The sequence below is a fragment of the Myxine glutinosa genome, chromosome 9, assembly GCF_964187855.1.
Source record: "Myxine glutinosa chromosome 9, kmMyxGlut1.1, whole genome shotgun sequence".
NCBI lineage: Eukaryota > Metazoa > Chordata > Myxini > Myxiniformes > Myxinidae > Myxine > Myxine glutinosa.
Genome location: NC_136269.1, coordinates 126,113,572 through 126,240,003, shown reverse-complemented (window position 1 = coordinate 126,240,003; position 126,432 = coordinate 126,113,572). Strand labels below are relative to the sequence as shown.

Below are 126,432 nucleotides of genomic sequence, written 5' to 3'. Positions count from 1 at the left end.
CGGTATTTTTTGTTTTTTGATTAATCAATAAATTGAGGAGTTATTTAATTATTAGCGATTAATTAAGTACTTATTTAATTAATCAAATTTCCTTTCTCTTCTGACCATTAACTCAGGCACCTTTTGAGTTAGGAAGCTGATATTTGGACATGCCAATGACCAGGTGATTTGCCTGCAAAGGCTATTTTTGAGTTAGTAATTAATCAATTAATCGATTAATTATTTAATGATTCGATTAATGACAAAAAAAAACTTTTTTTTTTAAGTTACAGATTCTGATGAAATAGTGGTAGTTTATGTGTTCTCTGACCAAATTGATTAATAATTTAATTTTTTTATGATTATTATTTATTTATTTTCATTATTAATCATTTATTTATTTTCTTTCTCATTTGGCCAATATCTCAGGCACCTTTTGAGCTGGGAAGCTAATATTTGGACATGAGTGACCAAGTGATGTGGCTATTGTACACCGCTCCTTTCCTATGCCATCTCCAGGCATTGCAAATCGTCATTGCTGGGCACCGAAGGGGGCTCGGCAGTGACGCACGCTGAAAGAGAGTACTCAGTTTTCACTCTGGTTGTTTGTTTTCTTGCTTTCTTGTTGTACACCGCTCCTTTCCTATGCCATCTCCAGGCATTGCAAATCGTCATTACTGGGCACCGAAGGGGGCTCGGCAGTGACGCACGCTGAAAGGGAGTACTCAGTTTTCACTCTGGTTGTTTGTTTTCTTGCTTTCTTTCTTGTTTGTTTTCTTGCTTTCTTTCTTGTTTGTTTGTTTGTTTCCTTGGCTGTCCGGACGATATCTCAGCCATCCTTTGAGCTAGGAAGCTGAAATTTCGGCACAATAGTGAGGAAGTCCTTTGTCAAAAACGATATTTTTTTTTTTGATTAATCAATAAATTGAGGAGTTATTTAATTATTAGCGATTAATTAAGTACTTATTTAATTAATCAAATTTCCTTTCTCTTCTGACCATTAACTCAGGCACCTTTTGAGTTAGGAAGCTGATATTTGGACATGCCAATGACCAGGTGATTTGGCTGCAAAGGATATTTTTGATTTATTAATTAATCAATTAATCGATTAATTATTTAATTATTCGATTAATGACAAAAACAAAATTTTTTTTTAAGTTACAGATTCTGATGAAATAGTGGTAGTTTATGTGTTCTCTGACCAAATAGATTAATAATTTAATTTTTTTATGATTATTATTTATTTATTTTCATTATTAATCATTTATTTATTTTCTTTCTCATTTGGCCAATATCTCAGGCACCTTTTGAGCTGGGAAGCTAATATTTGGACATGAGTGACCAAGTGATGTGGCTATCAAGGATATTTTTGATTAATTGATTAATCATTTCATCTATTAATTATTTATTGATTAATCGATTAATTATTTATTGAGTCATCAATTAATTATTTAATTTTTTATAAATGACTTATTTAATTAAATTTCTAAAAGATACATCTTCGGATGAAGCACTAGTGGTTTAGTTATGCGATTAGCCAATTGATTATGAAAATATTTTGTGATAATCTTTTATTGATTTTAATTATACAATTAATCAATCAATTAGTGTACACCTCTCCCTCCCAATGCAGCCTCAATGAGCTGCACTGCGGTATTGCCGGGCGCCTGAGGCGCCCCGGCATTGCCGCGCTGCAGCATATTTAATTATTTGGCATGGGGCGGTGTACTTTGAATGTATGTGTACTTGTTTTCTTTCTTGTTGTACACAGCTCCTTTCCTATGCCATCTGCAGGCATTGCAAATCGTCATTGCTGGGCACCGAAGGGGGCTCGGCAGTGATGCAAGCTGAAAGAGAGTACTCAGTTTTCACTCTGGTTGTTTGTTGTACACCGCTCCTTTCCTATGCCATCTCCAGGCATTGCAAATCGTCATTGCCGGGCACCAAAGGGGGCTCGGCAGTGACGCACGCTGAAAGAGAGTACTCAGTTTTCACTCTGGTTTCTTGTTTTCTTTCTTGTTTTCTTTCTTGTTTTCTTTCTTGTTTTCTTTCTTGTTTTCTTTCTTGTTTTCTTTCTTGTTTGTTTTTCCGGACGATATCTCAGCCATCCTTTGAGCTAGGAAGCTGAAATTTCGGCACAATAGTGAGCAAGTCCTTTGTCAAAAACGCTATTTTTTTGTTTTTTGATTAATCAATAAATTGAGGAGTTATTTAATTATTAGCGATTAATTAAGTACTTATTTAATTAATCAAATTTCCTTTCTCTTCTGACCATTAACTCAGGCACCTTTTGAGTTAGGAAGCTGATATTTGGACATGCCAATGACCAGGTGATTTGGCTGCAAAGGATATTTTTGATTTATTAATTAATCAATTAATCGATTAATTATTTAATTATTCGATTAATGACCAAAAATTTTTTTTTTTTTTTAGTTACACATTCTGATGAAATAGTGGTAGTTTATGTGTTCTCTGACCAAATTGATTAATAATTTAATTTTTTAATGATTATTATTTATTTATTTTCATTATTAATCATTTATTTATTTTCTTTCTCATTTGGCCAATATCTCAGGCACCTTTTGAGCTGGGAAGCTAATATTTGGACATGAGTGACCAAGTGATGTGGCTATCAAGGATATTTTTGATTTATTGATTAATCATTTCATCTATTAATTATTTATTGATTAATCGATTAATTATTTATTGAGTAATCAATTAATTATTTAATTTTTTATAAATGACTTATTTAATTAAATTTCTAAAAGATACATCTTCGGATGAAGCACTAGTGGTTTAGTTATGCGATTAGCCAATTGATTATGAAAATATTTTGTGATAATCTTTTATTGATTTTAATTATACAATTAATCAATCAATTAGTGTACACCTCTCCCTCCCAATGCAGCCTAAATGAGCTGCACTGCGGTATTGCCGGGTGCCGGAGGCACCCCGGCAATGCTGCGCTGCAGCATATTTAATTATTTGGCATGGGGCGGTGTACTTTGAATGTATTTGTACTTGTCCATTATTCTTTTTGTGTACCTCATTGAAACGCAAATCTTTTTTTGTTTTCATTTTCAGAATCGATCCGCTGGAGATGACCTGCGATTGAGGAATAAACCAAGGGAAGGTGGCGTGCATAGAGCACCATACCTTGGCGAAGCCACGTGGCTCAGAGGGATTCACAACCACTCCATGCAGCAGATCGTTCCATCATTCAGAGGACCCTGCCTGCCCAATGAGCCTCCCCCATTCAGACCTTACAACGCCCCATGGGAAAGTCAAAATGCCCACCGAGCACAGCCGTTCTGGGGGCACGTAGTCGTAGGCGAGAGGATACCTTCTCCCTCTGAGAGGCCTCTTGGCCTTCCAACTGCTGCTACCCAGCCGCAAGGTCTAAGGGAGCCATCAGGATCACGGCAGTATTCCAGACGGAGCAGTCCGAACGAGTCGTCATGTAGATCACAAGATCATGCTGAGAAATAGACAAATGTGGATGTCTCGGTAGTTCCGACATCCCCGTGCATCGAGTTTGTAAGGACAGAAAAGCTATGGCATTTTCATTTTTGGATCGGAGGTTAAACCCACAACCCACACCATGCTGCTTCGAGCACCACGTTGGAGGCATGCTAGTACTCGGACAATCCTTACCAACAATGTCAGTGCAGATTCAACTATTTATACTTGCTGTCATTTTATTCGTCATTTTCATCCCGCCTTTACTTGTGAATTGTAAACACCGTTCGTCGTTACTGTATTCTGGTTCCCTGCTGTATTGTAGGTTTTATCTAATTGTCGCTTCAAATTGGTGTAAATATAGGCTCAACGTTCGTGCTATGTACGAATAGGGCGGGTCATACTCAGGTGCCAAAATGAATCTGAAGGAAATCCAAACATGAGGGGTGTCTATATTATGTGTTTTTTATGGGGAATTCAAATATGAGTTTATTTTTTGGATAGGATAACTCTAACCTACATCAATTTGTATTTCTAAATTGCCAATTCTACCCTTTCAAACCCCTTTATAAGATATTAAAAGATATAAGGGAAATCATTCATATTGACACAGCCAAATCAAATGTACATATTTATTAACAGGTGAACTGCATGTATATCACTGGTTACAATTACAAAGATCAATCTCCTTACTTCTTGAACTTTACCAGGTTGCACAAGTCCTGCTTTGACTCATTCTTGGACATCAGCCTCCTGCTGGCCTCCTGAGCCCTGATGCCTCCATCCCTCTTTTCCTGTGAGAAGTACTTAGCAGAAGCCTCAGTCACCATTTTAACAACCCTCTCAATGCTTTGTGTGTGGCAAGGCCAGTTGAGCACCTCCATGGGGGTGTTGATGAAGTTCTTCACCTCCGAGGTGCTTAGGGAGCAGGTGAGAGGTGGCTCTGACACACCTTCTGACTAGCTGATCAAGTTACCAATGCTGGAGCTGCAGGCTCAGTGTCAGTTTCAGGGAAGAGCTCAACTTCAGTGACAAACTCATCTTCAGCACCACTTCTCTCCAATTCCAGATCCTCATCACCATCTGACAAACATCTCTCAACATCTCTCTGACCTGGTTACAACATCAAAAATCTCTCTGACCATTCTCCGAGGGCCTCCTCAGCGTCGACGAGTCTGGCATTTCACTCAGGCCAACTGGCACGGTCTTCAAGCAGCCATCAATCATCTGGACTGGTCTCCCATCTCTACCGCCTCTGACATCAACTCATCCTGGGAATTCTTCTAAAGTAAATTGCTCTCTCTCATGCACAGATTTATCCCATCTCGTCTTCAGTTGTCATACCCTTCCTCCCGTCCATGGTACACGGAATCTTGTGGTGAGGCTATTGCCCAGAAACAACATGCTTTCGTCTCCTGGAAAGCAAATCCAACGGAAGGAAATCTCATTTCCTTTCACAAAGCCCGAAACAAGTGTGTGTCCACCCTCAGAAGAGCCAGGAAACAATATCTCTTCGTTCTCAGGACCGAACTCTCTTATCTGTCTCCCTCTTCCAAATCCTGGTGGCGTCTGGTCAAATCTGTTTCTGGTGTTTGTTCCCCCTCCATCCCCTCCCTCACCTCAAATGGCCACACGGCTGAATCCGCACGTGAAAAAGCTGAATGCCTCAACTCTGTGTTTGCCTCTAAATCTTGTGTCCCAAACCCATCCCTCTCTGTACCCACCGTACCCAGTCGTACCAAGCTGCTCCTGGACTCTGTGTCCTTTCCTCCTGATGAGGTGGAAAAGTTTCTGTCAGCCCTCGACTCGGATTCTGCAACTGGACCTGACGGCATCAGCCCACGGGTCCTAAAATCCTGTTCTTCCGCTCTTTCACTCCCTCTCTCTGTTCTCTTCACCCTCTCTTTTGCTCAAGGTCATCTTCCATCTGCTTGGAAATCTGCCAACATCACCGCTTTGCACAAAAAAGGTGCAAAAACAGATCCCAGCAACTACAGACCAATCAGCCTTCTCCCAATTATCAGCAAAGTCATGGAATCCATCATTGCTTCAGATATGAAATCTTTCCTCTTCTCCAATGGCTTGATCTCTGATCATCAATTTGGTTTCAGACCTGGACACTCTACTCTGGACATGCTGCTTCTGCTTTCACAACAATGGATGGAGGTCCTCAATGCCAAACAGGAAATTAGAGCAGTCTCCCTTGACATATCACGTGCCTTCGATACGGTCTGGCACCCCGCTCTGCTCACCAAACTCTCCTCTTTTGGTATCCATGGAAATCTCCACGCAGGGCTGGCGGACTTCCTCTCTAGTCGTAGTCAACGTGTGGCCCTGAATGGGTTTCTCTCATCTCCTCTTCCTGTTCAGGCTGGAGTTCCCCAAGGCAGTGTTCTGGGCCCTGTGCTTTTTCTGGTCTTCATCAATGATCTCTCTGAGTCTCTTGAAAATCCTCTCTATCTCTTTGCTGATGACTCTACTCTCTGTCGCTCCATTCTTCATCCCTCAGATCGGCAGTCTGCAGCCTCCTCACTATCTGCAGACCTGGACAAAATCACAGACTGGGCAAACAAGTGGAACATGTCTTTCAGTCCTGACAAATCTCACACTCTTACGATGTCTCTCTGAAAAGACCGACTGGACAACCCTCCCATCCACTTTCTGAATAATCCTCTCCAAGAAGTTCTGTCACTCAAGCTTTTGGGTCTCACTATCTGCCATGATCTCTCCTAGGAAAACCACATTTCAAATCTGGCCTCCAAAGCCAGTCGCTGACTGGGCATCCTCCGTCGTGCGAAGTCCTTCCTTGGCACACCTGAGCTCCTCACCACATAAAAGGCTTTCATCCACAGCTCAATGGAATACTGCTCTCCCCTCTGGGCTGGTGCTCCTGCCTCACACCTAGCTCGTCTTCACGCTGTTGAAACCAAAGCATTCAGAATCATTGGAATCTCCCGCGATGAAGCTAACTCCAAGGGCCTCTCACTCACTCAGAAGATGGTCTTTTCGTCTTCTACCGACTCCTCTCTGGCCTTGCCCCCCCAGCTCTCTCTGGGCTCTGTCCCGCAAATATTCCTACAGGTCGCACAAGATCTGCCTGCATCCCTCTTATGGTCAAACTGCCAAAATCAAGACTCTCTGCTCACCTTCACTCCTTCATTCCTCTTTTCTCCCGCCTCTGGAACAAACTCCCGCACTCTCTTCAATCCCACTCCACCCTCCAGGTCTTTAAAACAGCTGTTCACCACCATCTCTTATCTTCCCCCATCCAAAACCTTGATCTTTTCTACCCCCGCTAATTTCACCCCAATTCCACTTTTTTGAAATACCAACTTCTGTCCTGGAAGTCCTTGGTGTCCTTGTGTTTTATACTTCTCCCTCCCCCCCCCCCCCCTTCCCACGCCTCCTCCCCCCAAGCCCTCTCCCTTCCACACATCTCCCTGCTCTCAAATGTTGTGTTTGTGTGCTTCCCCTTCTCTCCCCATCTTGTCTTCCGCTCCCTCTTTTTATATATTTTGTTTGTCTGGTCAATTTGTTTGTGAAGTAAATGTTAGCTCTTTCACGAGCCTCGATTCAGTATACAAAAACAAACAAACAAACAAAAAAAACATCCTTCCTGGCTGCCTTTGCTGCTGCAGCATTTTCCTCCTTGCTTCTTCTCCTTTTCTCTGCATTATTTTTCTTTTCCTGCCTTTCCAATGTCCTCACCTGTCTCTTGTGCTCTGGCAGATCAGGGCTCCCCATTTGGTGGGGTCCTTTACTTCCAACCTTCTCTTTCTGTCCCTTTATGTAGGCAAGATCTTTCACAGGAATCATTTTCTCTCTGCTGCAGGAACAGTTAATGTGGGCTTGGATCACACAGCCCTCACAGCCTCCCCCCTCACCACTGGTAATCTGACACTTGCAAGTCAAAATATCAAATAACTTGTCTAACTTGACAATGAACCTCTCTTTGGCATCAAGGTTGCCCTTCCCAAGAGAAAACTTCACTGCCTGATTCCAGACCTCCTTGAGCTTGGACATGATGGTCACCTTTTCATTGATAACAGGAGGCTTGAAAAGAGCATTAGCTTTGCTCCACTGACAAATCAGACCAGGGTAGATGTCAGACACGAGCTGGTCCACTGGGTAGTTCCTCCTGTCAACTTCACTTTGCTCCCTCAAGTAGATGCCATACCTCAGGATATCCCTCACAGTTGGCAGTTCAGACACCAACAGCTCCTGCCCAGTGCCAACAAGATTACTTAAATGAGAACTTGATTTCATCCTTGTTCTGACTTGAGCCATTTTTAGTCGTTCACACTGAAATAAAAACAATAATACACAGGTAAGTATCCACTACAGACAGATATTAAGGTATTACACAGGTATTACAGAAAACCGTCAAAATATTCACTTCACAGGTCACTATTTTCCTTCACATGTAATTCAGGCTAGCAATAGGTAAGTACACAAATCAATTAACAAATATAATATAAAACAAGGTAATTTACATCTAAAATTATTATCTATTTGTTCCTCAGGTTCCTTATCAAAAACGTACTTACTGGCAATGCCATGAGAAGAGAAGAGAAGACGGATGGATAAGGATTGCCAACCTCCTCAACATCAAGCTTTCAGCAACAAGATGGCTACAATTGCCGTCCCAACAGGAAGTTACCAAAATAAAAGCCCTAACTTCAAAATAAAAAACGTCTCTTTTTTTCCAGAAGAATAGCAAAATAATCAAAAATTTAATTATAATCAACTGCAAATTGATGTAGGTTAGGGTTATCAGAATTTTTTTTTAAACCTCAGATTTGTGTTCTACACACCAAAATACGTAATATGAACACCCCTCTCGATTGATTTACAAAAAATATATATATATGGCCCGCCCTAATGTACGAATCGACATTTAAATACCACCTCGTTCATAGTCACGGTGCAAATATCCTCGGAACGGAACGTCAGTCTTACACTGGATGCAAGACACGTAACTTAACTTAACCGATTCGGAAGTTTTATTTATTTTCATTTTATGTCCTCATGTGTATTGTGACGTCATGTACCTCGTGTTGGACGTCATGAGGCATCAAGGTGAACACCTCTACAGTATCCACTGTAATATGCCTGAAAGCGAGCTTCCCAGTGCAAGTAGTTTTAGTTCTTTCATGTGGATTTGTATCTTGATAGTTGTTTCCAGAATTGGGGTGATGGGTGGGGGGGGGGGGGGGGTGATTTGTATGGATATCAAAATAAAATGCACTCTCTGTGATGTTGGTTTTTGGCAAAGGTTGCAATCCCGGATGGGTCGCCACTCCGACATTGGGAGTCATCTTACTGTAATTCACCAAATGTCCGTCTGTCCGTTCGAAGGTACCGCAAAAACGGCTCAACCGATCGCAACGATATTTTGGGTCGGTATTCCTGGGACCCCTTGGAGTAAAATAGGCTATATTGTTTTTCCAAATTTTCCAAATTTTCCAGTTTTTCTAAACACGATGGAATAATATTTACCGATATGAACAGTGATGTGGCTTTTATTGAAATTCTACAAATACTGTTTAGATTTTGATGACAATTATCAACCTGCCACGAATGTGGAAGTGGACAGATGACGGCAATGTGCGGGTTTGATAATATCCAAATACAACCGTCATTCAATTGTAATGTTAAATCGTTAAACGTTAATGGTGTTAATCGTTTTGTTAAAGTATCAATTGATGATTGGAATTGAGTGAATACAAGTACAATTTTGAATTCGTAATTGTGTTCACCCAACCGTACGGAACTTCACATCAGGATTTAAATATTTGTTTGTCACGAATGTTGTTAAAAGTTTATTTTTTATATTAATGTTATTGTAGCGGCTACCGCTGGGTTTTCACAATCGCCTTGCACCTATCAAGGACGCGGAGCGATCACCATGCCGGGCTCGTCCAGGACGCCCGGGCAGGCCCGCGCTCAACTTGCCAGGCCTTGGTCGGGACGCCCGGGCATGCCCGGGCATGCCCGGGCAGGCTCGCCCTCAACTTGCCAGGCCGCAGCCAGGACGCTGGGCCACGCCCCCTCTCGCCTTTCCTGGGCAAACGCTCCGGGATAATATGTATATATATTGCTGCCCGATAAACGGGCTTTTCAGAGTGCCTGAGTGTTTGGTTTGATTAAAGCAACTCGGATGAATTCCAGCTTTTTGTCGCGTCCATTCTTCCGATCGACGTGGGAGCCCCAGCTCCTTCATTGGTGACCTACCGACATGGACACGGCAGTCGCCCTTAAACTGCCTACCTTCTGGGAGGCTCACGCGGCGGTTTGGTTCGCACAGGCGGATTCCCTGTTCGCCCTGCGAGGCATCACGGCCGACGACACCCGCTTCCACCATGTGGTAGCAGCGCTCGGTTCGGCCACCGCGGCCCGCGCCCTGAGCCTCCTCGAGAGCCCACCAGCCGCTGACAAATACGGCGCGATTAAGAAGCTTCTCCTCGACGCTTTCGCCCTCCCATCGGCGGAACGCGCACGGCGCCTGCTCGACCTGCCCGAGCTCGGCGACACGCGCCCTTCCGAGCGAATGGACTACATGCTTTCACTGCTCGGCGAGCACTCTCCGGCATTCCTGTTCCGGGAGCTGTTCCTCCGTCAGCTGCCTAACCCGGTACGCCTCGCCCTGGCAAGCACGACGATCACAGATCCCCGGGCCCTTGCCAGAGAAGCCGACAAGATCTCCGCCGCAGGACAGCGCATCGCAGCGGCGACATGGGACCCACCGCCGTCCGACGCAACACCCATGGCGCCCGAGCACCCGGCACGGTCGACGACCGAACTGCCGACGCAATTGGCGGCCGCTACACCGAGCCGACCACCTCCAGCACGACGACCGGGGCCTCCACCTGACCAAGCGTGGTGTTACTATCATGCCAGGTTCGGACAGAAGGCCCGGACATGCCGACCCCCGTGCACCTTCGGCAGGCCGGGAAACGGCCAGGCCGGCGTTCATTACCAGCCATGAGCGCCGGCCACACGGGCAACTTACTGTTCATCACGGATAAAGCGTCCGGACGGCGCTTCCTGTGCGACACCGGCGCCCAACTGAGCGTCATACCCGCCTCTGACCAGGACAGGCAATCCGCGGTTTGCGGCCCCTCCTTGGTTGCAGCCAACGGATCGACCATCCACACCTTTGGCCCGCGCAACGTCACCCTCTGCTTCGGCGGCCAACGCTTTGCTTGGACGTTTGTAACCGCAAACGTGCCCATGGCTCTGCTAGGCGCCGACTTCCTCTGCGCACACGGACTGCTGGTGGACGTCCAACGGCGTCGTTTAATCAACGCCGAAACCTTCAGCTCCCTGGTATGCACATTGAGCAGCTCCGCGCCGACCGAGCTGGCATGCGCCGTCCCGGCGGCGAACGAGTTTGCTCGCCTGCTTACGGAGTTCCCGGCCCTCACGCGGCCGACGTTTTCGGCCGTCGCAGTACGGCATGGGATTGAGCACCACATACCAACCACGGGCCCGCCGGTCTATGCCAAGGCCCGCCGCCTCGACCCAGCCAAGCTCGCCATGGCGAAGGCCGAATTCGACGCGTTGGAGCACCTCAGCATCGTGCGGCGCTCCGATAGCGCGTGGGCCTCGCCACTGCACATCGTGCCAAAGCCGGGGGGTGGATGGCGCCCGTGTGGCGACTACCGCCGTCTCAATGACGCTACCACCCCCGACAGGTACCCGATCCCGCATATCCAAGACTTCTCCGCCCGTCTGGCGGGACGGATCATTTTTTCGAAAATTGATCTCATACGGGGATATCACCAGGTACCTGTCAGGGCGGCCGACGTCCCTAAAACGGCAGTCATCACGCCGTTCGGCTTATTCGAATTCTTGCGGATGCCGTTTGGTCTCAAGAATGCGGCTCAGGCGTTCCAGCGCTTGATGGACGGCGTGCTGCGTGACCTGCCGTTCCTTTTCGTTTACCTGGACGACATCCTCGTCGCCAGCACGTCCCGGGCCGAGCACCTCCTCCACCTCCGAACACTGTTCGGGCGCCTCAGCGAGCACGGCCTCATCGTCAACCTGGCCAAATGCCACTTCGGCACGACGGCCGTTGATTTTTTGGGCCACCACATCACCAAGAACGGGGCCGTGCCGCTGCCAACCAAGGTCGAAGCCATCACCACATTCCCGCATCCCCGCACCATAAAGGCCCTGCAGGAATTCCTGGGAATGGTGAATTTTTATCACCGCTTCGTGCCCCGCGCTGCTCAACTCATGCGGCCCCTCTACGAAGCCCTCCGGGGCAAGCCGGCCAAGCACGACATCGCCTGGTCCGCAGCAATGGATGCGGCCTTCCAAAGCTCAAAGCGGGCCCTCGCCGACGCAACACTGCTCGCTCACCCGCTGCTCAACGCTCCCATCGCCCTCACCACGGATGCCTCCGACTACGCGGTGGGCGCCGTACATGAGCAATGGGTGAACGGGGTTTGGCAGCCACTCGCTTTTTTCAGCCGGCAGCTCCGGCCGAACGAGCTCAAATACAGCACGTTTGACCGGGAGCTCCTCGGTCTACACCTGGCCGTCCGCCATTTCCGCCACCTCCTGGAGGGCCGACCTTTCACGGCGTTCGTCGACCACAAGCCGTTGGTTTACGCCATGGCCAAGGTCACGGAGCCGTGGTCGGCCCGCCAACAGCGCCACCTCTCCGCCGTGTCGGAGTTTACCACGGACATCCGGCACGTCGCCGGCAAAAACAACGCCGTGGCCGACTGTCTTTCCCGGGCCAGCGCGAACACGGTCCACCTGGGCGTGGACTTTGCGCTTATGGCGGCGGACCAAACCACCGACACCACGGTGCAAGCCCTCCGGGCGGCGGACACGGGCCTCTGCCTGGCCGACATCCCCTTCGCGGACACTGTCCTGCTCTGCGACGTCTCCCAAGGCCAGCCTCGCCCCATCGTGCCCGTCACCTGGCAACGCCGCATCTTCGCCTCCCTCCACGGCCTTTCCCACCCGGGCCGGAAAGCTTCCCAGAAGCTGGTGTCGGCGCGATTCGTCTGGCACGGCCTTCGTCGGGACGTCCGCGATTGGACCAGCACCTGCACGGCCTGCCAACGGGCCAAGGTCCACCGACACACCCAGGCCCCGCTGGCACCTTTCACCGTGGCCGAACGACGTTTCGACCACGTCAACGTGGATCTGGTGGGCCCCCTCCCCCCGTCACGGGGGTTCACACACCTGCTCACCATGGTGGACAGGACCACCAGGTGGCCGGAGGCCGTTCCCCTCGTCTCCACCACCACCGCCGACGTGGCGCAGGCTTTCATCGCCACCTGGGTCGCCCGCTTCGGCGCACCGGCGGACATCTCGTCAGACCGCGGACCACAGTTCACCTCCGAGCTGTGGGGCGCGGTCGCCCACAACCTGGGGGTCAAGCTCCATCGTACTACGGCCTACCACCCCCAAGCAAACGGGTTGTGCGAGCGATTCCACCGCTCCATGAAGGCCGCGCTCATGGCCGGCCTTCAAGACGGCGGTTGGGCCGACCGGCTGCCGTGGGTCCTTTTGGGCCTCAGCATGGCCCCCAAGGAGGACCTCCAGGCATCCACCGCCGAGCTTGTCTATGGCCAGGCGCTACGCGTCCCGGGCGAATTCGTGCCCGACGCTACCAGTCCCTGGTCCGCAGCTCACCAGCGCTCGGACCTCCAGGAGGCCGCCCGACGGTTTGCCCCCGTGCCAACATCCCACCACGGTGACCCCCAGTCCTACGTCCCCCCAGCACTTCGCACAGCGGAGTATGTTTTTGTGCGTCACGACGCACATCGGGGGCCACTCCGGCCGCCGTACGACGGGCCCTTCCGGGTGCTGCGACGGGACGACAAGTCGTTCGTCATCGACATCGGCGGCAGGTCGGACCGGATTGCGGTGGACCGCCTCAAGCCGGCGCACGTGGACGTCGACCACCCACCACGGGTGGCCCTTCCGCCGCGGCGAGGCCGCCCCCCGTCCACGGTGCCCCCCACTCGACCGCCCACCACCACACCGGACCCCCTCCCACGACCCGCCAGGGGTCGCTTCGGCCGGGTCATCAGGACCCCCCTCAAATTGACCCTGCCGGTGCAAGTCGATTCTGGGGGGACGTGTGTAGCGGCTACCGCTGGGTTTTCACAATCGCCTTGCACCTATCAAGGACGCGGAGCGATCACCATGCCGGGCTCGTCCAGGACGCCCGGGCAGGCCCGCGCTCAACTTGCCAGGCCTCGGTCGGGACGCCCGGGCATGCCCGGGCAGGCTCGCCCTCAACTTGCCAGGCCGCAGCCAGGACGCTGGGCCACGCCCCCTCTCGCCTTTCCTGGGCAAACGCTCCGGGATAATATGTATATATATTGCTGCCCGATAAACGGGCTTTTCAGAGTGCCTGAGTGTTTGGTTTGATTAAAGCAACTCGGATGAATTCCAGCTTTTTGTCGCGTCCATTCTTCCGATCGACGTGGGAGCCCCAGCTCCTTCATTATTTCATTTGTGATTGGAGTTATGCTGTTTGGAATGAAAAAGGAGATATCGAGTTCAAGTGAATGACGAAATGCCATGACGGTTTCCACTTTCTAAACGTGAATTCGCGGATCGCCATATGCAGATTCGCCATTGACTGGGTATGGAACAAACGTACCTGTTTGTTTGCCAATGGGTACGTTTTTCGTGGAAGTCCTTCACGAACTTGCTGTACATGTCTGACGTCCGACTGAAGGTGCTACAGGAATGTGGAATTTATTGGTTTCATGCTTTAGCATTCGCCGTTTCTGCATTGTCTGCTTGCTTGTGGCCTCCCACCCTTGCGTAGCACGGGTACCTCACTAGTGGAAATAATTTGTAATTTGGTCAGGGTTTTGTTTTTTGTTTTGTTTTTGTATACAAGATCGAGGCTTGTGTTAGAGCTAACATCAATCACAAAAAACAAAAACAAACACAAAACATACAATAAAGGGAGGCGGAGACAAGATGGGGAGAGAGAGGGAAGCACACAAGTGCCACACCAGAGAACAGGGACATCGGGAGAGCTGTGGGAGGGTGAGGGCTTGGGGGGAGGAGGCATGGGGAAGGAGATATGCGATATTGGTGCCAGCTATTGGATGGAGATATGCCATGGGGAAGGGTGCCAGAGATAACTCGCCTACTCATCGCGAAGGACACCGTGGGATCTTTAACGTCCACTGACAAATGCTGGCAGACGAGACTACCAGTTTAATGTCAATCCGAGGAACGACACACACTTTGATGAATCTTCGTGCCTGTGAAACACCTTGTCGCTTGTGAAGCGAAATGCGGAGCGAAGCAATCGGTTCCCTGTTTGTTCATCCGCCCATCCATCAAACTTCAGTTTATGATGGAGGAACTTGATTTCAATTGAATGTTATATTTTGAACATGAATTGGAAAACGAACCTGCAGTTTAACAGTAACTTGTTTCAGAATTTGGCCCCATCGTACACGCGCAGAGAGGAGTGAGATTTTTTTTTCTCGTCTGTCTGCCAATCCAAAAGAATTGAAAATTATTCCAAACAGGAAATTTAGTGTTTTTTTCCCAGCTAACACAACAACGTTGGGATAAATATGACAAAACTAGGTGGATGAGTTGGGTAGACTCTCCCAGTACCAGTAAATGTCAGGCTTCCATCATGAGATCATATCCAATTCTGCGCATCCTTGTACTAAATTTGTGAACACACGACACAACCTTTCCGGTTTTGCAGTTAGTGACATCGGACACATTAGAAGTTAAAAACAAAACAACACCCTACTATACACCGCCTAATTAATGTTTTGCATGAATCTAAAAATAAACGATGCACCGTGGAACTGATCATTGCACCGTGGAATTAAGTACCAATGCGATTTATTATAACGTATACCTTGATTCACTGTGCTTTAGATTGTGGTGTTCAATGATCGCTACGTGGTTTGAATGAAAGTGGGACTTTAAAGGGTAGTCCCGATATATGCCTGTCATTTAGCGTCTAAATAAAACCTTATTTATGTTTGATTGATGTCCCAACTCTGTATTACAGAGCCTAGGTTTTCTAATAAATTATATCATAGTAATTAAAAGTAACATTTGCATTGGTAAAAAGAATCGATGGAATGAGGGAATTTTGTTTAAGCGACGCTGGCAGTATTCGCGGGCACCCCAACTGAATAAGTATAAGCCCCATTCAGGCTTCTGGAGCTTTCCACGGGGAGCGGTTCTGGCTGAGGTGTTTGGCCGTCGCACAATCCAGGTCCATCTCCACATTCCCGGCAGTAATTCTCAACAATTCGTCACCCAACAAGTCTGCCATATCGATCGAGCCCTTCGTCATCAATATGCTGGAGAAACAAGTGCATATGGCGGTAGGAAATAAGAGCAGCGTGTTCAAGGACCGGGAGAAGCCCGCTCAGATTCGTTTGAGCAACATATCTGCTGCTAAAGGTTCTTCCTTTGTCTTTCCTCAACTGTTTTTCCTTGTTTAGTTCCTTCTTCCCTTCCTCTATTCACCACAGGGTTTTAAGATATTCCGTTCGACTCCTGTATCTTTCACCGCGCTGTGGTGAATCACAAACACCCCTCACTGAAGTAACTGTCGTGTGGTGCTGTGCCCACTTCCCTGTACGTGCAGACACAACATTTTGTTTTCTTTTTCTTCTGCAGCTGTCGCTGATGCTGTCCGAACTAGTCTCGGACCAAAGGGCATGGATAAAATGGTGAGGGTCCCTGGGGGTCATGAGGCCGAGCTGCAAAACGTATTCAAAGCTATCCCATAATGCCGTGCGCGCCGCCATGTTGGTTGTATTCACTTCCTTGGCCATCAGCAGCTCTGCAAGTCAGCATGCTTATCTCGTTATTATGACATGCAATGGAAGGTTACGCTAATTTCCTTTGTCTTACCTTTTCTCGCTTGGTTGGCTTGCCAACCAATATGGCACCCGCGCACTGCATCATGGGTACTGAAACTCCTCTATAGGTCCACAGGACCTCTGCACTGATTTGGGGCATGCATTATAATCAATCCCTGGGTTTGCCTTCTCGGTCATCCCATCTAAACTCTTGGTGCCGCACAACGAGGTTGATTGTGTGATCTGCCGTGCTGATATCCTTGTAATTTCTATTCTTCAGATAGAAGATGACAAAGGTGATGTGACGATTACAAACGATGGTGCGACCATATTGAAGATGATCAAGGTTATGCATCCTGCAGCGAAAATGGTAAGGTTGTCGTCCAGCTCTGGAAAAACGAAAATCCAAATTTTGATCCGTTGCCATGGTTTCCCAAATGTGTGTACCCCTGAGAACTGTTACATTGTCAGTTGGGTAAGTTGCAGTTCTGTCCCGGAAGCTTGTCTCCCAGTCTTGTCCTCTCCCCTCCTTTTTATGATCACACCAACCCCCACCCCCTCCTCTCCATCCTTACTGAAAAGCTTAACGTGGCACGCTCTTAAAATGCTGCCATACACGCATTGAGGAAGTCTAACCACTTAATTGGAGGGATGTATATGTAAATGGGAGGTTTTAGTGACCAAATCTGGGTGTCAGAAGGTGTTAAACATGCGAGATGCTCAGTGATACTGCCATGCTCCGACCTGCTGCTCAAGGTTCTAAACATTCATCCAATGCTGAGTTAGCAGGACCATGGTCTTGGGTCGAGTGGTCGGGACAGAAGATTCCATAACACTAAAGAAAATGGTAATAATCAGTCTTGTGGGAAGAAGAAAGAAAAAAACAAGATAAGAAATATGTCGTGCATAGCACGATACTTGTGAAATCCTTAAAATATGTTGTTGGGTGATGATGACCTCAAAAATAATTAGTGGTTGAATTCAGTGACCTGGTATGCAAATCGTCTTCAAATTTCAAGTTAATATGAAAATGGAGGATTTTAGAAATTTGGCCTATGTTGACCTTTTGGCCTGTGTTGACCTTTTGGCCTGTTGACCTCAAAAATACTTGGTGGTTGAATTCAGTGTCCAGATGTGCAAATCCTCTTAAAATTGCAAGTCAATCAGATGAAAATTGAGCATTTTAGAAATTTGACAAAGTTGTTGACCTTTGGGCTATGTTGACCTATTGACATTTGACCCCAAAAACAATAGGCTTCTTGCTTATGACCAACTCTACCATTTAGTGAAGTTTCGTGAAGATCAGTTGAACATTGTGACCTGTCGAGGCGACTGACAAACGGACAGAATAACGCACAAGACCAACCAATATACTTGAAAAATGTTCGATTTTCGCAAGTAAAAAGGTGCATGCGTTTCAATTGTGCTTTTGTTGTGCATTGCAGCTCGTTGAACTGTCCAAGGCACAAGATATCGAAGCTGGCGACGGCACGACCTCTGTGGTGGTCATAGCTGGCGCACTTCTTGACGCTTGCTCCAAGCTGTTGCAGAAAGGTGTGCTTGACTGCCCTTTGTATGATTTTTATGAGTGGTCAGAGGTTCTAGTTTTATTGAAAACGATAAATTTATTGGCAAGAATTATGGGACGCACGTTTGATTCCATGTGCATGACTTGTCACTTCCCCCACAAGATGAAACGGTATATTAGGGTTCATGTCCTGTGTCGATTCTGAGTTACCCTCATGTACCAAGTCACCCTTGAAATGCTTCATTATGTTTATCTTTTGGAGGTTGTCAACTGGTCAGCTTATCTTGACTTATCTTGAGTTAACCTCCCCTTCCCCCGCCCCTCCTCCCTCCTCCCTTCGTCCCTTCCTCCCATCCCCTTCTTCTCTCTTCCTCCCATCCCCTTCCTCTCTCTTCCTCCCATCCCCTTCTTCTCTCTTTCTCCTTCCAACGAAGGCTGGAAAGGGTGGAAATGCGAATGGTTCGGTGGATGTGTGGAGTATCGTTGAGACAAGAACAACAACAACATGCATTTTAAGGCCATTTTCCCTGCTAGAGCGGGGGTTAGCCTTGCGGTCGCCATGACAATCTTCTCCATTTTGCCCTATTTTCTGCATCTCTCCTTGTTAACCCCCTTGTCCGCATTTCTTCTTCCACCATCTTTAGTCAAGTCTTTCTCGGTCTTCCCCATCCTCTACTTCCTTCTACATTCATTTCCATCACTCTTCTCAACCAGTCACTTTCATCCTTCCTCAACACATGACCAAACCATCTCAACCTGTTCCTCTTCACAGCATCAATCACAGGCTCTATTCCCATCATCTTTCGCAATTCATCATTTGTCTTCCTCTCTCTCAACGACACTCCGCACATCCACTGAACCATTCGCATTTCCACCCTTTCCAGCCTTCGTTGCTGCTCTACATTCATGACCCATGTCTCACTCCCATAAATCTAGTGCTGTTAGCTAGATTCAAAATCCCATCTCGGAACCGTCTCGATAAATTTTCAATTTTCATAACGGGATCTCGGATCGGCTCGGTTCCCGGCAAAATAAAAAAAATAAAAATAATAAGGCTTCAAAAATAATGGAATTTCATTACAATATGTAAACAACAATAAAAAAAATTCATTTCTGATGTTGAGTACTTAAATTCCGACTTAGCTTCCATTTACCGGGATGAAATAAAATACACCGCCTACATGCAGATGATCGGCCACCGATGGGACCGGGTTATCTCATTACAGTTTGTATTGTCGTGTAATTTCTTGCTCGGAATTTCAGAGAGAGGGAGAAAATGTTTCTGCCCAGGCATATTCGAGTCCCGGTTGGAGTTTCATTATCATTTTGTGAGTTGTGATCGCCAAGGGGCTCGGTCCCCCCCCCCGTTCCCCTCCCCTCCTCCGCCCGGCAATGCCGGGTACTTCTGCGAGTAAATTATAAAGCAGGCGGTGTAGTGATCACCCCCCCCCCCCCCTCCTTATTTTGACTCTGTGACTAAAGTAAACGTAATCAACTTATCAGGCCTAAAGTGGAGATAAGATAACCAAAATACTTTCACATTCAAACCGTCAAACCAAACCCCGAGGGATTCTTACAATTTATAGATTTAGCGTTGCAATTAAACATAAACGTTCATCAAAAACTCATTTCATAAAACTACATAATGTATTGTACTTGTATTAATACATTGTGTGTAGAATAATCCGTTATAAACGTGTTTTTAATCTAAATAAACATCGTCCCTCCATTCACGGGGCTCGAGCGAGTCCCTCGATATTAATGTGCAAAAGACCATAGCAACCACATTCCGTAACTCGTCTCCAAGGACGGACACGTGACCGCAGCGTAAAGCGGAGCGAGGCGGAGTGATACAGCGGAAGGATTCAACGGTTTAAATGAAGCCGCGATGCGGCGGATTTTCATTGTGACCTTCATCCTGATTTCGTTACCTGCGCCACCAAAGGTAGATGGAGATTATGTTTTCACTCCTGTCTGTTTGTCCGTTTGTTTGTGAACACAATATCTCAAAACGTTGTGGACGGATTAGGACGAAATTTTGTGGAGATGCAGCGTGTGTGACAAGGACGACATGATTAGATTTTGGTGAAGATCCGGATTCGGAATTCGGATTCTTTTGCAGTGCATTGTTTGTTGACGAGGGGAAAATCCTGGAACAGTGAGTTTACTTTATCTATCATCGTTTGTGTCAGTTCAGCTGCACTTGCGAAAAATGATGCTTGTGCAGAAGCAGAGTAATGAAAGCAAGGCTCAATAAATGCCTCTATTATGGAAAATATCTGCAAGAAGTTGGAATTTTAACCGGGATTTTTTTACCGAGAAATTGCGTCAATCAATTTATCTCGGGACCGTCTCGAAAGCCGAAACCGCCGGGATTTCGTCCCGGTCTCGGCTCGGTTGACAGCCCTACATAAATCATAACACTTCTCACACATGCAGCATACACCTTTCCCTTCAGCTTCAACGACACTTCCCTCATCATCAGCACGCCACTCAGTTCCCGAAACTTCTTCCATGCACATCTCACTCTTGCAACCGTTGCCGAGTCTGATCCACCTTCTCCATTCAGCATGTCTCCGAGGTAGCAAAATGTTTTCACACCTTCCAGCTTCACGCAGTCTCCAAGATCCAACTCAACATTTCCTCCATCTGCAGCTCCCTCTGTGCACACCTTCCATTTGAATGTTGCTGCCACACTGGTTAATGACCCTCTCGGACCACTACATTTTTGATGAACCCACTCAGCGCACATTGTACATTGAATGGAGTTCACTCCGACACCCTTCCTGCACACAGCGCACGGCCACTTCCCAGTTCTTTCCACCTCACCACATGCTTTACCACTTGCCATCACCTTCGCCTTTCCGATATTCACCTTCAGACCTTTTGTCTCCATACATTCCTTCCACTTGTTCATCTTGTTCATCAACACCAGATCATCTGCATACAACAACTCCCACAGTAAACCCTCCTTTACGTTCTGAGCCAGCACCTCCATCACAGCTACAAATAGTAGTGGACTTAGTACCGACCGACCCCTGATGCACTCCCACCTTCACCTCAAACTCACCACTGTTCCCGTCCTTCGTCCTTACAGCTGTGCGCGCTCTTTTGTACATTGCCATCACTACTCTGATCAACCATTCCTCCACTCCTAACTTCCTCAATGCCCATGTCACTACTTCACGTGGAACCCTATCGAATGCTTTCTCCAGATCAACAAACCCAAGAAACAACTTCTTCCTCTTCTCCATCGTTGAGAGAGGAAGACAAATGATGAATTGCGAAAGATTATGGGAATAGAGCCTGTGATGGATGCTGTGAAGAGAAACAGGTTGAGATGGTTTGGTCATGTGTTGAGGAAGGATGAAAGTGACTGGTTGAGAAGAGAGATGGAAATGAATGTAGAAGGAAGTGGAGGACGGGGAACACCGAGAAAGACTTGGCTAAAGATGGTCGAAGAAGAAATGCAGGCAAGGGGGTTAACAAGGGGAGATGCAGAAAATAGGGCAAAATGGAGAAGATTGTCATGGCGACCGCAAGGCTAACCCCCGGTCTTGCAGGGAAAATGGCCTTAAAATGCCTGTTGTTGTATGGAGGATTCCATGAATTTTACATCAATGGCCCTTTTTAGTTTGACTAGAATCTTGGAATTTGCAATCGTTTTGATGACGTCCTTTTTTAAAAATTGTTTTAATACCTTATTTATTGTTGTTGTTGCCTACAGGTATACACCCGACCATTATTTCAGAATCGTTTCAGAAGGCTGCAGATAAGGGCGTTGAAGTCCTGGAAGGCATGTCCCAACCCATGGAGCTCTCGGACCGCCAGACTCTTCTGAACAGCGCCTCGACTGCACTCAATTCTAAGGCAAGCCTTGTGGGAACATTGATTGGATCTCCATCCCTCTTTGTAACTCCCTCTCTCCGGCATAATTATTTTGAATACTAAAATGTTCTTCAGGCTTCGCCAAAATGTTTATTTTGGCTTTTTTCCTTTTTGTGGGGGGGGGGGGGGGGGCAATAAGCTCCATTGCAAACTACCTCATGCATTCAACCATGCAGTGCTCTAACCATGCAGTGGGTTAGGCAGTGCTCTATCCTATAAATGCTGAGTGTCAAGCGAGGAATGCATGTACAATTTGTAGTGTTTAAGATTAATCAAGCTACAGCAGATGAATGGAGCATGTCATGGGACTGCATAAACAGCATGTCTACATTAGCTTTTTTCTCAGGTAGATTGCCATTTGTGGCTGAGATTAATATTCCACTGCTGCAGTGTAAGATTTTATTGCAATGGTGGCTAAAAACATGGATTAAAAATTAACCCATGGGGGTTGTAGTGAACATGTGCACAATGTCAACAGCAACGATGCATTACATGACTTTGTTTATAATTGGATGCAAGCGTACTGCTCTTTACTTGAGAGGATCAGTCTTTGTACCTTTCTTGTGGGTGGGAGTAATATTGGCCTGCTTGCAAGGTAGCAGGAGGTGCCCAACAGGCTGAGAGTTGTCATTACCTCTGCCACCCGAGGTGGACAGAGGTTATGTTTTCACCCCTGCCTGTCTGTTTGTGAACAGGATATCTCAAAACGTTGTGGATGGATTAGGACCAAATTTGGTGCAGAGGTTGGGTGTGTGACGATGACAAAATGATTCGATTTTGGTGAAGATCCGGATCCGGATACTATAATTTTTAGTGATTCTTCACCAATGAGTGATCGGGCTAAAACGATATATAGCACGATATCTCAAAATTTTATGGACGGATTTTGACGAAACCTTCTGGACATGTGTGTTACAAGGAATAATCAATTTGATTTCGGTGAAGATCCAAATACGAATTCAGACACGATAACTTTTTAATTTGTTAAGTGATTTTTCACCTTTGAGAAATGGGGCCAAAACGATATATAGCAGGATATTTCAAAATGTTGTGGACGGATTATGACAAAACTAGGTAGAAGAATTGGTTAGGTGACGAGAACAAGCCACTTCGATTTTGGTTCAGATCCAGATCCAGATTCGACCTCTGAGTGGGATACAAAACGTGAACTGTTCGGCCTGGCGGATGTATGCTCTCTGCCGAGTGCCGTTCTGGTGTTGTAGTGGAGAACACTTTTACGAGTGCAGCACATGATTTGATAACATTCACTTTAAACTATGAAAGCTGTTCACCACAATAATGAAATTGTTTGTACTTAGTTTGTTATTGTAACTATATTTAATTGCCTGGTGTTGGCTTAGCGGTTAGGGTGCCGGCTGGGGATCCTAGGATCCTGGGTTTGAATCCCGGTCGATCGCTGAATTAACGCCAGGGGGGTTGACTCAGCCTGTCATCCTTCTGAGGTCGGCAAATTTGAGTACCAGTTCACTGGTAATTCCGTGTCGCAAGAGTCGACTAACAGGGTTGGCGGCAGGAAGGGCATCCGGCCGTAAAAACATTACTTCAAAAAGGGGACCACGGTGCACGAAAAAGGCCAACCCCTGCTCTGCAGGGAAAAATGGCCTCTAAAGGTGGTTCTAAGACCAAGGGTTGCTACTGAGTGATTTAAATATATTATTGGATAATATGCATTCCGTTTGTTCATGCTGAGAATCTGCTCATGTCTGTTTTGTTTTCACATTATTCCCCCACGCCGCAAAGCAAAAAGCCCGGTTAAAGCAATCCGTCATGTCTGTCTTATCAGTTTATGATCGAGGAACAATTTATTTAAATAGAACGATATATTTTCAACGCAAATTGGAACATGAATAAGACAAGGTTGTCGTTTAACCGTACTCTAGCTCTGAATTCATCCTGACCACACATGCGTTAAGGACGTTACAAAGGACACAAACAACAGGCACGAATAGCTAACGTAATGTGTTTGATGGGGTGATGTAATAGACATTGGGTAAAATGGCAGTAAACCCCGGAATTAATTTATTTATACGCCTTTAAAACTCTTTAAACTTGTATTTAAATTGAATTATATACTTCAACACTGTAGAACACAAATCGCCCTCATAAGACTTCCTTGAACCATGCTATATATCATATCGATAGAGGGCGTGGCACGTGAGATGGTACAGTATTGAGGTGAAGAAGAGGTGGCCGATTATGGCTAGGTACGATGCTGATTGATGCTGCGTTCTATGGTGATCAATGTCTCCATCTCCTAAAGTGTGACTCGCCGTCGTCTTGTAAGTGTACAAAGGTGGTGTATACAACTGCTTCAGTAGCGCTAAACTTGATTTTCTTTTTTTTAACGATCCTTAGCTGATTAGATTTTGATTCAGGTCTGGATCCATATACGACCTATCAGTGGGATACAAAACGTAAACTGTTCAGCTGGTGGAGGTGTGCTCTCCACTGAGTGCTGCTCTAGTTCATTCATGTTTGAATCTTTCCCATCTCGGTCTCTGAGGATTCATTTCAATGTCGTGTTGGTAGTAATGCTCTCTCTCTCTCTGCTGGGCTTTTTGAACGAGGCTAGTGTTGATTCTGAATGGCATTCCCGCAGGTGGTGTCTCAGTACGCCAGCCTCCTCGCCCCATTGAGCGTCGACGCAGTCATGAAGGTGATTGACCCCATGACGGCCACAAGCGTGGACCTGAGGGATATCAGGGTCATCAACAAACTTGGGTGAGTTTAATCCGAGGCATGGGATTCCTTTTATGGAAGTTTGCATTTGAGAGGGTGGTGATTTAAAATATTCCGTGTGAAACGGATTTGTGATCTGCACGGAATTTCGAGACTTCGCTTTTAATTTGCTGGTTATGCATGGTGACCTTCCTTTGTCTGTGCAGGGGTACCGTTGATGACTGTGAATTGGTCGATGGCCTGGTGCTCACACAGAAAATAGCGAATGCAGGCATACACCGAGTGGAGAAGGCAAAGATCGGCCTCATTCAGTTCTGCTTGTCTGCACCCAAAACTGATGTAAGTGTCAAATGATGAGCCTGGTGTTTAAAATGGTCGCCGATGTTGAGGAAAGGCTAAAGGCGCGTCTCAAAATGCCCTATATATATTTCAGAAATCTCGAAGGGGGTGAGGAGGAAACCAATTTTTGTTTCTCTAGATAAGGGAATGAAACGTCTTTAGGGTCCATATCGACGCTGTATACCTGTGCAAGGCTGTCTTCATGGTGGCAATTGTAAACTTTCTCTGCAAGGCTTTACTCCCATCGTGTTTCCCCTTTGAACAGATGGAGAACCAAGTGGTCGTGTCGGATTACACTCAGATGGACCGGGTGCTACGTGAAGAGAGAACCTACATCCTCAACCTGGTGAAGCAAATCAAGAAATCTGGGTGCAATGTGCTGCTCGTACAGAAATCCATCTTGAGGTCAGCACGGGGCCTGGGAGTCAAGTTTGTTTGTTTTTGCTTGCATTATAATAAGTATCAGCACATAGGTGCACTATTTGTCAGATTTGTTGTCGTCGAAACCTCCGGTGAGGTTTGTGTTTGTCAAAAGTTTTGGAAGTAAGTCATTTTTGACGAGCTTGATATGGGCCGTAGCATGCCGAGTGTGGTGTTTGCAGGGATGCTCTGAGCGACTTGGCGCTGCACTTCCTGAACAAAATGAAAATATTGGTGGTGAAGGACATCGAGAGGGACGAAATCGAATTTGTCTCCAAGGTATGACCGAGGGCTGAACGAAGTAGTTTATTATGATGAACTAAGATCGGAAAGCTCCCACATCAGTTTGTAGCAAAGCTTTACAAAGCAAATGTTGCAGAGCAAAGTTTCAGAGCAAACTCTATGGCATCAGCAAACGCTGCGTCAACCCTGAAAGAACCGTGTGAACCCGCTGCCACGTGCTGCATACGAATGAATAAATAATGCATACGAATGAACGAATAATCCATACGGAAGAACGAATTGCACCCAATATGGTGTCTGTGATAGTCAATAAAAGTTTGACATTCTTTGCATTTCCTTTGACTTGTGCGTAGACAATTGGAGCCAAACCCATAGCGAGTGTGGATCACTTTATACCAGAGATGCTCGGGTCAGCTGAACTGGTGGAACAAGTGAACCTGGGTACGGGCAAAGTGGTCAAGGTGAGGAAGAATCGGTTGTGCAAACCACATCCTTTAATATCTTCCATCAAACCGTGTGCCTGGAATGATATACTTGCTCGGTGGATGGGAATACGCGTGTGTGTCCCATGTTTCCGCCCTTGATGTGCAGTTCACTGGCTGCACGATCGTTGGAAAGACTGCGAGCATCATCATAAGGGGTTCAAACAAGCTTGTTCTGGAAGAGGCTGAGCGCTCTATGCATGATGCTCTGTGCGTCATCCGCTGCCTCGTAAAGAAGAGGTGAGCTTTTTGTCCCCGTCCCCAAAGTTGTAGCTCTTGACTATTTTGCACAGGGCCTGTGCTACGTGTGCCACAAAATGTCAGGATTCTGTTTGACCGATATCATGTTCCATTTCTGCATTTGAAATTCCCAAGTGAATGAACAGTTTCTCCGATTTACTCTTCAGCCTTAGGTTTTTGGGTAGAAGTTCAATCCCGTGATTTTTATTCAGATCTCTGATTCCTGTTCCAATAATATTGTCACGTGACTGCTCTGTTAATACCGGAAGCGTCACAGAAGGCAATAGAGCGTTAATGGAGGCATCTTGAATCCAACTATATGGCGGGTTATACGCGACGAGGAAGAAGAGTACCGACTTACCTGGACGGCCTCGCTGATGTCTTCACCCTGCAAAAATAATTCGCACGAAAAACGGATTTAGAATGTACAAAAATAAACAGGTTTATTTAAAGGAATGCCGGTAACAAGAAAAACGCGATGATAAACCTAAAACCTAAATGGAGCGCTCCCTCACCAGACTTGAACACAGACACAGGGATAAAATAACGTGGAATGAAAATAACTGCGTATGGTTATTTAGTGCACTTAACTCAATCGTCTCGGGGTCTCGTCAGGAATGGTGTCTGCCCTGTATGCGCAGTCCCGACGCGGCTCCGCTGTTGGCGGGAAACCGCTCGACGTTGGCGCGAAAACAGGCCTCGCACGCCCCCGTTCATAAGGCCTCGCTGCTCTCCAGCGGCCAGCCGCATGTCGTTTCCGCCTGCCAAAGTCGGCCTCCTCACAATCCCCAGCAAGGTCCAGAACATGAAGATAGGTGCACACTCGTGGGCAGAAGGTCCCGAGCAAGAGAGAGTCCACAGCAAAGAGGGTCCAGCGCAAGAGGGAGGAGAGAGAGATCCCGGGCAAGAGAGAAAATGTCGGTCTACTCCACTTTTTATCGATCCCTCGCGACGTCATCTGCCTCTCTCCACCAATGCCCGCAGGCCACCACTACTGTTTCGCTCTCCACATATCACACGCAGTCCGCCCTTTGATGTCATCGGCGTGCCCTGACAATCAGCGTGATGCTCCTACGCGCCTTTCTCTTCACCAATCAGTCAGCTGCTTCTTGCCTTCTTACGTCATTGGCCATGCTCGTTCAATTGGTTGACTCACGCCCAATAGCGAGTCCTTCTGGGCGTGGCTCCCGGCCTGCCTGTGCGGTGTGTTCAACCAGGCGGTGTTGTTAGCCCCTGTGCCTTGATGCCTGGCTTCCGGTTAATTTTTACTGTCATTTATTAATTAGTGTACTAATGGGCCTGACTCGTGTCTATGTGCAAGGCAATGAAGGACAACGGATAAATCGCAAGGTCTCACGACCAGGGGAATGAACATAATCCCTACACTAGTCAACATTCTAACATAATCCCTACACATTCCTCGTAATCGGGACAAATATACAAGCTTAATCCGAACACATGGTCTAAACAGAACTTATTACATCAAGGTTTCTACACGACAATCGGAGCATGATACTATACAGATCTACCTGACTCTATATATCACTCTACCCCACCGACATAACATGTTTCTTCTCGTACTTAGGCCTACCCATCACATTCTATGGGTTGGGGGCTTGGATTGCAGGGTAAATTGAGGAGCAGCAGGCACAACTGACATCGGACCATTAGATAACGAACCATTCCACCTTTGCGACTATTCTTAGGTTTGTGGGATTTAAAAAAATTTTTTACAATCGAGATTGCCATCTGCTGTTTAATCATCCACTATTTTTGCCCACGTGCCATCCCTCTTTTGTGGCCATAATCCTTTGATCTGATAAATGTAGTTGCATTTATGGGGGATATTTTAATGAGTCTTAATGGGTTGGGGATGGATGGGGGGGGGGGGGTAGGGGGAGGTGTCAGCTACTCAATTAAGGCCTCAACACCATCCGGTGTGTCCTCTTCGTGCATCACTGTGAGACGGGAGTTGTCATATTAGTAGTGAGAAGGATTAAGGGTCTGGTGTAGTGCCCCGCCTCCCACGTTGCCTCCATCACCCCAATGTCTGACATCGGAAAAGGCCAGGTAAGTGCAAATGGGATTGGATTCTGACCAGAGACGGATGATCATTTTCTGGACGGATGATCATTTTCTGTTCATCATCAGCACTTTGAGAAGGGGAGAGTGCTGATTGGCCCCTGTGATGATTGGCTGTGCTTCATCATGCTACTCCCTGCCCCTCTGAGTGCTGAGCAGCTCACCGGGGGCCACGTTATCCAGCACCAAGCTTTACACGGTGCGAGGTGCTGAGGGCATAAAAAGGGATAGGTTTGGCGTCGTCGGCTCGTGCTGGTCTCATTTGGCTGTGCTCTGTGGGACCTGTGCAGGAGGATTTGTGGACCTCCCTCGAGGAAACTGCAGCGTTTCCCCAAGAGCAGTTTGCCTCCCCCTGATTGACCTGAATAAGACACCTGGATCAGGCCTTTTGCTCCTTTGTCCTTCCTTACTCGCCTGGTTTCTGTGTGAACAGGTGCTTTTATGTACATAGGCGTACTTTCATCGCTTTTGTGTATTACGTTGTTATCTTGTTCATCTGTCTCTCTTGTTCCTCTGGAACCTGTTTGTTGTCTCATCCTGTCCTTTTAGAAACAAAATGTTTATTTCAAAGAAGTCTGTGTTGCTTCTTGAGTTTCCACCAATTTATTGCCGCGTGAATGATTGGGTGGCTTTGGCTTCACGAGGGAAATGAAGCTGAGTGATTGAATCAAATTTGACATTAAGCCGACTATCTTTGGAACTAGCTGCTCCGACGTTTGCAGTTTGTGCCTCGGCCACTGTCACATGGTTGGTGGGGGCTGTAAACGTGACGGTGGGGGCATTTTCATTTTCGGTGGGGGCATTTTCATTTTCGGTGGGGGCATTGGTGGTGGGGGCATTTTCTACATTTTATAGAGTAAATCGAGTTGTCACATTCAAACTTGTCATTAATCTTGTCACAATAAAACAAACGGATAGACCTTTATTTATTGCTCCAGTGAGGTCCCACTGTTAGAATTCTAAATAACACTTGGCGGTAACTTGCCGTTGTTAACCCCAATTCAAACCGCGCATTGTTTATTTGTTTTAACTTGTGGCGGTGCAACCATGGTGTCTGAAATGTGGGCATAGGTTCTAATGAATCGTAGTTTGTCAGCTTCTCGTTGAAAATCCCTGGATGTTTCAGGGCCCTCATTGCAGGTGGCGGCGCACCTGAGATCGAGCTGGCTGTACGGCTATCGGAGTATGCACGCACCCTTGGGGGCATGGAGGCCTACTGTGTCCGTGCCTACGCCGAGGCACTCGAGATAATTCCCTCGACTCTGGCTGAGAATGCAGGCCTTAATCCTATCGTCATCGTCACGGAGCTTCGTAATCGGCATGCACAAGGCGAGAAAACTGCTGGCATCAATGTGCGCAAGGTACATCCTGGCATGTCCCTGAAGGCATTCCTTTTGTTGTTTCCAAATGGGAATGTGGAAGAGAAATTGCTACTTTTGACAATTGCCTCAAGTTCTTGGTTGCTCAGTGATGTTTTTTGTGATAATGCATTTCCAGTGACAAGTTTAGTAAATGGCATTTAAAGATAAGTGCCAGACTTCCATTGGTTATCCAATTTCTGCTTTGATGCATTGTCATTGGTCAGTGTATGAATTTGGAATTTGTTCAATGTGCCAGCGATAACTTGCCTACTCTTCGTGGAGGACGTCATGGGATCTTTAACGTCCATCAACCAATGCCGGCAAATTTGGCAACCAGTTTAACATCCATCTGGCAGCACACGCATTAATGAATCATCCTGTCTGTGAAACACCGGGATGCCAGTTTATAGCTGGGCTGATTAGAGCTTTGCGTTCTTATAGATAAGCTGGGCCGAGATTGGAGCCTTGCGTTCTTATAGATGATAAGCTGGGCCGAGATTCGAGCCTTGCATTCTTATAGATGATAAGCTGGGCCGATAGTGGAAGCTTGCACTCTTGTTGATGGTAATCTGGGCCGAGAGTGGAAGTTTGCACTCTTGGTGATGGTAATCTGGGCCGATAGTGGAAGATTACGCTCTTATTGATGGTAATCTGGGCCGATAGTGGAAGTTTGCACTCTTGTTGATGGTAATCTGGGCCGATAGTGGAAGATTACGCTCTTATTGATGGTAATCTGGGCCGATAGTGGAAGATTACGCTCTTATTGATGGTAATCTGGGCCGATAGTGGAAGTTTGCACTCTTGGTGATGGTAATCTGGGCCGATAGTGGAAGATTACGCTCTTATTGATGGTAATCTGGGCCGATAGTGGAAGATTACGCTCTTATTGATGGTAATCTGGGCCGATAGTGGAAGATTACGCTCTTATTGATGGTAATCTGGGCCGATAGTGGAAGTTTGCACTCTTGTTGATGGTAATCTGGGCCGATAGTGGAAGCTTACACTCTTATTGATGGTAATCTGGGCCGAGAGTGGAACCTTGCATTCTTCTTGATGGTAATCTGGGCCGAGAGTGGAACCTTGCGCTCTTATTGATGGTAATCTGGGCCGAGAGTGGAACCTTGCACTCTTATTGATGGTAATCTGGGCCGAGTGGAAGCTTGCACTCTTATTGATGGTAATCTGGGCCGATAGTGGAAGTTTGCACTCTTGTTGATGGTAATCTGGGCCGATAGTGGAAGATTACGCTCTTATTGATGGTAATCTGGGCCGATAGTGGAAGATTACGCTCTTATTGATGGTAATCTGGGCCGATAGTGGAAGTTTGCACTCTTGTTGATGGTAATCTGGGCCGATAGTGGAAGATTACGCTCTTATTGATGGTAATCTGGGCCGATAGTGGAAGATTACGCTCTTATTGATGGTAATCTGGGCCGATAGTGGAAGTTTGCACTCTTGGTGATGGTAATCTGGGCCGATAGTGGAAGATTACGCTCTTATTGATGGTAATCTGGGCCGATAGTGGAAGATTACGCTCTTATTGATGGTAATCTGGGCCGATAGTGGAAGATTACGCTCTTATTGATGGTAATCTGGGCCGATAGTGGAAGTTTGCACTCTTGTTGATGGTAATCTGGGCCGAGAGTGGAACCTTGCATTCTTCTTGATGGTAATCTGGGCCGAGAGTGGAACCTTGCGCTCTTATTGATGGTAATCTGGGCCGATAGTGGAACCTTGCACTCTTATTGATGGTAATCTGGGCCGAGAGTGGAACCTTGCACTCTTATTGATGGTAATCTGGGCCGAGTGGAAGCTTGCACTCTTATTGATGGTAATCTGTGCCGAGAGTGGAACTTTGCGCTCTTATTGATGGTAATCTGGGCCGAGAGTGGAACCTTGCACTCTTATTGATGGTAATCTGGGCCGAGTGGAAGCTTGCACTCATTGATGTTACCTTTCATAATTTAACTGGAACAAGTCACTCTAGTTGTCCTAAATGGGGTGATCTTTGTCATGGCACCGCAGCTGTTTGAAAATTTTTCGTTTCTTTGCAATTTCTCATTTAAAATGATTGCTCGGTGGTGTGTGCACGACTGCAGGTGAAATGTTGGTTTGGGTTTGTATGTCCTGAAGTCAACTGATTTTGATTTGCTATATAACACTTCCATTCGATTTTGAAGATTGTTTGTAATGTTGAAATTGACAGATTACATTTCCTTCGCTACCGTGGCGTTATATTGGTACCGATGTAACGAGCATTTCCATCAGTTAAAGATCATGGATTTATTAACTCGAAACACTATTTGCACAGTCGGATGACGAGGGATAAAGGAATCTGTGATCAACTCGTGCTGTCTATCTACAGTGAAAACGAATTCTAGTTTACATGGGTGTTGGCCTTGTTTGCTTGCTAGCACAGCACTTACCATGCAATTCGACAACCTTTGTGGAGAAAGTCATTTTTTTTTCCCCCAAACATAACACAGAGGAAATTTTCCAACCCCTCACACGTGGAGGCATTGTTCCATAACATGTGACAACTGATGGGGAAATTGCCAGTTCGGCATTTCTAAACGATGCCATCCCAAGGAACAAGGGTGAAATATGTATAATATGTTTTTTTGTGTTTAATTTGCTACTGTTGGGATAAATGTTGAACATTGATGAAACGGCTCCTCAGCAGGATTCATGGTGATATGATCAATTTGATCAAAACCATTTCCTGGGTTACTTGTCGCCCAAACATTTCGCCATTAACCCTGTAAATAGCAGTAAAAAGCAATCTTAGGGTAATTTTATGGTATTGACATTTGTGGATGTTTCACCATCAAAAACTGCCAACTTGTTCCACAACCAGGTCACAAGACTTTATAAAAAGGCTTAACGTTGACCCACGATGGTGTGCTCTACCGTTTGCTTTTCTTCCACACAACCTGCTACTCGGTTTATCAGTTTGCCCCATCTCAGAAAATCATTACTTTGGAAAACGGTTTTGTTACAAACTGACAAACTCTGTTCTTGCTGAAAACATTTAGGGTGGCATCTCCAACATCCTGGAAGAGCTGGTTGTGCAGCCTCTGCTGGTGTCCATGAGCGCACTGTGCTTTGCCACGGAAACCGTGCGCAGCATTTTGAAAATAGACGATGTGGTAAGTCAATGTACCTTTTATAACAAAAAATTCAAAATTGCTGTTCACATCTTGGTGACAGGATATATTGGGATGTAAAATGTTTCGTGCTGTCTTTACAGTTGAGCACAAAGTGAATGAAAACATCTGAGCACATACATGTGCGGATATAGCAGAGCAGCCACACTGTTCACCGTTGTTTATTTGCAGTTTGGTGAGAAAAGGGACAGTCCACTCATGTACTGACTGATACCTAATAAAACAATTTTGCAAAAGAAAGTCGTCTCCGTCTTCACTTGCTGGCATAAGCGATTATTTGTTCCTGAAAAAGATTTCAAAATTTACATAATTTCCAATCAAAACCTTTCACATAATTTACAGAACAAAATGTATCAAATTCCACAAAATGTACAATATCATATATTATTATTATGTTGTTTTTTTTTTTAACTTGGAGCAAATGAAAATGTTTACTCTTATTGAGTGCTCCCACCTTGAGTGGCGATATCGCATTTGTTGCTTGCAGTCCGAGACTTCGTAATAGTACGAGTGCTGCGTGGTCCGTCGAGTAGAGACGTTTGAGCATGTCAATGGCCAGCATGGTGGGCAGGTTGTGCCGCTGACGGGTCGTCTCGTACTGGTGCAAGTGCCGGGGCGAGCCTGCAGGGAAAAACGAAAATTGGCATCGATGGCAAACATGCTGTACCGGGAAACGTTTCTAAACTTTATCACTACCTGCGAGGGTCTTGCTTTTCAAGCTTCTTTGGGCACACCCGTCTGTAATTCGAGCATTCTACAGATTGTTCGCACTGCCATTCAGAAAACCTCTAGTTTTGCTGCTGGTCGACATTAAACATCGAATGTAAAGATTAGTATCATGTACCGTGGCCTATATAGACCATCAGTTCTGCTGAACCAGTTTATTTGGCAGGTGTTGCAATCTTGGACGGGTCATCACTCAGATAGGATACTCGACTGAATGTGCAGGAACTTTAAGAATGCCAGCGATAGCTCACCTATTGTTCATAAAGGACACCCTGGGATCTTTAATGCCGGCAGACGGGGGACCCGTTTAACATCCATCCGAGGGACGGCACACACATCGATTCACCCTGCCTGTGAAACACCGGGATGTTTGTCTGGGTCACAATTTAAACCCAGGTTAGGCAGCTTAGAGGTGACTGTGCGTACCTCTCGGCCATCCTGCCAGCTCCTTCCATGAAACGATGATTGAAATAGTATTTCGGATTCAATAGCAGATCTGCCTCCCAATATTAAACTCTTTTTTAATGTTTGTAAAACTCTGCATGATGTAAATTCCTGTAAAATGATCAAAATTTCAAACGACACTTCAATAGTATATAATAGATGTCATGTACCAAACTAACTTCAGAACTTGTCATGAATGACGAGCGATTGCTCACGCCTTATTTGCATTCCCTTTGCATTCGTTTGGGGTAAGTTGCCCACCGTTTTAATAGTCGAGGCTCATGGACAAGCAATGGGTGCGGAGGAATGGAGGGCAGGAGAGGCCAAGATAGATATAGGAGGGGAAAAACTGAAATTTGGAAGGAGGTGGGGGGTGATTAGGGTTGGTTCACGTCTAGATCCAGATCCGAGCTATTCGTGGGATACAAAACGTAAACTGTTCAGCCTGGCAGAGGTATATGCTCTGCCGAGTGCCGTTCTAGTTTTGCACCAGGATACTTTCAAGTATTAGAGCAAGTCGCCGATTTACATCAAGTATATTTGTATTTCCCTGGTGCTCTGATTGCACCATCTCGGCAACGTCTTTGCCTATCTGGATTCCAACAGTACTTGCACATATGCTTGAAGGACTTAACGGTGAGTAGCTTGAAGTACAAAGGAAGGACCTCACTCTCCGGCTCGCTTTGGAGATGACCATGGACGTGGTTTTTTCAGGATAGATATTGCTTGATCAGTGTTAACAGCATTGAAAGGCTTTCACAAGTTGCATCATCATTTTCTCGAGGCACGGCTGCCGATGACGCAATGCTTCTCTATAGCCAGTCATCTGGTACTCATTTTGCTGGCCTCGGAAGGATGACGGACTGAGTCAACCCACTTGATAATTCAACAGAATAGTAGGGGCTCAAGCTCAGGACCCCAAGATCTCAAACCAGCCACCTTTACTCTTGGTAATGCCATGTGATGGCTGTGCTGTACAATCTAACTCAAATTCATAACATTAAAATTTGCTGATTAATCCATAAGTGGAGCACTTCCTCATTCAATAGTATTATTTCTTATTGACCAATCTAGTGTTGATCAAAGGCTTTATAGTCGGAAGGTTGAGCACGATCTTTAAAAATTAAATAACCCTTTGCTGCTATTATAATATTCACACGAATATTGCCACGATAAACTGGGCTTATTTAACTGGATAATTTTAACTTATTCTTACATCAATAAACCACGCTCGGAGGGCCGAGGTGGTGGAATTGCCGTTATTCACCGACAAGACATCAAGACCAACCTCATCTCCATCTCATCTGCTCCATCATTTGAACACCTGGCTTTTAAACTCTCTGGTCACACACAGTCAGTCATGGCTGTTGTCTACCGCCCTCCCAAACCACACCCATCATTCCTGTCTGACTTCTCCTACTTTCTGACCCAGCTATGTTCCCTCTCCCCCTCAATCCTCCTCCTTGGTGATTTCAATATCCACATGGACTCCACTGACTCCACGCTAACCACTGACTTCACTGATTTACTCACCTGCTTTAACCTCACTCAACATGTCAACTTTCCTACCCATAACCGTGGTCACATTTTGGACCTTGTCTGCTCTACTGGACTAATTTTGCACCATCTCTCTGGCTCCGACCTCACTCTCTCTGACCACCTAGCCATCACTCTGACCATCAACATCCCCACCCCAGCACCAAGGCATTATCGCACTATAAACTTCCGTAAGCTAAACGCTCTTTCACCTACCTCATTCTCATCGACCCTCTCTGAAAAAATGTCCACTTCTCCCTTCGTTGACCTCCACACCCCTTCTGACCTCACTGACTACTACAACCACACTCTCCTCCTGCCTTGACCAACTTGCGCCTATAAAAACCAAAACAGTTTCTTTCACCCATTCTGCTCCCTGGTTTACCCCTGAACTCCGCCTGATGAAAACTCGTGCTCGCCAACTTGAAAGACTCCGCAATAAAACAGGTCTCACAGTTCACTCCCAGGCCTACAAGGACCACACTATAAAGATGCCCTCTCCCGTGCCCGCTCCGCCTACTACTCTCAAATTATCCACTCTGGCTCCGGAAACCCAAAAGCACTCTTTTGTACAATAAACAAACTCCTCAGCCCCCTGAACACCACCACCCAGTCATTCACAATAGACAACTGCATCTCCTTCCTTTCATTCTTCCAACGCAAAATTGAAAACATCTACAACAGCTTGACCACCGCCGCACCCACTCCCCCTCAAACCACCTGCCCCCCCTTATCCTGCCATCCCCTGTCTCAATTCTCCCCAGTCTCCCCTACTGACCTCTCTGAACTCATCGGAATGAAAACTGCCACCTGTACTCTTGACCCCATCCCCTCCAGCTTTGTCAAGGCCTCCCTTCCTGCTCTCTCTCCACTTATCATTGCAACAATAAACTCCTCCCTGTCTACAGGCATCGTCCCACCATCCCTCAAAATTGCTGCTGTTACCCCCATTCTGAAAAAACCTGGACTAAACCCTGACACCCTAAATAACTTCAGACCCATCTCCAACCTACCCTTTCTGTCAAAGGTTTTGGAACGCGCTGTAGCCACTCAACTCAAACATCACCTCTCTGCCAATAACCTGTATGAAACATTCCAATCCGAGTTCCGCTCCAACCACAGTACTGAAACTGCTCTCCTCAAAATCATCAACGACCTTCTCTCCTCTGACGCTGGCAACCTCAACATTCTCATCCTCCTCGACCTCAGCGCCGCCTTTGACACCATCGATCACACCATCCTCCTCACCCGACTTGAAACCACCTTTAACATTACCGGCACTGCCCTCTCTTGGATTAAATCATACCTCTCTGACAGACGTCAGTTCATCTCCATCAATAACTGCAAATCCCCCACTGCTCCCCTCCTCCAAGGTGTCCAAGGTTCAGTTCTTGGCCCCCTCCTCTTCATCCTTTACCTGTCCCCCCTCGGTCACTTAATCCGCCGTCATGGTCTCCAATTCCACTGCTTCGCCGATGACATCCAGCTTTTCATCTCCACCAAGTCCATCTCCACCGCCACCCACTCTATCCTGACAAACTGCATCACTGAAATAAAATCCTGGCTTCAAATCAACTTCCTCAAACTTAACTGTGATAAATCTGAAATAATCATCATTGGCCCAAAAACGCTCACCAAGTCCACCCATAACTTTGCCCTCAACATCGACGGTTTCCCAGTATCCACCTCCCCTCACATCCGGAATCTTGGCATCATCTTTGACCAAACCCTCTCCTTCGACAAATACACTAAACAGATCACAAAGACAGCCTTCTTTCACCTGAAAAACATCGCCCGTCTCCGTCCATCCCTCTCCTCCGTGGCTGCAGAAACCCTCATCCACGCCTTCATCACTTCCCGTCTGGACTACTGCAATAGCCTCCTTTATGGTTCACCCTCAACAATCACCAATAAACTCCAATACATTCAGAACTCCGCTGCCCGTCTACTCACCCATTCCCGGACCCGTGACCACATCACCCCTGTCCTTTACAAGCTTCACTGGCTCCCCATCTCCCAGAGAATCCAGTACAAAATCCTCCTCTTGACCTACAAAGCCCTCCATAACCTGGCCCCATCCTACCTGGCTGACCTCCTCTCCAGACACACTCCCACACGCAACCTCCGCTCTGCTGGTACCAACCTCCTGACCCCCCCCCCCATCCGGACCAAATTTAGATCCTGGGGGGACAGGGCCTTCTCCATCGCTGCTCCCACCCTCTGGAACTCGCTACCTCACACCATCAGAGACTCCTCCTCACTCGCCACATTCAAAACATCACTCAAGACCCACCTGTTCAACACTGCATTCAACATTTAACCCACAGCATCTAACCCCTGACTATCTCCTCTCCTTCTCCCTCCTTTGTGCTTTGAATATTTCCCTATTGATTCTTCTTTTTTTGCAATTGTTTTTATGTTTTGCTATGCATTATGTTTTGCACTCTGTCAAAGCGTCTTTGGGCTTCCTGAAAAGCGCTATATAAAATAAATGCATTATTATTATTATTATTATTATTATAATTGGTATAATAAGCACAGCTTATTTATTCTGACTCGTCTTCATGATCGTTTCAATATCCTTAGGGGAAAGGTGCCACAGTCTATCACTTACCCAACTCTCTGCCATCATAGATAGCAAGACCGAGCAGGTCCCGAAGTGCAGCCACATCACCAAAGCCCAAGTTGACGCCCTGTCCGGCCAGAGGATGCACTCTGTGCGCTGCATCACTGCACGTGTGGGGTGAGCACGACAGGCTTAAGGTGTAATTTTGCACAAAAACAATTGCGTAGTTACAATGAGGACCCATCGGCAACAAGTAATGGCCGCAAAAAAAATATATATATATTTTTTGGCAATGTCATTGTCATACCGCATTAACTTACCCAACAAGGACAAGGCGGGGTGCAACGTAGTCCGTGGCATGGCCTAGCCCCAAAGGAAAGGTTGCACGACTTCCAGGATCTATGGAAGCCACACTGGGAGGTAGCTGCCGTACCGGGCTGCCCGTTGGCAGGATGAGGGAAAGAGCGGAGCGGAATGCAGCGCTTGCATTGTTGGTAAACTCCGAGCGTCGTGAATCGCTCCACTGCATACAGTTGCGAAAGGTTGGTCGCATGAGGATTACCATGATACAATGGATTTTAACGGCCTTTGGCTACATTCTTCCCAGAACTAAAGTGACAAATGGAGTGGTAATTATTTGGATCAAATTAAAATACATATATTGATTGGCACCACTGAGGAAATTTCAGCTTCAGGAAAATTAACAAGCTCGATTTGTGTCTCTCAATGCGTTACACTGGATTGGCCAATTATCATAGAACACGAAGGTTCTTTAATCGATCCATCTGCATCCGACAAGTGGGAGAACTCCAAACGTTTTTGTATACAAAGTTGAGGCTCATGGAGAAGCCAAAACATAAAACGGATCACACGGTAACAGAACGAAAAGAACAGTAGAAAGAGGGAGGAAACACCAACACTAGGAATGAGGGATAAAAGTTTGTTTACCGTCTTGGAATATGCTGCGAAGCATCCACGAAGAAATGTTTACCTGCACCACCAAAGGTGGATTGAGGTTGTTTTCACCCCTGTCTGTCTCTGTGAACAAGATATCTCAAAAAGTTATGGACAGATTCGGACGAAATTTGGCAAAGAGGTAGTGTATGTGACACGGACTAAATGATTAGATTTTTTTGGATTCGGATCCGGCTACTATAATTTTTACACTTTATTTAACTTCATCTGAACTTTTTGTCCCATTTCAAATCTTTGAACCGTTCGTTTTCTCGGTTCCATACGTCCTCGAGAGCTGAAATTTGGCCCACAGTCATCTTTTCTGGTACATTTTCATCGATCAAAATTTAATAAATAAATTAAAAAAGTTTTAAACTTTTTTTTTTCTTTTTTTTTTTTCAACAAAAGCATGTAGACCTAAACACGTTTTTTTGTTTACTTGTTCGATTCTTCACCATTGGGAGATGGGGCCAAAACGATACATAGCAGGATATCTCAAAATGATTTGGACAAAACCTGTTAGAGGTTGTGTGTGTGTGATGAGGACGAAGCGTTTGGATTTTGGTGAAGATCTCAAAATGGATTCGGACACGAGTTATTTAATTTTTAGCCGATTCTTCACCATTGAGTGATCGGGCTAAAACCGATACATAGCACGCTATCTCAAAGTTATGGATGGATTTGGCTGAAACTTGGGGGACCGATTGGGTGAGTGACAAGGATGAATCAATTCGATTTTGGTGAATATCTGAACATAGATTCGGATACGAGATTTATTTAATTTTTGTGTGATTCTTCACCATTGAGGGATCGGGTGAAAAGCGATTATATAACATGATATTTTAAAAAGTTATGGATGATTTATGACGAAGCAAGGTGAATGAGTTTGTTGGGTGACAAGAATAAGCTGATTAGATTTTGGTTCAGGTCCAAATCCAGATCCGGCCTATCATTGGGATACAAAACGAACTGTTCAGCCTGGCAGAGGTATGCGCTCTACAGAGTGCCGTTCTAGTTTACCGTGTGGACCGTGGATATCTCGAAGCTATTCACAGTGTGAATGAGCGGATATCGCGTGAAGCTATTCACAGTGTATATATGAATGAATGAATGAATGAATGAATGGCGATATCACGTGAAGCTATTCAGTGTGAATGGCGATATCGCGTGGAGCTTGCTTGGCCGTGAAAGTCCGATTTTTGGCTGCGAGACGTGAAAACGCAATGCATAGTGCTGCAAATGTAGAAGCAGGTCATGATTGTGGCTCGAATTTTTTTTTGTGCCTGCGAAAAACTGCGAATACACGGGACAGGGCCACGAATAGAGGAGCAGGTCGCAATTTATCAACCGCAAATACACGGAACCTGCGAACAGCGGGGTCCGACTGTGTATATATTGTCGTGTCTACCCTGTGGTGAACAACGCAGGGTGACGGATGATCAACGAAGCTTTAACTCCAAGGCGTATACCCAAACTATGAAAATTGGGTCGCCACGTCAAAATCCAAGATGGCCGCCGCCATGTATGTCTGAACCTTGTGAGTGGAATATCTTGAAAAATAAGCGAAGTACCAACTTCTAATCTGGTGTGTGGGTGTATCTAGGCATAAGGAAGAACGCTATTGAAAATTGGGTCGCCACGTCAGAATCCAAGATGGCCGCATTGCGTCTTCCACTTTGTCAACTCGCATCACTTCACCGATGGGGGACCGAGGCGTAACGCTTGTTTTACATAACATGACCTCTGGGCTCTGACCTTTGGCTTTTGACCTAGTGGGCAGTTAATCTTTACATCATTATACATAACTGTACCAAGTTTGTATTATAGCTGGGCGGCTTAGCTAAAAAATTCGGATCGATTGTGCCTTTTCCCTTAAAAGCATGAAACTTGGCACATGACTAGAATACCCAAAAAGAAAGATTTTTAGTCCAGGGGGCATCCCCAATTTCACCCCATATGGCGGCCATCTTGAAATCCAAGATGGCCATCATACAAGACCTATTTTGATGAATATCCATAATTAGAACAGATATCAAAATGGTTGAAGTGACTATACCTACATTTTTAGGGTCTAGGAATCCAATGGCAACATAAAATATTCAATAGTATATGGCAGCCATCTTGAAATCCAGATTATACAGGAGGATATCAAATTATACAGCACCTTTAATGAAGGAAAGGCAGTTGTTATTGAGCGTTTTAATTGCACTTTGAAAGAAACTATATAAAAAATTCACTGGCCGCCAATTAAATCATTTGAAGACCAGCGCAAGGAGCTAGTTGTCACACGTGATACAGAGGTTCTTACTGCTCCACCACGCATTGATCTAGAATCACTCTCCCCGTGCACTCAGGAAGAGGCAGATAGATGGTCGGATGTTCCTCCATGCTGCTGATGCAACACAGAGAGGGCATAGTAAGGTCCTCATACAAACTGTGGACACAGATGTTGTCGTGCTTGCAGTTACAGCATCCCAGAAGCTTTCAGTGATGATATGGTTACAATTTGGGACAGGCAAGAACATGCGATTTATCTCTGCACATGATATAGCCACAGCTCTTGGCCCTGAGAAATCTAAAGCCCTCCCCATGTTTCATGCACTAACAGGGTGTGACACTTCTTCAGCGTTTAATGGGCGTGGAAAGGTAACTGCATGGAATGTGTGGGAATCATTCCCTGAGCTCACAGAGGTACTAGCAGAAATTTGCCACCAGAGCACAGAGATAACTGAAACCTGCATGAACGTCATTGAGAGATTTGTTATTCTGTTGTATGATCGCACAAGTACTGCTACTGACATTAACATTGTACGAAAGAAACTGTTTGCAAAGAAGGGCAGACCTGTGGAATCAATTCCACCAACACATGATGCCCTTGTGCAGCACGTAAAGCGGGCAGTATACCAAGGCGCACTATGCTGGGGACAAGCATTGCATGCTAAGCCTGATCTACCAAGCCCCACTGAATGGGGTTGGCAAAAAACGTCTGCTGGCCAGTTCAAACCAATATGGACAACACCTCCAGAGGCTGCAAAGATCTGCAATGAACTTGTTAAGTGTGGGTGCAAAAAAGGATGTACTGGTCGTTGCCGGTGTAAGAAAGCTGCACTTCCCTGTACTTCTCTCTGCGCGTGTGATGGAGAATGCAGCAAAGACTAGAAAACCACAAGATGGCACAGTTACAGTCTGCGATGTCATAGACACTTTTAATCACTGAAGAATGCCAACCTGTTAAGAGTATTTATATGCATTCCCAGTATGCATGATACTATGCAGAATTAATATTTTCATATGACTGCTTAATATTTTATGTTACCATTGGATTCCTAGACCCTAAAAATGTAGGTGTAGGCACTGCAACCATTTAGATAGCTGTTCTAATTATGGAGATATTCATCAAAACAGGTCTTGTATGACGGCCATCTTGAATTTCAAGATGGCCGCCATATGGGGTGAAATTGGAGATGCCCCCTGGACTAAAAATCTTTCTTTTAGGGTATTCTAGCCATGTGCCAAGTTTCATGCTTTTAAGGGAAAAGGCACAATTCATCAGTTAAGCAGCCCCACTATTAGTCATCTTTAGCCGTTTTAAAATTATAGACCTATTACAGACTTTGACCTTAACCCCAAAATCTAATCAGTTTATCTTTACCGCATTATACATACCTGCACTAAGTTTGACTAAGATCCCTTCAGCCGTTCTCAAGTTATCGCGGTAACGAAAACCTATCACGGACGGACAAATCGAAAACAATACCTCCGGCAACTTCGTCGGCAGAGGCATAATAAAGATCGTTATTACTCTGCCGTTTGAAGCAGAATGCAAAGACAGTTCAGTACTCTGGTGTATGCTCTGCCATGTGAGGAAGTGGATGAATAAATCAGTCTCGCTAGTTATATAAATATCAGAGTCTACTGTACGAGTTTACAATAGTTGTTTGGTGTAAAGTGAGCATCAAATAAAGTATGGTCAACCTTTCTCAATGTAGATTCACAACTAACTTGATGCAATCATCGAAACTCCCCAAAACCTGTTAAATACACAAATCCGAGCTTCTAAAAGTTAAGGTGAACAAAGTTGGTATTTGCCACGTACGAACATGGAGTTGATGGCGTCGACAAACGTTTCCTCCGACATGTCCATCAGCTCCTTGGCATGGTGAGGGGACGTTGCCCACACAAGGGAACTCAAGTCTCCACTTAGCTTTTTGGGAGATGGAGGAGGGGTAAAAAAAGGAGACTTGGTACACCTTTCCAAGAAGCAATTAATACACAAATAAATGGCTTGATGTGCAGACAGAAGGTAATGCTTCAGGAAAACCAACTACAACTCAAAATCGCAACACGTGTTCGGAAAACACGTCACTGCGGTGCGATTACATCACAACGTCATTGTGTATTTGGCACTGACCAATGACCTTGTAGTTCGACTTACCGGCAGCATCGCAATAGGACCACTGGGGAGAAAACGCTGCCAAGCCACGTTGTTCTCTGTTGGCTGAGGGATGGAAGGGATAATCGTCACAATGCACAAATAGGGGGAGCCTAACGATATTGGATTATTTAAGGTTGATGTTCATGTGTACCGAACTCTTTCTACAGGGTCGATGCTGTCAGTTTCTGGCGAGGGTTATACTGGGTGGTTTGCCATTTCCTTTCCAGCGTTGTTTGTCCGTGCTCTATCCTTTAAAATGCTGAGTGTCGAGCAAGGAAGCAGCATGTACCACGACTTGCCTGGGGTTCGAACCACAGACCTACCTGTCTCAGAGAGGATGCTCTAACATTACGCCACCGAGTCGAGTAGTTCAAGGTTACATGACCTGATAAGGAATGGCCATAAAGGTACCTTGGAAAGTGAACTTTGTTTCGGCAGTTTCCATAATATTGACACTATTGGTCAACTAAGCCAGGATTAGAAATTAAAATACAGTAATGAATAACAATGGAAGCTTTTCATGAGTAGGATTGATCTGTAAAGAGCCATCTACATATTACATACACACTAACGGCAGGATTTTACACTCCCCTCTGTACCTTTCTTTTTAAATAGTAACCTAAAAAGAAACTGAACAATTAAGCAATCTCTAACAGCATTTATGCCCCAAAAAGTCACTGAAATGACGCTGCGTTTACCCACGTCACCTCGGCAAGGTGCAAGGTCGCAACAATGGCCGACTGGTTGTAGTCACACCGGATGGTGCGAATCCCAGCAGACTCGCGAGCCAATGAATCGATTCCGTCTGCGGCTATCTGCCAGGCACATTGAACAAAACAAACCCTTTTTGGGGGTTTTCCAAGATCTCTGAAACCCCAAAAAACAGGCATTGTGCGGCACACGATACATGCCAAATCCACCCCCACCTCCCGAAAAAAGTAATTGCCATCAAGACATCGAATTGTCCATTTCATTAGGATTAAAACTTTTGATTTTAATCATAGGTCAATCGGATGAAAATTGATTTTAGAAGATTGACCTTGAGTAGACCTTTGACCTTTTGACCTCAAATAGTTGCTTTCCCAATTTAGTAATGAACTATGCAATTGCTGTTTCATTTTCGAGTTAATAGGATGAAAATTGATAAAAAAAATTCAGATGCAAATTTGGATTTTGGAAGTTCGACCTCGAATTGTTGGTTTCCCAAATCGGTGACTCAATATGCAAATGCTGTTCAACTTTCAAGTCTATCGGATGAAAACGGATGATTTTTGAAATTTGACCAAGATGACCTTTGACCTCAATTCAATAGGCTTCTCAGTTGTGACTACCTCTACAACCTGGTAAAGTTTCATGACGATTGGTTTCGAATTGTGACCTGTAGGCCAGTGACAAAATAGACAGAATAACAAAGTCGACCGACCAATATACTTGAAAAAAATCTCTGATTTTGCAAGTAAAACGTTGCAATGTATTCAAGACACCAAAGAGCTTATGCACATGATTGGAGGGGGTAGGATGGCATAGAGGTACACACACTCACCTCTAAGCAGTCCAGCCTGGGCTGGGATATAGACTTTCGTCCCGGTGTTTCACAGGCGGCGTGATTCATCAATGTGTGTGCCATCCTTGTCCTTGTGTTTTAGTGTCCTTGTGTTTTACACCTCCCCCCTCTTCCATTCCCACGCCTCCTCCCCCCAAGCCCTCTCCCTCCCACAGATCTCCCGATGTCCCTGCTCTCAAATGTAGTTTGTGTGCTTCCCCATCTCTCTCCGTCTTGTCTACCGCTCCCCTTATTATGTTTTATGTGTCTGTGATTTTTTTTGTGTGATTAATGTTGGCTCTTTCACGAGCCTCGATCTTGTATCCAAAAAACAAAAACAAACACTAAAACTCAGGTGGACGTTAATCTGGGTGTCCTGTCCCTGGCATTAATTGGTGTACGTTAAACACCCCACGGTGTCCTTCACGAACAATAGGCAGCACCCCGAGTAAATTCCAAATTCCTGCCTGAACTGCAGGTTGCAAGTGATCTTGTCTTCTTGGAGGTTCCTTGACACCTGGTTACACTGCTTGATACCTTAGAGTGGTTGCTGTCCAATGCAGCAGCTTCTGCACTAAAAACAAATTGACGAAGTGGTTCAGCGTTTCATGTGAACGACCTTCGGATGTGAAGGGGCAACCAACACATTGCATGCAGGATAATGGTGTTTGGAGATGGCCGTTGTAAAATCCGAATTTTTTATTTTAGAGTGTACCGACTGGTACAGCAACTAATATTACAAATATATACAACTTAACTCCGTTGCTTGTTCGAATCAATATGGCAAACGTTTTGTTCCAGACAGATAGCAGATCTGCACTTGCTCCAAAGATGTCAACAGGTTGAAACCGTGGTAGGTACATCAATTATACTAGTCCTTTTTGCAATTACCAATCCATGATGTCCCGCCATATTTTTTAATCCATTGGTCTAGTGTCCTTGATCTTTGGCATTTATTACGATTCGTTCCCTGTCCCAGTTGAGCTGACCTCTTCTTAGCCATTCCAATGAGCCTTCTTTGTCTATCCCGACTGTTCATTCTTTTTTGTAATTTCCTGCATCAATTTGTAATTTCATCATTTCCTGCATAACCCTGGTGTTGGCTTAGCGGTTAGGGTGCCGGCTTGGGATCCTAGGATCCTGGGTTCGAATCCCGGTCGATCGCTGAATTAACACCAGGGGGGGGTTGATTCCTTCCGAGGCCTGTCATCCTTCCGAGGTCGGCAAATTGAGTACCAGCTTGCTGGGATGAATGATCACGGTGAGTACCCCGATTTAGAATAGGTACACCGTATCCCTGCGCATCGTAAGAGCGTGACCAAGGGTTGGCGTCAGGAAGGGCATCCGGCCATAAAAACATTGCCTCAAACAGGGAACCATGATTGTCATAGGGCCCGCAAGGCTAACCCCTGCTCTAGCAGGGAAAATGGCCTTAAAACGATCATTCATATTCATTCATTCATCCATCCTGCTGTGTGCGTGTGTCTCGCCAATAAGAAGTAAAGGCAGATCAACACCGTGTCAACTGTCCTGAAATCTATCGGAGGAAAAGGCCATTCAAAGCAGCACAGTCGGACAATAAATCCCTGGTATTGTCCCAGCTTTTCAGAGCAACGATTTGGTATCAAGTGAAGTAACAAACATACCAACAGCCTCGTTTGCAAGACCTTTCCATCTGCGAGCTCCACTTTCACCCACGGGCTCGTTTCATCCGGTCCTTCCATAGTTTGTTCCACGCTCTCGGACGTCCAATCGTCCAAATCCTCGCTCTCAGGTGTAGCCGCAGGCCACGTGTACTTCACCACGCGACTCTTGTACAATACGTTTACCTGGTCTGCATCCACCAATCGCACCATTATGTACATTTGAGTCTGACACACCCGATGTACGGCATCCTTGAAAGAACACTTTACACGTCAATTTCCAAATTGCAGAACATTTACTGCTCTTATCCACGTCGGGTTTAAACCAAATGGGAATTATATGGAAATCTAACCTTTCCTTATATGAAATGATGGTTTTATTACCATAATATTATATTCTATATATAGAAATTTGGGAAAGGGAAAGTTGGAGGATGTGGATGGGAGCAAATATACCAGCTAGGACCTGTGGAACATGAATATTCTAAAAAGAGGAAGAAGAGAAAAGTGGTGAGGGAGGAGGGTTAAAGGTTATTTATACTATAAGAGCCATTTGTCTGTCACCATTTTTCTCAGACATGGCTGAATGGATTTTCATCAAACTTTCAGAGGTTCATCAGTGAGTGCCAGGGGGTGTTTTGGGAAAAATATATATATACGGTATATATTGAAAGAAAAAAAAAATGAAAAACGTTGGATTTTTGGGGATTTAAAAATTGTTAGTCGATCTATCATGGGAGTGGGGAAGTGTGTAGGGACCCCACTCCTTAGTGGGTGTAGGAAAATGTTTTAGGCCCACAAAAAATACACTGGGAAATGCTGGTACCCCTGCTAGCCTTTAATATATAGGTTGAGGCTCATGGAAGGATTGGATAACATGCTGTTCATGCTCTGACCTATCAAGGAAGAAAAAGAAGGCAGACAACGTCAACCCATAAATCGGAAACGGAAACGACAATTTAAAAAAAGAATTTATCAATTAGTTTAAATTTATGATTCTATTTCAAAATAAAAGACGAGTGCTTCACTCCCTCTCACCTTTGATCGACTCCAACTGCCTTGTGAGGGCCGTCATAACAACATCGTTCTCTACAACAAATGCCAAATCCTCGACAAAGTCCTCTTTGTCGAATGTAATGAGTGCGTCTGAACAAGCATCCCACACCTTGAAAAGGAACGAGGAAAGGAAGATCACAGCAATTAGCAAAACAGATTAGAAAATATATCGACTAGACTACAGAGTTTATAAAACACGATACCCCACGCAGTGTTTAAGTACCCCCACTGGTACTTAAACTGGTACTTAAGTACTACTGGTACTTAAGTACCCCACACGATACCCCACTGGTACTGTACTTCAATTTTAATTCACGATTTTAAAAATGGTCAAAAACATTCCAGAAGTTTACATCACCCATGTACACCATCTTATTTAACATGTCCAAGTACTGTTAAATGGAAGGGTTGTGGGAATGATTTGTGTTCGAGTGTTCAAGTATAAAATTCAATTCAATTTTAAGACGATTTAAAAAAGAAAAACAAGATGTAAAAAGTCGAATGAAGAATATTTATAGAAAGTTTGAATTCACCGCCATTGACACAGTGGATTACACCACCCCATCTAGCACGTTGCATTAGTTATTGGTGCCTATTGTTTGTGTTCTTTATGACATCCTTAAAAATAGTAAGTTTCCTGCTTGGAATGATTTTTTATTTTGTTTGACTTTCACACAGGCAGACAGAGTAAAACAATTATCTTGCTCGTCTCTGCACATGCGTGATCAGGACGAATTCAGAGCCAAAGTACTGCAAAGCGGCAGGTTTGTTTTCCGATTCATGTTCAAAATATAACATTCAATTTAAGTAAGTTGTTCCTCGATTATAAACTGACGTTTGTAGACAGACGGATGGATGGATGGATGGATATGGATCAATTGCTTAACCCCCGCTTGTCGCTTCGCGTGTGCAGGGTAAATAAATATATAATACATACCTACGTAGAGTCGACTCGTGGTTGGTAGGATAGCCGAGAGGGTACGCTCACTCACCTCCGAGCTACCTAGCCTGGGTTTGCATCTCGGGCGAGCTGTAAACTCTATCAATGGGGCTTCACATGCAGGGCCCAGTCAGTCTGAAGGATGATAAATGAGATCGCCCATCTGTTGGCTGTGGATGTTCAAGATCCCGTGGTATCACCAGTACCCTGAACACATTCCAAATTATTGTCCACTCAACTTCAGTACAAGGCCAACCGTTACCAGCCAACACATTAAAGACTTGGGCCATAAATGTGCCCTGATCGACCCCACAAGGAGGTGGGAATATATTTGGGCAGTTAAAGTTGTAGTCGCATTCAGTTTACTCTCACCAATCCTGCAATTTCTGATCCTGCTGAAGTTGTTGCTATCACTTCTGCTGGATAGCATTCCATATGGAATAATTTGGCTTGATGGCAATAAATAAAGAAACCCGAGTCCATTTGCTCATCCTTCATTCACTCAAGAGTTTTCAGGAACTCACAGCTCTAGTAGACATTCAAATCCAATAAAAATAAAATGAGGATTTGTTCACCTGAAAAAGATTGTGCCTACGGATATGATGGAGATCGAGCCGTTATGGAGGACGATTATGGGTCGGCATCTCCCTTGCGTGGTATTTCCACCAAGGTGCACCAGGCATCAAACTCACTTCTTGTTTTTTCTAACTCTCACTTTTGTAACTTCTAAAAATGGTTTTCCAACTCAAAATCGCCTAATAGCTTTCTGCACGCCTTCCTGTTCTTCCATATGCAGCACAAGGAATTGTGGGATATTGCTGACAATAGCTCAACTACACTTCGCAAAGAACAAGGTGTGGTCTTTAACATCCAACTAATGCCAGCACATGGGATGCCCAGTTTAACATCAATCCGAGGGACGGCACACATTTGATGACTCATCCTGTCTGTGCAACACCAGGATGACAGTTTATAGCTGGGTCGGGATGAAACTCAGGTGAGTGTGCGTACCCCTAAGCTATCCTGTCCGCCCCTCTGCACATCTCGTTTTGGTATACTCAATCGATTTCTTATGTAGCAATTTTAATTTTGGGAATGAAGTCTCGAAGCCATTTACTGTGCAAGGGGTGCAGCTGCACAAAACCTGCTCAAATAAATGAACCAAATGTGGGTCGAGTCAGGTTCAGAGCTCTGTTCTGCAGTTTATTTTGGCACTCCCACGTCTTCTACCGCGCACTTCACCGCACGGGCTACAAAAATGGCGAGACGGGTGCACGAAGTCAAATCGCCACATTTATCATTCAAAGTGCTACAAATTGGTGTGAAGATCATGCTTCCAAAACAATTCTGGTCTCGATGCCCGCAATGTTAGGTGGTATGCGACACACTTGCAGTGGCCTGCATATTGCATTCGGATGGTTATTCCATTCAAAATGTTTTTCTTTTATTTCATTTGAAATGGGTTTTCTAGCTCGACAAGTTCTTGGGATACTAAATTACGCTACCTGCCGAGCTTGGGCTAGAGAGTTTCTCACCAATTCATACGATCGCCAGAACATGTCCATTCGAATTTGTGGGAGTCGAGTGTGGATGGGCAGAAAGAACGATACATCAGAGATTAAAAGAGTAATAATTTGCGAATGGAGAAATGATTCTTCTTCTTCTCCTTCTGCGGTGACTGAAAACATTTCATTCAACGTGATATTTGATATTGCAAGACATTGTTAGCTACACCTATGAAGACAGCATAACAGCATGCAAGTTGTTAAAATAATGTTGTGATTTATTTATTCATTCACATGAAGAAGAAAAATTGGAAAAATTGAAAGATAAATAGAAAGACAATTAGCTACATAATGTAGCAGATATATAGCTGGGCTGACTGATGAAAATAAAAATGAAATAATGTGACAAAATACCGTGATAGACGAGAACGGCACTCGGTAGAGCGCATACCTCCGTCAGGCTAAACAGTTTATGTTTGTATCCACTGATAGGCCGTATCTGGATTTGGACCTCAACCAAAATCGAATCCGCTTGTTCTCGTCACCTAACCAACTCATCCTTCTCGTTTTATCCGAATCCGTCCATAACCTTTTGAAATATCATTCAATATATCACTTTTGGCCCCATCACTCAATGGTGACGAATCGCTTTAAAGAATTCCAGCATCCAGATCCGGATTTTTACCAAAATATAAACAATTGGTCCACATCACACACCCCCACCCTTAACCCGTCTACCAAGTTTTGTCCATCCATAATTTGTCGAGATATCCTGCTCATAAATGATCAAACAAACAAGAAGAGGTCATGCAGAGCATGATACTTGCAAAATCCACCACTTTGGAAGTTTGACCTTGAGTTGACCTTTGATCTTTTGACCTCAAATAGTTGGTTTCCCAATTTAGTGACAATATGCAAATGCTGTTCAAATTTCAAGTCAATTGGATGAAAAATGACAACTTTAGAAATTGGACCTCAAGATGACCATTGACCTTTGACCTCAAAATCATTGAGCTTCTTCCTTATGATGAACTCTACCATCTGGTGAAGTTTCTTGAAGATTGGTTTAAAATTGTGACCTGTCGGTGATTGACAGAGACAGAATAACGCACAAGACCAACCAATATACTTGAAAATTCTTCGATTTTGCAAGTAATAAAAACAGGGGTGAAAACATAACCTTTGGTAGCAGAGGTAATAAATAGAAACATCAAAGGCAAGCCAACAGACAAATCGACAGAGAGGAATGGAGAAATTTGAGAAACATAGCAAAAGACAGCCAACAAAAACCTGCAATACACAACGTATAATAACTAGTTGAGGATGAGGTGCAGTTCCATCCAGTATAAAAATAAAGGAGGAGAGACACGTTTATATCTCCTGTAACAACTTGGTACCATGCCTGCAGTTTTGGCATCCACTCGCGTCACGGAGTGCATCAGCAGCGTACCTGCATGCGTTTGAACGGTTTGAATCTCATCGTGGAAATTTGCTCCCATGCTCCAATACCTGGAAATTCAGACAAGAACGTTCACGTTGTGAAAGTTGTACAAATCAAATGTATCAAACACATGAGCGTAGCACGGATGGACTTTGCCACGGCTGACGACCTGTTTTAAAAAAAAGCAGTTACTGGGCTACAATCCTGGACGGGTCGCCACTCCGTCTCAGTCAGGGCAGGAATTTGTAGTTTGTTCATGGTGCAACCGATAGGTCGCCTACTCTTCGTGAAGGACACCGTGGGGTGTTTGACGGCCACCAACTAATGCCGGCAAACATGACGCCGTGTTTAACGTTCATCCAAGTACCTTTGTAATTCTGCCGTCAGTCTTCTGCAAACGGTAGATTGTGATACTTTCACCGCTGCACTCTAGAAGTTGTTGGTGATGTCACTGACAGTTGTTTTCTGGTTTCTCTTCACAGCTCTGATGATGTTTATGTCATCAACTGCAGTTGTTTTCTTTGGCCGAGCTGGCCGTTGTCTATTGCTAAGTACACACACACGTGCTTTATTTCTTTTTCAAGATATTCCAAATTGTCATATTTGATATGTCCAATTTTTGTGCTATGGTTCTAATTGAATTATTCTGTTCTTTCAGCTTCCAAATTGCTTGTTTTTCTTTCATCAACAGTAATTTGGTCTTCATGTTTGTTTATGCAGACTGACTCCATAGGCAGACTCCCTTGGCAAAAGTAAAGGCTAAAACTAGGGTTACCATATTTGCTTTTCAAAAAAAGAGGACACAGAGGACAATAAATAAATAAATAAGAAGACGTCAAGCTGAGCATGATGCGTGCAAAATCAATCCCTCTCCCCCCCCCCCCCACCCCCCCAAAAAGGTTTCCATGATACAGCAAATTGTTCATTTTATCAAGATTAAAATTGACGATCTTGTTCAAAGCTCGGGTCAATAGGATGAAAAGTCACGATTTTTCAGATGAAAAAAGATTTTAGAAGTTTGACCTTGAGTTGACCTTTGACCTCAAAAAGTTGGTTTCCCAATTCAGTGAGGCACTATACAACTCTACAACGACCTCTACAACTTGAAGTTTAATGATGATCGGTTTAGAATCGTGACCTGTAAGCGAGTGACAAAAAGAACAAACTCAACCGACCAATACACTTGAAACATCTTCGATTTTGCAAGTAACAAAGGTATAAACAAGTAAATGAAAAAACATGATTTAGGGCTACACACTATAATTCAAATTTTAGTTTTTTTAAGTTTTAAACCTTTATTTTTATTTAATTTAAAAAAAAATTTTTAAATTTCATTTTGATCAATGAAAATGAACCAGAAAAGAGGACCGTGGGCCAAATTTCAGCTCTCTAGGACGTATGGAACCGAGAAAACGAACGGCTCAAAGATTTGAAACGGGACAAACAAACAAAGTTCAGATTTTTTTTTCTTTTGTACACCAAGATCGAGGCTCGTGCAAGAGCTATTGTTAAATAAAAGGAGGGAGGGGGGGGGTACCTGTATCAGTACCTGCCAACTCATGTTGTATTAATGTGTTATATATATTGTGTACTTCATGTCTACATTGAGTATCTATTATATATTTATTCGTATGCATCCCGTGGCTGATTGGCTGCATCATTTTCTGGTGGCACGGCAGTGCCGCTGATGCAGTGCCCCCTTACCAGCTAGCTGGTACTCATTTTGTCGACCTCGGAAGGATGACGGGCTGAGTCGACCCACCTGGTGTTAATTCAAAGGCACGACAGGGGCTTGAACTGAAGACCCTTAGATCTTACACCAGCCACCTTGACCGTTAAACCAACACGAGGCTTCTATTGAGTATCTATAAATAATAATAACGTGTTATGGACTCAAAAAATCAATGTTATAATTATTCAAATTTCAATGCACCTCTTTCCATGTAGCGACTTTCACCAGTCCTTCAATTTTGCGAATGAGGATGACGGGCTCTCTCCTTGAACTTTTCTTGTGATCGTCCGAATCCACGTGGATTGTAAATCAAAAGCACCTTTACTTGATTTGCCAAAGGGCCGTACGTACCGCTCTACATACCAAGCACCTGACTTCCCATTCTCCGCGACCGCTTTGAAAACACGGGAATTTTGGCGTTAGTTCTGCAGCGAAGTTACATTTTCGTTTTGGCCTTGTAAATAAGAACATCAGTAACTCACCTTTTCACGATGGACATCTCGAGATATTTAACGTGGCACACACTGATGCCCCCTGCACGTGAAACACCAGGATTACAGTTTATATTTGGGTCGAGATTGAAACGCAGGCTACAGGTCAAAGGTGAGTGCGCGTACCTCTCACCTATCCTACCAGCCCAGCACAACGTTAAGAACACCATGGCCAAGAATATGTGCGACTCCATTTTTGTTCTGGCATAATCATGAAGCCTTCCTTATGTTGGGAACCACGTGGATTAGTGCAAATCAGACAAGATGGAAAACTTTCAAATAAATAAAGAAAACTATCCACAATAGCCGCACAGTGCGTAGAGGAATGGTACTTACTGTCCAGCAGAGTGACGGAGCCAGGGCTGAGGGCACTCACTCGGTTGCTGTACGTCCCTGGGAGCTCGTCAAGGTGTTTCCTCGTACCGGCCTCGAGCAGCAATATCCGCTGGTCTGCGAGCATCGGCTCGAAACCTGTGCAGAACCTCAGGTGATCCTTCTTCCCTACCTGTGATCTCCTATATCCTCATCCCTCCTCCTACCCCCCCCCCCCCCCCCATCTACACACAGGTTGCCCTGATTCTCTCTCATCCTTTCTCCCCCCCCCAACCCCCCCCCCCCACCCCACCCACCTCTTCCCATCTTCACACAGGTTGCCCCGAATCTCTCTACCCTCAACCCCCCCCTCCTCCCTAGACCTCTCATCTACACACAGGTTGCCCCGATTCTCTCTACCCTCAACCCCCCCCCCGCCCCCTCCACTTCCTCTTAATACCTACACACAGGTTTCCCCGATTCTCTCTACCCTCAACCCTCTTCCCCTACCTCTTAATACCTACACACAGGTTGCCCCGAATCTCTCTACCCTCAACCCCCCCCTCCTCCCTATACCTCTCATCTACACACAGGTTGCCCCGATTCTCTCTACCCTCAACCCCCCCCCCCCGCCCCCTCCACTTCCTCTTAATACCTACACACAGGTTTCCCCGATTCTCTCTACCCTCAACCCTCTTCCCCTACCTCTTAATACCTACACACAGGTTGACCCGATTCTCTCCATCCTCTCTACATTCATCCTCTTATTGCCCCCACCGTCAGTGGGTCACCTTACTCTCCACGAGCCCAAACGTCTCGACCTAGAGCTACACAGCGCGTCACACAACTCCATAATCATCATTATTAACGGTTGCAGAAACAATCATTTGTACAAATAAACTCTTCCGTTCCAACAAGGTAATGGCGAATAGATATTTATACAACACTCAAAAATGGCTTGTTAATGTTCGTGCCGAGGTTCGTGTGCAAACATCGCAATGGGGGCGGACAACATCGACCTTCAACGAGCAGGTCATGGGCGGAGTGGGGTAAAGCGTGTCGGGTACCCGGTTACAGGTTCGCCCAGGTGAATGAGCACACACACACACACACACACGTACCGAGAGCACATGCCATCGCCGAGCCGACCAAACCACCGCCGGACACGATGACGTCGTAGAAAGCGGGGTGTCCATGGTGGTTCTTCGTGTGGTCGTTTTCCTGGGCGCTGCCCGCGGGGCGGCTGCATGCTCTAACCGACCTGCTCACCTTTGGCAAGAATTGGCGCAAAAGGCGACGAGATGCAGGTAAAGCCCTCAAGGCCATTCCGCAAGTACTTTCGACCAATAATTTGGTTTCTCGGTTTACTCTTCCATGCACCACCCGACAGTCGTCACAAGGAGAAGGAGCCCTCCCTTTTTGGCCTCCCCAATCCACAGCACAACGACAGCGTATGTGTTCGAACAACTCTGGCAACTGCACCTCGAATATTCCTCTCCGTTATTCACATTAACAATATTTATAAAATACATTCCGAACTATTTGCATTGTAATTACTAACGAAGAGGCGAATATATATATATATACATATGCATACATATTTTATAACCGATACGGGTATCTCATATAAAAAAATGTGTACAGCTGCCGATTACTTTATCATGGTCACTATTTATTGTACGAAAAACAGATTGATATCGAGGATTTAAACAAGGGAAAAAGAGCGACAACCAACAAATTAAATGCACACATTATAGAAAAGGCCAAATCTATTAGTGAAATAACAAAACTCTTATTTATGCCTAACAATAGAAAAGAAAATGTTTAAAGATAAACGAGGGACGGTATGGATCTTGAAAAAGTCCTCTTTATTGAAGTAATATTTGAGTGGTCTGAAGGTGTGTTTAATAAATAATTAGCTCGGTTGGTTCTCATGTTTGTTTTCCTCCTCGTTTTGTTTCTTCAATAAAAGTTAAACAATATACTACAGTATTATTGTGCAATTTATCTTGATTGAAGTAGGCTCTTAAAAATTAATTACTAACAATAATTTCTGGAGAATGTTCCATTAACCAATCAGCTTGCTATCGCTTGCCAAGCCAGCCGTTCCTTAGCGACCGTTTCAACGGAGTGCTTGATTGAGTGTTTAAACCACTTGGCGAGCGCTCTATGAGCTGATTTGTAATGGAACACACGCCTGGTGTCATCCCTGAAGATGCAAGGACAATATGTCGCTGAAAAAACAAGGATATTGAAACAACAACAACAAGAAGCATTTCCGGTTTGGGATTTGAATTGCGGTGAAAGCCGTTAGCCGTTTTTATGCCACTTTGGTTGGGAAAACTACCCGGTAGATGGCGGCCTTTTATTAACACTACTAAGACACATCGTGGTTATTATTGGGACGTTTCAATCTGTTGTACGTGTTTGTTTATACAGAGTTTCCTTGTCCTGTCTCATACAGCTTGTCCAGCGCTGTGATTGACCGACGTTTGTGGCGTTTGGAGACTTCCTGGTCCACATTTACCGTCACTGTTGGTGTCACACAGGCTCTCCGGTAACGAACAACAGTTCAAGGTGCGACTTGCAATGCGGGACCCCACCCACACACACACACACACACACACACACACACACACACACACACACACACACACACACACACACACACACACACATACACATATTGTCGAGATCCCGGCTGTGAAATGTTTCCCAGCACGGAATACGGACGTTAATGTCTGGGCTTCAAGTAGTCCACGGAGTGGACAGAGAGAACTCAATAAACACAATTGTGTTTTAATCGGCCTTCTAGGGGTAAGGCACGATGCTTTATTGGCTCGATCACAAAAACCATAAATGGTAACAGAATGGAATACACTGCACAAGGCCTGCAGGAACTGTCGGCCCCAGAAGCTCCAAACAGGACGCAGGCAAGATCACTCGCGGTTCCAATCGACGATCTCCGGGACTCGGAGGGTAACAGAGTGGAATACACCGCACAAGGCCTGCAGGAACGGTCGGCCAGCAGCTCCAACACGACGCAGGCAATATCTGACTCACGGTTCCAATCCACGAGATCCGGGAATCACTCGTTCTCTTCCGGAGTTACTCACTCGTAAAATACAGAACGGTAAACGATCAGCCCAACGCGGCTGTCGTGAAGATTAAGGGAAATCCCTTTATCTATTTCCCACTCGGAGCCTTCCAGTCGCGTCCGTTGCATAAGATGGCGACCGCGCTCTCTTACCCTCCACCAATCACGTGCCGAATCGCCTCCCGATCGCGTGAGGCTCCAAGGAGGCCACGTCACGCGGTGGGCGGGGCACCAAATCTGGGTGAGAACAGGTGGTTTCACCGGTGGTTTCTCACAGTCCTCCCCCCCTAAGTAAAAACCCCGTCGAATAGACGGCGTTTTTAAAACCAGTATTTGTAGTAGGTGCAAATCACATGGCAAGATGATGGCGGTAATCGCTAACAGGCAATTAACGCAATTAACAATTATTAACACTTATTAACAACAATAACGCAACAACGCAACGCAATAGCGCAACAATAACGCAATTATTAACGCACAGGCAATTAACAGGCATTAACAGGTTAACAATGAACCAGTTTGGTTTTTTTTTTTTTCACACACAAATTTTAACACCATACACCACATTAATATCTACCCTACAAGAGTTACACTTCACACAAAGCACAATAGAGAGGCAAGGGGGCCAAACTCAAGTTGGGGGAAGCGTTGACAGGAAGGAAACGGGCCGAGACTTAGAGCGGCGGGTACTCCTCCGGTGTCGAGAACAACAGTCATATGCGTAATGACCCCTTTCACCGCACTGGTAACATCGATCGTTCGGGTCGAAAGGCCTGCGGACCAAAGGGCATCTGAAACGAGGCCGCCGCGACATGCCATTCGACATCTCGACGCACACACGCGATCCGCAAATTAACGTTCCATCAAGGGCTCTGACCGAATCTTCAGCATCTCGTGGCTCTTCAAACTCAACAACTGCAAATCCAGGTGGGTTTCGAGCAACCCATACGTTGCGGAGTGGTCCGTAATGTTCGAAGACCCTCCCTAGCTCGGCTTTCGCTGCTCCATTGCCCAGGTTTCCCACATATACCTTAGCATTAGCGTTCCTGCTGAATCGCGACATGGCGGGAGCGGTCCCTGAGGAGCACGGCACCTGAGGGTGGCTTGACGGGAGGCTCGGGTGGACTTCAGCTGACGCAACGTCACCGTCGGGAACTGGAGTCGAGGCGCTAGGCTCCTCGGGCCAGAGTGAAGATATGTCTGACTCCGCCACTCTCTCCGCCTGTTTACTCTGGGATCTAGTGACCCCCCCACAGGTCAGAGTCAATGACTCCTCCATGGCATCATTGCCAATCAGCAAGGAGACCCCGGGTATCGGGTAGTAGGGTACCACCACACAGGTCACTGGACCCTTAAAAATGTCACTCCGGACCTCGAGGAGGGCAAGGGGATACCGGCCAAGAACCCGGTCAATGCCCCGAAGGAGGGTATACTCGCCGGTATAACGCATCTGAGAGGCCGGAACTACCCCCGCCCGGAGAACACACCGTGTCGCCCCAGTATCCCGAAGGTATTGGGCCTCAAACTTCAGCCTCGAATCAGGGCCACCCACTAAGGCTGTCCCTGAATAATCCTGGTACAGTGGATGAATGGAATTAGCCTCGGTGGCAGTGACCTCGGTCACCGATGCCACCGTCGTGTGCGAGGGCCCGGCGGATGAGCTCCACTGATCTCCCTCCGACTTAACAGGAGGGTTGCCTCGGTAGGCCGGACTAGCGGGATTAGAGAAGCAGCGGTTTTCACCGTGCCCCACGCGTTTGCAGAAATCGCACCAGGGCCCTGCCCTGGTCTGCGGCTCGCGACCGCCACCAGTGGAGGGCATCGGAGAACCCCTCCCCTCGATCCAGCCGCCGGGCCGACGGGGGGCGGTCTTGATCGCAGACTCCTCCGTCTTACGACGCGACTGCGTGACTTGCAGCATTTTGCACGCCAAAACATGTTTATCAATAAGGTTGACGCAGTCTGCCAAGGAAACAGTGTCTTTGTCGACAAGAAACAATGCTAAGTCAGGCGGAAGCTGTTGATCGATACGGTAACGCACCAGGAGTTCCGCAACCGCTTGAGGTAACTCCACCTTGCTCCCCTTGAACCATCTCTGCAGCTGTTCCAACAAGGCCCGCGAATGTTCCTCATAGGTTTGACTGGACTGACGAGTCCAGCTGAAAAAATTTCTCCTATAAATACACGCGGACACCGCATAGGCGTTCAAAATCTCGGCCTTCAATGCCCTGTATTTGTTTGCGTCCTCGGTTGCCATCCTCGCATATACCTCCCTCGCCTTCTCAGATAGATGGCTCACAAGATGGCCGACCCACAAGCTCTCATCAATGCCACCGGCAGCCAACAACTTCTCCGCCTTCTCCAGATACGCTTCTGGCTTCGTGTCTCCCGTCCAGTCCGGCAAACGAACATGAACAGTTTCCGGGACTCTTGCAGCAGACCCCTCTGCCCGCGGTCGTTCAGTCAACATTCGCAACTCATGCTCTCTGACGCGTTCAGCTTCTGCTGCTGCCGCACGCTCTCTCTCTCTCTCACGCTCTCTCTCTGCTGCCGCAGCACGCTCTGCCTCTGCTGCTGCCGCACGCTCTCTCTCTCTCTCACGCTCTCTCTCTGCTGCCGCACGCTCTGCCTCTGCCCTGTCATTCTCCCTGTTATACATGTCAAGTTGTTGAACCGGAGTCAGCCCGGTCCAGAAGGGCGAACGCATGCATTTAGTCATGATGGAATCGCTTCCTAACATCTCGGGTTGAGTGACCGGGTCAAGGCTGCTTGCGTCGCTCACATCGCCACCCACGTGACTGTCAACATGATCAGGTTGAACTCTCACTTCTCTGGTCGACATAGCTTGGCTACGAGTTATCATAAGACAAGGCACAAAACACAACGCTCAAACACAACGCTCTGTTGGGGAAATACGACACGAACTACACAATATCACCCGCACATCAAATTGCCAATGAGAAAAATACCACGTACAAATACTCACGTTTTTTTTTTTTTTTGTCGGTTGTTTGGAGGGATCCGAGGCTCACTTATTCTGCAGTGAAGCACCACCCAAGACAGCGTCCTACGGCGAGAAAGTTCCTCCAAGACGGCGTCCGCTGGTGAGAAGATGCAGAGAAGATGCAGATGCCGAATTCCCGTCTCAATTCGAATGTCTCTCACTTGAAGGATCCTAGGACGAGCAACCCATTTGTCGAGATCCCGGCTGTGAAATGGTTCCCAGCACGGAATACGGACGTTAATGTCCGGGCTTCAAGTAGTCCACGGAGTGGACAGAGAGAACTCAATAAACACAATTGTGTTTTAATCGGCCTTCTAGGGGTAAGGCACGATGCTTTATTGGCTCGATCACAAAAACCATAAATGGTAACAGAATGGAATACACTGCACAAGGCCTGCAGGAACGGTCGGCCAGCAGCTCCAACACGACGCAGGCAATATCTGACTCACGGTTCCAATCCACGAGATCCGGGAATCACTCGTTCTCTTCCGGAGTTACTCACTCGTAAAATACAGAACGGTAAACGATCAGCCCAACGCGGCTGTCGTGAAGATTAAGGGAAATCCCTTTATCTATTTCCCACTCGGAGCCTTCCAGTCGCGTCCGTTGCATAAGATGGCGACCGCGCTCTCTTACCCTCCACCAATCACGTGCCGAATCGCCTCCCGATCGCGTGAGGCTCCAAGGAGGCCACGTCACGCGGTGGGCGGGGCACCAAATCTGGGTGAGAACAGGTGGTTTCACCGGTGGTTTCTCACAATATACATATACACACACATACACGCATACATATACATACACGCATACACATACACGCACGCATACACACACATGCACGCATACACATATACACACACATACATGCATACATATACATACACGCATACATATACATACACATATACACACACATACACACACGCATACACACACACACACACACACACACACACACACACACGCCACCCCCACCCTCCTCCTCCCCTACCCACCCTCCTCCTCCCCTACCTCTTAATACCTACGCACAGGTTGACCCGATTCTCTCCATCCTCTCTTCGTTCATCCTCTTATTGCCACCACCGTGGCCATTTCTGCTATAACATAACGAAACACCTTTCTTATTCGCTTGCTCCACTTGCCGAGTGGTACGGTTGGAAAGCGGTTGATACGGAACGGCTGTTTGGAAAGCGATAGCAAGCTGCTTGCCAACGGAACACACCCCTCGTGTTTTGCAGGCTGGGCGACGCATCAATTTGTTTGACATCACATCGGACGTTAAACTGGGTGTTCCGTCTGCTCATGTGATCTGTTGGGATGAAAGATTTCCTCCCCGAGGTGTCTTTTATGAAGAGTAGGCAAGTCATCGCCGGCACCCTAAACAAGTTACAAATTTCTACTCTGACCTGCATGTGGCACTGCAGTCTGCAACAGCGGCCACGTGCTGCATACGAAAGAAGAAGAAGAAGGAGTCGCACAACTGAATCCATCTTTGGTGGCGGAGGGAATAAAGAGAAATAACTTAAGTGTAAAATTTTTGTTCATGGGTAAAAAATGAGTTGCAGGGGGAAAGGGCGGTTACCCTGAGTATTGCCAACATGTATGCAAATTTCTTTAGATCGTGTAAAAATTGTAAGTCGATTTCCTCCCTCTTCCCTCTCCCCCTGGCATAGTTTGTGCGCGTTCCTTGTGCCCATGGCCCGACCGTGGGTACGACCAACACTTACGCAAAATGTGGTGATCAGCCCAGCCCTGTTTTTTTGTATAATTTTCAAACCTACAAAGAACAACAAACAAACAAACAGAGAATCTGCTTATTTAATAATAGTAGGATAACTTGTGGAGGAGGGTTAGTTTACCAGAAGTGACTGTTGAGCAGGCTCGTGTGATCCTGAATGGTGCTCGTGGATTGTTTCCGATTTGCCGATGATTGTGACTAATCTCGGTCACTTTTATCATGACTTTCCATTCCACAACCACGAGCTTCCCTTGGATGGAATAATTTCAGATACTTATGCATCACAGAGGTATTTGACATGTAAGACAACTTCTTGCTGCAGAGCACGCATCAAACTTGCTACGGATTTAAAATCTCGCTCGGTTTTTCGGGATTCTTTTCAAATCCAAAGAAGCTCCAGATCATGCTCGATGACGCACCTGCTTTTCGAAGCAGATTCTTCTTTCCAAGGATGTCCCCCATGTCCATTCCTACTTCCTAGTTTTTTTTCACACAGGGAAAAAGCCAATGCCGTCACCTGTCATGATCCAACCCTGAAACATGGTAATGCTCCTGGGAAAGAAAATAAGTGAAAGTTGCTTCAAATTAATCCAAACATCTGGAAAATTTGTAAAAAAAAATTCAATTTTATATTTAAAAAACGAGAACAATGTGACTGTGTCGCCAATATGCCTCCACATAGTCCCACAACGGGTAGATGCCATCACTCTGCATAAATATGGGTAGGGGATCACATTTGTGAAGTTTTGTGTTGATCGGATAAGGTTTGTTTTTCTATCCAAGATGGCTGCCAAACCATGTGACCTAAGACGTCATTTTCAAACTATATGCAGCAGTGCTGTTAGATGACATTTTAAAAAATTTGCATCGATAGGGTGAGCGGTTTCAGAGATATAATTATTTAATATTTTCCTTCAATCCAATATGGCTGCCAAACCATCTGACCTATGATGTCATAAATTTAATATTTCAATACAAATGGGTCATTGATCATGTGCATGCAATTTCAGATTTTTAGGATAAGGAATTTGATTGAAACATTTTTGGCTGGTATACCACTTCACCTATGATGTCACCATTATCATGCTTTTGTTCCTCATTGGAAGTACTTGACAATGTGCCAAGTTTCAAATTTTTCCATTTAGCAGTTTCTGAGAAATAATTTTTTAATTATTTGCTTTTAATCCAAGATGGCTGCCATACCATGTGACCTATGACATCACAATTATCATAAAAACATTCTGCCTGGGTGTCACTCCTACCCTGAAAGTTTCGTCTCAATCGGACATATGGTTGCTGAGAAAAACGAGGTTAAGCCCGTACGGACAGACGTACGTACAGACGGAAGGACGTACGGACAACCGGAAAACATAATGCCTCCGGCGACTTTGTCGGTGGAGGCATAAAAATTGACCCAGAGTTCCGATATGGCAAAAAAACGCTCCTCAATTGCTCTGGACTCTTTTCATTTGCTGTTAAGAAATATGATGACTTTTTTGGAATTTCACAATTCTTTATACAGATATAATAGGCTAATGCTGTCTGTTGGATCTCGGAAGGAGAAGTCTGACACACGTGCACACAGTTCGTGAGTACACGTGTGCTCATTTTAGAATGACAGGAGGAATTTTTGATATGATTTTCTGAAACGACGAACGGATTCTCGATGGACGAAGTGATATAAGGCTTAGTAGGAATCAACTCCGGAGACTTGGAACTGTTACAGGCGGGTAATCGGCTCTGTAGAATTTAAGGTTCGATTCCCGGTTCCGATGGAGGCAATCCATTTCAACCGGGTAATCGATTCTTTTTCCCAGGCCGAGTACGCAAGTACTGTATTTATTTATTTATTTATTTTATCCCGAGGAGTGGAAGATGGCGAATCCTGCTCCTTGCTACAAACTTGCGTCGGTTTCAGAATTGTGGGCTCGGAAATACGTCGAGCTCATGAGCAAGGCCGACCGACTTATGAGTCATAATCGGGGCTTATATAAGGCATACATGCACACGTGGTTACCCAATTGAGACCCAAACACATGAAATGGACACAGAAGCACAGATGAAGTTTGATGCTGGAGAGACGTTTGACTCTCTGGCATCCTTAGCTTTGGAGATATAATTTGTCTGAGCAGAAAGAATCACATCCGTCTGTGGAGACAGCCAGGACTGGAATAGTAATCTTACTATTAATTCACCAAATGTCCGTCTGTCTGTCTGTCTGTCTGTCTGTCTGTCTGTCTGTCCGTTCGCAGGTACCGCAAAAACGCCTGAACCGATCGCAACAAAATTTTGGGTGGGTAATCCTGGGAACCCCTGGAGTAACAACAACAACAACATGCATTTTAAGGCCATTTTCCCTGCTAGAGTGGGGGTTAGCCTTGCGGTCCCCATGACAATCTTCTCCATTTTGCCCTATTTTCTGCATCTCTCCTTGTTAACCCCCTTGCCCACATTTCTTCTTCCATCATATTTAGCCAAGTCTTTCTCAGTCTTCCCCGTCCTCTACTTCCTTCTACATTCATTTCCATCACTCTTCTCAACCAGTCACTTTCATCCTTCCTCAACACATGACCAAACCATCTCAACCTGTTCCTCTTCACAGCATCAATCACAGGCTCTATTCCCATCATCTTTCGCAATTCATCATTTGTCTTCCTCTCTCTCAACGATACTCCGCACATCCACCGAACCATTCGCATTTCCACCCTTTCCAGCCTTCGTTGCTGCTCTACATTCATGACCCATGTCTCGTTCCCATAAGTCATAACACTTCTCACACATGCAGCATACACCTTTCCCTTTAGCTTCAACGACACTCCCCTCCTCATCAGCACGCCACTCAGTTTCCGAAATGTCTTCCATGCACATCTCACTCCAGCAACTGTTGCCGAGTCTGATCCACCTTCTCCATTCAGCATGTCTGCAGCAAAATGTTTTCACACCTTCCAGCTTCACGCCGTCTCCAAGATCCAACTCAACATTTCCTCCATCTGCAGCTCCCTCTGTGCACACCTTTTTTTTTTTTTTTTTTTTTTTTTTTTTTTGGATACAAGATCGAGGCTCGTGAAAGAGCGAACATTAATCACACAGAAAGACAAACCGACACATAAAACATATAACATCGGGAGCGGTAGACAAGATGGGGAGAGAGGGGGAAGGACACAAACACAACATTTGAGAGCAGGGACCGAGAGACATGGAGACATCGAGAGATCTGAGAGAGGGCGAGGGCTTTGGGGGGGGGGGGGGGGGCATGGGAAGGGGGCAGTGGGAGAGGTATAAAACATATGGACACTGCCAGGACTTCCAGGAAAGAAGTTGGAATTTCAAACAAGGTGGATCTGGGGTGAATTAGCGGGGGTAGAAAAGATCAAGGTTTTGGATGGGGGAAGATAAGAGATGGTGGTGAACAGCTGTTTTAAAGACCTGGAGGGAGGAGTGGGATTGAAGGGAGTGAGGGAGTTTGTTCCAGAGGCGGGAGAAAAGAGGAATGAAAGAGTGAAGGTGAGCAGAGAGCCGAGATTTCGGCAGTTTAACCATCAGAGGGTTGCTGGCAGATCTTGTGCGACCTGTAGGAATATTTGGGGGACAGAGCACAGAGAGAGCTGGGGGTGCAAGGCCGGAGAGGAGTCGGTAGAAGACAGAAAGACCACCTATCTGCCTGCGGTGAGTGAGTGAAAGGCCCTCAGAGATAGCTTCATCGCGGGAGATTCCAATAATTCTGAAAGCTTTGGTTTCAACAGCGTGAAGCCGAGCTAGGTGTGAGGCAGGAGCACCGGCCCATAGGGGAGAACAGTATTCCATTGAGCTGCAGATGAAAGCCTTGTATGTGGTGAGGAGCTCAGGTGTGCCGAGGAAGGACTTCGCACGACGGAGGATGCCCAGTCGGCGACTGGCTTTGGAGGCCAGCTTGGAAATGTGGTTTTCCCAAGAAAGATCATGGCAGATAGTGAGACCCAAAATCTTGAGCGACAGAACTTCTTGGAGAGGATTGTTGAGAAAGTAGATGGGAGGGTTGTCCAGTCGATCTTTTCGGAGAGACATAGTAAGAGTGTGAGATTTGTCAGGATTGAAAGACATGTTCCACTTGTTTGACCAGTCTGTGATTTTGTCCAGGTCTTCAGAGAGTGATGAGGCAGCAGACTGCCGATCTGAGGGAAGAGGAATGGAGCGGCAGAGAGTGGAGTCATCAGCAAAGAGATAGAGAGGATTTTCGAGAGAGTCAGAGAGATCATTGATGAAGACCAGAAAAAGCACGGGGCCCAGAACACTGCCTTGGGGAACTCCAGCCTGAACAGGAAGAGGAGATGAGAGAAACCCATTCAGGGCCACACGTTGACGACGACTAGAGAGGAAGTCCGCCAGCCATGCGTGGAGATTTCCATGGATACCAAAGGAGGAGAGTTTGGTGAGCAGAGCGGGGTGCCAGACCGTGTCGAAGGCACGTGATATGTCGAGGGAGACCGCTCTAATTTCCTGTTTGGCATTGAGGACCTCCATCCATTGTTGAGACAGCAGAAGCAGCATGTCCAGAGTAGAGTGACCTGGTCTGAAACCAAATTGATGATCAGAGATCAAGCCATTGGAGAAGAGGAAAGATTTCATATCCGAAGCAATGATGGATTCCATGACTTTGCTGATAATTGGGAGAAGGCTGATTGGTCTGTAGTTGCTAGGATCTGTTTTTGCACCTTTTTTGTGCAAAGCGGTGATGTTGGCTGATTTCCAAGCAGATGGCAGTTGACCTTGAGCAAAAGAGAGGGTGAAGAGAACAGAGAGAGGGTGAGATAGAGCAGCAGAGCAGGATTTTAGGACCCGTGGGCTGATGCCGTCGGGTCCAGTTGCAGAATCAGAGTCGAGGGTTGACAGAAACTTTTCCACCTTGTCAGGAGGAAAGGACACGGAGTCCAGGAGCAGCAGGGTACGACTGGGTATGGTGGGTACAGAGAGGGATGGGTTTGGGACACAAGATTTAGAGGCAAACACAGAGTTGAGGCATTCAGCTTTTTCACGTGCGGAGTCAGCTGTGTAGCCGTTTGAGGTAAGGGAGGGGATGGAGGGGGAACAAACACCAGAAACGGATTTGACCAGACGCCACCAGGATTTGGAAGAGGGAGACAGATAAGAGAGTTCGGTCTTGAGAACGGAGAGATATTGTTTCCTGGCTCTCCTGAGGGTGGACACACACTTGTTTCGGGCTTTGTGAAAGGAAATGAGATTTCCTTCCGTTGGATTTGCTTTCCAGGAGACGAAGGCAAGTTGTTTCTGGGCAACAGCCTCACCACAAGATTCCGTGTACCATGGACGGGAGGAAGGGTATGACAACTGAAGACGAGATGGGATAAATCTGTGCATGAGAGAGAGCAATTTACTTTGGAAGAATTCCCAGGATGAGTTGATGTCAGAGGTGGTAGAGATGGGAGACCAGTCCAGATGATTGATGGCTGCTTGAAGACCGTGCCAGTTGGCCTGAGTGAAATGCCAGACTCGTCGACGCTGAGCAGGCTCCCTGAGGATGGTCAGAGAGATGTCCACTTTAACAAGGACATGATCAGATGATCCGATCGGAGCAGAAGAAGAGCAGCAGACATTTTCAGGGAAGTTAGTCATAACCAAGTCCAGAAGAGAAGATGTTCCGTTGACTGAGATCCGGGTCGGGAAATTAACAGATTGTGTCAGTCCCAGTGAGTCGCAGAAGTCCTTTGCTGAAGAGCCATGGCTGGTGAGAGAGGTACCCACACCCAGCCAACTGGCATGGTGACAATTGAAATCACCACATATGAGGAAGAGAGAGTTGGGATGAGTAGATAGAAGTTGGTCCATATCATCAGACAGCGAGATGTAGATGGAGTCATCACTGTTTGGTGGACGGTACAACACACATATGAACAAGAGGTGGGAGCGAAGGGGAAGCCGTAGCCAGAGGTATTCCTGGGGGTGAGGTGGAGAGAGTGCAGTGCAGGGCGAGTGAGGAAGAGAGTTTTTGATAAAGATAGCAACCCCGCCTCCAGGACGAGGCTCAGGTCTATCATACCGGAGGAGGGAGTAGCCCGGGAGAGATACTATGGAATCAGAGACATCATAAAGGAGGAAAGTTTCTGTTAAGCAGATCACGTCTGGTTTGACAGAAGCAACCTGTATGGAGAGATCAGTTAAGTTTGAACGAAGGCCCCAGATGTTTGAGGTCCATACCGTTAATGAAGAGGAAGGGGGAGCATCAGATACAGAACAGGGGGGAGGAGGGGTAGGGTAAGATGTGGAAGAGGTGGAAGAGATAGGGAGAGCTGTTGAAGGTGTGTCAGAGATTTCAGAATAGCTCGGAGAAAGGGAAGGATGGGGCGGACAAAAGGTTTGATGGTGATTGGGTGAGCCACAATGAGGTGTTATTTGAGGAGGGGGAAGAGCGAGGCAGAAGGTTGGGGGAGATGGAGGTGAGAGTTTGAAGGGGGAAGAAGCGGGGAGGACGCTTTGAGGAGGGGGAGTGAGAGGGGGGAAATTGAGAAGCAATGAGGGTGGGGAGATTTGAAGGGGAGTGGTGAGGGGGGAGTTTGGGAGGGAAGGGACAAGGGGAGGGATTTGAAAGGGATGGGATATGGGGGAGATTTGGAGGGGAGGGGTGAGGCAGGAGTCTAGGAGGGGAGGGGCGAGGGGGCGTCTTGGCGGGGAGGGGTGAGGGGGTAGTTTAGGAGGGAGGGGGCAAGGGGGGAGATTTGAAAGGGATGGGTGATGGGGAAGATTTGGAGGGGAGGGGTGATGGGGAAGATTTGGAGGGGAGGGGTTATGGGGAAGATTTGGAGGGGAGGGGTGAGATTGGATTTTTGAAAGTGTACGATTTATGGGAAACGAACATTTATTGCAAAATGAGTTTCTTGTGACCTTCGAGTTAAAAATACGTTTAAGGACGCTGGATGGAGGATGGAGTGCAGGAGAGTTTAGGGAATGTAGAAAAAAGGCACTATAGGAGATGGATATTTTTTTTGGGATGAATTGATTTGGTGAGCAAGTCGAAAGCAGCCTTTTAAAGAAGAAGAAGAAAAAGGTGTTATAAAATATGACGGAATACATAACTTGAGGGGAAAGTGTAAACATTGAAGGTTAATGAGTGAAAACTATCTGGGGAAATTGGGGAGAAACACGTGGTCGAAGAACGAACGAACGAATAAGAATGAATAAACGAATGAGAACAGAGAAGGAAATGTTGTTGTTTTTTTTTTTGTTTGTTTTTTTTTTGAGTTGAGATTTACACAAGGAAGTAGGCTATGGGTGAAAAGCCTGGGAATACAGAGAACGAAAGTTATCGGATCACAAACGACGGACCGCTGAGAGAAAAACAAAGCCTCAAGGTTGTACAGTGCACACTGTACAAGGCCTCAAGACACGACACAGCAAACAGACGATCAACTTATGAAAGATAAACACCGAGAAACAACCAAAGTTGCACACAATAACTTCACACACCGAAAGATAAATACAGTTTCGACAAAATACAATTGTGAACAGACTTAACTTCGAAAAACGTGGAGACCGTGTGGAGCTTCGAAAATCCCTCCCACCGTCTCCGAGATCTCGCGAGACCTTACATTTGAATGTAGCTGCCACACTGGTTAATGACCCTCTCAGACCATAAATTTTTGATGAACCCACTCAGCGCACATTGCACATTGAATGGAGTTCACTCCGACACCCTTCTTGCACACAGCACATGGCCACTTCCCAGTTCTTTCCACCTCAACACATGCTTTACCACTTGCCATCACCTTCAGACCTTTTGTCTCCATACATTCCTTCCACTTGTTCATCTTTTCCTTCAGTCCATCCATACTTTCCGCAATCAACACCAGATCATCTGCACACAACAACTCCCATGGTAAACCCTCCTTTACGTTCTGAGCCAGCACCTCCATCACAGCGACAAATAGTAGTGGACTTAGTACCGACTCCTGATGCACACTCCCACCTTCACCTCAAACTCACCACTGTTCCCGTCCTTCGTCCTTACAGCTGTGCGCGCTCTTTTGTACATTGCCATCACAACTCTGATCAACCATTCCTCCACTTCTAACTTCCTCAATGCCCATGTCAATACTTCGCGTGGAACCCTATCGAATGCTTTCTCCAGATCAACAAACCCAAGAAACAACTTCTTCCGCTTCTCCATGTACTTCTCCTGCAACTGCCTCACAATAAAGAGCGCGTCTGTCGTTCCTCTTCCTGGCATAAATCCAAACTGCATTTCGTCGATGTTCACCTTCTTCCTTACCTCCTCCCCAACACCCTTTCCAATACCTTCATTCCATGCTCCAATAACTTTATCGCTCGGTACGAGCCACATTCCAGAGGGTCACCTTTCCCCTTGTATAGAGGGATGAGGGTACTCAGTTACCAATCCACTGGAATGCGACCTTTTTCACCACAAGATTACAGATCTCTGCCATTCTCTTCACACCCCAACTTCCTGCTGCCTTCAACATATCTCCCACAACTCCTGTCGGCCCTCCCGCTTTTCTACTCTTCATTGCTTTTATCGCTTCCTCAACTTCCTTCTCAGTTATCTTCTCTGTCGGTCCGAAAACTGGGTTACTCTCTATGTTGCCATCCCATTCATTCTCTGTATGCAACAGCATTTCCATATATCTTTTCCATCTTCCTTTAATTCCATCTGGGTCGACAACGATTTGTCCCACTTCATCCTTCAAGCAACTCACCCCCATCACATCACACCTCTCTTTCGCTATCTGCTTTGCAATCCTGAATACCGCTCTCTGACCCTCTTCGAATCCAAGCGTTCTCCGAACATTTTCCTACATGCCTCCTGCGCCTTTGCTACCTCTTTCTTTGCAGCCTTCTTGGCTGCCTTATAACTTTCATGCTCTGATTTTTCTGCACCCATACCCTTCGCCTTCTGCCACTCCTTGAACTTCTTCCTCTTCTCGTCAATCCTCTTTCCAACTTCATCATCCCACCACCATGTTTCCGAGTGCCTCGGTGGTCCTTTTGTCCATCCACATACCTCACCAACGGCTCGCAACAGACTATCTTTCATTGACATCCAACCACGTTCAAGCTCAACCACATCATCCTCTACCCTACTCAGCCTCTCTTTTAATGCCTCCCTTACTGTCAACTCTATCAACCTCCACACCTTCATTCTCGGTTGGTACTTCACCCGCCAAGCTCTCCTCGCACCTTTCACCCTTATGTCACAGACAACCAAGTGGTGCTCTGAAACAGCCTCCTCCCCCGGGATCAACTTTGTGTCCCGGAGGTGCCCCCTATCTCGCCTACGCACCATCAGGTAGTCAACGGTTGTCGTCGACCCACCTGACGTGTATGTAACAAGCTTATTATCCTGTTTCTGGAACTGAGTATTACAAATCAACAAATCAGCTCCATCAGCAAACTCCTAAATCCTTTCACCTTCTCCATTTCTCACACCATATCCGTAACCTCCATGAATTCCCTCAAAACCGTCCATATTCCTTCCCACATGTCCATTTAGATCTCCTACCACAACAACTTCCTCATCTTTCACGTTTTCCATCAGTTCGCACACCAGAACTTGTCCTCTTCATCGCTCCGACCAACCTGCGGAGCATATCCCGAGATGACGTTCACCAAGAGCTTTCCAATCATCATTTTCACCATCATCAACCTATCACTCACTCCAGTCACACTCACCACACTGTCTGCAAACTCCTCAGAAAACAGGACACCAACACCATTCACACCCTCCGGGCACCCTTGCCACACAAACTTGTATTTCTGTCCCTGCCTATAGGCTATGAGCCAAGGGGGTTTGTTCGGTACCATACAGAGGCTCATTGTGATTTTTAGCAAGATATATGTCCCTAGATATGAAAAAAAAGTGATAGCAGTGTATAACTCTCGGCCATCTCTGTGTTATCACCCGAAATATTATTATACGCCTGCTTCGCTTCGCCAAAAAATGTGATATTTGCTAAAATTGGAATAAATATGTTTTTAAGGACCACAGAGTGCCAATAATTTGCATACTGGATGCCAACTAATATAGTAATAGAAATATAGAACATTTGTGGGGGTTATTTATCAAAATATTGATATAATGACAAAAAATATGTTAAATTTAGTGAAAAAGTGGTCGAAATCGCTTCGAGTTCAGAATTCACATTGTACATTTTTGTCAATATTTCAAAAATGAAAACTCCAGAGTAACATTTGACCCCTCAAAATCTTCGCAAGGAACCACTGCATTGGAATATATCATTACTTTGTAATATGGTGGTTGTTTGGGGCACATATTTTGGCAAAGTTCAAAATATGTTCAACCATACCCCCTAATTTTGATATTTTGGAACGAAACATAGCTTTTGAACATTTTAGGTTTATTCATCTACTACTTTTGGTATCTCAGTGTAATTTTTGGTATTAGCTAGTATCCTAAAGTAGGTTTGTAACATCAGCTACATTATATTTCACAATGCATGCAAACTTGCTCCACACTCTAGGTTTATCATGATCTTTCGAACAAATACGATCTCGATCTCGATCTCGGCACTCTGTGGTCCTTAAAAACATATTTATTCCAATTTTAGCAAATATCACATTTTTTGGCAAAGCGAAGCAGGCGTATAATAATATTTCGGGTGATAACACAGAGATGGCCGAGAGTTATACACTGCTATCACTTTTTTTTCATATCTAGGGACATATATCTTGCTAAAAATCACAATGAGCCTTACTCCATCTGTATGGTACCGACCGGTCAATTTGGGGGGTCTGGCTCATAGCCTAAATGGATGATTGGAATTGAGTGAATACAATTACGATTTTGAATTCGTAATTGTATTCACCCAACCATATGGAACTTCACATCAGGATTTAAATATTTGTTTCTGTCACGAATGTTGTTAAAAGTTTATTTTTTATATTAATATTATTTAATTTGTGATTGGAGTTGTGCTGTTTTGAATGAAAAAAGAGATATCGAGTTCAAGCGAATGACGGAATGCCGTGATGGTTTCTACTTTCTAAACGTGAATTCGCGGATCGCCATGTGCAGATTCGCCATTGACTGGGTACGGAACAAACGCACCCGTTTGTTTGCGAACGGCTACGTTTTTCATGGAAGTCCTTCACGAACTTGCTGTCCATGTCTGACGTGCGACTGAAGGTGCTACGGGAATGTGGAATTTATTGGTTTCGTGCTTTAGCATTCGTTGTTTCTGCATTGTCTGTTTGCTTCTGGCCTCCCACCCGTTCGTAGCGTGGGCACATTGTTAGTTATAGTAATATAGAACAATTTAAGTATACTCGTACAGCTTTGCCACTGTTGTAAAATCTATGGGAGGGTGTTAAGTGAAAGTACTTTGTGTTTTTCGTCGATATGACAGACGATGGAGAGAGATAATGCGCCACCTGACATTGAAAGGGCTCTCACTCACGGACGCCGTCGAGCAGCTGACCTACTCGACACGTTGCTCACAGAAGCGACCAACCTGGATGGGCGAGACTTCTCCTGTCACCTGCGGGAGCTGCAAGAACTCCACAAACGGAGCCTTCACCGACTGGGCCTTGTTCAGGCGATGCTTCCTCCTAGAGATCGGGCAATGAGCCCACCCGAGTACAGGTGTTGCCTTTCGGATGAGAACGGGATGGCACCTTGCGGAGGGTTACACGGTCAGACTACGCATTGGGAGAGCTCGAGGTTAAATTCACAGCATTTTGTAATGTTCACTGTTTTAATTGAATCGTTTTTGTGCAACATTTACCTTTTCCACACAAAACGTGATTTTAAGCGAATTTTGCGTTCTCTCTCTCTCTCTCTGTTCAAACAAATGTCTCCACTTGTACTCGAAAGAGTCATTCTACTTCAGCTACGAGTGTGGGAACTTCTATCCAAATCAGTTGTGCGAACTAGAATGGAGAACTGGTCTTTCTTGTAAAGTCATGTTGGTCTGCGTTGGCGGACAGGCAGAACAAACAACAGGCATTTTAAGGCCATTTTCCCTGCAAGAGCAGGGGTTAGCCTTGTGGTCCCCATGACAATCTTACAGGATTAAATACAGATGATACAAATTAAATTAATTAATTAATTAAATTAATTAAATTAAATTAAATTAAATTAATTAAATACAGATAAATACAAATATGCGGACAGGTAGAACAATATATTAAATCAACAGAACATTGATCAAGGTAAGCATCCCGCTTTAGGAAGCAAGCAGCTTGTGTTTCGGCTATTAACCCTTCGTCGGAGCGAATTACCTCTTTCTTTTGCTTTGATGAAGGGTTGATGCCCGAAATTTCAGCTCCTCGTTGCTTCCCACAGCAGGTAGCATTCCCCAATCAGCGTTTCCATTGATTCCATCCAGTTTAGGAATTAAGCTTCCCCTATAGGATAGAGGGAGACTTGTACTGTTGTGGGGTTTATTTCCACAATTGGTGCCCCCAGATTTTAATGGAGTTTCTAGATAGAACTCTTGGAGTATTAAACCACCATTTAGAAATTATTTGTTTCTTTTCTTTCTACACTCCCGATTTCCGAGGTGTATCGATTTCCGAGGTGTATCAATTTCCGAGGTGTATCGATTTCTGAGGTGTATCGATTTCCGAGGTGTATCAATTTCCGAGGTGTATCGATTTCCGAGGTGTATCCATTTCCGAGGTGTATCGATTTCCGAGGTGTATCGATTTCCGAGGTGTATCGATTTCTGAGGTGTATCAATTTCTGAGGTGTATCGATTTCCAAGCTGCATCTCAGTCAGCTGAGACTTTCGGAATCAAATTTTACATCAATAATGCGAATAGAAAGAATGCGGGGTCGACATGTTTTTATTTTTTTTCCTTCATTTTAAGGTCATGACCCAGTTATAGACATTTTAACATTTTCACCATAACTTGACTGAGGTTTGTCTGAAAAGAACAAAACTGCACTCTCTAGATAACCAAGAACAAGGTGCATTTATGCTGAATTTACATGATTGTGCTCCGCGTTAAAGGTCAAGGTTCACAAAGTATGCAGGATTAACTTTTTTTTAAAAATCTTGACCCAAATTGAAGGTCATGACCCGATTATAGACATTTTAACATTTTTCACCATAACTCTACTAAGGTTTGTCCGATCAGAACAGAATTCCCCTCTAAACATAGCCTTGACCTAGATGAAGGCAAATTACCCTTGATTTACATCATACCCCTCAGAGTTCAAAGTCATGGTCAAATGGCAGTCTGGAAAAAAACAAAACAGTTTTTGTCATCGCTCAATTCTATCAATGCTGAATCTCAAAGACCGCTTGGCCGTCCAAGATGTTTTTGCAACATAATAACGTACCTGCACTGAAGTATTTTTTTCAACATTTGTGACCTCACTTTTTCAAGGTCATATGGCAGTCCAAAAAAAACATGGCCATTATTGGATTGGGAGCCAAGGGTAAGTCACAGGTGATCGCCAGTGGTAAGCTGGGGGAGGCTTACCCTTGGCGATCACAAATACATAGACTTTACAATTCCTGCATTGCTGGTGTAAAATGATGGCTAATTTGAAACTACAGTCAAGAAATTTAACATGTTTGTGAAATCCACCTGTGTGCGCACTAGTTAGTCCTGCGGCAAAGTCTCGCCTAACTTTATGTCTTGGCAGGAGAGCAACGAGTCCAAGGGACAGAGAACTCGGTGGGACTAAGCAACACCTGCGTAGAGAATCGCAATCTGATGACTCGGCGGTTGAGAACTCGAGGCACGAACCTATCGATAAGGTGGCAGATTTCGATTTGACACCTCTCACGGAGAGGCTGAGCCGAATGTGGGATGGTTTCTCAGTGACCAGCTATACCCCACACATGATGGCACCTCTAGTGGAAGACACCACTATTGTTTGCTATGGTGCACAGGTAAGGACGTCTTGATAGATTCACACTGACTTTATTTGCAAAGCAACGTCTATTTATTCTACCAGGTTGTGGCTTCTCTGCCATGCGTTATTTGCATGATTGAAACTGCTTCGGCAGCACTAACGCTTTGTAACAGAGTATATACAGTCACGTGAAAAAGTAAGTACATCCCATGTAAAGTTTTGACTTTTTCAACATATTTCAACATACAGCTATTTGATCTTCATTTCAACAATATTGATAGATAAAGGTGATATAATATAACAAATATCATGAAAGATTAACATTTTGTAGTCCATTGTATAATTTAAATAAACATAAATGCAAATTTCGCATGTGGAAAAAGTAAGTACACCCCTACATTTATCACTACTTCAAATACCTAAAATTAGAATCAGGTGCACCAGCTCAGGTGCAAATGATTTGGACATCGTGAGAGAGGATCTTGGAGGAACCTGTCTTATTTAAACCTCAGACATTTCGTTTGGTTTGCTCTTTGTTGTTGAAGTGTGCGGCGTCACCATGCCTCGATCAAAAGAGCTCTCTGAGGCCTTCAGAAAGAAGGTTATAGATGCCTACGAGTCTGGGAAGGGATTTAAAAAGATCTCCAAACAATTTGAAATCAATCATTTGACTGTCCGGAAGATCATCTACAAGTGGAGAAGATTCCAAAAAACTGCCAACTTGTTCAGGCCAGGCCGCCCCAGCAGGTTCAGCCCGAGAGCAGACCGCAAGATGCTGAAAGAAGTCTCTAAGAACCCCAGAATGTCATCACGGGACCTACAGGTAGCTCTTGCCACTGTTGATGTCAAAGTGCACGAGCCTACCATTAGAAAGAGGCTGCACAAATTTGATCTACATGGGAGGTGTGCCACGAGGAAACCTTTGCTGTCCAGAAAGAACATCAGGGCAAGACTAAAGTTTGCCAATGAACACCTAGGCAAAGACCAGCACTTCTGGAACAATGCGCTCTGGACAGATGAGTCAAAGGTAGAGCTATTTGGCCACAGTACCAGAAGACATGTTTGGCGAAAACCAAAGACAGCATTTGACCACAAGAACCTGATACCAACTGTAAAGCATGGTGGTGGAAATATTATGGTTTGGGGCAGCTTTGCTGCATCAGGGCCTGGGCAGCTCACCATCATATAATCCACTATGAATTCTTCATTGTACCAGAGGGTGCTTGAGGATAATGTGAGGCCATCTGTCGGAAAGTTGAAGCTCAACCGAAGGTGGACCTTGCAACATGACAATGACCCTAAACATACCAGTAAATCCACCAAGGTGTGGCTGAAAAGAAAGAAATGGAGGGTTCTGGAATGGCCAAGTCAAAGCCCGGATCCAAATCCCATCGAGATGTTGTGCGGGGATTTGAAACGAGCTGTGCATGCAGGAAACCCCTCAAACATCGCACAGCTGAAAGAATTCTGCATTGAGGAGTGTGCAAAAATTTCTCCCAGTCGATGTCAGAGACTGGTATACAGTTATAAGAAACGCCTACTTGAGGTTGTTTCTGCCAAAGGGGGCAATACCACCTATTGGAGCCAAGGGTGTACTTACTTTTTCCACATGCGAAATTTGCATTTATGTTTATTTAAATTATACAATGGACTACAAAATGTAAATGTTTAATGATATTTGTTATATTTTATCACCTTTATCTATCAATATTGTTGAAATGAAGATCAAATAGCTGTATGTTGAAATATGTTGAAAAAGTCAAAACTTTACATGGGGTGTACTTACTTTTTCACGTGACTGTATATATATATATGACACACCAGAATCAGAATGTACAGTATATAGTACTGTGCTGTGCAAAAGTTTCGGTTATTTTCACTTTTGTGGTGCTATTCCCCATTTAACACTTGTGGGAAGTAAGAGGTATGCAATGTAGACAGATAATTCAAGTTTGTGTGAAAGTAAATTTTATATCACAGTTACCTTGAAATCGAGAAAATAGATCAGAAAAATGTAATGCTTTCTTTTTGCTCTACATATTATATTATCATGAACAAGTAATATCCACTTCCCACAAAGAAAACTAGGAGGGCACTCGGTAGAGCGCATAACTCTGTCAGGTTGAGCAGTTTATGTTTTGAGGACCACTGATAGGCCGGATCTGCATCTGGACCTTGATCAAAATCTCACCTTGTTATTGTCACCTATTCCAATCCTCCACCAAGTTCTGTCCGAATCCATGCATAACTTTTTGAGATATCGTGCTATATGTCATTTTTCTACGCCCATTAATCCACCCCAAATCCATCTTCTTCAAATTCCGTTTTGTTTCCTGAAAGTCTGTGGTGTCCATCTTGTTTATCCCTTGCACCCTGCCCCAGTGCCCCAGTCATGTACAGGAAGCATGGGTAAAAGAGTGAGTGCACTCAAGAAGGTAAAGGGCAGACACACAAAGTATTAACTGATTCTATAAAATGGCACTGCCCTTGTTATTTACTGAAGCAATTTGTTTCATGCGCATTGATGAAAGCTTGTAATTTACAATAATAAATACATATGACTGTTGTGAATTTCCCTTAAGTTTGAATATCATTGGAATAACCCAAACGTTTGCACAGTACTATACATACATAGTACATACATAAATACATACATACATACATACATACATACATACATACGTACATACATACATACATACATACATACATACATACGTACATACATACATACATACATACATACGTACATACATACATACATACATACATACGTACGTACATACATACATACATACATACATACATACATACATACATACGTACATACATACATACATACATACATACATACATACATACATACATACATACATACGGTGCCTTCAGAAAGTATTCACACTCCTTGACGCAAAGATGATACAGAGTTCACATCAAGGCATGTGAAAGACTGAGAACATGAGGCAATAGATTCTGTGGTCCGCGCATAAGAAGTCCGCGCATGAGATGAAAATTGAACTCTTTGGTCTGAATGCAAAGTGTTACGTCTGGTGGAAACCGGGCACAGCTCATCACCCATCTTACACCATCCCTACCTTGAGGCATGGTGGTGGCAGCATCATGGTATGGGAATGCTTTTCAGTGGCAGGGACTGGGACACTTGTAAGCATAGAGGGAACAATGAATGGAGCCAAATACAGTGAAATCCTTGAGGAGAACCTGCTTCAGAGTGCAAAAGACCTGAGACTGCGGTGAAGATTTACGTTCAAACAGGACAATGACCCCAAGCATACAGCCAAAGCAACACTGGAATGGCTTCAGAACAAGAACGTGAAAGTCCTTGAGTGGCCCAGCCAAAGCCCAGAGTTGAATCCCATTGAGAATCTGTGGAAAGACTTGAAGATTGCTGTTCACCGATGCTCCCCATCCAACTTGACAGAGCTTGAGCAAATCTGCAAGGAAGATTGGGATAAACTACCCAAATCCAAGTGTGCAAAGATGATACAGACGTACCCAAGAAGACTCGATGTTGTTATGCTGGAGATTGAATACTTAATGTAAATTAGATATTTCTGCATTTCATTTTTAACTATTTTGCAAAAATTTATAATAAAAAAAATCCACTTTAACATTATGGGGTATAATGTGTAGATCAGTGACAAAAAATCTCATTTTAAATTCAGGCTGCAAAACAACAAAATGTGAAAAAGGTCAAGGGGGTGAATACTTTCTGAAGGCACTGTACTGTACATACACGCACACATGGTGCATCTTTTGGGGGTGTCCAGATATTACCATACATAATGCATTTTTGGCAATTTTCGACCCCTCCCCACTCAATGCTTTGTAACGGTGAGAAAAGACACCCTCCCTCCAATAATGACATAATCTTTTGAGACAACCACCCCTCAACCTCCACCACCACCTCACAATCTTGTAAGGCTGTGTGACCCCTGTGCATTACATAACATATGGATGGCCCCTTGTTAGCATGCATAAATAAGGGGGTTGCTTTTTTTTTTTACAACATGCATTTAGCTTTTACCAGATCTGTAGTTAATTTTAAGAATTCAATATTTCAAATTTGAGAATGAATTTTTCCAGGAGCTTCAGAAGCACGTCCCTTGGGTGACTAAGCCGGAGCCGTTCCGCATGACTATTCGTGAGGAGAAGCGACGACAACAGGCCTCGAGAACTCGATCCGCACTGTCACTTGAACGAGATCTCCGAGAGAAACAACAAAGGGAGGAAGAGGCATGCCAAAAGGTGTTCCGAGCCGCTCAACTTCCCACCAATACCCACTTACCACTGTTCGACAACATGAGCCAGCAGCATGTTCAGCGCCGGTGCTGCAGTTGGCGGGTAATTAAAGAAAACACTGCAGCTGTCACAAAACCCATTTCTCATGTGTACTTGAAATATCATGATTTTCAGCAAGAGAAACCCAGGCACAGACAGTTGGAACACCATCCTTTGCCATCAAATATCATCGGTTCAACAGCCGATGAACACACGAAGGACAAAGAGCTGCCGCAAGCTCAACATTTTCTTCGGGTGCCAGCACTTCCCAGACGGGTGCCTCGGAGGCAGGTCTGCAAGCAAGTCGTCAAAGATTTGCAATCGAAACAGAAAGATGGATTTCAAGGCTCTCGTCGGCCCAGATCCCAGGGGAATGCTGTACCTGCTGTTACCAACCCGTGTCGCCGACAAAGGTCAGAGTTTGAATGTAGCCTGGATTTAAAAGTGCGTTCCTTATGATCATGTTCCTTGGTCATCTGGCATTGCAATGCAATCTGGTCGACCTTCCACCCACTATCTTCGACGTGCCTCAAATTTTTTTATTTTAAAAAAAAGTTTATCCAATGCAGGCCGCTCTATAGCAATTACCCAAGAGAACTTACACTTATATTGTTATACAGTCCTTTTATTTGTGTCAATCTCACATTTTCTGAACAGGTGTGTACCCCGGTTTAGAATAGGTACACCGTATCCCTGCATGTCGTAAGAGGCGACTAAAAGAGGTTTTTTTGTTGTTTTTTTTTGTATACAAGATCGAGGCTGACATAAATAACATAATAATATGTTAGTAAGACATAATTAACATAATTTATGACATAATTTAAGACATAAATAACATAATTTATGTTAGTAAGAGCTAACATAAATCACAAAAAGACAAACTGACACATAAAACAAGATAAAAGGAGCAGGAGACAAGATGGGGAGAGAGAGGGAAGCACACAAGTACAACATTTGAGAGCAGGGACATCGGGAGATCTGTGGGAGGGAGAGGGCCTGGGGGGAGGTGGGAGAGGTATAAAACACATGGACATTGCTGGGCCTTCCAGGAAAGAAGTCAGTATTTCAAAAATGTGGATCTGGGGTGAATTAACGGGAGTAGAAAAGATCAAGGTTTTGGATTGGGGAAGATAAGAGATGGTGGTGAACAGCTGTTTTAAAGACCTGGAGGGAGGAGTGGGATTGAAGAGAGTGTGAGGGAGTTTGTTCCAGAGGCGGGAGTAAAGAGGAATGAAAGAGTGAAGGTGAGCAGAGAGTCTTGATTTTGGCAGTTAAACCATAAGAGGGTTGCTGGCAGATCTTGTGCGACCTGTAGGAATATTTGGGGGAGAGAGCACAGATAGAACTGGGGGAGCTAGGCCGGAGAAGAGTCGGTTGAAGTCAGGCGTCAGGAAGGGCATCCGGCCATAAAACATTGCCTCAAAAAGGGAACCATGACATAGGAACCATGAAATATGGCAAAATGGAGAAGATGGAGAAGGTCGTCATGGGGCCCGCAAGGCTAACCCCCACCCGAGCAGGAAAAATGGCCTTAAAATGCCTGTTGTTGTTGTCACATTCTCTTCTTTTGAAAATCTGTTCCACTGTTATTTAATTTCCTTCTTACAGATACCAAAGCACTCAGACCCTCTTCCTGTCAGCAACTCTTCTATAGGATCTTGTATAAAGGGGGAATTGGGTGCTTTGAGACATTCCCTCTCGTAGTTTTTTTAATATGCCAGTGATATAACACTGACAATATGCCGGCATCACGAAGAGGTCCCGGGGCCCCCAGGAGCTATCTTGCCGGGGTCAGACAGACTCCACGTACAGGAACCCATCTGTTTCCTGGGCGACCTTCCATGTTACAGATGAAACCGTTACATGAAGTGGTGCGCACTTGATATCATTAGCCAAGAAGAGTTGCGAGAGGGCACTGTGTCCAAATCCAATGTACCCCCAGTTTCCCTTATTAACAAAAACTATAATTTATTTGGTCATACGTTTGTTTTTTTGAAATACTGCAAAGACATGTACGTTTTGAGTCAAAAGCAAATTCAGTGATATTTGACATTTGATTTTGCTTCCTTCTGAGCAGATACACAAAGGGTCCATTTAAAGGACGAACACAACTTCAGAAGGGGCATCCTCCAACGACAACAAAAAAGCCTGGTGACAATACCAATAAAAGCAGTGGAGGAAAGGATGGAAAGGAATCACCGTTGCACGTCATCATCGAACGAGATGCGAAGCGTGGCACGAACATCACAATCGCAAAAGGAAGTGCAGCCAGGTACGAATATTCCACCCCAAGTACGGTAGTTGTACGATCTATCGCTTCCCTTCATATTGTACATTGGTGTAAGTGGCTGTGTCCGTGTATTTGGCAGTCTCTACTTATCGCAACTGGAAGACTGTGGAGATGAACAGACTTCCAACGATGTTCTGTATTTGGATCGTCAAGAGCCGACGTTGTCTTCCCGAGGCCACGTTGATGTTGCATCCCAGTACGAGTGTGAAGAGAATGAATATTATGGTGAGAGTCTCGCACCAAGTTGGCGATTGTGCAAAGCATACTTTTTTTTCCTCGTACCTCATACTCAAAGCATATAAGATCGGGGCTCATGTAAGAGCTAACATTAATGGCAAAAAAACAAACGGACACATAAGACAAAATAAAGGGAGCGGGAGACCAGATGGGGAGAGGGGGAAGCACACAAGTACAACATTTGAGAGCAGGGACATCGGGAGATCTGTGGGAGGGAGTTTTGTCACTGCGATCACTGTTTTTCACATGATCTAAGGCTTGAAGAGGAGCTGCCGCACACACATATGGACATACAGTCTAACATGCGACGCACAACACAAGACCGTTAGACGAGACAAATGCAGCCACTGAGCTTGAGAGGAGTGCCGCCACTTACCGGGGTACTCTGTGTACTAGTGACGTCACAACAATGGCGCCTCATTTCTCACCGCACTCAGCGGGACATTTACTAAGAGGAATTTCCTCTTCCCCATGGATGCCAACCTATGGGGATTATCTGTGCTCTTGTCCTTTTGAATGCAAGGAAGCAGCATGTACCATCTTTATAACGTCTTTGTATGACTCGGCCGCAGTTTGAACAGCCGACCCATCAGACACGAAGTGGATGCTCTAACCATAACGCCACTTAGTCTGGTAATGTTTAGCAATCTTTTATCAGTATTTTATCAACTAGGGCGTGCCCGTACGTGGGTGCAAAAAAACATGCGTGCAAACAACAACAACAAAAAAAAACTTTGAAACCACGTGGCAGTAACGACCACAGAACCCCCCCCCCTCTATTTACATGAAATGGTTTGGTCCATTCGCAAAGCCAAAGCGAACGGCTTGCGAGTACGGTAGAACCCCCCCCTCTATTTACATGAAATGGTTTGGTCCATTCGCAAAGCCAAAGCGAACGGCTTGCGTTACTTTTACTAATAGCTCGGTAACTACTTCTCCGATTAATATGAAACCTTGAAAAGGCACATCCTCAGGTCCCCAGCAATATACCTGGCAAGTTTCAAGTATATCGGACCCGTGGTTGTCGAGAAACAGCGGTCACAGACAAACAAACACACAGACACACACACAGACACACACACAGAGATTACTGGAATTATAGATAGATAAATAGTTTGACATCAATCTTTAATAGTACACTGATGAGGCTGGTGTTGACTTAGCGGTTAGGGTGCTGGCTTGGGATCCTAGGATCCTGGGTTTGAATCCCAGTCGATCGCTGAATTAGCACTAGGGGGGTTGACTCAGCCTGTTATCCTTCCGAGGTCGGCAAATTGAGTACCAGTTCACTGGTAATTCCGTGTGTGTCGCAAGAGGCGACTAACAGGGTTGGCGGCAGGAAGGGCATCCGGCCATAAAACATTGCTTCAAAAAGGGGACCACAGTGCCCGAAAAAGGCCCACCCCTGCTCTGCGGGGGGAAATGGCCTCTAAAGGTGGTTCATTTCATTCATTCTTTAATAGTACACTGAACGATTAGGGAAATAGCTAAAAAATATATGATTACGTGCCAGCAGGTTGCCAGTTAGGATGCATTTGGGGCTCGGTGAACAGGCAGATTAGGTTATCCTCAGTCGAGGTTCGGTATTTGTAACAGCATAATATCTGTAATTCTATCGAGAATCTGACGTAGCAACGACAAAAGCAAACAGCACTTCACGATGCGCCTCGCGAGACAGTTACACACTTTTATATGCATCGGGTAGCAGGAACCAGAATGGCACAAAGGACAATTGTAACTCGCACGCAGAATGGAGGCGCTGTGCACCTCTTTTGAAATCCTTTGCATGACTTCCTGATTTGTTTGGATGAAGACAGAACTTGGCGATAACAATTGCGATTAATACATAAAATAAACAAAAAGAAATTGCGTGATGAGGATATTGCTGTATACTTGTCCAATCGGTATTCAGGTTTTGTTGTGCCAGGCGGTGTAGTCGGCAGGAGTTGGTTATTTTGTAATTGTATGATTACTAAGTTATCCTTCAGGCTTGATAAGTTACATTTATAATGGAAGTGACACTTAAAATCGATGCCTGGTTTTCAGAAGCTTGCATCTATATCTATCTCCATATCTCCCTGACCTCTATATATATCTAACTGTCTATCCACCTCCACATCTCCGACTCCCTAATCTATCTCCCTCTATATCTCTATTTTCATCTCCCTCTCTTTTGGCTGGTGATGTAAGCGGAGTACATTGATGAATGACGATGCCGTGTAACAATGAGGGATCTTTTTGTTAATTGCGGCAGTGGCAATAAACACTTACATAAATAAGTGGAAAACACAGGCCTGACTTGCATCGTCACCCACGTTGACATTACACCAAACGTGTTTATTACAATCACATCTTATGATTGCTGTGCAAAGGAAACAAACACCTAAAACCACCGCACAGCAGCAATAGATATGTTGTTATGCCACTCGAGCTTCAAATGTAACAAAATAATCTCTACATATAATACTGTCTGTCTGTCTGGCTCTGTATGTCCCACCCTGAAACACGGAAATGGTCCTCGGGTAGAAAAAAAAATATTAAGTAAAAGTTGCTTAAAATTAATCCAAATCTGCTGGAAAATAATAATTTTTTGAATGAGACAAAAACTTGATCCTGGGCAGTGTATAAGCAACAGATCACTTCCTTGATCACTTCTGGTTTATTTATTTTTTCTTTCCTGTTTAAAAATATATAACCCAATTTTTGAGCTCTTTCAACCAGTATAAAAATAAAATAATTCCTGTTTTTTACTGTCGTGGCATTAATTACCACTGACTTCTGCTGGTGTTAAATATATAGGATGTATCACGTTCCCGTATCGTATTATACGTCACATTTACCCAGATATCGAAAACACTTTGGACATTCCGAAAATCTGCAAGACACAGAAATTTCTCACGCCATGGTGTATTCAACATTTGCATTCGAGAATAAACAGGCCAATTGAAAAACCCGGCCTGAAAGGGCCACAGGAGTTAAACCGGTGACTTAAACTCGGAGGATTTGGCCGTTCGACCACTGAGCTGATTATTTTGCCCAAATTTGCTTGTACGTTCGATCTTTCACTTTGTTCATGTGTTGAGGCTGATGAGAACGCTCCGACATGAAGGAAAACGACATTTGGACGCAACAGATTAATTTATTTATTGTGTGACATTAAATATGAACACGTGGTCGATGATTGTGGACATGCGGACACCAGCCTGCCATCTTGGATAATGATGTGCTTGAAGTTTTCCCGCATTTGCAAAATCGATTTTCTTTTCCTGCAGGTGATCAATGAGGATCAGGACAACATCCATTGAGGAATTGACAGCCTAATGTCCGGCTGGAGAGGTGCACAAGCCCTTAGTGAGTCGGGAAAGTCATTATTACGTGGGAAAACAGGCCCATTGTATTTGATGCTTAATGTCGAGCAACTGTAATGTTTCAAAAAAATGTTGAGGTCATCCAGCCAAAATGGTGGAGTTTCAATAGCAAATTAGTAACTTGTACAAATAACTCGTAGCATAACAGTACATCCATGTTCCTATATTACAAAGTCACGAGGACGTGATCTTTCAGCTTTTATTTACCAACATTAAGTTTTGTATCAACTGAAATAACAAGTTATAATGTGCGATTCCATGGTTTTGTACGTGCATTGGTCAATAAATAAGATGGATTTCTTTCATTTTTAAACTACGAGTCGTTCGATTGCGTTTTGGTCCTATTTTTATTATTTATTTTCTCGCAGGTTCTAAGGCTCGTGGAAGAGCTGCCACACAAATGACGCACACACAAGCAGACAGACACGGGATGTCACAGGACTTGACTTTGCGAGCCTGGGTCATCAGTCAATGACCGTGGCATCTTTTGTCATTTCGGTCTCAACAACTCAGATGAAGTTAAATAAAAGTGTGTAAAAATTCTAGTAGACAGATCCGAATCCGGATCTTCACCAAAATCTAATCATTTAGTCCGTGTCACATACACTACTTCTCTGCCAAATTTCGTCCGAATCTATCCATAACTTTTTGAGATATCACGTTCACAGACGGTGAAAACATAACCTCCATCCACCTTTGGTGGCGGAGGTAATAACTAGTCAAATGCCACGGTAGCAGTGGAAGTTGCCACAGATGAGGAATAGTGAGTTGGGATTGGTGGATTTTCATCGGTCCTTGTTAACAGGAGAGGTGTATATGGAGTTATTATTAGGTGGAGATGAATGCATTGCCATAGGTATTCCATAGGGTTTGGAAGGACTAGAGCAGAACATGCATGGGCAATGGAGGATGGAGTTCACGACGTAAACACTAATCCTGCTACAGTCGTGGATGTCAGACCAGTCACAACAGGAAAAAAAGTAGAGCGGCACTCAGTAGAACACGTACCTCCGCCAGGCTGTGCAGTTTACACTTTGCATCCCAATGATAGGCCAGATCTGAATCCAAAACAACCAAAATCTAATCGGCTTATTCTTGTCACCTACCCAGCTCATCCACCTAGTTTTGTCATAATCTGTCCATAACTTTTTGAAACATCATGCCATATTTCATTTTTGGCCCTGTCTCTTTTTTTTCACTCCTCTTCCCCCATTGCACTGCCCACATTTGTACCTTACACACTTCTCTTACCTTCCATTTCTTTGCTCATTTTGCTTATATTTCATCCACCCACATCATCCTCCACCGTTTTACTTACACTAAATGATCAAAAGTATGAGGATCAAACATCTCATTCCAAAATCATGGGCATTAATGTGGAGTTGGTCCCTCCTTTGCTGCTGTAACAGCCTCCACTCTTCTGGGAAAGCTTTCCACTAGATGTTGGAAAATTGCTGCAGGGATTTGTTTCCATTCAGCCACAAGAGCATTGGTGAGGTGGGGCACTGATGTTGGGCGATTAGGCCTGGCTCGCAGTCGACGTTCCAATTCATCCCAAAGGTGTTTGATGGGGTTGAGGTCAGGGCTCTGTGCAGGCCAGTTAAGTTTTTCCACACCGAACTCGACAAACCATTTCTGTATGGAATTTGCTTTGTGCACGAGGGCATTGTCATGCTGAAACAGGAAAGGGCCTTCCCCAAATGGTTGCCACAAAGTTGGAAGCGCACAATCATCGAGAATGTCATTGTATGCTGTTGCGTTAATATTACCCTTCACTGGAACGGGAGCCTGGTGTTGGCTTAGCGGTTAGGGTGCCGGCTTGGGATCTTAGGATCCTGGGTTTGAATCCCGATCGATCGCTGAATTAACGCCAGGGGGGTCGACTCAGCCTGTCATCCTTCCGAGGTCGGCAAATTGAGTACCAGCTTGCTGGGATGAATGATCACGGTGTGTACCCCGATTTAGAATAGGTACACCGTATCCCTGCGCATCGTAAGAGGCGACTAAGGGTTGGCATCAGGAAGGGCATCCGGCCATAAAAACATTGCCTCCAACAGGGAACCATGGTTGTCATGGGGCCCGCAAGGCTAACCCCCGATCTAGCAGGGAAAAATGGCCTTAAAACGATCATTCATTCATATTCATTCACTGGAACTAAGGGGCCTAACCCGAACTATTAAAAACAGCCCAAGACCATTATTCCTCTCCCACCAAACTTTACAGTTGGCACTATGCATTTGGGCAGGTAGCGTTCTCCTGACATCCGCCAAACCCACATTCGTCCGTCGGACTGCCAGATGGTGATGCGTGATTCATCACTCCAGAGAACGCGTTTCCACTGCTCCAGAGTCCAATGGCGGCGAGCTTTACACCACTCCAGCCGACGCTTGGCATTGCACATGGTGATCTTAGGCTTGTGTGCGGCTGCTCAGCCATGGAAACCCATATCATGAAGCTCCCGATGAAGAGTTGTTGTGCTGACGTTGCTTCCAGAGGCAGTTTGGAACTCGGTAGTGAGTGTTGCAACCGAGGACAGACGATTTTTACGCGCTATGCCCTTCAGCACTCGGCGGTCCTGTTCTGTGAGCTTGTATGGCCTATTATTTCGTGGCTGAGCTGTTTTTGCTCCGAGACGTTGGCACTTCACAATAACGACACTTACAGTTGACCGTGGCAGCTCTAGCTGGGCAGAAATTTGACGCACTAACTTGTTGGAAAGGTGGCATCCTATGACGGTGCCACGTTGAAAGTGACTGAGCTATTCAGTACGGCCCACTCTCCTGCCAATGTTTGTCTCTGGAGATTGCATTGCTGTGTGCTTGATTATATATACCTTTCAGCAATAGGTGTGGCAACAACAGCCGAATCCACCAATTAAAAGGGGTGGTCGCATACTTTTGGTCATGGAGTGTAAGTTGTGGTTTGCCCGTAGGCCTTAGTTGTGCCGTATGCTGAATAAAACCACCTTTAGAGGCCATTTTTTCCCCGCAAGCGGGGGTTGGACCTTTTTCGGGAACTGTGGTTGTTGTTGTTTTTTCGGTCCCCTTTTTGAAGCAATGTTTTACGGCCGGATGCCCTTCCTGACGCCAACCCTTTTTGCCGCCTTTAACGACAAGCAGGGAATTACCAGTGAACTGGTACTCAATTTGCCGACCTCGGAAGGATGACAGGCTGAGTCAACCCCCCTGGCGTTAATTCAGCGATTGACCGGGATTCGAACCCAGGATCCTAGGATCCTAAGCCGGCACCCTAGCCGCTAGCCCAACACCAGGGTTATGTTGTTGCCCAACAGACAATGCTGAATGACAAATCATAATTATCTCATCAATCAAAGCCTGTGTAAAACATTTATTGCATGTGAAAGTGTACAGACAACAAAGACGTTTGATTACAGAAAGAAATGGAGATAGAAAAATGTCGGAAAACATCCTTTGATTCGATACAAAAACAAAAATCTGGTTGAGGAATCTAAACAAAACACAATTTCTCGTTGTACTGCAAACATATCCCTTTCCAAACGGATGGAAACATAGAGACGGTGGTCATTTCGCTGGAGCTTTACTCTCGTGTAAAAACACGCAGTGCGAGTGGGAAACTTAGCAAGATGTGGCCAAATGTGCAAAGTTTGTGCTTTCCTGGTCGGACAATCACCGCCAAAGTCGTCGCCTCGTGGTCATCCTCAGGATGGTCACGATCATGATGATCCTTGGTCCTTGATTACCATTTTCATCGTGACCGTTGGCATGCGGCCTTCTTGATATGCACTTAGTCGTATCGTAAATTGAAAGGGGGAGTGGGGGAAGATAAGTTTGGGATGGAAATGGATTTGCCATGATCCTACCGTTGGGTGAACTGCAAGACAAAAGACGTACTTATCCACCATTGATTACCGTAATCATTGTAAGCAGTTTGTGCGAAATCTCAGAAAACCATTCTTTTGGTACTTGTTCCTGCAGCTAAAACGCTTCTTATTGGTAAAGCCAAGAATGATTGGCAATTGTTTCACATTTCATCTTGTAAATAATTTCACTTGTTTGTGCATTTGTTTGTTGCTCTTCAACAGCCGAAATGTAGCACCGAGAGGCCCTGGATTTTGGGTGTCGCTACTTCAGAATGTGGGCAAAGTTTGAAGCTCCTGCATGTTGGCCTTGGAATCCGTTTTGAGGCCACCGAAGGCTTCTATAAAGTGTATATTGGGGTGTGGGGTCAGGCAGTGCTGCCGCCAGACCGCAGGCAAAAGGTAACCAACACAAGGCCAATAATTCCATAGCTTTTCAATGTCAAAAATGGCCCAGAACCACCGCCAGGAAAAGCAGGAGCACTGGATATCCCCTCCTAGTAATTAGTACGACATAAAACATCTTTGATGAAACTGCAAGAATAGAAAGTTGAAGTAGAAGTAGAAGAAGGCATTGTTGGCAGTGGTAAGCATTTCAAGGTGAATGTGTCAGCATGGCTTTTGGCAATACATTCGTACAAATTCTCAAAATGGTTTTCTTGGATGAGAAATGTTGGTAAACTCTTCTTTTCTGTTATTTCTCGTTTTTGTTCCACACGTCACAAGTCTGAATGCAAGTGTCAAAAGTAGTGAAGATTCAAAACTCACCGGAAGAATATGAAACGAAAACCTGTTATGGTTGTTTAGCCTCACCGCCACCCACTTCCGAAGGACTCTGTCTGATGAAATTGTCCGTGCAGATACATTTTAGTATGTGTATAGAAAATAGATGCAGAGTGGATATCAATCACACGCGCCTCCTTGTGTACCATAGCGCTCGTGGTAATGTGCATGCTTTTTGGAGGTATGATTGTGCTTTCCAATGTGTGGTGAAGGCCTCATGACTACTGTGTACCATATAGCTGTTTAAATATCAAATTCCAAAACTCAGGAAAAAAAAATACCTGCAAAGAATCCAGCTTTGAACTAATGATGATAATATTTATAGTCAAGTAAAGTGTTTGCAAAAAAAAAATCTGCGGAAAAAGCATCACAGAACAGGATTTTGGGTAATAAGTTAATGTGCATGCCTTTAGGACAACGTCATCAAAAGTTATTGGATAAAGCTTTTTTTTTGTTGTGAAAAGGGCACTTGCGGGTCGGTGCAATAGAAAAAGGACATCGACAACAAAACTATATGATCAGGTATGCTTCACAAGCAATGTACAAGGTAAAACCAAACCATTTCTGTTACTTGTAGTAGTCTGAGAGGTTTGTTTACAGAAGTTCAGGTCTCACTGCAAGAACCCAAAGTCTGGAACTCATTCTGCAATGCCTGGATGTGGTCGTGTACGTCATCCGCAGGGCCCGTATGGCAGCGACCCATCTGTTGGACCGTGGAACGGTCGTGGTCTTGCTCGTTGGGTACCGTGGATGCTTGCTCAACGGCGCATTCGTCGACGGGTACACGTAGGCCATTTGCGGTGAAGTTCACACATGCTGAAATGGTCTTCCGCCTGATTCCTGTCGCTGGAATGTCAATCGAGGCTCCATCTTTCCGCTCGAGCTGCGATAAGCTGTCAATCGACGCTGCACTGAATGATCTTGGACCCAGTTTCGGAGTCGGTTGGGTGTGAGGCTGAATGACCGACCTGACTCTCTGCGGTGGACTTGGGATGGAGAATGGTTCCTGGGAGTTAGCAAAAGTGGACACAGCGGAGGTGCTGCATGTTCGTTTTTGAAAGAAGCCATTTTGTTGTCTTGCATCGTTTTGAAGCTCATGCGTGCCTGGCCCTATTAATAATATGACTTTTTCACTGTCCTGCAACACGATGTTTGAAGATGCAGAGTCATGTTCTTGGCTGCTTATTGGTCTATGTGTTTCCATCATTGCAACGCTGACTCTGCTTGACCGTTTCATCAGCCTGTCATCTCGGTTTCTGCTTTCACTGTAACGACTGCTCGATGCATCGGCGGTTTCATCTATCGAGGCCGTCCAGCCTTTGCTTAAGTCTGGCATTGTGCAAGATCCGCAGTTACGCATACTTCTTGATGCAGAAAGCTTTTTGCAGTGTCTGTTGGCCGTTTTATGACTTGCACACTGATGGGCATCTGCTGCAGACTTTCGGCAATTGACATTTGTCGCTGATGCCGTAGGAGGGAATTGCAGAGCAGCTGTCAAACCTTGAGTTCCTTGCATATCTGGTTCAGACACCCCTATATGTACACGAGAAGAGTTGGGCCATTGCTCTTTCACATGTGGACATGCGGTAGGCAGTGTATCAAAGACGTCTGATCGGCCTTGCCCGGCAAATGAACGTGACCTCTGTAATGAAGGAGAGAATGGTGAAGAGACCGAGGCAGAGGAGGTAGATCTGTTAAGTACACAGCTGTCCTGAAGCGAATTCTGCGTCCGCGAGTCAGAGGGCAAGAGGAGGCCAGAGGAACAGGACCTGGAAATACTCGTTGTGAACGTCTGCTGGGCAAGAGGTGATCTATTGAGCACGATGGATGAAGATATTCTCATTGAAGTGGAAGAAGGCTGATGCTGCCCTCCTGTACTTCCTTTGAAGTGTCCTTCGGAGCCAAGGCTGGAGGTAAGCACCGGCAAGCTAGAAGCAGGAGAGAGCTTTGATGAAGGATATACGGGAGTGGTGCAAGAATTATGGGCGTCCTCCATCTTGACATGGTCCTCATGCTTATTTGGAAGTGCGAAAGAGATCTTCACCTTGTGTCCAACAGCTTCGCATTCTGCAGGAAACAAGCAATGAAGTGTAAGCAGAACGTTGGTTTCTCTTCTTAATATATTATTCTCTAACTAAACCTTACTCTGTTAATACATGTGCTGTTTCGGCCAACAAATGGATTTTCAATTACTGGGCAGCAAATCTCAAAGACCAATACATCTACCTGACCACCTTTGCATATACAGTCGTGACCAAAAATATTGGTACCCTTGCACTTTTTTCGAATAATGCACCCTTTCTTTCAGAAAATTGTTGAAATTAAAAAATATTTTGGTATCCACATATGTATTTCTTTGATTTGCAGTGGAACAAAACAAAAATGCTGAAAAAACAACTAAATCTTAGCTTCTTCCACACAGAAATCCTTTAATTTCAATTCCTGCAATATAAAAATCACTCATTCAACCAGTTTGAATGTAGAAAAGGAGTCATTCTGCTGTTTTGTGTCACTGTGTGTACCGTAATGAGCAAGGAGAAAAGAAAGAAAACCAGAGAATTGTCTGAGGAGGTCATACACAAGATTGTAGCCAAGCATGGGCAATCTCAAGGTTACAAGTCCATCTCCAGAGACCTTGATGTTCCTGTTTCCACCATACACAATGTTATCAGGAAGTTTGAGGCCCATGGCACTGTAGCCAACGTCCCTGGCCATGGCCACAAGAGACAACTTTATCAAGGATTGTTCGAATGGTGGATAAAGCACCTCGATCAACTGCTTAACAGATTCAAGCTGACCTTCAGACACAAGGTACGACAGTTTCAACTCGCACCACCCGTCGGCCACTCAATGAAAGGGGGATCTATGGTAGGAGACCATTGCTGAGAGAGAGAGACATAAGAAAGCCCGACTGGAGTTTTCCAAAACACAGCTGAACAAGCCAAAATCCTTCTGGGAGAATGTCCTGTAGACAGATGAGATCAAATTGGAGCTTTTTTGGAAAGCACATCATCTCTGTTTACAGAAAACAAAATGAAGCCTTCAAAGAAAAGAACAGCTTTCCTACAGTCAAACATTGACGAGGTTCAGTGATGTTTTTGGGTTGTTGTGCTGCCTCTGGCATTGGGTGCCTTGAATGTGTGCATGGCATCATGAAATCAGGAGATTACCAAGGCATTTTGTAGAGCAATGTTGAACCCAGTGTCAGAAAGCTGGGTCTCCGTCGAAGGTCATGCGTCTTGCAGCAGGACAATGACCCCCAACACACTTGAAAAAGGACCGAGGAATGGTTCATGACAAAACGCTGAACTGTTCTGAAGTGGCCAGAAATGAGTCCAGATCTAAATCCCATTGAACACCTGTGAGGAGATCTGAAAACAGCAGTTGGGAGAAGGCACCCTTCAAATATGGGAGAACTGGAGCAGTTTGCACAAGGAGAGTGGGCCAAACTGCCAGTAGAGAGGTGTACGAAGCTCATTCATGGCTATAGGAAGCACTTGACTGCAGTTATTTTGTCCAAAGGCTGTGCTACCAAATATTAAGTCCCGGGTGTCAATAATTTTGTCAATGCCATTTCTTTTTATTTTCTGATTTAAAAGGATATATTTAATTCTGAATCAAAAACAAAGGTTCTGTAATATTAACAGTGAAACAAAGAATTGCGGAGACCAAATACTTTAGTGAATTTCAACTTATTTTTCGAGAAAATTGTGAGTTATTTGAAAAAAGTGCAAGGGTGCCAATATTTTTGGCCACTACTGTATGTATTCCTCAAATGCCGAATCATGTCTCTCAGACGTAATTGCAGGGACCAACAAATCATCTCTCACCTAATCAGGTATCTCCAGCTGTGGCTAGGACTTTATAATTAATAACCCCCCTGCCCTTCCAGCTTCCAGCCAAAGAAAGCTGAATAAACCAAACTAGAAAAGCTGCACAAGGGAAGCCCTTTGCTGTTTCAAACTCTACCTGGGTTCATCCACAGCTGCAGACATTCAAAAGTAGTACATACAGGAATGGTTTTATCACTAGCTGGCGAGTCGTAAGCGACAGCATATACAGAAACATGCATCACCGATGCTCCCAAACATGCAATGTCGATAGCAGTCATCATATAAATATCAAAGGTTCCCTGTTTGTCGTTAAAGGCGGCAAAAAGGGTTGGCGTCAGGAAGGGCATCCGGCCGTAAAACATTGCTTCAAAAAGGGGACCGAAAAACAACAACAACCACGGTTCCCGAAAAAGGCCAACCCCCGCTTGCGGGGAAAAATGGCCTCTAAAGGTGGTTATATATAAATATCAAAGGTTCAATCACATCTATTACCCGTAATTGGAGGGAACAACCAATCGGCTCTCACCTCATCAATTTTCCCCAGCTGTGGCTAGGACTTTATCATTAAGGTCCTACCTGCAGCTGGGCATAATTGAAACAAGGGCTTACTTTGTGTATCTTTTCTTGGTTGCTTTATGCAACTTTTTTTGGCTTGAAGAGCAGGGGCCGGGTTATTAATTATGAAGTCCTAAGCACAGCTGGTGTGCATATAAAATGTTAAAGGACAGGAGGCAATAGCAAATAAGAATTATGCATATAAAAAGTGGAAAAAGAGTTAAGAGGATGGAGTAGAATATAATTGTGCAAAGAAGGTGGCTGTTGGTGTTGGTGGCCGTAGCCTGGTGTAGGCTTAGCGGTTAGGGTGCTGGCTTGGGATCCTAGGATCCTGGGTTCAAATCCCAGTCGATCGCTGAATTAACACCAAGGGGGTTGACTCAGCCCGTCATCCTTCCGAGGTCGGCAAATTGAGTACCAGTTCACTGGTAATTCCCTGTGTGTCGCAAGGGGTGACCTACAGGGTTGGTGGCAGGAAGGGCATCCGGCCATAAAACATTGCTTCAAAAAGGGGACCACGGTGCCCCCAAAAAGGCCAACTCCTGCTCTGCGGGGGAAAATGGCCTCTAAAGGTGGTTCAAAGAAGGTGTCTAGATACACCTGATGGAAGGAACAGGGTTTTTCAGGATAGGAAAGCAAATGATGGAAGATAGGAAGGATGTAGTGGGAGTCGTGTTAGGCTTATAGTTAGGAACGAGGAAATTGAAAAAGAGTGGAAATGCTATCTTCAGAAGTTGCTGAATTAATAAAATGAGTGGGATGGTATCATTGCATCCAGAAAAATAGAAGAGTGCAGAAAAGGAGATAATTAACAAGGAAATTAGATTTGCAATTAAGAAGATGAAGAAAGGAAAATCACCTTGTCCGACTGGAATTGATGGAACAAGTCTTGAAGACATTTGAAAATGTGATTGAAGAAAGATTAAGGCACGTTATAAGTTAGATGGAAGTTGGTACTTATGAAAGGACGATCTACAATTGATGTATCTCGTCAGATCTTCATTGTCAGAAGGATCCAAGAAAAATACTTGGCAAAAATAGGAAATTGTACCATGTATTTTTAGACCTTGAAAAACCATAGGATTGAACGCCAAGAAAAGACGTTGAATGAGCACTTTGGAGGCAGGGAGTGACGGAAGTGCTTGTGAGGGTAGTAAAGACAATGTATCAATGTCTGAGAACACCAGGGAGAACAAAAGAAGGATGTACAGAAGCATTTGACGCAAGGGTTGTTTTTACATCAGGGATGCGTACTAAGTCCACTATTGTTTATTCTTGTGTTGGAGGAACTCGCAAAAGAGGTTAGAGTCGGATTTCCTTGGGAATTATTTGCGGATGATTTGGACTTGGCAGCCGAGACTGAGCAACAAGAGAGGACGATATTTCATAGATGGTGAACAAAGGACTTAAAAGTAATTGTGGATAAGACCAAGCTTACAGTTAACAGACCAAGCTTACAGTTAACAGAGTAAGCTTACGGTTAACAGACCAAGTTTACGGTTAACAAAGCAAGCTTACGGTTAACAGACCAAGTGTATGGTTAACAGCGCAAGCTTATGGTTAATAGACCACGTTTACGGTTAACAGACCAAGCTTATGGTTAATAGACCAAGCTTACGGTTAACAGACCAAGCTTACAGTTAACAGAGCAAGCTTACGGTTAACAGACCAAGTTTACGGTTAACAGAGCAAGCTTACGGTTAACAGACCAAGTTTACGGTTAACAAAGCAAGCTTACGGTTAACAGACCAAGTTTACGGTTAACAAAGCAAGCTTACGGGTAACAGACCAGGTGTATGGTTAACAGAGCAAGCTTACGGTTAATAGACCAAGTTTACGGTTAACAGACTAAGCTTATGGTTAATAGACCAAGCTTACGGTTAACAGAGCAAGCTTTTGGTTAATAGCCCAAGCTTACGGTTAACAGACCAAGCTTATGGTTAACAGACCAAGCTTACAGTTAACAGAGCAAGCTTACGGTTAACAGACCAAACCTATGGTTAACAGACCAAGCTTACGATTAACAAAGCGAGCTTACGGTAAACAGAGTAAGCTTATGGTTACACAGCGCAAGCTAACGGTTAACAGACCAAGTTTATGGTTAACAGAGCAAGCTTACGGAAGTGCTGTACGTGGCAAAGGTGTGCCAAATTCAATGCAGTGCTCTGTTTGTGAAAGGTGGTGCCACAATAAATATCAACGGAGTGAAGGATAGTTTGGATCAGGCAGCCGGAAGTTTCGAAATTAAGCAATGCTTAAAAGGAACGAAACAAGTCGATCACACTGCATTGTAGGAAGATATGAGTTTTGGAATGAAAATTGAAAGGATGAAGGATTTTTGGCATGGAATATGTACATCATAAAGGTAATTCTTCCCTCACATTGGGTCATAGATCAGATATATGAAGTTTCAGATTTTTCGGATAAATATTTAAATTCAACCATTTATGGCTAGAATACCACTTCACCGATAGCATTATCGTTATCACCCTACATACCCCATGAGGAATTGATGTCATATGCCAAGTTTCAATTTATTTGATTAACGGTTTTTGGAAAAAATGGTGTCCAAATTTTTTACTTCAATCCAATATGGCTGCCGGACCATGTGATATGTAACATCATAAATTTAATTCTTAACTCACATAAGGTGATAGATTGGATATATGAAGTTTCAAAATTTTGGATAAGGATTCCAATTCAAACAATTAAGGCTGGAATACCACTTCACTGATGACGTCATCGTTATCATCCTATATACCCCATGGGGAGTTGATAACTTATGCCAAGTTTCAATTTTTTTCGTTGAGCAGTTTCGGAGAAAATGATGTCCAATTTTTTTCCCATTAATTCAATATGGCTGCCATACCATGTGATCTATGACATCAGAGTTAGAAATAAAATATTGTCCATGGTGAGTTGTTTAAAGGATTTGTTTAATGTTTAAAGTTAATGTTTAAAGTTTTGTTGAAAGTTTAGTTTAAAGTTAAAGTTTAATGTTTAAAGTTATTGTTTAAAGTTTTGTTGAAAGTTTAGTTTAAAGCTAAAGTTTAATGTTTAAAGTTTTGTTGAAAGTTAAAGTTTAATGTTTAAACTTATTGTTTAAAGTTTTGTTGAAAGTTTAGTTTAAAGTTAAAGTTTAATGTTTAAAGTTATTGGTTAAAGTTTTGTTGAAAGTTAAAGTTTAATGTTTAAAGTTATTGTTTAAAGTTTTGTTGAAAGTTTAGTTTAAAGTTAAAGTTTACTGTTTAAAGATATTGTTTAATGTTTAAAGTTATTGTTCAAAGTTTTGTTGAAAGTTTAGTTTAAAGTTAAAGTTTAATGTTTAAACTTATTGGTTAAAGTTTTGTTGAAAGTTTAGTTAAAGTTTAATGTTTAAAGTTACTGTTTAAAGTTTTGTTGAAAGTTTAGTTTAAAGTTAGAGTTTACTGTTTAAAGTTTTGTTGAAAGTTTTGTTGAAAGTTAAAGTTTAATGTTTAAAGTTATTGTTTAAAGTTTTGTTGAAAGTTTAGTTTAAAGTTAAAGTTTACTGTTTAAAGTTATTGTTTAATGTTTAAAGTTATTGTTCAAAGTTTTGTTGAAAGTTTAGTTTAAAGTTAAAGTTTAGTGTTTAAAGTTATTGTTTAAAGTTTTGTTGAAAGTTAAAGTTTAATGTTTAAAGTTATTGTTTAAAGTTTTGTTGAAAGTTTAGTTTAAAGTTAAAGTTTACTGTTTAAAGTTTTGTTGAAAGTTTTGTTGAAAGTTAAAGTTTAATGTTTAAAGTTATTGTTGAAAGTTTTGTTGAAATTTTTGTTTAAAGTTAAAGTTTAATGTTTAAAGTTATTGTTTAAAGTTTTGTTGAAAGTTTAGTTTAAAGTTAAAGTTTACTGTTTAAAGTTTTGTTGAAAGTTTTGTTGAAAGTTTTGTTGAAAGTTAAAGTTTAATGTTTAAAGTTATTGTTTAATGTTTAAAGTTATTGTTCAAAGTTTTGTTGAAAGTTTAGTTTAAAGTTAAAGTTTACTGTTTAAAGTTATTGTTTAATGTTTAAAGTTATTGTTCAAAGTTTTGTTGAAAGTTTAGTTTAAAGTTAAAGTTTAGTGTTTAAAGTTATTGTTGAAATTTTTGTTTAAAGTTAAAGTTATTGTTTAAAGTTTTGTTGAAAGTTTAGTTTAAAGTTAAAGTTTACTGTTTAAAGTTTTGTTGAAAGTTTTGTTGAAAGTTAAAGTTTAATGTTTAAAGTTATTGTTGAAAGTTTTGTTGAAATTTTTGTTTAAAGTTAAAGTTTAATGTTTAAAGTTATTGTTTAAAGTTTTGTTGAAAGTTTAGTTTAAAGTTAAAGTTTACTGTTTAAAGTTTTGTTGAAAGTTTTGTTGAAAGTTTTGTTGAAAGTTAAAGTTTAATGTTTAAAGTTATTGTTTAAAGTTAAAGTTTAATGTTTAAAGTTATTGGTTAATGTTTTGTTGAAAGTTTAGTTTAAAGTTAAAGTTTAATGTTTAAAGTTACTGTTTAAAGTTTTGTTGAAAGTTTAGTTTAAAGTTAAAGTTTAATGTTTAAAGTTACTGTTTAAAGTTTTGTTGAAAGTTTAGTTTAAAGTTAAAGTTTAATGTTTAAAGTTTTGCATCGATCGGACGAGCAGTTGCAGAGAAAGACATCTTTAAAGTGAAAATATATGGACACAGACACACAGACAGGGGCATTGCAATAGTCTCGCATCCCCTTCTGGCGAGAAAAAAAAGACAAATAATAAAATGGAAACATTCCATCAATCAACCAATCCTCAATCCAAGCCAGGTAAACCACACTACAAGGAAAAAGGTGTCACACAAGTGTCACAAAGTTGTCAAACTGCTCACCTGCTGCAGATTCCAGCATCTTCTGCTCAAGAAGAGCTGCAAGCTGCTGACTGGCTTTTCGTCTCAGCTGGCTGTCATTTTCATTCTGCCTGCTCGTCAAATCACATTCCTTTGCTGCGGGGTTTCGTTCCTGTACTTGGAAACTCTTCGAATGCCGTTGAGAAATGTCCAAGTCATTTGAGGTGTTTTCCATAACAATCTCTGCTCTGACATTTTTATTGGTAATTGGAACCACTAAAATGGTATGAGGAAAAGTGTGGGCACTTGTTGAGTCCTGCATGACATCATGTTGTGAGGGCATGTCACCTGTATTCATTTTTCCCTCCTGGCCCTCCACATTCGTTTTTGCGCTATTTTTCTCCGCATTCGTTTTTGTGCTTTTCTCCTCCATGTTTGTTTTAGCGTTGGTCACTTTGTTCATTTTTGCCAGATTTTGCTTTGTGTTGGTGTTTTCCTTGTCGTCCTGCGCCTTAGCGATTGCTCCATTATGCAGTACCTTAGCTTTTCTCCCATTGTCCTGTCCCTTGGTCGGTGTCTCGTTGTCCTGTCCTTTGGTTGTTGCCACATTGACCTGCTCCTTCTTTCTTGTCCCGTTGCCCTGCCGCTTGGTTCTTGCTCCTTTGTCCTGCCTCTCAGTTGTTGTCACATTGCCTTGTCCTTTGGTTATTGCCCTGTTGTCCTGCTCCTTCATTGTGGCCACCTTGTCCGGCCCCTTGCTTGCCGCTTTGTTGTCCTTCCCCTTTGTCATTACCCCATTGTCCTGTCCCTTGGTCACTGTCCCATTGTCCTGCCCATTGGTCACTGGCCCATTGTCCTGCCCTTTAGTCATTGTCCTGTTGTCCTGTTCCTTAGTTGTGGCCCTCTTATCCGGCCCCTTGCCGGTTGCTCTCTTGTCCTGCTCCTTGGCCGCTGGCCTATTGTCCTGTCCCTTGGTCACTGTCCCATTGCCCTGCGCCTTGGTCACTGCCTCTTTCTCCTGCCCCATGGTCGTTGCCCCATTGTCCTGCCCCATGGTCATTGCCCCATTGTCCTGCCCCTTGGTCGTTGCCCCATTGTCCTTTCCCTTGGTCACTGTCCCATTGTCCTGCCCCTTGGTCATTGGCCCGTTGTCCTGCCCCTTGATCACTGTCTCTTTCTCCTGCCCCATGGTCATTGCCCCATTACCCTGCCCATTGGTCATTGCCCCATTGTCCTGCCCCTTGGTCATTACCCCATTGTCCTGCCCCTTGGTCACTGTCCCATTGTCCTGACCCTTGGTCACTGTCCCATTGTCCTGCCCATTGGTCGCTGTCCGTTTGTCCTGCCCAATGGTCGCTGTCCCTTTGTCCTGCCCTTTGGTCATTGCCCCATTGTCCTGCCCCTTGGTCGTTGCCCCATTATCCTGCCCCCTGGTCACGGTCCCATTGTCCAGCCCCTTGGTCGCTGGCCCGTTGTCCTGCCCCTTGGTCACTGTCTCTTTCTCCTGCCCCATGGCCGTTGCCCCATTGCCCTGCCCCTTGGTCATTGGCCCGTTGTCCTGCCCCTTGATCACTGTCTCTTTCTCCTGCCCCTTGGTCACTGTCCCATTGTCCTGCCCCTTGGTCGCTGGCCCATTGTCCTGCCCCTTGGTTGCTGGCCCGTTGTCCTTCCCCTTGGTCATTGGTCCATTGTCCTGCCCCTTGGTCACTGTCCCATTGTCCTGCCCCTTGGTCGCTGCCCCATTGCCCTGCCCCTTGGTTGCTGGCCCGGTGTCCTGCCCCTTGGTGGTTTCCGCATTGTCCTGCCCCTTGGTGGTTTCCGCATTGTCCTTCCCCTTGGTGGTTTCCGCATTGTCCTGCCCCTTGGTGGTTTCCGCATTGTCCTGCCCCTTGGTGGTTTCCGCATTGTCCTGCCCCTTGGTGATTTCTGCATTGTCCTGCCACTTGGTCATTGCCCCATTGTTGTGCCCCTTGGTTGTTGCTTCATTGTCCTGCCCCTTGGTTGTTGCTTCATTGTCCTGCCCCTTGGTTGTTGCTTCATTGTCCTGCCCCTTGGTTGTTGCTTCATTGTCCTGCCCCTTGGTTGTTGCTTCATTGTCCTGCCCCTTGGTTGTTGCTTCATTGTCCTGCCCCTTGGTTTTTGCCACGTTGGCTTGCACCTTGGTTTTTGCCACATTGTCCTGCCCCTTGGTGGTTTCCGCATTGTCCTGCCCCTTGATTGTTGCCTCGATGGCTTGCACCTTAGTTTTTGCCCCGTTGTTCTGCACTTTGGTATTTGCATCGTTATCTTGCTCCTTTGTTTTTACACCATTGTCTTGCACCATGTGTTCTGTGTCATTGTCCTGTGCTATGGTTTCTGTATGGTTATCCTGTGCAATGCATTTAACATCTTTATTTTGTGCCTTAATCTTTGCGCAGTTGTTAAGCACTGTGGTGTTGGAACCTTTGTCCTTTGGGTTTGTTTTCACATTGTTTCTCTGTATCTTCATATTTTCTCTGTTGTCCTCTGCCTTTGTCTTTGCACCATTGTCCTCAGCTTTAGTCTCTGGCCCTTTGCACTCGGCCTTTGTTTTCTTGCTGCTTCCCTTCCCTTCCATCTCTGCACCGTTGCCCTTAATCTTCGTCTCTGCACCGTTGCCCTTCATATTCATCTCTGCACCGTTGCCCTCTGTCTTCGTTGCTGCACTGTTGCCATGCATCTTAGTATCTGCACCCTTGACCACCACCTTTGTCTCTGCACCATTGCCCTCCGTCTTCATCTCTGCAATATTGCCCTGCGACTTATCTTTTGTGCCATTGTCCTCCGTCTCAGCATTTGCATCATTGTGCTCCATCTTAGCATTTTTACCATTTCCTGCCTTCATCTTTGTATTGTCCTTTTTCTTCATATTTCCCCCTGCATCTTCCATCTGCATTTTCTCCCTGCTGCCCTTCACATTTCCCTTTTCCCCATGGCTACCCATATTTGTTTTTTGCTTGTTGACCCCCATTTGTATGTTTACCCCATTGTCCTCATGTTTTGCCTTTGTTCTTTTGCATTCCACAGTTGTTGTTACCCTGATGTCCTCCATTTTCTTACATATACTGGTATGCATGTGTGTTGTATCTCTGATGTCCTCTTTGAATATTGTTGCAGACATTTGCGGGGAATCGTGGTACGATGATGGTATTGCTTCGTACCTAATGGCTGGCATTTCTTGCTCAGCAAGTTGCACAAAGTTGTCGTCTTGAGTAGTCGGATAATCTTCAACAATTGCTTGATCCATTTCCTGATCATAAATAACATCAAGTGGATGCTTTACTTTTCCTTCCCCATCTTCATGGATGAACAGAGACACAGTATTAGGAAGAAAACAGGCTGAATTCGATTTTTCTGCAACAGAGGTCTCTTGATGAATGGTGTTTTGATCAGTTGCAGTGGCTGTCCGAATTGTTTCAGGTATTGCTTCTGCACAAGAAGCCTTTGGAGCATGTTGTGATGCACACATATCTTGTACCGTCTCAGCTCTCGGAGATTCCAGCCAAGGATAATGATCCTCGTGGCCTCGCAGTTTTCTGCTAAGATCGCATTTTGGTTCAAAAAGATCAGCATCATTATCCTGGAGATTTTCACTCTGGACATCTTTCGGCAAATTATTGACTCTGGTACAGCTTGTTTCAGTGGAACAAGTTTGTGCTCCCATTGTTTCAATCAAGGGTGTGAGCTTGGATGACAACGCTTGGGTTCGTGGTCGTTTTGAAGGCTTAAGATCGGCCATATTTCCTGAATTGTAGGTTTGATTCTTCTGCCTAAAGATCGAATTCCTTACGGCTCCTAGAGGAATGAGGGACATACTTTCTCTCTTCTTTGATGTCCACAATTTGTTTTCTTCATCTACTTCATAGCTCTCATAATAACTTTTAACTTTTCTGATTAAAATTTTATCATGATTGTTGAGCATGCTTAAGGAGCCATTTTCCGCATCGCCATGCTGAATTGTAGGAGTTGAATTTGATTCGAGGTCTTGCCTTTTTGGTTTATTTGTTTTGAAAGACTCCACGGAGATGCTTTCCTCTCTTTCTGTCGACAGGAAGTCGCGCAGCTCTTTTTGCCAATGGAAAGACGCGGGTTCTTGAAATGGCAAACAGAGTTCATTGTGAGTTAGTTGTTTTACCTCCTGATCAGATTCTGCACACATCTCTTCATCTTCTAGAATGGATTCACAAGGAGTGTGATCACTGTCATAATCATCTTCCAAAACACCACCTTCCTTCATATCCCTTGCTTCTTCGCCTGACAAATCACCTTGAGTAGTATGGAGATCCTCTTGGCTTTCCTCAACATGTGAAAAATCGTTCATGGTCTGCTCTGTAGAGGTGAGATTATCTCGACTTTCTTCTGCACAGGGAAGGTGGTCCAAGATTGCTTGAGACCCCAGCTCATCTTTGTGGTCTTCAGGTAGCAAATAGTCACTGAAACCACGTGTTTCATCTTGTTCCTCCATCTCATCAACCCGCATGAGCACTGCCTCCTTTGACTCCGTGTGCGTGTCCACCTTGCACGATTCTTTAAACCATATGCTTCGCAGGAATGAACTTTGCAACCATTCGGGGCTCAGCTCTGACTCCAACATTTTCAACATCTGCAATAAGAAAACCAAAAGAATAATTAATATGGAAAAACTTAGGATGAGAAAATTATACTATAATTAGAGAAGTGTATGTGCATTTGTGTGTTTGTTTGTTTATTTGTTTGACTTCAATGCATCTTGAACTGCTGGAGCATGCAACTAACCCTAACCTAACCATTATAAACAAAACCCTAACCATAACCTAACCCAACCAAACCCTAACCCTAGTGCTAACCCTAACCCTAACAACTACTATGCACTTTGAACTGCTGGAGAATGCACCTAACCCTAACCTAACCATTATAACCATAACCCTAACCATAACCATAACAACCAGCACCTAACACTAACCCTAACCCAACCAAACCCAAACCCTAACCCTAGTGCTAACCCTAACCCGAACAACTTCTATGCACTTTGAACTGCTGGAGAATGCACCTAACCCTAACCCTAATGTAACCCTAATCAAACCCAAACCCAACCCTAACCCTAACCTAACCCTAACCCTAATAAGTTGAAAACTCCTGGTTGTACTCGGGGGTGTGCACGGGGGTGGGTTTTAGGTGGTAAAAATAATTAATCGTCCAGGAAGTTCAGTGTGTGGGAAGGATCCCAATTCTCTCTCGATGTAAATATTTTGGTATAACACTGCAGCCATGCATAAGAAGGGGTATTACGAGTCTTACTAAGTTTCACCAATTCTAGGTGGGGGAATTAATCCGTCCGTAAGTCTGGGGGAATAGTCCCATCCATAAGAACTGGTTCTTTGTTAATTTATTAAAATATGGTCTCAAAAACCAAAAAGATAGTGGAACAGAAAGACAAGTGTGCCCATGGGAATTTCAATAATAAAGCAGAAATGCATCTCAAGGGACATGTACATTGTAAATTCTAACAAAAACTGTGTGTGTGTGTGTGTGTGTGTGTGTATTTGTGTGTATTTGTGTGTGCATGTTTGTTTGTGTGTGTGTGTGTGTGTGTGTGCATGTATGTTTGTGCGTGTATGTTTGTGTGTGTGTGTGTGTGTGTGTATTTGTGTGTGCGTGTATGTTTGTGTATTTGTGTGTGTGTTTGTGTGTGTGATTTGTTTGTGTGTGTGCATGTTTGTTTGTGTGTGTGTTTGTTTGTGTGTTTGTGTGTGTGTGTGTGTGCTTGCGTGTGTGTGTATTTATGTGTATTTGTGTGCTTGTTTGCATGTGTGTGTTTGTGTGTGTGATTTGTTTATGTGTGTGCGTGTTTGTTTGTTTGTGTGTGTGTTTGTGTGTGTGTGTGTGTGTGTGTGTGTGTGTGTGTGTGTGTGTGTGCTTGCGTGTGTGTGTGTGTTTGTGTGTGCATGTTTTTGTGTGCGTGCGTGCGTGTGTGTGTGTGCTTGTTTGCATGTGTGTGTTTGTGTGTGTTTGCATGTGAGTGTTTGTTTTTGTGGATCGAATCATTTCCGTGACAATGCTGGTAATTCCACAAAGGCTTCTATAGCCGGATGGCTGACCGACACTGTATTTATCAGCAGGTGGCTCTGTCTCCCACAGACTACAACTAAACCAGTATTGAACTTTAACTCTAATATCTTCTTTCCCAAGTTCAACTCTTAACTGTATGTGGATGACCTTTGCAGCAAGCGTGGATGCGACACATGTTTTCTGGCTCGATAACAGTCAAGTCATAACATCCATGCCTATGCCATTCCATCATGATTTATTTTGGGGGGTAGGAGGCAGGTAGGAAATTGAATTTGCATTCATTTTGATAGAGATCTTGGCTTGAACAATTACCTGCGAGGAAATTGATGATTCCATGAAGGGGTCATCACCAGATGGATGGGTGGGTTCCTTGCCCTGTGAAATTCAACAAATATGAAGGTAGATGAGAACATTTTTCATCGTGCAAGAAAAACGTTCTCCTTACGAGTCATATGCTTGGCTCGTTAAATTCCAACATCATATTGAAGCTCTTCTTCTTTGGTCAATTTTCAAGACAGGTGGTAGGATGACTCATCATCAGCATACTTGTAACCAAACAATTCTGTACGGCGATACTTCAGTCCCCATTTACAGTTAGCATTACAATGCTACTTTACATCCTTCAAATAGTGGGCCCCATAGCCCAAATATTCACAACAATTGTGCATTTTGGGATAAAAGCACCAAATTTGGCTCAGGGATACACTAATATATTATGAACAAATCTGGATCTTGAAGCATTGCAGATTTTGCCTGTGACAACAGGGGCAACCATCTTGTAAAAATGGCCACCAGTGGTTGCAATGGCTTCACAGACCGGCTGGGGGTGGACCAAGACCTGTTACGGTCTGTTCGAGCCGCGATGGACCACACTACCCGATGCGGCCGAGACCTGCTACGAGCTTGTTTCCTGCAAATGCAATGAGGGTTATGTGAAGCGCTGCAAGTGCAGAAAGACTGCAGTTGAATGCACAAGCCTGTGTTTGTAAGGACGGGTGTTTGCAGAATTGACGCCTTGGCATCCAGTAAGACATGACTCGACCCATGACAGGGAAAATGGTGAGGCCTAGGGTTCTGAACAGATTTAACTGTGATATCTGATGATGACTGTTTGTCGTTAAAGGCGGCAAAAAGGGTTGGCGTCAGGAAGGGCATCCGGCCGTAAAACATTGCTTCTAAAAGGGGACCGAAAAACAACAACAACCACGGTTCCCGAAAAAGGCCAACCCCCGCTTTGCGGGGAAAAATGGCCTCTAAAGGTGGTTTTTTTTATCTGATGATGACTGCACTCGATATTCAATGCCACAGTGACATTGTTTGACATGTTTGACATTGTTTGACTGATCTATCAAATATTTTTAAGGACTTAGTACTTTTGTTCTGTACCAACCATGCCGCATTACGATATTTTTTTAAAATTCTGGCCGATGAACATAATGGATATAACCACCAATATTTAGAGTTTTCACTCATGATTTAGGTCTACACTTAGGCATGGATTAATACAACACAGACAACTATCAGGGACCGCTTTACACACTTTTTTTTGTGCACAAGATCGAGGCTCGTGTAAGAGCTAACATTAATCACAAAAAAACAAACGGACACACAAAACATATGATAAAGGGAGCGGGAGACAAGATGGGGAGAGAGAGGGAAGCACACACGTACAACAGCAGAGAACAGGGACCAAAAGATCTGTGGGAGGGAGAGGGCTTTGGGGGAAGAGGCATGGGAAGGGGGGTGGGGGGAGGGGGTGGAGACGTATACAATGCATGGACACTGCCAGGACTTGCAGGAAAGAACTGAGCATTTCAAAAAAGTGGATCTGGGGTGAATTAACGGGGGTAGAAAAGACCAAGGTTTTGGATGGGGGAAGATAAGAGATGGTGGTGAACAGCTGTTTTAAAGACCTGGAGGGAGGAGTGGGATTGAAGAGGGTGAGGGGGTTTGTTCCAGAGGCGGGAGAAAAGGGGAATGAAGGAGTGAAGGTGAGCAGAGAGTCTTGATTTTGGCAATTTCACCAGAAGAGGGTTGCTGGAAGATCTTGTGCGTCCTGTCGGAATACTTGGGGGACAGAGCACAGAGAGAGCTGGGGGAGCAAGGCCGGATAGGAGTGGGTAGAAGACAGAAAGACCACCTACCTGCCTGCGGTGAGTGAGTGAAAGGCCCTCTTAGATAGCGTCATCGCGGGAGATTCCAATGATTCTGAAAGCTTTGGTTTCAACTGCATGAAGACGAGCTAGGTGTGAGGCAGGAGCACCAGCCCAGAGGGGAGAGCAGTATTACATTGAGCTGTGGATGAAAGCCTTGTATGTGGTGAGGAGCTCAGGTGTGCCAAGGAAGGACTTCGCACGACGGAAGATGCCCAGTCGGTGACTGGCTTTGGAGGCCAGCTTGGAAATGTGGTTTTCCCAGGAAAGATCATGGCAGATAGTGAGACACAAAAGCTTGAGTGACAGAACTTCTTGGAGAGGATTGTTGAGAAAGTAGATGGGAGGGTTGTCCAGTCGGTCTTTTCAGAGAGACATAGTAAGAGTGTGAGATTTGTCAGGATAGAAAGACATGTTCCACTTGTTTGACCACTCTGTGATTTTGTCCAGGTCGGCAGAGAGTGAGGAGGCTGCAGACTGCCGATCTGAGGGATGAGGAATGTAGCGGCAGAGAGTAGAGTCATCAGCAAAGAGATGGAGAGGATTTTCCAGAGAGTCGGAGAGATCATTGATGAAGACCAGAAAAAGCACAGGGCCATCTGCCTTGCACACTGCACATTGCACTGTGCACAAAAGCACACTGCCTTGGGGAAACTCCAGCCTGAACAGGAAGGGGAGATGAGAGAAATCCATTCAGGGCCACACGTTGACTACGGCCACAGAGGAAGTCCGCAAGCCATGCGTGGAGATTTCCATGGACACCATAGGAGGAGAGTTTGGTGAGCAGAGCTGGGTGCCAGACCATATCAAAGGCATGTGATATGTCAAGGGAGACAGTTCTGATTTCCTGTTTGGCATTGAGGACCTCCATTCATTGTTGAGACAGTCGAAGCAGCATGTCCAGAGTAGAGTGACCTGGTCTGAAACCAAATTGATGATCAGAGATTAAGCCATTGGAGAAGAGGAAGGATTTGATATCGAAGCAATGATGGATTCCATGACTTTGCTGATAATTGGGAGCAGGCTGATTGGTCTGTAGTTGCAAGGATCTGTTTTTGCACATTTTTTGTGTAAAGCGGTAATGTTGGCTGTTTCCAAGATGCTGGCAGATGACCTTGAGCAAAAGAGAGGGTGAAAAGAACAGAGAGAGGGTGAGATAGAGCGGCAGAGCAGGATTTTAGGACCAGTGGGCTGATGCCGTCTGGTCCAGTTGCAGAATCAGAGTCGAGGTTTGACAAAAACTTCTCCACCTTGTCAGGAGAAAATGACACAGAGTCCAGGAGCAGTTGGGTTAGACTGAGAAAGGTGGGTACAGAGAGAGATGGGTTTGGGACACAAGATTTTGAGGCAAACAAAGAGTTGAGACATTTGGCTTTGTCACGTGCGGTGTCAACTGTGTAGCCATTTGAGGTAAAGGAGGGGAGGGGGAACAAACACTAGAAACATATTTTACCAGACGCCACCAGGATTTGGAGGAAGGAGACAGGTTTGAGAGTTCATTCTTGAGAGTGGAGAGATAGTGCTTTTTGGCTCTACTGAGAGTAGACACACACTTGTTCTGAGCTTAGTGGAAGGAACTGAGATTGCCTTCCGTTGGATTAGCCTTCCAAGAGGCAAAGGCAAGTTGTTTCAGGGCAACTGCCTTACCACAGGATTCAGTGTACCATGGATGGGAGGAAGGGTATGACAGCTGAAGACGAGATGGGATAAATCTGTGCATGAGAGAGAGAGAGCAGTTTACTTTGGAAGAATTTCCAGGAAGAATTGATGTCAGAGGCTGTATAGATGGGAGAGCAGTCCAGATGATGGATGGCTGCTTGAAGACCATGCCAGTTGTCTTGAATGAAATGCCAGATGTCTTTGTGGTGGTTGTACCACCCAACACAACTCGGGGGCCAAATCTTCCCCATTCTTCCCTGCTGCCCGGATACGTCAGGGCAGTGTGGTCAGAGTGCCGATCGGTCCCCATGGACCGGCCCAGGTGGGAGTACACCATCCTGGATGTGGAGGACCTCTGGGTCGCTCCTGCGAGATCAGTCGGCTGTCTCCATGCCTCGGGTATGTTTGAGAAAACTGTTTCGGGCTATAGAACAACAACAACAACAACAACAACAACAAGAGGAACACACCTCTACACCAAACAGTGGATGGAAAACAACACACCGATTAGCTGGAAGTCACACGTCCTGAGTCAGTGAATTGTTTTCCCCATCTTCGCACTCTGGTTTTGATAAGTGTCCGCATGGTCAAATCCCAGAAGCTAATGTCTCCTTGTTATTAATATAAAAGTACAAAAGTGTTAATGGTACTGACCTCACATGTAATGCTGTAAACTCTCATGAAAGGGTTCGGGTTCACTTCGGGTTGTTTACAAGTCTAAAGTATTTCGATTATACAAGTTCTATGATGAGCAATGTAGAGAAGGAAAATCAAAGTGAATCAGGTTTCAATAATCATTTGCATTGTCAATCAGAAATCCAACTTCTCAAAATGTATATGTCACATGCAAAGTTGAAGAGAGAACGTTTTGAATACCTGGGCAGGAAACGTCGGCACGTTATTGCAGCCAGGAGAGGGTGATGTCTCCTGTTCTCTGAGATCTGAAGGACGACCTTTTCTGCTGAACAGCGACTCCAGATTTTCATTTTCAACTCCCTCCCCACCCCTCGAATCTCCTTTTATCGTGTCATACCATGGCTGGGCCTGCAACCTCCCTCGGGGCCTTCTTGTTTCAACAAAGGAGTCTCCGAAACCATGACATCCGATGGAACAGTTTGCCTCAACTTCACCGACGTCAACCTGTGACCCAGTACCTGGAGAGGCATCATTGATCATTTTGTCGCTGCCATAGCCAGCGCTGGCAAAGCCGTTGCTGCTGGGGGTTCCCCTATGCCGGCTGTTTGGAAGGATCGCTGTGCTGCCCTTGGAGGAGCGCATTTCCACTTCTGGGCTGTTTGTTTCCAGGCTGGTGGTGCTGCCATGTGGCCTTGCCGGCGATGTCTTCTTGGAGCACAATGGAAAGGTTTCCTCACCATCCAGCTCGCCCACACTGCCCGAACGCTGTGGGGAAGAGGGATGCGAAATGAATTAGTTGCAGTTGAATAATGGCTGTCCTTTCCCAACATTCTTCACTAAGTTATAACCTGTTCTATTGTTACTAGAAACACCCGCTCCCTACATGAGCCGCCAGGGGTGGGGGGGTGACGTGCATGTGCATGTATGCACCATGCAGACAGGTGTTCATATTATTATTAGCCCCCTTTGGACTTGGCCCGAAACAGGGGCTTCTGGACTGGGTTTCTTCTGGCCGTCCATCCGTCCGTGTGTGCTTCCGCAACCATATCTCAGAGATATATGAAGCGATTTTAGTCATACTTATCAAAAAGACAATACATGATGGTATACATATGCACATCATTTTGTTTCGCAATGCGATACATGATGGGCGTCTGGCGGCCATTTTAGTTGTAAAAACACGATGTTGAACACGTCCTCAACCATTTCTTGGACATGTATTTACCGATGTTGTTCAAACGTGGCATACAGATAAGGAATGATGGCTTACATATGCACATAGTTTATTTTCCAGATCAGATCCAAGATGGCCGAATGGCGGCCATTTTGTCAGTTAAACGTGTCTCCAACAATTTCTCTGACATGCATGGTCCCATTTTGTTGAAACTTGGAAAAAGCACAGCAAATGATGTCATATACATGCACCTCAATTTATTTTGCAATCTGATAAAGATGGCCGACTGGTAGACTGGCAGCCATTTTAGTTGCAAACACCCCCTCCTCCCCCCGATATTGAACACGTCCTCAACCATTTCTCAGACATGCATTTACAGATCTTGTTCAAACTTGGCAAAAATAAAATGAATGATGGTTTACGTGTGTGCGCCATTTTATTTCCAGATCAGATCCAATATGGCCGACTGGCGGCCATTTTGTTAGTTAAACGTGTTTGCAACAATTTCTCTGACATGCATGGTTTGATTTTGTTCAAACTTGGCACATAGCCAATACATGAGAGCATATGTATGCAGAAGATTTTGTTTTATAATCAGACCAAAGATGGTCGACTGGCAGCCTTTAACTCCGAACTGACTGCAAAATTACTAAAACCACGGGGGCTATGACATTTTGTGTCTTTTTCTTCTTGTTATTACTATTATTATTCTTCTTTAACGGCCACAATTATTCCCACATTCTTGAAGCATTGGCCAGGAGAAGCTTGCCCCAATTATTTCACGAACCGGCTGGCCAGGGCTGATGTTTGACTAAAGTTAAGGAAGGAATTTGTAATTTGTTTGGGGTGCCGGCTATCGCCCAAGCTCACTATCGCAAGCTCACCAAGCTCACGATCGCAAGCTCACCAAGCTAAATATCGCAAGCTCACTCTTCGCAAAGAACACCGTGGGATATTTAACATCCACCAAATAATACCAGCAGATGGGACGCCCATATTAATATCCATCTGACGGACGGCACACACATTGATGAATCACCCTACCTGGATGCAAACCTCGGGTAGACAGCTTGAAGGTGAGTGTGCGTACCTACAGGCCATCCTGCCAGCCGCAGTGTTAATATTATTACTCCATTGTAATTGGACGAAATTGACTAATTAATTTGCGGTTATAATAATTCTAATGAAAAATCTAAGTTAGATGACATAGGGGCTGGAGTGGGAATTGGAGGAAGATGTATCAACAATCTAAGGTATTCTAATGGAACAACTCTGTTGTTACAAAGTAAAGAGGATTTGATGAAACTCCAGCAAACTGTGAAGAAGGAAAGTGAAAAATCTGGTATTTATCTAAAAGTAAAAAAAGATTGTCAACTGAGAAGATTAACATGTTCAGATTGGAGACGATCACGTGGAAATCAAGAAAAGTTTAATCTTCTTTCAGGGTTCTAAGATTGAAGTAAGTGGGGAATGCGAATTGGAAATTAATGGAGGGTTAGTGTTGTTGATATCAGATCTGATTGACAAAGATCTGGAAATACAAACCAAGAGAGGGATGATGAATGCTTTGGTATTTCCAGTTGCAATTCGTGGATATCAGACATGGACAGTGAAGAGGAAAGAAAGGAAGAAGATTCACAGTTTAACATGTGGTTTTTGGAGATAAATGTTTAAAAAATCCATGGACTACAAGAAGAACCAGGCTGAACAGTTTACGTTTTGTATCCCAATGATAGGCCGGATCTGGATTCTGACCTGAACCAAAATCTAATCAACGTGTTCTCATCACCAAACCAACTCATCCACCAAGTTTAGTCATAACTCATCCATAACTTTTTGAGATATCCTGCTATGTATCGTTTTTGGCCCCGTCTCCCAATGGTGAAGAATCACTTTAAAATTCTAGTAGCCGGACCCGAATCGGGATCTTCACGAAAATCTAATCAGTTCCTCTGTGTCACACACACTACCTCTCTGCCAAATTTCATCCGAATCCGTCCACAACTTTTTGAGATATCTTGTTTACAGACAGACAAACAAACAAGAAGACGTCATGCGGAGGACGATACTTGCAAAATATGCCCCCCCCCCCTCCCTCCCCAAGAAAAAAAAATTCCATTGATACAGCAAATTGTCCATTTCATCAAGATTAAAATTGACAATCTTGATCAAAGCTCGGGTCAATAGGTGACGAAGAAAAGTGACGATTTTTCAGATGAAAAATGATGATTTTGGAAGGTTGACCTTGAGTTGACCTTTGACCTTTTGACCTCAAAAATTGTTGGTTTCCCTATTTAGTGACTCAATGTGCAAATGCTGTTCAATTTTCAAGTCAATCGGATGAAAATTGACGGGTTTTCAGATAAAAAGTGATGATTTTGGAAGTTTGACGTTGAGTTGACCTTTGACCTTTTGACCTAAAAATAGTATGTTTCCCAATTTAGTGACTCGATATGCGAATGCTGTTCAATTGTTAAGTGAATCGGTTGAGAATTGACAACTTTTTAGATGAAAATTGATGATTTTAAAAATTCGACCTTAAGTTTACCTTTGACCTTTTGACCTCAAAAGTAGTATGTTTTCCAATTTAGTGACTCTATATGCAAATGCTGTTCAATTTTCAAGTCAATCGGTTGAGAATTGACGGCTTTTTAGATGAAAATTGATGATTTTAAAAATTCGACCTTAAGTTTACCTTTGATCTTTTGACCTCAAAAATAGTATGTTTCCCAATTTAGTGACTTGATATACAAATGTTATTCAATTTTCAAGTCAATCGGATTTAAAATGGCGATTTTAGAAATTTGACCTCCAGATGACCTTTGACCGCAAAATCAATAGGCTTCTCAATTGGGATGACCTAGACAGCTTGGTGAAGTTTCGTGACGATCGGTTTAGAATTGTGATCTGTCGGCCGGTGACAGACAAACAGACAGAACCACAAACGGAACCGACCAATATACGTACTTGAAAAATCTTCGATTTTGCCAGTAACAAACAGAAAGAGAGAGGTGAAAACAACCTCCATCCACCTTTGGTGGTAACAAACAAATCAGTGTTTGAAGAAATGAGACCACCATGTGCATTCGATTTAGAAGGACTGATGTTGTCAGAAAACAGGAAACATCAACTGTCATACTTTGGTTGGACGCGTGCATGCAGAAAACGGAAGTTTAGAGAAGTCGACCACACCATGGTAGGTATGGTTGAGGGAAGAAGAGGAAGGGCAGACCTGATGGATGGAGTAAAGGCTGCAACTAAACAATCTCTGCCACAGCAGGATCAGGATGTTTGGGGAAGTCTGACCATGAATGTCACCAGAAGTCAGAAACCACTTCACGGAACTGGATAAATGGTTATAATAAGTTTTACTCCCGGTAGGTGTGCGGACCAGCGACTCAACCTTTGAGTGTCACAGACACTTGGCGATTATGTCGGGGGGATGAAAACTCTTGAAGCTTGGATATACACCCTTATAAAGACCCATACCATGTGACATGAATGTCGGTAATGCAGGTAGCAAGAACCGACTAGATCAAGGAGGGAAGGCAGTGGGTGGGAGATTTCAAAATAATTCAGGTTGTTGTTGTTTGGACCAAGACAGCAACTACGATGGCTTCAGAGGGAATATATTAATTGAGTGTGGCAAGGGAGGGGAGATGCATTCAGGAGAACATAGCTGAGGACTGGTGGGACACTTTAGACTTTAGAGGTACGCACACTCACCTCGAAGCTCTTTAGTCTGGGTTCGGGACACTTTAGACTTTAGAGGTACGCACACTCACCTCTAAGCTCTTTAGTCTGGGTTCAAACATCAGCCCAGGTAATAAGTGTCATCCAGGTGTTAAGCAGGTGGGGTGAGGCATCAATATGAGTGCTGTCCTTCAGACGGACATTAACCTGGGTGTCCTGTCTAAAACAGCACATGGTATAAACATGCATAAGGTAATCCACCTCACATAACCTTGGCCCAGCCACTGCTCGGCTAACCAATGGTCTGTCAAGTGCATTGTACTTTTCAGAGATTCATGGACTTATTTGTTTTATTTTGCTATATTTTGTCGAAATTACTCTGAAAGACATAATTTTAACGAGTCGACTGTGTTAACAAAACGCTTAAGGTCCAAAACAGACGCTTGTTTTGTCCTTCGGCCAATGTTCCGGTTTATTTGGTTTGGTCTCTTGACTCTCTGGCCTGACTCTCTTGGTAAGTGAAATATGCTTACATCTGTTGCTAAACTTTTGTCCACGTTCTTCCTGTGCAATCCTTCAACACTTTTTAATATAATCAAGGTGACATCGTTTGTTGAAGTACCCTCACCTTTTAAAATTTCTCATCTGGACCCCTCTCCCCACATACACCCCAGATCCAATTTTTTCCCCTGAAATCCCGACTTCTTTCTTTCCTGGAAGTTCTAGCAGTGTCCATGTGTTTTATATCTTTCCCACCCCCCCCTCCCCTTCCCATGCCCCCTCCCTCCAAGCCGTCTCCCTCCCACGGATCTCCCGATGTCCCTGTTTTCTGCTGTTGTACTTGTGTGCTTCCCTCTCTCCCCCCCATCTTGTCTCCCGCTCCCTTTATTGTATGCTTTGTGTGTCCGTTTGTCTTTTTTTGTGATTGATGTTAGCTCTTTCACGAGCCTCGATCTTGTATACAAAAAAAGAGAAAAAAAGAAGAAAAAAGTCCCCCCCCCCCCCCCCCCCAGTATCTGTGAGTTGAGGTTTCCACCATTCCAGATTTGGCATTTGTCCCACAGCTCCGCACATGCCATTTACACTAAATAAAAGAAGAGCAGCAGAAAACAACAAAAGAAAGACAATATTAAATGCATTATTGCATTAATTAAATTAAATTATTATTAAATTAAAATTAAATTAAAATTAAAATTAAATAATGCATTAAATTATTATTATTAAATTATTATTAAATTATTAAATTATTAAATTATTTATTAAATTATTATTAAATTATTAAATTATTAAATTATTAATTATTAAATTATTAAATTAAATTAAATTATTAAATTATTATTAAATTAAATTATTACATTATTAAACATTAAACATTAAACATTAAACATTAAATTATTAAATAAAGCAATTAAAATAAATGCATTATTATTATTATTAATACTGTGATGAGCCCCCACCCACCCCCAAGCAGCGGGAGACGGGTTTTGCAATCGCTTATGTGTGTTTTTCTATCCATCTGTCCAGGGCACAACTTCTTTAACCATTCCAGCTTTTGTCATCATATTTTAAATAAAAAAATTGGGTCAAAATGTGAAAGGGCAAAGTCATAGTGACTATAAATAGCCCTTATTAGCGCGACCGCAGCGCGTCAAGCACGAGAAGCCCCATTTATTTTTTAATAATCACTTCCGTGTTTCTTTCTTTATTTCAAATTGAGTTTCAGTATCTGTCCAGGTTGAGAACATTTTTACCAATTGAGCTTTTGGTATGAAATCTTCAACAAACCTTGATTGTGAGAATATGGAGAACAAATGAATAAAAGGTATAATTTTTTTACCTGTCCTTTTTGTCAAGCTAAGTTCAAGTACAAAACGGACATAACAGGCTTTGAATTTTGAGATTCCCATTTTGTTGTCATTTGAACCCCTCTCCCCACATACAAAGGCAAGACATTAAATATATCTGATGCCTCTCTAAGTGGTTTGGTTAGAAGGGATTCACTTGAACTGAATGAATTTGTCTTACAGTACAACAAAAATGCCTCGTTGATTGATATATGTATATATATTATATATATATATATATGTACACTACATGACCAAAAGTATGTGGACACCCGAACATCACACATCTCATTCCAAAATCATGGGCATTAATATGTTTTTTTATTTATTTATTTATTTATTTATACTGAATCGAGGCTCGTGAAAGAGCTGACAACCGCGAGGGAAAGACAGCACAGGAGGACCACGAGGGAAAGACAGCACAGTGGGACCGCGAGGGAAAGACAGCACAGAGGGACCGCGAGGGAAAGACAGCACAGAGGGACCACGAGGGAAAGACAGCACAGAGGGACCGCGAGGGAAAGACAGCACAGAGGGACCGCGAGGGAAAGACAGCACAGAGGGACCGCGAGGGAAAGACAGCACAGAGGGACCGCGAGGGAAAGACAGCACAGAGGGACCGCGAGGGAAAGACAGCACAGAGGGACCACGAGGGAAAGACAGCACAGGGGGACCACGAGGGAAAGACAGCACAGAGGGACCGTGAGGGAAAGACAGCACAGGGGGACCGTGAGGGAAAGACAGCACAGAGGGACCACGAGGGAAAGACAGCACAGGGGGACCGTGAGGGAAAGACAGCACAGAGGGACCGCGAGGGAAAGACAGCACAGAGGGACCACGAGGGAAAGACAGCACAGGGGGACCACGAGGGAAAGACAGCACAGAGGGACCGCGAGGGAAAGACAGCACAGAGGGACCGCGAGGGAAAGACAGCACAGAGGGACCGCGAGGGAAAGACAGCACAGAGGGACCGTGAGGGAAAGACAGCACAGAGGGACCGCGAGGGAAAGACAGCACAGAGGGACCGCGAGGGAAAGACAGCACAGAGGGACCGCGAGGGAAAGACAGCACAGAGGGACCGCGAGGGAAAGACAGCACAGAGGGACTGCGAGGGAAAGACAGCACAGTGGGACCGCGAGGGAAAGACAGCACAGAGGGACCGCGAGGGAAAGACAGCACAGAGGGACCGCGAGGGAAAGACAGCACAGAGGGACCGCGAGGGAAAGACAGCACAGGGGGACCACGAGGGAAAGACAGCACAGAGGGACCGCGAGGGAAAGACAGCACAGAGGTACCACGAGGGAAAGACAGCACAGAGGGACCGTGAGGGAAAGAAAGCACAGTGGGACCGCGAGGGAAAGACAGCACAGAGGGACCGCGAGGGAAAGACAGCACAGAGGGACCACGAGGGAAAGGCAGCACAGTGGGACCGCGAGGGAAAGACAGCACAGTGGGACCGCGAGGGAAAGACAGCACAGAGGGACCGCGAGGGAAAGACAGCACAGTGGAGCGCGAGGGAAAGACAGCACAGAGGGACCGCGAGGGAAAGACAGCACAGAGGGACCGCGAGGGAAAGACAGCACAGGGGGACCACGAGGGAAAGACAGCACAGGGGGACCATGAGGGAAAGACAGCACAGAGGGACCGCGAGGGAAAGACAGTACAGTGGGACCGCGAGGGAAAGACAGCACAGGGGGACCACGAGGGAAAGACAGCACAGAGGGACCGCGAGGGAAAGACAGCAAAGAGGGACCGCGAGGGAAAGACAGCACAGAGGGACCACGAGGGAAAGACAGCACAGAGGGACCACGAGGGAAAGACAGCACAGAGGGACCGCGAGGGAAAGACAGCACAGGGGGACCACGAGGGAAAGACAGCACAGGGGGACCATGAGGGGAAGACAGCACAGAGGGACCGCGTGGGAAAGACAGTACAGTGGGACCGCGAGGGAAAGACAGCACAGGGGGACCACGAGGGAAAGACAGCACAGAGGGACCGCGAGGGAAAGACAGCACAGAGGGACCATGAGGGAAAGACAGCACAGAGGGACCGCGAGGGAAAGACAGCACAGAGGGACCACGAGGGAAAGACAGCACAGGGGGACCACGAGGGAAAGACAGTACAGTGGGATCGCGAGGGAAAGACAGCACAGAGGGACCACGAGGGAAAGACAGCACAGGGGGACCGCGAGGGAAAGACAGCACAGAGGGACCACGAGGGAAAGACAGCACAGAAGGACCTCGAGGGAAAGACAGCACAGAGGGACCACGAGGGAAAGACAGCACAGTGGGACCGCGAGGGAAAGACAGCACAGAGGGACCGCGAGGGAAAGACAGCACAGAGGGACCACGAGGGAAAGACAGCACAGAGGTCCAATTTTGCTGCTATAACAGCCTCCACTCTTCTGGGAAGGATTTCCACTAGATGTTGGAACATTGCTGAAAGAATTTTCTTCCATTCAGCCACAAGAGCATTAGTGAGGTTGGGCACTGATGTTGGGCGATTAGGCCTGGCTAGCAGTCGACGTTCCAATTCATCCCAAAGGTGTTCGATGGGGTTGAGGTCAGGGCTCTGTGCAGGCCATTCAGGTTCTTCCACACCGATCTCGACAAACCATTTCTGTATTGACCTCGCTTTGTGCACGGGGGCATTGTCATGCTGAAATAAGAAAGGACCTTCCCCAAACTGTTGCCACAAAGGTGGAAGCACACAATCATCTAGAATGTCATTGTATTCTGTAGCGTTAAGATTTCCCTTCACTGGAGCTAAGGGGCTGAGCCCGAACCATGAAAAACAGCCCCAGACCTATATTCCTCCTCCACAAAACTTTGCAGTTTGGTGGAGGCAAAGTTTGCAAACTAGCCTGGTGTTGGCTTAGCGGTTAGGGTGCTGGCTTGGGATCCGAGGATCCTGAGTTCGAATCCCGGTCGATCACTGAATTAACGCCAGAGGGGTTGACTCAGCCTGTCTCATCCTTCCGAGGTCGGCAAATTGAGTACCAGTTCACTGGTAATTCCCTGTGTGTTTTAAGCGGTGACTAACAGGGTTGGCGGCAGGAAGGGCATCCGGACCATAAAACATTGCTTCAAAAAGGGGACTATGGTGCCCAAAAAAGGGCAAACCCTGCTCTGCAGGAAAAAATGGCCTCTAAAGGTGGTTCTTCTTTTCTTCTTCACCAAACTTTGCAGTTTGCACTATGCATTCGGGCAGGAAGCGTTCTCCTGGCATCCGCCAAACCGAGATTCGTCCGTTGGACTGCCAGATCGTGAAGCGTGATTCATCACTCCAGAGTGATTTCATCACTCCAGTTTCCACTGCTCGAGAGTCCAATGGCGACAAGCTCTACACCACTCCAGCCGACGCTTGGCTTTGCACATGTTGATCTTAGGCTTGTGTGCGGCTGCTCAGCCATGGAAACCCATTTAATGAAGCTCCCGACGAACAGTTGTTGTGCTGACGTTGCTTCCAGAGGCAGTTTGGAACTCGGTAGTGAGTGTTGCAACCGGGGACAGACAATTTTTACATGCTACGTGCTTCAGCACTCGGCGGTCCAGTTCTGTGAGCTTGCATGACCTACCCCTGAGCTGTTGTTGCTCCTAGATGTTTCCACTTCACAATAACAACACTTACAGTTGACCGGGGCATCTCTAGCAAGGCATAAATTTGACTAACCGACTTGTTGGAAAGGTGGCATCCTATGACGGTGCCACATTGAAAATCACTGAGCTCTTCAGTACGGCCCATTATACTGCTAATGTTTGTCTACGGAGATTGCATGTCTGTGTGCTTGATTAGATATATCTGTCAGCAATGTGTGTGGCTGAAACAGCCGAATCCACAAATTAGAAGGTGTGTCCGCATACTTTTGTTTGTGTCATGTATGTTTTGTCATTACATAATGGCGGTTGGAAATATTCATTGCTCAGAAAAGAGGAGAACAGTCGAGCAATAATTTTTACGAAGCTCTACTCTACTCTACCCTTTCCTGGTTGGTTCAGGATCGGTAAAGCACAGTTTTGTACAAATTGTTCGTTGACTTTTTACTGCTTTTGTGAAGAAAAAAAATTCGGAATCATCCGTCAGCTGAATTGTGATGATTCAAATTCGCGAATGTGCCCCATCACGACCATCACTGTGAAAATTTTAGCCATCATGTATTTAATATGTAAATATATATCCTTCAACTTTGTTGTGATTTGTCTCAAAATAAATACATGTGCACACAATTTGATTCAAAAAAAAACTGTGCGATGATGCACTTACCCGCTTCAAATCTTCGGAAATCAAGGGAAGAATTGAGGAGATAAAGAAAAAAAAACAGGTTAATTAACATCAGGAACTCAACAATCTTCATTACCATTTAAGAGTAACACTTTCACTTCTACTCTTATACCCTATGTGATGTTCCTGTTAGAGGTTGTTGACTCGAGTATGTGGTATGCTAACAACACACACACACACAAATATATATATATATATATATATATATATATAAATATATATATATATATATATATATATATATATATATATATATATATATATATATATATATATATATATATATATATATACCAGCTTGGCTCGGCTCGCTGCACTCGCCTCACCAAGCGTCGTTACTGAGGAACGGGCTTATTTTAGCTGAGGATAATGACTGTACCTGAGTTGCTGTGTTGTCATCATTTACACCAATCATAATACAAACAATTATTTTGCACAAATGTATTTGTTGTGTTTGTGATATTACATTTTTATAGGCAATTTAGGTTGAATGTTTTTTTTTTCAAGAAAGAACCCCTCAGCACATACATAGGGGAGGGGTAGGTGCAGACTGGAAGTTTGGGACGATTACACCTCACCACCACGTAATTCAAAACACCTCACCACCACGTAATTCAAAACACCTCACCACCACGTAATTCAAAACACCTCACCACCACGTAATTCAAAACACCTCACCACCAAGAAATTAAAAACACCTCACAGCCATAAAACACGTAATAAAAACACCACACAGCCACAAAATTAAAAACACCTCACCACCACGTCATTTAAAAACACCTCACCACCACATAATTCAAAATACCTCACCACCACCTGATTCAAAACCACCACAACATTATTAAAAGCACTTCACAACCCCGGAAACAAAAGTTTGAGGGAGTCGTTAAGTGACAACACAGACACTGCCCAGATGTGTAGATATATAGATAAATGACTGTACCCGAGTTGTCGTTTTGTCATGGTTTAAACCAATCATAATTCAAACAATTATTTTGTACAAATGTATTTGTAATATACGTGATATCACATTTTATAAACAATTGAAGTTGAAAAAAAAAATTCCCCCCAAAAAATTCCAAAAATAAAATTAGAAATTTTTTCCAAAAAAATACCCTTTGGACATACCGACGGGAGAGATATGTGCATACCAGAAGTTTGGTACGATTTCACATAAGTTTGAGAAAGTAGTTCAGTGACAACACAAGACAGACACTGCACAGATATATATATATATATATACACAAAGAATTAAGTTAAGCACCCCTACACAACGAATTAAGGTAAGCACCCCCTAATATATATTCTTTGTGTATATGTATACATTGGCATATATTCTAAGGTATGTGAGATCAAATAATGATTGGTATGACATTAGCAATTATCCATTGATGAAATTGAGTGATCAAAGTGAAAAAAAGTGATTGGTTGAGTCAGTGATCCGATCACGTGGGTCCTACACACGTTATTGACGCAAAGATCGCTAGAGGTCTTCTCAGAACAATGACTGTACGTTAGAAAACATAAACGTCATCCACACTGTCCGTGATGGACCTATAGCTCCATACTTAAATTGAGGTGAAAATATGCCTAAAATTCCCAAAAAATTTCACCTTAAATTATTCAGAATAAAATATTGAAAACGGCATGATTGTTATGTTTTTATGTGACCATAATATCACTTCTCCAGAAAATATAGCAATATCATGGGTATATTACACTGTTTTGACGACAACAAACTTGTAATGTGCGAGGTTGTAAAAAAACGGGGGGGGTGCTTAACTTAATTCTTTGTGTATAGATATATATGCAGTATACACACAGCCTGGTGTTGGGCTAGCGGCTAGGGTGACAGCTTAGGATCCCAGGATCCTGGGTTCTGAATCCCGGTATATATAGATATATAGATATATATATAGATATATATATATATAGATATAGATATATATATACATAGACAACACAAGACAGACACTGCACAGATATATATATATAGATATATATGCAGTATACACACAGCCTGGTGTTGGGCTAGCGGCTAGGGTGCCAGCTTAGGATCCCAGGATCCTGGGTTCGAATCCCGGTCGATCGCTGAATTAACGTCAGGGGGTTGACTCAGCCTGTCATACCTTCCGAGGTCGGCTAATTGAGTACCAGTTCACTGGTAATTCCCTGCTTGTCGTACAAGGCGACAAAAAGGGTTGGCGGCAGGAAGAGCATCCGGCCGTAAAACATTGCTTCAAAAAGGGGACCGAAAAACAACAACAACCACGGTCCCCGAAAAAGGCCAACCCCCGCTTTGCGGGGAAAAATGGCCTCTAAATGTGTTTTTTTTATTTTTTATACACACACACACACACACACACACACACAGCACAGATATATAATTATATATATATGGATATATATGCAGTATACACACACACACATATATATATATATATATATATATATATATATATATATATATATATATATATATATACATACACACAGTATATACACACACACACACACACACACACACACATATATATATATATATACAGTATATACACACACACATATATATATATACAGTATATACACACACACACACATATATATATATATATATATATATATATATATATATATATATATATATATATATATATATATATATATATATATATATATATATATATTGTAACGGATTTGAGAATCCTGTAATTTTTGTAGATACCACCCTTTGTAAATGTCATGATCTGTGTAAATACCTCCATAATTGTAAAGGTCAAAGGTCGTCCCCCTTAGTTAATTCATCGCATACACCTAGCCAATCTTAGAACCTCCAAATAGTTATTCCCTTATTATGTGTTCCAGTTTAAGGCTCTGTTGCCCAGTAATTGACACTCCATTGCACCGAATCAAATAAGGATAGCTCCCCTTCAATAATTACATTTTCCAGCTAAACTCTCCCTCTCTGGGTAAAGCAGCTTGACAAGCGTGGGGTGCGCTCCCTCTCAACTGGCCTGGGTTTGGAAGCGGCGTTCGCTGCTATGGTGAATATGTGCTCCGTGCTCTGTTTGGACAGGAAGGGCGGGGTCGCCGAAAAGAGACAAGCCCAGGGCACGCCACGAGGGGTGGGGCTGTTCAGCTCCATGCCCAAATAAGGATACAAGCCTAGGGTGAGCCACGAGGGGCGGGGCTGTTCAGCCCCATGCCCAAATAAGGATACAAGCCCGTGGCTCGCCACGAGGGGCGTGCTGTTCGGCTCCATGCCCAAATAAGGATACAAGACCATGGCGTTGCCATATAAGGCGACAAATCAGAGCACGGGGGGGGGGGGGCGGTACCCAAAACGGCCGAGGGCGTGTCACACCCCTGCTTGAGAGAAACCAGAGGAGATAACAGAAGATACGAGAGAGAACGTGCTGCTGAACTGGTACGAGGAAAGGACATACGAGAAGAGAATGTGCTGCTGAACGGGTACGAGAGCTGGGTGCGTGTTGAAGGAGCTGGGTTCGAGGCTGGAGAGGAGAATCCCAGCACTACCGTCAGAGAGAGAGAGAGAGTCGTGGGTCGGGACACAACCTCGCTGGAGGAACGAACCTCCTGCCATCCCTATCATCATTCCACGTGTAAGTCTGATTGTCGTCCGTCCTTTATGTTGTCTGGGCTATAAGTAAGACTGTATAGATAAGCTAGAAATTGCTCTGTGTCCTTCTGATCCTTCCCTTTTCCTGTATATTACTTTGATTGCTTTTCTTCCTTTAGTCTTGTGTAAATAGTAATAAATCCTGTTATTTCCTACTTTTGCCTTCTTCTTCTTCTTCCTCGTACGATCGTCCTTGTCCCTTCCATCATTGAGCACCTGTGGCACGATTCGGCCAACGTTCAGGATCGGGTTAGTCTTGCTAATGGCTCGAACGTCGTGTTGCTAAAACCGCTCGGCAACCAGAACATCAAAAACCGGGGTTCGAGCGGTACTTGTCCCCCTGTTCTGCGGAGGGACGGATAAAGGTATTCGGGGTAAACCCTGGACCCATAACCCTGATCCGTTCCATCCCGCGGGAGAGCGTTACAAGTACCAGGAGCGGAGACGGTCAGCTTAACAGGACAAGGGGCTAACCACCTCTTGCTAAAGGGGAGAGCCGTACTCCGTATCCGTAACAATTGGTGTCAGGAGCGAGATTCGGACCTGAAGTGCGCTTAGCGCACTCAAATCATGAGTGGTAAATTTTTTTTTTTTATAACATCCAAATTTAAAATCGTGCCATGGATAGTCAAGGCGATCGGTTGCTGGTGGGAGAGTTAGAAGAGGAGTTAGAAGCGGCTCAGGACCCCATGGAGGAGGTGGGAGTAATAATGGAGGAGGAAAGCAATGAGGATGTGGTAGCGGAGGCTTCAGGCACACGAGATGGCAGCGCCTCGCATGAGGGGGGAGGCGCACAAAATGGCGGCTCGCACGTGGTTGCGGCGGCCGCGCCCGCTGCACAAATAGGGGGAATTGATGTGCGGGACCTCATGGCGCAGATTAATGCAGCCATACTAATGGGGAATATAGGATTGGAAAACAGAATAGGGGAGCGATTAAAAAATCAAATCGGGGGGCTAGGAGCCAAATTTGAGGGGCTAGGAAGCAAATTGGAGCGAATCGGTAAAGTTGGGGACAGAATGGGTGACCGCATACAAAAATGTGGGGAGAGCATACGAAAATGTGGGGAGAGCGCACAAAAATGTGGGGAGACCATGGATCGCATGTTGGGCGAGGGGATCCCAAGGGTGCACGACGAGGTAAAGCAGGTCGAGAAGCGCTGGTTGACCGAGGCGGAGAAAAGCGTGGGTAAAATGACGGGTGTAGAAATCGCGACCCGGGGTTTGGGGCAGCCGGCGACCGCTGAGGTAGAGGGAATTTTATTAAAGCCAACGGTCGTCGAGGTGAACAAAGAAATTATGGGTATAGTTGAAATTGTAGAGACGACAGACGTAGAAGAGCAACAGTTGGAGGAAGGAATGGATAATGTGCAAAGTCCGTGCTCACACCTTGATGCCGTGCTTAATCCTTATAAAGATTTGCAGGTGTTGGTGCAGGGAGGGAGAAGAACCCCGAAGGTGAGACGGGCTGTATATGGTGCTAAGAGGTTTTTCGGCAGAGTGTTTGGCGCGAAGAGAATTGTCGCGCGCTTGGGATCGCGAAAGCACCCGAGCGTTCGTGGAAGGTCCTTTGTGT

At 44.8% G+C, this 126,432-nt stretch overlaps 4 protein-coding genes across 4 annotated transcripts; 2 read left to right on the top strand and 2 right to left on the bottom strand.

Moving 5' to 3' along the window:
- The first annotated feature begins 15,585 nt into the window (after positions 1-15,585).
- On the top strand, positions 15,586-32,964 carry CCT4 (chaperonin containing TCP1 subunit 4). Its single transcript, XM_068128235.2, has 14 exons — positions 15,586-15,870; positions 16,090-16,142; positions 16,555-16,644; positions 17,720-17,828; positions 21,530-21,672; positions 24,311-24,432; positions 24,597-24,729; positions 24,995-25,134; positions 25,332-25,428; positions 25,746-25,853; positions 25,984-26,114; positions 29,323-29,557; positions 32,593-32,706; positions 32,808-32,964. The coding sequence occupies exons 1-14, from the start codon at positions 15,765-15,767 to the stop codon at positions 32,820-32,822; spliced, it is 1,596 nt and encodes a 531-aa protein (XP_067984336.1). The 5' UTR covers positions 15,586-15,764; the 3' UTR covers positions 32,823-32,964.
- On the bottom strand, positions 32,870-55,688 carry COQ6 (coenzyme Q6, monooxygenase). The gene is made up of 12 exons (XM_068103467.2): positions 55,170-55,688; positions 54,073-54,207; positions 51,523-51,581; positions 47,610-47,736; positions 46,575-46,762; positions 44,093-44,200; positions 43,386-43,448; positions 43,047-43,154; positions 38,317-38,519; positions 38,045-38,160; positions 33,179-33,345; positions 32,870-33,007 (listed from the first exon to the last, which is right to left on the bottom strand). Exons 1-12 carry the CDS (start codon positions 55,372-55,374, stop codon positions 32,978-32,980), a joined length of 1,509 nt encoding a protein of 502 aa, XP_067959568.2. The 5' UTR covers positions 55,375-55,688; the 3' UTR covers positions 32,870-32,977.
- A 629-nt stretch (positions 55,689-56,317) lies between these two features.
- Positions 56,318-86,237, top strand: FAM161A (FAM161 centrosomal protein A). The gene is made up of 8 exons (XM_078784887.1): positions 56,318-56,398; positions 56,513-56,625; positions 73,257-73,570; positions 75,506-75,755; positions 79,823-80,430; positions 82,095-82,289; positions 82,387-82,532; positions 85,817-86,237. The coding sequence occupies exons 3-8, from the start codon at positions 73,260-73,262 to the stop codon at positions 85,825-85,827; spliced, it is 1,521 nt and encodes a 506-aa protein (XP_078641013.1). The 5' UTR covers positions 56,318-56,398; positions 56,513-56,625; positions 73,257-73,259; the 3' UTR covers positions 85,828-86,237.
- Positions 86,238-89,245: 3,008 nt separating this feature from the next.
- On the bottom strand, positions 89,246-121,321 carry LOC137434963 (uncharacterized). The gene is made up of 5 exons (XM_068128230.2): positions 121,200-121,321; positions 110,466-110,990; positions 106,090-106,152; positions 99,754-104,332; positions 89,246-92,600 (listed from the first exon to the last, which is right to left on the bottom strand). The coding sequence occupies exons 2-5, from the start codon at positions 110,865-110,867 to the stop codon at positions 91,138-91,140; spliced, it is 6,507 nt and encodes a 2,168-aa protein (XP_067984331.2). The 5' UTR covers positions 110,868-110,990; positions 121,200-121,321; the 3' UTR covers positions 89,246-91,137.
- Between the last annotated feature and the right edge of the window lie 5,111 nt (positions 121,322-126,432).

Excerpts from the sequence above, each read along its gene's own strand:
- CCT4 (XM_068128235.2), top strand. The coding sequence starts at position 15,765 with ATGCTGGAGAAACAAGTGCATATGGCGGTAGGAAATAAGAGCAGCGTG. Across the intron at positions 16,143-16,554 it reads CAAAGGGCATGGATAAAATG|ATAGAAGATGACAAAGGTGA; the intron begins GTGAGGGTCCCT and ends TCTATTCTTCAG. Across the intron at positions 25,135-25,331 it reads GTACAGAAATCCATCTTGAG|GGATGCTCTGAGCGACTTGG; the intron begins GTCAGCACGGGG and ends TGGTGTTTGCAG.
- COQ6 (XM_068103467.2), bottom strand. The coding sequence starts at position 55,374 with ATGGCCTTGAGGGCTTTACCTGCATCTCGTCGCCTTTTGCGCCAATTC. Across the intron at positions 54,208-55,169 it reads GGCGATGGCATGTGCTCTCG|GTTTCGAGCCGATGCTCGCA; the intron begins GTACGTGTGTGT and ends GGTTCTGCACAG. Across the intron at positions 33,346-38,044 it reads CTATGATGGCAGAGAGTTGG|GCTCGCCCCGGCACTTGCAC; the intron begins GTAAGTGATAGA and ends TTTTCCCTGCAG.
- FAM161A (XM_078784887.1), top strand. The coding sequence starts at position 73,260 with ATGGAGAGAGATAATGCGCCACCTGACATTGAAAGGGCTCTCACTCAC. Across the intron at positions 80,431-82,094 it reads AACCCGTGTCGCCGACAAAG|ATACACAAAGGGTCCATTTA; the intron begins GTCAGAGTTTGA and ends CCTTCTGAGCAG. Across the intron at positions 82,290-82,386 it reads GCAAAAGGAAGTGCAGCCAG|TCTCTACTTATCGCAACTGG; the intron begins GTACGAATATTC and ends TGTATTTGGCAG.
- LOC137434963 (XM_068128230.2), bottom strand. The coding sequence starts at position 110,867 with ATGCGCTCCTCCAAGGGCAGCACAGCGATCCTTCCAAACAGCCGGCAT. Across the intron at positions 104,333-106,089 it reads AATCATCAATTTCCTCGCAG|ATGTTGAAAATGTTGGAGTC; the intron begins GTAATTGTTCAA and ends TTCTTATTGCAG. Across the intron at positions 92,601-99,753 it reads GATGCTGGAATCTGCAGCAG|AATGCGAAGCTGTTGGACAC; the intron begins GTGAGCAGTTTG and ends TGTTTCCTGCAG.